A 144179-nucleotide genomic window follows, 5' to 3' on the forward strand; every position below is an offset into this window, starting at 1 on the left:
TTATGTCAACCATGAAATTATTGAAACATTTCTAAAGAAAACGAATAATAACGAACGCTCACGTTTTACCATCTCGAATGTCATCCTGTATCAAAATCAATCTTAACAAACGAGTCTATAATTTCATCAATGATTATTCATTTCAAGCTCGTACACATTCATCAATGATTGTTCATTTCAAGCTCGTACACATTCATCAATGATTTTTCATTTTAAGCTCGTACACATTAAAGACATTCACTACGTTCTTAATCAATTTGATCTTTTGATTTTGACTCATAGTACAATTTTTGCGGTGCGATCTTGACGCACTGCAAGCAACAGCCAGACCTACAATTTAGCGTAGCTCCGTGGACGACTTTTCCTAAGAAACAAACTCTTGTGATGAGAGAGACGATGGCTGCGAAACACTTCTCCGCGCTGTGTGTCTGGCGTTTTTGCCCTCTGAAAAATTGAGATATTTCATCCGATTACTGATGCACGTATCGCTCTTGTGTGGGCCATCGTGGTCCAGTTTTTGCCGGCAACAGGACATATCGGTGATACATGGAGAAAGTGTGTCAGTATTTGAACAATGTGACCCGTTCATTTTTCACCGCGTACTTTTGATGTTCCGGCTCGTGAAATGCTTGGAAGTAACTCGTGCGTCATAATTCTGAAAAAAAATTCTTAGCCCAACTTATATGCTTTTGGTAACTCTATAGGTACCAGGTATCTAGGTATGAATGGCAATGGCGACGTTTGATTTATATATGTTTGACAAGGGGTTTTTGACTTGAAAACTTGTTCATAATCGAGGTTTCGTGGCCTAAATTTCAAATTGTGTTTGAGGAGTTGTTCATATATAATAATAATTTTACTTATCTTTATTCTGTGGATAGGAATAGCCTGAATAAGGTAGGATTCAAGTGAAACAAAATATAAACAGTATTATTATCAGAAGGGCATGAGTCCAACCCTTGATCAATTCAAAGTTCTCCCCAAACGTTTGCATTTCGTGTAAGAATTTCTGTGTAGGAATTCCTGGAAAACGATGTGTGTTTTCGAGCTCACTTGGTCCAGGAATGCTGAGCTCCTCTACAAAGAATTCAACGACCTGATATCGCTTCCTGCCCCGTGATGTTTTCGACCATCTCCTGCGATGGCAGACGAAAAGTCAATTTAACTTTTTCCAATTGAGAGCAGGATGACGCAAAACTTGTACAACACTCGTATTATTTCGGGGGATTCTCGAGCAAGTTATTAAAATGCCGAGATATCGCCGTTTCACTCCGAGACCCGAGTACAAACAAGACTGTACGAGTAATGCTTCGAGAGCACACCATCTCATAAAATGCAAATTTTCAAATGCAGCAAATGAGAGCGAAAATAACAATGCAATAAAAATTTAATTTTTTGCAAATAAATGTACAATATCAATATTCCCTGTCTGTTCAATTCCTGCTAGCCTTCTAAGGAGAATGCCTCAATTTGTCAAGGAGTTTTATCATCAATTTTACAGGTTCTTCTTGCGTTTCATCAATGTTAATGTGACCGAAAAATGTATTAATAAATTGAACGTCTGCATAACTCTGAGCTCGACGCGAACTTCATATAGCAGGTGCTAAAGTGTGCGTGGTTATCTAATCGTTCAAAAACTTTTAATCACAACATTTGATGATCAGACTATGATCTTCTTGAACAAATGACCTGTAGGCTCCGTTGAACCGTGAAAACTAACACAATTTGTCACACTAACACTGCGGGACAACACTCCACTCTCAATAATCATAAATATCAATAGGACCTTAAGAAAAGACGGCTTGGAAGTAAGAGTTTGGGCTCAGGAGAGCACACTCCTGGGTATTTTCTTTCAACATTAGAGACCTCGACTGTTCAGTTTATTATTTCAGTCGAGACAAAGTATTACACCCGCGAGACCCATGCCGCCTCCTGTGCTGCTCGCACACTAGCTTCTTTAGTACACAACTACTTCGTGGAGTGTACAGTGTACGATGTACAGTGTACGATGTACAGTGTACACTGTACAGCAAAGGGAATGTTCCCATAATAAATGTAGGAAGAAACCGCCAAAGCGGTTCTATATCGAACACTTAAGAAAATCTCAAGGCACGTTGTTACAACATTCGAAACTTAAGAATTAAGTAAATAGTTAAACCATAAAAGTTATTGACTTTGGATATCTATGGCAAATTATTAAGAGTTTAGATTAATGGTGTAAGAGTACCTGAGTCATGATCAGAACTTAATTATATAATCGACTCTTGGGAATAAGTGTTTATAGATATTGATAAACAAACTGCATGAGAACCAATTTAAAGCGCGAATTCGACGAACTCAAGAATTAGATGACAAAACAGTGTCATTATGTGAGAAATGTCTGATCCTCCTTATGCAGTTAGTTATACTCCTCCATCTTCATTGCGCAGTAGTGCTCTATCTTCTTAATTTCAATGGAGAAGAAATCAGTATCGAATATCGAAGCGCAATTCTTTCCCCACTTCCGCACGAATGGAAATTTAATAGGAGTTAAAATTATCTATCATCTCAAACTGATACTCTTGATTTAAAACGCTCGGCGACCTACAATCCGACACAAGGCTTTCCTTTTTCCATTTCTACGAATTTCTACAAAAGGACTTTCTTCTTTTCACATACTTCTACGAATCTTCCCCAAGCGCTTCCGTAGGCTGTACGTAGCACAAAAATAGGCTGGCAATGCCTCAGAGCTTCTATTCAAGAGTCAGATCCATCGAAGACTGCCATTGTAGCGCTGACGGTTCAGCAGACGATACTCCAATATGTTTGCTCGTAGCAATCTAATTCAAGTGCTGACCTGGTATTAGCTCTTTATAAAAAGACGCTCGCTGGCTTCGAACAGCCATTGCTGTTCGCGATCACGTGGCTGGTTGAATATGCGGACGAACAGATCTTGTTGACGACGATCCGGAACAGCGGACGTAAAATCAACAACAATATTTTTGAAAGGGCACCGCACTGCCTGCTCACCAAATTGAAGTCTTTATTGAACAAACTTAGCGCGGGGAAGTCCCTATACAAGGGCAGTTCTGTATTCAGTAGCCGAATGCAAATAACTTATAGATCTTTTGTCATTGTGCAGAAAGTATGCTTCTGTTCACCTCAAAACCGTCTGATTGAGATTACGGATTTAAACTGGTAAGATAATGCAATCCTTGCGCCAGTCATGATTAAATTAAACAACCAAATTATCAAATACTGACATCTTAGATGAATAAATTCCATTTTCTTCTGGAAGAGTATTTTACTGATTTCTTTTCGGAAGACGAGGCCACTATTTCAAATTGACTATTGCTAGATTTACAAATATTGTCCGATTAAAAACGTTTTATGGGGCATTTGATTAAATTCGCACCCCTGATGAAATTTCCGTACATATTTTTTTCGAACTTAAAACAATTAAACTCGAAATTGAGCAAGTTTCAAATTGGAGATCACTGAAAACTAAAACGATTGTTTTTTCTTCAATATCGAATGACATGCATATAAATGTAATCTCGAACTCCTTACCAAACAGATAACGTTGCAAGTTTCTCTCTAGCGATCGCACAAAGTTCTCAAGGAACCTGGGCCTTTACTATCAAAAAAAGTTAAGAGATCGTAAGTTCATCAGCCAATCATTGACGGGTTTTAAAGCCACATCCACCAATCATAGACAAGAAAATAGAGCGTAAGTACTTACGTTCACTTAGCGAGTTTTGAAAGTATGGCCCCTGAACCTGTAACTTGAGCTGGATCTGTTACGAGGTCACGCGACCGCTGCTTTGCCTCGCAGCAACGATTGTCAGAACCAAGACTGCAGCAAAAACTTGGCCCTGATCTCCATAAGAAACATCACATGTCAGACCAAATCTTCATACACAAATGCAGTCTAGAATTATAGCACAGCAATTAACCAAATGTGAAGAAAACATATTTCGAATTATTTTCAAGTTGTATTTATTTCTTTAATTTTTTATTGTAAAACTTTGTAAAAATTTGATAAAGTAACATTGAGAAAAGGCAGCTTTGGCTGATGAAGTAAAAATCCAGAATGAAATTTCAATAATTAATGAAAATTAATTCAAAAATTAATTCAATTTCAATAATTAATGAAAATTAATAAATAATCTATTTCTAATGTATCTAAATATCTTTCTAATGTTTATAATCTAAACTCTAGTGCTTATTAACATGCTTTGAATTTTGTATACCGTTTATGAAATTTATAATAATAAGTGTGTTTACTATTATTCATCTTTCATGAAAATTTTGTTAGGGAAGCAAGATAAGTAGATTAATAAAAATTGGAGGCACATTTGTTGAAATTTGAAGGCACAAAAGAAGGCACATTTGTTTAATCTCTCTTCTTTTGTAATTTTTAATTGTCAAAAAAATATAAAATCAGAAGGCATGTTTTCATTGGTTTATTCTCTATTTTTTTGTGGCTTTTGGTGCGCTTCCACTAAACGGGAGGTGATTTTCAGCAAAATATATTCGTTTACAAAGAATTTGACTCTATAATAAATCTTCTACTATTTATTGGAAAATAACATCATTCTTAAGCTAAAAACAAGCTGGTAATTGATAGTAAAAATAAGCGATGTGAAACAGATTTGCGCACATATTACCATATTTTTTATTTACAGCCTCTGAAAATGAGAACATATTTTGTCGTGGCATGAGCAATTTAAAATCGAAATATTGACTTAAAGTAACAAATTAATTCTAATAATCCCATGATATTCCTTTTTCTCTTACAAGTGAGTTTAAACCAGATTACTTTTTCATCTCCTAACGCTTGGCATGAGTGGAAACGAGTTGACATGTATTGATCAAACACACAGAGTTCCCTTGACTTAGACTCAGGAAGCATCCTCCTGAATAAAGTCACGTCTAACCATATCGTGCATTAAGTAATGAGCCTGTATTGGCCGCTAGTGGGTAGCTTTGATGTTTCTTGAGCAGCAATCGACATGAGTTGAAGGTAGGACTCTTTAAGTGATGTCCAAACATCGCCGACACGCTCATACCACTGACTACCAGCGCGGCACTTTTAACCAAATTGCTCGCGGAATTCAGCTTGAAACATTCCGCTTAGCAACGATAATCACTTAATTCTATTGCTTGAAGGTTCAAGTAAATAAATAACACGATTGTTAGATTGAGTGATGATAGATCACTAAAATGACTGTAACGAATTTATCTAAAAATTTTCGACAAAATTCTTGCTGAACTGCATGCGGCAATTTTTTTATCGTGTTTTTTTATGAAAAAATTTCATAAGAATCCTGAACAATGGATATCTTGGCATTCAAAGAAATTTTATTCGTTGGCACTAAAAAAATTGAGCGCTTAGAAAAGCTTTTCTTTTACAAATTCATGCAAATAAATCTGCAATAATATCGTAGTGTCGTCAATTAATTACCTATTTATTTACCTTTTATGTTTCGTATCTGCGTCTGCGGTCTCAAAAATCAGGCAATTGGCCTGATTGAATTGCGAAAATTCTTGACAACTAAAATTTTCGATTGACAAGCATATGAGAATACCATGAAGAAAATTTAACTGCTATGCACAAAGAAGGCGAGACAATTTTGTTCAAAATAAATACAATTTCGGTTCAAGTAAATTGAAAGTGTCACATTGAGTTAAACTGAATGTCAGGCAATTTTTTGTGTTGTCAAATAGAAGTTAACAGACTATATAGGCATACTATGATGGACTCGAGCTCATAAAGCTGTAGTGCCCTCAGTACATGTAAATAAGGGTCTCATTTGTACCATCATTCCTGTGCCTTATTTGCATAAAGTTTATCGTAGTAATTGCCTAAGTAGGAGCGACTGGAAATACGATCTGCAATGCGAGCAGGTGTAGAAAATATACAAGCAGAGTAATATAAGATAATTTGGCTTGTAGGATATGCAGCTTAATACATTCTCATGAATTATTTAATCAGGTTTGAACGTGTAAGCTGCTGCCTGAAATAAACGATGAAGTTTTGCCTGAAAAATAATAATTCTGAAAGATGTCACATTGAGGAACGGATGTTGAACAGGCAACGTGCTCTTGCAAATATGCTGAAACTTGCCTCGAATTTCCTTTTTATTTCAGTTAGATCAAGTATAGTGTACAAATACGTTTTCGTGTAACAAAAAAAGTTTGCGCAATTTTTCGTAAGTTCGATTTTTATTATTAGTGCTTGCATATTAATTAACATTTTATTTTCACATTTATTCCTGCGCGATACATTTGATTCCGATTACATATACCTTTTGAGTTCACTTATTAAATTCGTAAAGCGCCTATAACATATGAAACAAGTCACAAGCGGGACTTCCAACGTGTTGTAACAAAGCAACGTGAATTCAACATGAGTTGGAGCATCAAAAAAATTGCGCAAAGAAAGTACTGCTCAAACCATCAGTTGCTTCTCCCCTATTAGTCACAGTGCTTTCATGCAGTGGCGAAATTTGACAAACTCGTTTATCTTCCAATTTAGGTTAAACATTAAATGTAATTTGCTTATCCTTCCACACCGGTTATGTCACCAGTGTTTGAATCGCCATTACCTCTCTGAATAAAATCAGGTGCCAAATACGCTATAGAGGACATGATGCCACGTCATGAATAGTTCCTTCGCCTGCATTCATTTATTCGTTGACGTTCATGAATTTCTTCCGAGTGCTTCCGAGCTGTTTGGAAAATTCATTGAGGCTCATGAGCGCTTCTTCGTTATTAATAATCGAATTGCTCCCGACGTTTTACTGGTCACAAATTAATTCACAATATCCAATAGTTCTTGCTGGCATGTAAATTGGTGAGTCGTCTTCTATAGTCCTGTTCGAGTTGGCGAAATTTAGCTTTCAAAAACTGCACTTCCAATTTCGCTGAGTTTTTAGTTAGAAAAGTGATAATTGGTTTTATTTTCTTAAGTTTCCTTCAGAAACAATTTTCGATATTTGAATGAAAACGCTCAAACATGAAAACGCTTCTCGCTTTTATTTGAAACAGCTTAGAATTATTGCATCAACATTTCGGAACGTAATTAAAAAACTCGCGCTAAAAAACTCCAACGCTCCTCAGTATTCAAGTCTAGTAGTGTCCTTTCGCTCCACTTGCAATCACTGAAAAAAGAGACCTTCGGCGCATTTTTAAACGTTTTGGCTCGGCGGGAGCTAATACTTCAAGCCTATCTCGAGCCTATTGAGATTTAGAGGCATTCTAATGGCAGCAAATCCCCATTACAGTTTCCTGCTCGCTTCCATCCTTCAGTGGCGTCGGATAACCGTGCTACCGCCATGATGGATGAGTCCAGCCAAAATAACAAGCTGGAGCACCCGATGAATATTAATTGTTTCCGTCGCGGCCGATCGCGTCTTGCATGGAAGGCCCGATCTGAAGTGACGAAGACCGGGATGCGCTGAAGCGGAGCAAAGGAGGAACCGCCCCTGCACAAGACAGTCAAGTTCAGTGGAGATGAACACCGGTATATGGCTTTAATAGCTAGTAATGTATCTTTGATACGAGCCTCTAATGTTGTCTCGAAACCCTGTTCTAATGGTGGATAAAAATCGAGGATTTAAAAATCTATCAATGATGTGCTCGCATGTGTAATGATGTGCATTCTTACAACAGGAAATTACGAGTAATTTTTAATTTGATGAGTAATTTAGTGCATAAGTCCCATAAAAAGAAAAATTTTCACTCGATAAAAAACAATTAAAATGAAGGCATATGTGCCGACGAATTTCTTTTTTTCTTTCGATTTAGAAGCGTAGATTCTAACGAATCTTTCGGGATAATTTCCTAATCGTTGGATATGCATCATCATCGCCGACAAAATAATCATTTATAAGCGATCAATCATGCGCACTTTGGTACTTGATCCCAATACTCAACAGGCTTGTATTGAACGCCTTGCAAGCCACCACTTGAAGCTCTTGTGTTTTGGGCACTGCGGCCTACATGCAAATTTCTGCCCAGTCGATGATGCTGTGCATTTGATTGTTATTTAGTTCAAGGCTCAAACCAAAGGCTTTCCAATAGAACCAAATCTATTGCGGGAATGGCTCAGAAACTTTAAACCTGTGCCTGAACGTACGAACTTCTGCAAGTTACGCGAGGAGTTGCGTCCAAGTAGTCTCAGGAGCGCTCTGCTTTCAGCCAATATTTTCCGACTTGGAAGCAAATGAGCAAGTTGCAGAGGTCCTCTCTAAAGGAGAGTTACTTTCTCGACTTTAGACCAGTTGACTCGTCGAAAGTTTGTACCAGCCTTGGGCAAGCATCTCACTCGTAGCAGTATAAGCAGTATATCATGCAATAGTAAACAATATGTGTATAAGTTTCTCCTACATTCGTAGTAATGTAGACAGTATATCATGCAATAGTAAACAATATGTGTATAAGTTTCTCCTACACTCGTAGCAGTGTAGACAGTATATCATATAAAGTAAACAATATGGTTTGTGCCTTTCTCTTACATTACAAACCAGCAATATGGANGCTCAAACGTTACTACTGTAATACTGTTGCTTTAACGTAACGGCTCAAACGTTGCTACTGCAATACTGTTGCTTTAACGTAACGGCTCAAACGTTGCAAATGCAATACTGTTGCTTTAACATAACGGCTCAAACGTGCTACTGCAATACTGTTGCTTTAACATAACGGCTCAAACGTTGCTACTGCAATACTGTTGCTTTAACATAACGGCTTAAAAGTTACTACTGCAATACTGTTACGCTAACGTAACGGCTCAAACGTTACTACTGCAATACTGTTGCTCTAACGTAACGGCTTAAAAGTTACTACTGCAATATTGTTGCTATAACATAACGACTCAAGCGTTACTACTGCAATACTGTTGCTTTAACATAACGGCTCAAACGTTGCAAATGCAATACTATTGCTCTAACGTAACGGCTCAAACGTTACTAGTGCAATACTGTTGCTATAACGTAACGGCTCAAACGTTGCTACTGCAATATTGTTGCTTTAACCTAAGGACTCAAGCGTTACTACTGCAATACTGTTGCTTTAACATAACGGCTCAAACGTTACAAATGCAATACTGTTGCTTTACCTTAACGGCTCAAATGTTGCTACTGCAATACTGTTGCTTTAACGTAACGGCTCGAACGTTGCTACTGCAATACTGTTGCTTTAACCTAACGACTCAAGCGTTACTACTGCATGTTGCTTTAACGTAACGGCTTAAACGTTACTATTGCAATACTGTTGCTCTAACGTAACGGCTCAAACGTTACTACTGTAATACTGTTGCCTTAACGTAACGGCTCAAACTTTACTACTGCAATACTGTTGCTTTAACGTAACGGCTCAAACGTTACTACTGCAATACTGTTGCTTTAACGTAACGGCTCCAACGTTACTACTGCATTACTGTTGATTTTTAACATCTTAACTGTACCTTGTTGTCTGAACAAATCATTATTGTATGTCTTTTTGTGTTTAACCTTTATTTTTTTGTTTATAACTGCAATGTATTTAGAGTGATCGAAAAAAGTAGCACTTTGTAATTAACATTGTTTTATCTCATCTTGCAGCCGTGCGGCTCGTTTGATTCATAACTATTTAAAATTATTCTGTTGATACAAGTTCTAAATGAATTTTATAAGCAATTCAGCTTCTATGCTGCTCCGTTTAAGGGCTGCCTCGGTACGCTATTTTGTTGAACTCCAAGCAAGATCGGCCGCAAATTGGTTCTATCTTGACGGTGTATTGTGCGTAGACCTAATGCATCACCTATTGTTCCTCTGCTACCTTATCTTAAACAAAGAACTTGTACACAGTTAGACTCAGACGCCATTGATTTGAATTCGGCAATATCGAATGGCATCCGTTCCACGCATGCAAAACGTCCGGTGTGTGCGAAACCGACGTTTGCTAGAGCCTCTACTCTCGAATGCTGAATTTGGAAGTCAGGCTTATAGGATCTTAATTGATGCATGGCGAGCGGTTTTTATTTAAATGAATAACAATAGGCCAGAAAATATAGATTTCTTATTTTTGTTTCAAACTTTTCTGAATGAGATCGCTTAAAATATTAACACCAAGGCAAATTTTTTCCGAAATTAGTAATTACTTACAAAATTAAATATAAAAATTCACTATTTATATTGAATCCAATATTTTATATTTAACAGTATTAAATGGTATACAACTTTGCGTCTTGAAACTCACACGATAAATATTGCATACTCAGATGTGACTTTTATCAATAGGCATTTAACTGTTAAGAACCAAATCGTTAATATTTTAATGCTGCCTCGTACTCAACGAACTAAATTTCCAAATTTTCTTCAGAAACTCCGCAAGTGAGACTGAGTTAGAAACCCTCATTAGATGTGGCACAAAGTCCCTCCTAAAAACTTCAACGTTGCTTTCTAAGGAAGCAATAGTGTTCACTTTCGCTTCCATGTCGAGCTAGTGAGTCGCTTACGGCGGACGACACTTCGGTGGGCGAATGCCTGGAGGCGAAGCTGATGTTGGAGTCCTTGGTGCGTGTCGAAAAAAAGATAATTTTGCGACCATCGTATATCAATATTATGTAATAAGCGAATTATTTATATCGAAATATACAAAGACATTTTTTAATTTGTAGGAATCATATTGGAATCCGTCAAACAATAGGTGATTTTCCTTAACTAAAATGACTGGAGTATTCCAATTGCAAGATTCCTCGCCCATGATTTAATTTTTACTTGTGACTAAATTTCGATCGGAACAAATTCGATCGGAACAAAATTATCAGAACGAAAAACTTTTGACTCGTGGATAAATTATCGCTTTGTACCTTGCTACATCTTCTACAAAGCCCCTTAAATTTTAGTCAGCTGCGTTCATTTACGTGAAACTGTAATGACACTTTTACTGCAATTTTCGCCCTAATGAATAGGTGTTCCCCGATTCGCCTGCATCCATGTTACAAAAAATTGTTTTTCATGAAAGTTTCATTGCAAACAAAAAAACAGTCATCGAATGAGTTTTTTTTAGCTCTCAAAAAGGGAATGTCAACAAGGGAAGACAGTGTCAACGCGGAATTAAAAAAATCCTTAAGATATGTTGCCGAAATTGTTCTCATACAGGAACGGCAAATGTGGTGACTTTTTCCAGTCAGATTCAACAATCTGATTTGCCAAATGTTAATGCGTCAAAAAAACTGTCGTCATCTTTAGATCTGAAAGTTCTTCTCTTCATGGCCTAGGTAGCACGTCGGACACCTCACATATAATATAGTGGCGTTTGGTACGGCACTTTCACCGTGCAGGTCGCTGTGCTGCTGTGCTCTACCCGCAACCGGCGTCCATTGAGCAAGAAAAAACTCACTCCTGAATTACGAGGCCTTAAAACCTCCATTAACACCCGTCGCTGATTGAGGCGCAAAAAAAATGTTTGTGGTTTTCCCTGAGTGGTAGACTGAAATGAAAATAGGTTGGCTAAACATACGAATATGCATACAAGCGTATATATTTTGCAATCTCCTTGACATGAAGAAGGAACGGCATTTGGTTCTGTAACTTAGAATTCTATGCAAGTGAGCACCAGAAATATTGAATATTTCTGTAGTAATTTAATAAACAAGACAAGCTAATTCAGTCAGTTCAGAGAAGTTGCAATTTTCATTTAAATGATTTAGGTCGCTTTAACAACTATTGTGTTAATTCGAAATTTCTCTGTCTGAATCAAGAACTGATTGAAAAACATGAAAATTGGTAGAATATCAGATATATAAATGTATAGAAATAACTTGATTGAAAAACATGAAAGTTTATAGAATTTGAAACATCATAGAGATGATGGGATAGGTTATGGTATTGGTAATTGGAGATACATGTACATATGACTTATTGCTTAAGTTATGGGGTGAACCCTTAATAGGTATTTTAAAGTAATGATTCACTGTCTGAATCAATCTTTTTCCATAAACACATTGTATTAATTTTGTATCATTTTTCTCTAATATCTCTGAAGTAAATTACCTCTGTGAATGCCTTACGGAATTTTCTATTGAGCATATACACTATTATTTCACGACATTTTATCCTGGTCAAACGTGATAGATACCGGCGCACGGTATTAAAAAGGTTTTGAATATCGTCCACAGGTATTGTTGGCTTTCCATTTTCAGCAAAATTCAACTCCAAACTCCCACTTTTTCCATTTTATTCCAGGGGCATGCCCCTCGGATAAAGGCATTGAAATTTTAGCATTCACTTAATTATACAATTGAAAAATTTCCCTTTTAGGTCTGCCCCCTCACAATGAATTATTCAGATCCCTTTCGTTCTACTGTGGCTGGCAAAACTTTTCTTTTATCTATTTTCTTTTCCTGAATATTTTGATAGCTTTTAAAACGTCATTTGATGTCATCAGTTATTAATAATAAAGTGACTAATAAAAAGACTAATAAAAAGACTAATAAAAAGTGAACAGATGGTCGCTGATAACGTTCTCATGAGTGACGATTGAGATCGTGCATGCGGTGATCTACTTATACTGCAGGTCAAAAATCTCATATACTGATATATAGATCTCATATATAGATATATAGATCTCATATATATACTCATATATACCATACTTCTGCGTATGCTGCAGGTCAAAGATCTCATTCGTATACTTTCTTTACCGCAAGCTTAGCGGCGAGCGGTGAACGTTGCCGGAACTCCGACTATACGAAAGTCTGATGAAGCCACAATTGAAATTAAATATCACCTTGGAATAGTGTCTAGCTCTTTAAAATTAGACTAATTCTTCAATGAATGCAGATTTTTTGAAACAAAAAAAAAACAGCTCGACCGTTTTTTTGCTAACTTTCTTCCTGTGCAATTTCTGAAAAATTTATTTTTTTGCCATGTTAGCAATGTTAGAATACGATTTATAAAGCCACGCTCAAGTACTCCACATTTCATCTCTCTCTCAGCAATCTTTATTTTTCTTTATCTTTTATTGTATTATTATTATTTTAACTATACTTATCTCCAAAATATATTTATTTCATTATTATTCTAGGTGTTATTATGCATCTACAATGACGTTCTTAGTAAGAATAAGAAGTCTCATTGTATGGATGACTTTCCTAAGCTTTAAGAGAAGACACGTACAGAGTAATGATGATTTACTGAATAAATCCAATTGGATAATGCGACAAAATTGCAAGTCCATCTTACTTGATATTTTTTCTATAAAAATCGTTTTAATATATGAGAGCGTGATTATTATTATATAATGCAAAATATTTAATTTTAATTCTATGATTTATATCGTACATCTTTGTCTGGCTGCAATTTTTACACATTGTTTGTTAAGTAATGAATAATATCGTATGACCCCCAGCGTCTGTTTACGGGCACCTGACAATAAATTATTATTCACCTTCAATTATGTTTTTGTACGGAACATAATAAGAATATTACATTATCCTTCAAATAAATATTTAAGAATTATTACTTTGTCGGTAGTGCAGTAATCATCATAAATAATAATACAATGTTATAACGTAAAAATATTATCAAACAGCGGTCAGAAAACCCGGGGTTCCGCATTGTTAGAATTTTTGCCAGATTTCCGCCAGTTTTCTCGTCGGAAAAAATCTCGAGGTGAAAATGACGAAATCTGCTCCTTAATTACAGACTCTAGGACGGCAGTGGGCACACAAACGCCGCTGAGGACGCTGACCAATTGCCTTAGAAAGGCAACTGAGTGCTTTGAGGACGGCTAGAAAAATAGCTTGTACGCTGTGACCGATTTTAGGATACCAAAACTCATATATCCAAAAGGCCGAGTTAATCCGGGAAATAATCAAATTTAATCTTATTTGTCTTACTTTCATTGAGTTATGTAACATTTTTAAATTTCAAATAATTTTTCCAATATGAAAGGCTTTTTCTACGAGTTGGGTACTCAGATGTACCACGATTGTGAGATTTACAGGGTTACGAATTGAGATTTTATGCAAGGAGATGTTCTGTTTATGAAAAAGCTTAAGCGGTACAAAGCGCACGGCATGAGAGGCCAAATGTCGAACCGAGCGCCGCCTTAAGTTGTGTCTTCGTGTCAAACGCAAAGTTCAGCCAAGCGTAGTCCCAAGCAATGAGATCCTCCGTCGATAATTGACTTTCTCTCTTGCAAACGAGCGACATTTTGGCCGGTCTCGAGTGCCGTATCGTCTGATATTTTCACTCAGCTTCGTGCGAAAAAGATTCCATGCAATCGAAATAATATTGAGCTACAAGGAGACGAAACTTTTCTTCATAGCTGATTGCCATCAGCGTCATGTGAGGCGTTGAAAAGACAACAGCTTGCGAAAAATGAGACTTACATTGGCTACAAATTGGGGCCAATCAGGAAAGCAATATTTCGGTTGAAGCCGAGAAAAAAATTGCATGCATTTTTTGATAATTTATGAAAGTTTCATCGACGCTCTCCGCGCATCATTACGATCCATTTAATGTTTCTGCTCTTTTTCTTGTTTCATAAGTGTCATTACGTTAGGTTGGAAAATCGCTGGAAAATAATTCTCGCTTTTAGCGAAAGAACTAAGCGAGTTTTTTGTAAAAACATTCAATTAGTATTAAACGTATATAAATGAGAAACTATAATAAACTTACTAGGAGCACCAAAATACAAAATGAAACCACGCACAGGAAAATGTTTGCAACAGAAATGAAGATTACAGCAGCTAAAAAAATTGGAAACAGAAAATTTCGCCTGGTAGGCATTCATCAGCCCTTGCATACCTGACGCAATGAATGCTGCGGTGCATTTTTGCTTCCTCGGTTTACAGTGAAAGTGAAAACGAGGGCGACGTCGTAAAATTTGCTGTAACGCCCAAACTGCGCTCGAAACGGCGCAGTCTCGCAGGACAGCCGCACGCAAAACTCGGGAACTGGGATGCGCGCGACTGGCGCTGGAAAAGGTGCGTTGAAAATACGTTCCACATCCGCGATCATGCGTTTTGCAACCACCTCGATTATCTTGTGGTTAACGATTCAAAATAATAAAGGCCATTGTTTTGTAAATCTTCATTGCACGGTAAAAATTTTTGTTGAGGTCCTGTTCCGCGAAAACCTTCATATTATTTTCATATAAGCCTTCCCGTTATTCATTGACGAATTTCATTTATGTTAATAACAGAACTCAGGATTTTATGACAGAGCTTTCCATAATTTCAGGCAATATTCATTGAAGTTGAATGCTTCTCCCGAGCTCGAAGATAAAATGCATGGGCATATTTCACGTAGATTGAGTTTATGCAGCTGAGCGGCTCGTCGGCGTCTTGGCGGCTCGGCGGGCAGTCGAGCCGAAAATTCGAACCGCCATGAGAGACAACCGTCGTCGGGGGGTGAGTTGCTACCGTTGTCGGGGGGTGAGTAGCTACCGTCGTCGGGGGTGAGTAGCTATCGTTGTCGGGGGTGAGTAGCTACCGTCGTCGGGGGGTGAGTGGCTACCGTTGTCGGGAGGTGAGTATAGCTACTGTTGTCGGGGCGAGTAGCTATAGTCGTCGGTGGGTGAGAAGCTACTGTCGACAGGATTGAGCCACTTCCGTCGTCGGGGGGTGAGTAGTTTACCGTTATCGGGGGTAAGCGGCTACTGTTGTTGCGGGTGAGTAGCTACCGTTCCCGGTTAAAATTTAAAGGAGGGAATAGATCTAGTCGTCACCGGCAATATAGGGCGGACGTATGAACGCGACAGAGCCGCGATAGAGCAGAAATGCCCGCATTAGAGAAGATATCACCAGCCGCGGAGCAGCGCTAAACAACCTCTGGGCACCTGCTCTGCGGAGCTCTATCCTGCTGACACGCGGCTCTCAGCGAGCTCCTCCGGCTCAAGCCATCTCATCTCCGGCTCAGGGGCGGCTATGGTAGCGCTTGGTAGTTGAGTTTTACCGTTTATCGACTACTAGACAACGATGTAACATTACTCTTTCCTTCTTTGACAGAGATAACCGACAAGTTACTTTTAACAAGTTAGATAGTCTTCGTTGTCGGACATTCACAACGAGGAACTAGTAGCTACCGTTATCTGGGAGGAGAAGATGTGAGTAGTTACTGTTTTTACTATTTTCCTGCAATTTATACTCAGTTGTGTAAAATAATCGCGTTTAACACAATCTGTCAGTTGGAGTTGGGGATGTAATTGAAAAATTGGCGAATTCAATACAATTGTTCACTATGGTACTAATTCTCAACATAACATATCTCTTCGCGTAAGTCACGAGAAATCATTGCATGTAACGAACGATTGAATGGAAGTCATTGCAATCGTCCTTAAATATTAATCTGAGCCTAACAACAATATATAGCGCTAATAAATGGCAATAACAGAAGCATTAAAGTTCAATGAGGTCGACAAGTTCGTCAGTTTTACCTGCGACTGCGAAACTGAAGTCTCATCAAGGCAGCGTTGCGGCTGGCCGAGTTGCTATCAGGGAAGTTGGCAGTGGCGGTATTTTCTCAAGTGCAGAAACTCTCGGTAAATGTTTAGCGGACGCACTAATGTCATGTTTGCGGTGGCGTCGTGAATATGAACTTACAGCTTATTTTTAAAAGCCCATGCCAAGTGAGAAAGAAAGACCGCCGTGTTTGAGAAAACTTAGACTTTCTGTGTCTGTGCGCCTGGAATCTTTTCAAAACTTTAATAATTTTTAAAGTGTGAGCTCTTTAGAGTGTGTGAATAAAATTTTGTCCGAAATATAAATGAAAAAGTTGCCTGACGAAGGAAAGAAAGTGTGCGAATTATTATTTTTCAGTACAAAGAAAATATTCTCAAGAATTCATTTATCTATACGGTAGAAAATGAAATAAATTTTAAGACTTGTTCCAACAGGTTCAAGTCGTACTTAACTGGCCTCGAGGATAAACATCTCATATAAATGCAGAGCAACATAAACGTACGTTGCGCTCAGAATCAAGGCTTATAAATTCTCTGTAAGTCATGCGACTGCAGGCCTTAACTTTCATCTTCAGTCGCGCGCCCGATAATATTTCTCAGCAGATGAAAGCCGCTATTTTGATCGCGATATTTACGAGAATCGGAGCCCCAAAATAAACAAACACGCCCCCGAGTTACCGCCGAGTCTTCGCTCGTTGAGGTGCCACCACTGCTTTCTCTTCGTGACAAACTCTTCTGACAGATTTACTCGTCGATTATCCTCCTTCTCTTATATTCTCTTTCGCAAACTCGAGCTCCTCTGACTCGCTTTCTTGCATAATGTGCTGCCTCCACCCCGAGGCTCAAGAACAGGCGAAGCTCTAAATATATGCATAAATTTCTTGTATGCTGCCGCTCTAGAACAGCCTTGCTTGCTGCTCATCTATGTTGTGGAGTCTGAGCAGGAATTTGTAACGTATACTCATCGTTCCGTCCCCGTCTTGAAGTCTGAGTAAGACTTGCCATTCCGTTCCCGACTAGAAGTCTGAGCAAGGCTTGCCACGTATACCTATTGTTCCTTCCCCGACTTGAAGTCTGAGCAAGGCTTACCACGTATATCTATTATTCCTTCCGCGACTTGAAGTTTGAGCAAGGCTTGCCACGTATACCTATTGTTCCGTCCCCGACTTGAAGTCTGAGCAAGGCCTACCACGTATACTCATCGTTCCGTCCCCGACTTGAAGTCTGAGCAAGGCCTACCACGTATACTCATCGTTCCGTCCCCGACTTGAAGTCTGAGTATGAACTCGTCAAACAGCATGCGCTTTATATTCAAATTGAGCGCAAGCACTCCGGTCTAGCAAGACCTCATGTAAAAATGCGCAAAAATTTTGAATTGGTATTGCATTAAAAATTTTCAACATATATTTTTCCACTGTTTCAGCATTGTTTGCGATTCCATTTTTTAAACTAAAATGTTAGTTATATATTTTTGGAAGGTACGAAATATCATTTACTCTGACGTGGTATCCGACTAATTATACGTGAGACATCCGACTTAAGAATCATTGGTATTTGATAGACCTGTAGTGCAAGTTTCACATGTATTGAAATTAATGTTGATTCACACCTCGTTTTCACTGTTATATTCATTACGTCGGGGACGCATTAGGACTATACTCATGTAGCAATTTTATTTATAATGTTTTCCTTCCCATATTATAGTATTATAAGTGGCCAAAAGATTTAATTTAATTTCTCTGCATTTACGTTGGCATTTATCTCTTGAGTGTTGCCGGGGACGGACTGAGCTTTGCTCGATCCCGTTTGACTTGAATTACCATTCAAAGTCCCTCATTTAGAAAGCGTTTCGTTGTAGGTATGCACAGAAATTGTCCAGTGCGTGGAGGGCGATGAACTTACGAGTAATCGTGTCGAGAGGGGCAATCGTGATCGGTTTAAGCAATGCATTTCATTGGCGTCAAGATAGAGCCTCAGAATGCCACCTGCTTCCAGGCATTTTTGTTTATGTTATTCCCCATGCATTAACTTTGGCATTGTGTGTTCGTGTAAAGTATTTTTTCATCAATCTCTGATAATGCTAAAGCATATCGTAGATCAATTTTTATTTTTCATGAGGAAAATTTTAGGTCAATATGTAATGTGAGCCAATGTTCAATTGTTTCATATTTGAAACAAACATAACAATATACATATATGTTCATTGCTCCTTAGTTTCATGTTTGATGTGAGACTCGTAAAAACTTTGGGTATCAAAAATACGCGTCGCAATTGAGCTATTTTGATAATCTGCTGAAACAAATTTTCAAGTTGAGAGGATTAATTGTGGATTAATTTATTAATTTGTCCATTAATTGAAGGATTATTTAATGAATTCAACAGAGAAATTGTGGATAAAGTTGTTGTCATGTACAAATTGCAGTTGTCCACGATGGACTTTACTAACATCGTCTGAACCGATACGTAATCTGCAGCTTTGAATTTGTAATAGCGGGACTCGTTTTTCTTGAGCTAAAGTATTTACTATACTCATCGGCTTCGTGAAGATGATCATGCGCACGGTAAGTGCGTTAGTCCCGCATTGCGAACGGGTTTCACTGATTACCTATATATCGTTAACATAAAATAGGAATAATGTTGAAGGGATCCTGCCTGTTTTTTTGCATATTATGTACCGCAAAAAAAATGAGCGGTATTCATGAATAATGAATATGAATGAATATTCATGAATAATGAATACCCCAGAGATTTGTCCGTATTCAATTTAGAAACTTTAAACCTGACCTTTGGCATAACATTCTTGTTTTTTTCTTGTATTGAAGGGTTTATAAAAATTGCATAAATTTTCTCATTGATTTTAACGCTTCTCCCCCACTACAGGTAACCGACTGTTGCTATTCGCCTGTAAGCTGCATTTCGAGTCACTATAAAGCTGTTTTCCTGCACCTTGCAGTGCATTAACACCTGTAAATATAGCAGCCCTTTGAGGAATTTTTATTGCAGTAAATGTGTCTGAGTTATGGACTCTCTGCGTCCAGAAGCTATTACGACCGTCCAGCGATTTATGCGTATGCGACATGCCAATAACACTCGTTATATGATCGTCCTGTTGCGACTTATTTTTCAAAAATTTCCATCTAGTGTCGTTTAAAAATGATTTTTAATCATTGCAAATAATTGATTCTAAGCATACCCGAAAGTGAATTTATCTGCGTAGTGAGAATCACTTTCGAGGAGTAAGTTGGAAGTCCGTTCACAGAACAGACCATCTATTAGCTTTAAATTAAATGTTAGAATTTAGCATTTCAACCACGATCTATGTCATTAATTCTCCTCTATAAGTCAGTGAGAATTTAACGAAATCATGTCACGAAACAAGATTAAGTTCAACGGTAGCATCGCTACAGGTTTTCAAAGCATTTTAAAATTCTACACGGCATTTAAGGGGAGCGTCTGGCCAAAATTTTTGAATTTTGGCTTTTCCGGTTTTTAGTCTCATCTTAAAGCTGACATTCTGACCTATCCAACGGTACCAGAACCATCTCTGTACGTTGATTTATGCGTTCACGACAGATCCCGTAAGAAGGGGAGGTGTCCGGGCCTCTTCAGTAAAGTTAAGGCGGAAATTACCCGGGGAGGGGATGAAGGGGATCGTCCCGCACCATGAAGGGGATCGTCTGACGTAAAGCGGTCAATTATGGCATTCTCCAGTTCTTATACTCATCTGAAAGCTGCTTTTCTGACGCATTCAACGGTACCAAAATCATCTCTGTACGTTGATTTATGCGTTCACGGCAGATCGCGAAAGGGTGGGGTGTGGCGCAGTTCTTTAACATTTAAGATACGGGGAAATTAGCTGCCGGGCACTATATACATGTATAGAGTGTCTTCTTGAGCTGCAGCTCAGTTACCCGCCTGACGTCGTACGGTGTGGTGTGCATGCAGCCTTGACGGAATCAAGCTCCAGTAACGTTTAGTTTCGCATCCTTGCTACATTGAGTGGCTATTCCGATGCGCGCGGGACTTTGTCGCGCTCTCCTGAAAAGGTTACTTATTGTCACGGCAAACCTATCTCCTCCTAGAGTTTTAATGCTACAGCAATGGGAAATATACCATTCGATTTGCAATTAAAATATCTATCGATTCGTCATAGCTTTTTTTCGAATTTCGTTATAGTTTTGAAAATATAAATAAGGGGAGGGGATAGGGAAAACTCGAAAAATTTTCGAAAATTTTGGAAAAAACGCTCCCACATCCACAAAAATTCGAAATTCAAAAAAAGCTACGACAAATCGATAGATATTTTAATTGTAAATCGAATGGTATGTGTCTCATCGCTGTAACTTCAAAACTCTAGGAGGAGATAGATCTCTACAGTACCCTCTTTTATGGCCGTTTTCTAAGAATTTCACGTTCTCTTTCATTTTTTTTTCGAAAAGTGGACTTGTATAAAAGCTGTATATTTTTCGGTTCTATAGATGTGTACAAAGTTTCAAAGTGATCCATCTGTAAATAGCCGATATAAAATTTTGGCCAGACGCTCCCTTTAATTATGTAACTTAGAACAAACAAACGACGAGCCAGGCGATACTTAAATCATAATTACTTTATTTTGAAAATGTTTGTTTTGAAAATGCTTCTGTCTTCCAGGATTGTGTTTTTCGGTGTAATTAAATATTAAAAACAATGATTGCTTGAAGCGCCTTAAAGTAAGACGTCTTGAAGCGTCTTATGTTATTAAAATTGGTGTGTTTTAATAAGTTTGATCCTACATTTTTGAATTAACAAATTTCTTGTTTGAATAATCCTGCAAAATGCATTTAGCTGAGAAATGCATTCCATCTCCGTGAATAAAATTTCAAGAGCACATGAATTTCCCCATGTTAAATGCGTCACTGAGCCATCGTAGTATTACTTTATTCGATGAGTGTGCGCATACAAATTAGTAAAATCCCTTTAATTTTATCTCCATTTAGTTTGTTTCCTATTAGTGTTACACATGATTGAACGAAACAGGTTTACTATTATTTATTGTTCTAGGGCCATTAATCGCGTCTGTCGCCAGCCAAACCGCCTATGATCTCTTACCCGACACAGATTGAGCCTGATGCTCGTACCAACCAATCAACAAATCTCCGATTAAATTTGTTTCCGTAAACATCGAGAGTTGGATTCAAGGACCGTTCAATTTAGAATGTTTTGAAATGTGGGCCTCTCACACTTAGTCGACGAGAATAATTTATTTGATGGGTTTCCGCCATTAGCCTCTAGAGACGCGGACGTCTAACTCTACCAATACACAAGGCTCCGAGTTAGCAGGCAAAGCAGGTGTCTTTAATGCCTGTAAACTCTAAACACATTCATTGGCATTAATAAACCCCAAGCTGAACGAGCCCGCGCACTTTTATGATGCACGCCCCGGCGCCTGGTAAGTGCCGCTCTTTTTCCGGTACCTTGAAATAAACGTGAATGTTCGCCGCTCTTTTTCCGGTACCTTGAAATAAACGTGAATGCTCGCCGAATGTCGGTGAATGCGCTTGGTGCTTACCGCATTCAGCGTATTCATTCACGAGGTGAAACAGTATCGCGCGTGAGCGATGCATAAGGTTTTCATCATATATAATAATTTTATTTTTACCTTGGTGCATTCATGGATAATGTAAGCAATGCAACACTAAGATTCACGACGGAGACTGTTTGAGCACGCGTATGCGATTTCACATATCAGAAGCTTTAACAAAAGAAACATTATCATGAGTGAAATTCGTTCTTATTTCATTCCTGCTTCGATGATTTCATACGCACCAGTGTGCTCAAGTAACGCATCGTTATACAAGAGTAATGATAAATTCTTATTTACATTTAGCCAAAAGGTTTAACGACTTCGGGCAGGCGGTGAGTTACATCACATAATAAATAGATTTATATAAATATTTATATAGATATGAATGAATTGATGAGTAATAATAATTTTCGGTGTTGCTGTATCCATCCCACCCTTCACTTAAGATGCTTTCTAGAAACATTGAAACATGTTTGTTGATACGTAAAGCTGTCGTGTTGTTTATTTTCTATCAAGTTGTTCCTCGCTTTCGATTTGATATGCAAATGCCGTCGCTGGCGATCCTAAATCCTGCAGAAGCGTTTGCGTGCGTGAGGAATGTGTTTTGTTCAGTATAGTTGATATATTGCGGAGGAATGTTTCGTTGATATAACTCAACACACATATATTTTGTTGAAGATACGAGAAAGTTATCAAGAACATTTCCCATGCAGATGCTATTTTAGATTTTGTGTATGAGAATTTTGCTGAGAATTGGAAGTTGAAAAATTAGGTTGTCTTGCTAAATTTCATTTATAATAAGCACTAAGTTTCAACATAAGGAAACACTTTGGTAAATTTGATCAAAGTAACAACTAAAATATGAGTTTTGAACTGCATGCTTGGGCACTCCCATGCAAGACGACCATGGTGCCCAAACAAAATGATTTAATTAAGGGGAAATATTGGTTACAATGTATCTCCTAATATTTTCACTCCGTAAGTTATTGATACATTTCACGATGCTAATAGAATAACATGTGTAAGGGCCCACGCGCTTTACGTTTAATTTCATGAGCAAATGGTCCCTACGCAATTTTATTATTAATGTGCACTCGTGCATTCAGTATAGCAATCTCTTTCACATGCGAATAAATTCCATTTCACTACTCAACGACTCATGCATATATAATTCACCAGTTGTCGAGAATATTTTATTGGCGAGTATGTGTAAAGTTGTAGCGGTGAACGCAGAGTTGTAGCGGTGAACGCTGTTGCTATAAAAGCACTCAAGTGTTGTCGAACATGTGGGTGGAATTTCATGATCAAGTCGCTGCTTTCTTCGATTGTTGTTTTATTACTTGTGCATTTTTTATATTACATGTAAATGTTCTATATTACTCTCTATCAGAATTTCAATTACTTGAAGTCGGATCTGCGTGAAAACGTAGAAATTTGTTGATTTATATTTTTATAAATTCAAGAAACGCACTCATTTACTTATGTTTGCTTCCATGGATTATGAATTGTAAAATTACTGTACATTATTCTATTAAAAATAAGCACGTGTAACTAGCAAAATTATTTTATGTTAAGTCAATTAACTGACGACAGATAGAGCTTCATCTGCTCTCGACCGTCCCTCAGCTTTATATGTCAAAGTAAATTACTTGTGTGAGATTATAATATTCACGAGCCTTTTACATCACATGCAAATATATGTGATGACCTGAAAACCTTTGCAATCTCCGATCATATACCATGAGGCAGAAGGTCCCATCTGCAGATAGGCGAAATAAAATATCCCCAAACATCTTCATCGCTTGTTCTCAAAAGAGTGGATACAAATACTGAATAATGAAAGCTAGCCTCCTCATTGACTTTGAGAGAAGAGCACCACAAACTCTAAGGTATCAGAAGTCATTGCTCGGTGTCTCAAAAGAAGGAACTCTATAGTGCTTTACGTGCCGTTAAGTCGTATTTTATCGGTTTAGCGCCGTTTTAGCCGAGCCTGCGATGGGTTTATTAGGTGGGCTCAGAAGGCTTCGTGCCCAGACTACGAAATATGAGTGGACTTTAGAGAAGAACTTAGCGCCGACTTATGGTCGTGTTCCTATTAAAAATGAACGAAAAATCGTGCACCGCTCGACTCAGGAATATGTAAGTGATTATATTGCTAGTGCATCGCACTAGCATAAATTCAGGTATGGGCGATGTACTTACACGTACGTGAAGGAAAATAGAGCGTGTTAGACTTGAGTTAGTTCCAACTGACCTGGCAAGGCACGGCATAATTCCTTTACAGATATTATGTAATGGCATCGCCATGTTAGGTGACAATATTAATAAAGCTATTGATATTAATATAAATATTCAATATTAACACATAGCGCATAATATATAGCGCGCACATTTGCTCGTTATCCTTTAATTTTCATTGATTGTTAACAACCTCTGTTCGGGTCAGAGGCATCGGTGGGAAAAGCTTGAGTTTAACAACAATAAACTGCACTATTATTTGTTTGTCTGGGGAACGAGCGTGTGTTTGACAATGGTTGTCCAGGGGCACAAACACAGCATTAGTACTCGTCTGCAAAAGATGGCGCTCGTTTCTCATTGGATTACACAAGGGGTTGTTTTTGCGTTTCTAAATTGGAGATTGTTTGGTGTGCTCCACCTAGGGAGCATATCGGAACTTGCCCCGGCTTATCTCGGCCAAATGTGAACTTCGGAAATGTACAAGTCTCCTAAAAACTCATTTAATTGTCAGACTTTACCGTGGCTAATTGTTGACATTGCCCCACGATCTCCTCTGTTTATGAACGCACGTTACAGGAACTCAAATGAAAGCGTTTCTTACGACCACAAATGTCACTGCTAACGTACAAAAAAACAGCCTTGCTGCAGTAACTGGGGTATAAATAAGATTGGGTGTTTATATAGGCTCTGTCGTTGAATTTATTTCTAATATAGAGAAATGGGTCTTTATTTTCATGTCCTTAAACTGAATATTTTCATATCCAATGGAAGTTCGATATTAAAAATACCACTAGCACATTTTTGAAATATGTTGCAAAATTCTTCCTTTTTCGAGCCTCACCGATTTTCCTTTACTCGAGAACTATAATTCCATCGGAGGCTGCGTGCTCAAACTTCCTGATTTCCTTCCCGCAATTTTGCCGGGTCGAGCGTCTTGCGCATCTCTCAATTTCCGTGCCTGCGAGTAGCGATTTTTTTCTGTCTGCATGACAGAAGATCAGAGAAAAAACTACGCGTGTCGAGCCACATTTTCGAAGATGAATGACGCTGAAGAGTTAGACGAGGTGCAGATTAATGCGCCCAGTGCTCGAGGTGACGTACGCGTCAACGACGTCTTTTTGACGGATTGATGGCGTAGACAACGCATTTAGGTCTGCTAGTCTTACCATTTAGATCTTAGATACTAATGGGGTGAAGCACTTAGGAAAATTACCCGCTAATTTGAGCATTTAACGTTTTGTTTACTGAGGGTTACTTTAATTACCAGGCCTTTAGATACCAACAGCATTGATGATGGCTGATGCAGTCGCAGAAAAAGAGTTCAGCTTCTCTGCAACATTTCTGCCATATATGAACTTTGCAAATGAAATGAATCTTCATATCGCTGATAAATAGTAAACTTCTTTATGAAGGGACAATCTTAGAATTATAACAAATGAAAATGAAAATCAGTTTTGTAATTAAATGGATTCAACGATGAATGGAAAAAAAGCTTAGCCTAGGATCTCGATCTGGCTGTGAAACTTTTCATGTTTGAATATTTCGTAGAAAAAAACTTTTTTGGCCAAATTCTAGTGATAAATTATTCACCTTCGTTAGAAACTCATTTTAATCTCTTACAACTCTTGCCTCAACATAACGGACTAGTGCCAGATCATTTATACATTAGGTAACAACTAGGAAGTTGAATTGTATGCTTTGCAATAGGTTGAACTTGATCTAAAAGCGATATTTTCCTCAAGTTTCACATGCTGGCAAGCAGCATTTCACTAAACACTTTGTAAATGCCAAGGTAATTCTTCTTCTGTCCTCCTATCAATCGTAATTTGTGTCCAAGCGAATAGCAATTTTGCGGCTTGAAATCAGTTACCGCCTCATGGGATCAACTCCACGGATCTTGGATCCAATTATTTTTTTGTGCAGATTAAGACTTGTAGCGCCACCCTATCTGTCACTGTCCGCAGAAATTTTCTGCGCTTTTGGACAATATCTGCCACTGACCTCGGGAGGCAGGGCATCTTGAGACCATTGAACTCTTCAAATTAAAGACTTTCCTTGGTGTGTGGCTTCAAATTATTAGTATTATCTTGTCTAATTTAATTTACCAGGGTTTTTCATTTTTTGTGTAAATTTGAATCTTACCTAAACGGCCTTACCTAATGACGGCCTTACCTTAAACGGCCTAATAAATCTTACCTAATGGAAATAATTTGGTCAGCTAATACACATTTATTCAGTGGGCACTTACTTGTATTAAACGTACGAGTTCATTGCGCAATACTTTTTTACATTAACACAATCAGAGAACAACGGTCGCCATATTCTACATAATAAAATATCGCTTGTACAAAAAATAATTTTCTCTAAGCTGTTGTTCTCATCGAGGATTTTTGTTGCGCACTGTATTCAACTTTACTTGCAAACTGCATATATTATGACTTTTTAACAGCGCTTCAATTTATTCTTAACAAAATTTTTACCTATTTTATGTATTTCTTCTATTTTAGAGACATTTGAAGTATGATTTTTCACCATATGTAAGTGAATCCTTATTTTCAACGTATATAAATAAGTAACAGTTTTACGATCACTGTGCAACGAAAATTTTCAACCTTGGCAAATAAAGCCTTCTAATAAATATCATAACGACAGCTTTAAGATTATAGTTCCACTACAAGATAGCTTCATAGTTTTTCATTGAATTATTTTCCCCAAAATTATTTTTCCACTCCTTAATTAAGTAATCAGTGTTTGCGTCATGCAGGATAAAGCTCTGAAAACGGCAAAATGTGCTGTGTCATAATGCCCTCTTAAGCTCCTTTACGGAAGTTTTGGTCTGTTTTATCAGTTTAGGTTTTCTTAGGGCACTAACAAGCAGAAAATTAGTTTCCTTTTTACCATTGGAATGACAGCATCAACAGCAGCAGCGAGCTTGATGAGTGCGTTGACTCCAACTCGGGCCGTGATTCCTTCACGTTTCAACAGTTCTTCGGCAATTTCGCCACTGAATCAGCCACCTAACTACGGGTATTTCAACATTCTTCCATATTTTTAATCGGTTAATTTTGGAAAATTCTTAAAAAAGTTAAGTTTGTTGTAAATAAATATTTTCTTGCAAGACGGCAAATCGCAATATTCATATCCTAAGTGCCATCTCCTTCCATACTCATTATTTTAAATTCAGTCAGATGCTGATGAATGCGAAAATGATTCAACCTTTTTTCTTCTAATTTTACAGGCATTATTTATGCGCATTGATATCGTCAAATCCTTCATCAAAATAGATTAAACTCATGCACATTTTGTCCTGCATTTTATAGATGGGGTACAAAACTTTTTCTACTTGAAGACGAGTTTTCATTTTCTGTTCCAAAAGAGTTTTAAGTGAGTCACCGATCTCAATACACTCGAGCCTTCTATGCCTCTTCTTTGTTTTTTTGCTGAGGCTGTACCTTTCATCAAGCTCTTTTGTTGTACACAAAAAGCATTAAAAAGAAGTCGCCTCTTTAGGGCTGAGTGTTGTGACGCCGTCAACCACCCGACCACTTTTCTCTCATGATTTACCTTCACAATTTTGTAGTCATTTCACGGAGCGTTTTGTATCAGCAATGAAATTTTAAATACTTTGTTCAGTGCGGCTCAGGCAGGAAACTCTGCTTCTGCCGTACAATAACCGGGGTGAAAATTGTTCGAACAGCGTTTTAATCATACGATGTTCAGAGAAAAGACGCTAGGTAAGTTCCCTCATGAAATAATCTTTAAGTAAAAGATTCTTTGCAGAACCAACTTTTTCTTGTTCATAGCTGCTTACAAAGTCAAGTTTCACGACTTAGATTATATTTTGGATTATTTGAAGAAAAGAACTTGTATTCATTACTCACATTTTTCTGCAATTTGTTATTCATTGACGTGTGGTTGTGCGCCAGTTCGCTGATAGGCATGGGAGAATTTTTGGCCTCGGTTAATTTTGAGACAACTTCCAAATTAAAAAAAATTAAATTGAAATTTAAATTAAATTTGAAGTAACATTTTAAATTAAATTTGAAGCAATTTGAATAATTAAATTTGAAATTAAAAATTAAATTTGATGTAATAATTGTCAAATAAATCCTAATTTCCAAGCATTGGGCTGGAATGCCAGGAGAAATCAAGTCTGGGGCACCGTCTAATTCTTTACTAATCAAATCATGAAGTACGATGAGATGTAATCAGTAGATAATCAGTAGCATCTGATAAACGGCGCTAAGGTTCACTTATGGGATTTGCGAAGAACAGTTATTCAATTAACAATAGTTTATCAATTATCAATGTTCAATTAATCATCAATAGTTATTAAAGCAACAACATTGAATTAATTAACAATAGTTAATCAATTTGCAATAATTGACCGATTCACAATAGCTAATCAATAAACAATAGTTAATCAATTAGCCAGTTTCGATCCCTGCTAGTTCAACGCCACGGTCCTTGAAGCAGGATTTCAGAGCGCGCTCACGCCGATCTAGAGCTGCAATGAGAAGAGACACTAATAGTGATTTATTCCAGCTGTTTCATCGTGAAGATGAATGATCATTGTGCGGATCGAGCGAACAGAACGGCCGGCAGTTCCTCAGTCACCGTTTGAAGGTAATTGCTTAAACGCGCGTATTACACGTTCATCACAATCGAGGGCGTATGTGTATGTGATTAGAATTGTAATGGATGTATCACTGGTGATACATGCATATATCATTGATGAGGCATGAATGTATCACTGAATTTTAAGGATGTATCATCGACGAGTCATGGATGTATCATTGATGAATCATAGATGAATCATTGAGGAATCATCGATGCAATCGGTTGTGCTCGACAAGACGATCAGAATCGATGAGAAAGTCATGAGCTGCCTATAAAGGTAAAACATGGAAGTATTTTGTCTTTATATTTTAATCACCAAGATTGGTTCGAGTATTCAGGCTAATTTTGTGTACCTTATGCAAAGTAGAATTGTAATAATCTGATATGATCGTTATTCATTCTGCAAAAATAATTGCGATGAAGACGACATCTTATCTCTTTGACATCGCTATATAAGACTGATGATTGAATTGTAACAATCTGGTATAATTTATCTGACGCTTTAATCAAGACAGCAGAAATTACATTCATGCATAAGGGTTTTTCAACAAGCTGTGAGACTGTTTATAACATATGCTTAAAATAATTGTGATGCATATATCGAATCAAATCGAAAAATCGGGTAGCATTTAATTAAAATTCCTCAATCATCTTTGAGAAATAACTTGAGATAAAGAATTTAATTTTAACACAGATTTTGGATTTTACGCGCTTCGAAAAAAATTATTTTCCTTCAATAAATACAGCGTATCAAAATACACCCATGGAACCAGTAGCGCACTTTAAACCGGTACACCAGCAACCACAGCAAAAGTGCGCATATCCCTGCAGAGCCCTGAAGCCACAGCCCATCTCGACATAATCACGCATAATTTTTTACATGAAGATGTGTAGCGTCCCGGCGATGCCCAGCTTGCAGACAATACTCACCTAAAGCTCTTTAGAGCGGGCGAAAATTGCCTATTTCCATACATGGAGAGCACGCCATTAATCTGGGAGGGCAGTGCTCATATGGACGCACTGCGGCCAATCATGCGACTCCTGTTGGCAGGCAATCCTCGGCTAACAGAGAGTGATGAAGCTTAAACAGAACAATTATAATCTTAAGCATGATAACAGAGACTGTGAGTTCAATCTATCGTATGATAAAAGTGACTGGATTGCGATGTTTAGTACGATAAATGAGAATGGATTGTAATATTTCTTACGATCGCGTAGAATGGATTATAATCTTTCGATTGATATGATAGTAAAAACAGGATTGTATTCTCTTGTACGATGACAAAGACTAGAGTATAATTTTTCTCACTCATGATGAAACGGACGGTATAATAATCTTTCGTAGGAAAACAGAGGCTGGACATCATTCCTTAAGATGACAGAAACATAAATATTGTGCTCGATAATGGAGTATATTGAGATGCTTGATTGATGATATGTTCGCATTATAAATACCAGGGCGCTGTTTCAAGCAAATGATACTATTGATCAAACTTTCTTCAAAAATTAAATTGATCTGTTCAAAATTCCGTGCAAATATTACGATACTAAAACGATGTCATAAGAACGCCTCATTGTTTGCGCTACAAAGCAAAATTTTAAAATTAGCTGTACAATCTTGCATCAACAATGTATAAAAAATGTCCACAATTTACTTGGCTTAACCACAAAATGTTTTCAGCTCTCCGTCAACATTGTAAATGACGCGAATGAACCTAATATAATCATAACGAATAAATCGTTCTCATATTATCTTTGTATTAACTTCGCGTAGTCCGTTTAACAAATAATCAATTATCTTATTCGAAATTTTTTTCTTATTCACACTGGACCATCGGATTTGCAAAGAATTTACTGCAATCGCACCATTAACTTTCAAAGTATAGGCTTTATGGCCAAATTCTCGGAAACTGTGCTGTTATGTTTCAATCCAGCCTTGTCGTATTGCACTGGGACAATTTTGTACCTAAATCTTGTTCTATTACAATGTTGCAAAATTATTTGGACTGACGATGTTCAAGCTAGATTTCCTAAAAATTTTCTAATCTGCCGTCAGTTTCTTGCTTTAAATTAATAAAATTTTATTGCGCTAATTAAAAAATATCTCAGTACTCACTGCAGTGAGTGACAGAGAGCGCATTTTCTCGTCAACGAAAACTTGAGGTCACGGACGGACGGACAGACAGACAGACAGACAGACGGACATGGCGAGCACAATAGTGCATTTTTTCCATATATGAGAAAATGCGCTAAAAATGTCTGCGATAGAAATCTTAGGTAAGTCAGTGCTTATACCGGCATCGAGTGACCAAAAAAAAAAAGAAAATTTGGTTCGTTGTTTTCAGTACGGATTTATTTAAGTATCTCCTCGATTTGGTTGAGTAGCTCCTATATATGGTTGAATAGCTCTTATATATGGTTGAGTATCTCCTCGATGTGGTTGAGTAGCTTCTATATGTGGTTTAATAGCTCCTATATATGTATGGTTGTGTTGCTCCTCGATTTGGTTAGTAGCTCCTATATGTGGTTGAATAGCTCCTATATATGTATGGTTGTGTTGCTCCTCGATTTGGTTAGTAGCTCCTATATGTGGTTGAATAGCTCCTAAATTTGATTGATTATCTCCTCGGTTTGGTTGAGTAGCTCCTACATATGGTTGAATAGCTCCTATATTTGGTAGAGTAGCTCCTCGATTTGCTTTAAATCGCAGCCTCTCTCAGTCTCCTCGATTTTGTTGAATAGCTCCTCGACGCTGCTCGACGCCTCTCTTCTCATTTTTTTTTTTTTTTGGCTTGAACCTCTGGCCGGACAAAGCCCCAGCTGCCCTGTGGACATCTCAGCCCCTTACCTCCCCTCTTCACTGAAGCTCTATTCTTAAATCTGCTCTATTTTACACCGATTTTTTTTCATCCACGGAATGACTCATGGTAAAAACTTAATGATATTACGCTTTGTCTTAGCGTAGTACCTTTTTATTCCTAGTGTTTAAATTAAATATTTGAATAAGTGTGAAATGAAGGATTATCATCGTACGCAGGTGTGTTAATGGTGTAGAAGAGACCACCCCATGCATGTGTTCGCTCGGACGCTGCCATCAGCAGAATGCGCTACACGAACTGATCTCGTAAGTCACCTCGAGGAATTGGTCGCCTCCAGACCCTGGCCAGCCTGGGCTGACCTTGAATGAAATGAATGCGATCACCCACAAGGGGGCGGAGCTTCTGCCCTCTCGTCTGGATCCAGGGGATTTATACAGCCTGGTTGGGGTACAGTGGGGGAGGACAAGGTAAGGGACTGATAGGCTACATGGTAAACAGTCCACTGGTCTTCTTTATTGGGCGCTATAAAATCGGGAGTTTCAGTTGAGGTAAACAGCCTACAGTTCTTTTTGATTTGGCGCAATAAAATTCGGAGTCTGGTCTGAGAATAACAATTAATGGAAAACTTCATTAAGTAAGGGACTGATAGGCTTCATGGTAAACAATCCTCTGGTCTTCTTTATTGGGCGCTATAAAATAGGGAGTTTCAGTTGAGGTAAACGGCCTACAGTTCTTTTTGATTTGGCGCAATAAAATTCGAAGTCTGGTTTGAGAATAACAATTAACGGAAAACTTCATCGGGTTCTATAGATATACAAGACAACGTTTAGTAAGCCCTTCGCTTCTGTCAGGTTTCAAACGTTGTACAAGAAGTATACGAGGTTCACAATCTCGTTGCCACCGAAACGAATGCTGTCTTCTTATCCCGTGCTGCCTACTTATGAAAAGTAACCGTGTAATTTACAAAGCGTAATCGAATCACTTATAATTATAATTATTTATTATGATTATAATAAATATTATAATAATTATGAAATATTTAATAGAATTAATTATATTTATGAATATAGTATTTAATATATTATTTTAATTTTTATTATTTCATCAATAAAATGCAACTGATTGTACTAATTTTGTAGATGTACTGTATGTACACATATGTGCTTTGCGCCGGCCGTATGGTGTGCCTAACGAGCCTATTGGTGCGCGGTACTGAATTACTCAAATTATACTATTCATTAATGTCTACAAATATAAGTTCTTGAGAAATAAGTATATTTAATGTTCTAAGACAGTATATAAGTATATTTAAATAAATTAATTAAAGTATTTAAATTTAAATAAGTATATTTAATGTTAAAATGAATACTGGATTACATGCGGCGTCAAATAAATTGAAGGGATGCGAAGAATTTGTAGGAGAGAGTGGCTGCGAGGAGGGAAGTGTGTTTGTTAAAAGGTAATTATGGAAAATTATGAACAGTTAATAGATGTAAAGAATATGCCAAGTGAGAAGTGAACAATGATATGCAAATCAAAACTAGAACTGAAGTACAATAAAGATCAAAGGACTAAACTTACTAACATACTGAAACAAAGAATTTCTGTTCAGCGACAAAATAAGCATTTCACAGAAAAAAGGAAATTCTACTCAACCATAAGATGGGATTATCTGCTACTAAATTCAATTTAATTTTTACGCTTAATTCAAAACTACTTTTTATTTGCGGGTACCGCAAAGGAACCCAAATTATTTTTTTTTGTTCCCATAAACACAGTTTCTGATTTTGATGTTAGATATAAGCAAAGAAACCCAATTTATTTTTTCTTTGTTCTCATGAACACAGTTTGTTATTTTAATGTTTGATATAAGCAAAGAAACCCCAATTTATTTTTTCTTTGTTCTCATGATCACAGTTTGTTATTTCAATGTTTGATATAAGCCAAGAAACCCAATTTATTTTTTCTTTGTTCTCATGAACACAGTTTGTTATATTAATGTTTGATATAAGCAAAGAAACCCAATTTATTTTTTCTTTGAAACTGAACTGAGTGGACGAAAAACTTCATAGCCCGCGCACCATATTGCGCATGGCGCCACCTTCCTAGGACTAATGGCCGCCACGTGGCGCGCAATTCAAATAAGTAAGTTCCCGCGCCGCACCCTGTATATGTTTGAAAAATATGACATCAGTGTGCTCTTTATCTGTTTTTTACATGCTGCCTACTATTTTTAAACTGCTGGACATTTTATCCAAACCTATGTTTGGAGTGCAGAACATGTAAGAATTTCATTATCAAATGAATTTGTTCAATCGCGATTGAAAGTTTGCGAATGTTGATTTCAGGCCGTGTAATGATGTCGCTGATAAATAAAACTGATAATTTGTCGCTGATAACTAAAACTGATAATTTGTCGCTGATAACCAAAACTGACAACTGATAAAGTTTTTTTGAAATCTGAGTACCTCTTAAAGATGGTGACTTACGCAATGGCGAATATCTTCTTGAAGAGGGTGATTTTTACAATGGTGAAGACCTCTTAAAGAGGGTGAAATGCACAATGGCGAATACCTCTTAAAGAAGATGATTTACACACTATTGAATATCTGTTAAAGAGGGTGATTCAAACAATGGTGAATATATTCTGGAGAGGGTGATTTACACCATACAATAAGAAATTTCGACTTCAATGTGGATATCTCACTGTGCTGTGGGACGGAGAAAATTCCTCATGTCGACCGTCACTGAACGACAATAAAATAAAAACAATACACTGAACAACAATAAAAGGCTTTGGCATTTAACTGTACCACAGCACAGTATAAAACTCCACATAAAATACAGAACTAATAGAAATAATTGCACTAAGCTTATAATAGTGTTCATATTATAGCGTCAAAAATAAATTGTTATTGAATATATAGATGATTGAGCAAAATTGCAAAAAATACTGGTGCAAAAGTCTCCCAAACTCGTTTACAGCTTTAATTGTTGACCAATTTATGTAATTTCTGAATTTAGCAAGTAAACTGCCAACTGTTAGCAAATCCATAAGATCTAATCTGATGATATGAAAGACAATAATTCGAATAATATCAGAACTATACTGGTCATCTTTTGAAGTCGAACAAAAATTTAACACTTTTTTACACCAAATGAAATAATGTCATTAGACATGATATCTTGAGTTCAGTTTTCGCCATCGACTAAAATATGTTATTATAGACTCTGCGTTTTATTACAGAAAGATCATGAAATAGTTAAATAGCTACGATGACAGTGCAAGTATCTATCTGTTTGAATATCTATACAATGATTACACGTGTGAATACACACTGTATTCATCCAATATGATAATTTTATTGAAATATATGCATACGGAAGAACCCGTCAATAACATCTGCTTCATTTAAATCATCAATCTTCGTTTCTGTAATTTGTAAGCGAGACACGATAAATGGTAAATTTATAGAGAATCAAGTCTGCTCAAATGATTTCTCATGAATGTGATAATAGTGCTCATTGTTTAATCAAAATAGGTGTTTAAAAAGGCAAAAACCATCGTCCCATGATAGAAATTTTAAGTTATTGTAAACCCTCATATCTCAGACTCCGATTCAAACACAAACCTTTGAATCTGTAACTGAGATGGTATTCAGAACGCATTAATTTCTTACGGACAAGATATTGAGAACGCTTTCAAGATACGATCGGACGTTATTATATTCAAGCGTTTAGAGTTCTCGAAACGATAACGCCTGATCTCAATCAAAGGCGTTTTGTTTTCTATGCGGGTTGAGTACAGCTGAGGGCTGAGATTAGCATGGCCTCGAGCTCTCAAATTAGCGTGGGAAACTCAACCGGGCACTCAAACCGAGCACCCGACGCCCTCTCTTGATTTCATATTCTCACGCTGCGCGGATAAAAAAAGTCTTTGCAATTTATGGAACGTTAAGTTTATTTGAGATTTTTGGGATTTCATGTATTTTCAAAAAACTCGCTTGTTATTTCGTTTATATTCAAGTGTTTCCTTGATAGATACTTGAACAATAATTCTTAGGTTTCACTTACAATATTATTTCAATTTAATCAGGAGGAATAAATGTATTTAAGTAAGGTAATGTCGATTGTATTTTTTCGGTTACCATTAGCATCAGCAAAACAAATAACTCACAAATGCCATTTATTTATATATTTATAATATCAAAAAATTTTGATTGAAACACTACAGCCCCATTTTTTTCTGTAATCTATTTCTCAACACCGAATCTGTAACCTATTTCTCAACGTAAGATCGTAAACTATTTCTCCAATACCATTTCTTAGACTGTTTCCAAACGCCTGTTCATCAACTCCGGTTCCGTAAATTATTCATCAAATCTGGTTCCGTAAATTATTCATTAACGCCTGTTCTGTAAATTGTTTTCCAAAGATTTTTATGTGAAATATTCCTTAGCAACTGTCTGATTCCAATACGCTCGAGAGCTGAAAGCCTGACTTCTGTTCTGGATGTTCGTGTTTAGATTCCATACACAAGCGTCATTCGTTGTTTCTCTGGAATTTGCACAGAAAAACAAAAGCGAATTTACATTTTCTACATTTACTCAGTACGTGCTCTTTTGAATTTCTATGGAATTCTAATGACTTAATTTTCAACTCACATGCTGACATCCCTAAGTTTCTTTAAAAATTCATTTCAAAAAATGAATTTGATGCATAGTGAAGTCTTATCGGAATTTATATCGGTACACGAGACTGAAAAACTCGCCACCCTTGACGGCTTGTGATCGAATGCGACTCCAACAACAAAGGCAACGAATATTCTAGCCCACATAGTCGCTTGTCATTGAACAGGCAACTAAAGGAGTCACCCCTTTTCATTAGAGTCACAAGGGACCTTCGCCCTGCACATCTCTAAAAAAATGACTGATGACTCGTATTCATTAAACGAACAGTTGCTCTCCGCTCACATCGATTGATGCGCTAAAGAAGCACAAAAATACATCTCCTAAATCTACGCCTGTCGATGCGAGTGATCGCTGGCGATTACTGTGAAGGAAGAGCGTATAGATACGAGCCTGGGGCCATACTTTCAAAACTCGCTCAAGGAACGTAAGTACTTATGCTCTATTTTGATGTCTATGATTGGTGGATTTTGCTCGAAAGGCCGTCAATGATTGGCTGATGAACTTACGATCTCTTAACTTTTTTTGAAAGTATGGGCCTGGTTGTTTTCTCACTGGCTCGCCTATATGTCGTCCAGTTAAATACTGGCCATCAGGCAGGAATCCATTCATCACACAGTATTTACTGTTGATTAAAACAGCATTAGTTTTAATGGAGTTTCCTAGAGTTCAAATGTTCAATCAATTGTTTAGAGCTGCATTATTAGGATCTCTTAAAACACACAATTAGCACGAAGTTGGAGGCCATATACTGTGATATTTTCAAATTTCAAAACAATTTCGACGAACGAGTTCAGAGGAAAATGCCATACCTTTGCAATTTTATCGTCATGAATGTTTCGTAGGCGTAAGAAAAGTTGGATTTTCTATGACCAAATCACAATTTACAGGGAATCATGACATAATTAGAGACAGAAGAAAAATAAATATTCTCCTCTGAATTGCAAAACAAAAAGAAATGCTCATCGAGCACTAATTTGCTAAATATAAGCCATAAACTAACTAAAGTGACTTCCCACTAAGGCTGATCGGATTAATCGTATCAGTTTCAGTTGTCGAGCTTTACTCCATTTTTTACACAAGGGTTCAGGATTAAACACGTCTAAACTCTTTTGCTAGCCAGCCATATGGAACACACCGACTTTCCACGCGTCGGTACAGTCGTATCCCTAAGTCCTTTCCTAACCGGCCATATGGAACACACCGACTTCTCTAATGCGGTACAGTCAAGTCTCAAGTCTTATAGTTTGCTATGGACAGTAGAGTGTGGAATTAAACTAGACCTACAAAGATCCGTTGCCTCTCTCTGTATTTACTATTAGCTTATGAAATTTGAGTCGGTTACTATTGACACTGATAAGTATGATGAATGTGGCGGCGTCGAAATATTCAAATTTCAAAATAATGTACCGAAAATCCATGCTCTATGTCACAAATTTTATCGACCAGAAAGTGAACACCCTCGTAATCGGCGTCAATGCGTTCATGTTTTGACATTTGTCGGGCCAAAAGTGAGCTCGTTATCAGCTTGGAGTCATGTGAGCATCTTTTAGACCGAGATATAACCTTTTGTATGTTTAGATTTTAGAACCTCGTCCAAACGTGTCCAAACCAGCTAAATGTTCTTTAGTTATATGGTAAGTGTGAAAATTTGGGATCGTTATAGAGCTTTACTTTGAGTGTTCATCGAAGAGTACACGTTACGGTCCCAGTCGAAGAAATATATTTTAGAAAACGGTATTTGTACAGAAAGCATATCTTGAATTATCAAAGTTATTTTGTGGTTTTGGAAAAGGGTTTCAACAATTATCAAATATATCGTTGATAATACTCACTTTACTGTAGTGTTAATTATTGCTTATATTCAGTGCAATTGATATGAAGAAACGGTTCTTAGAGTTCCTTAAAATTTCCAGCCGGTAGAACTTTTTATAGAATTTGAAATTCTAGACAGACCTAAAAATGTACAAAAATTAAGTTATTTATTGTAAAAAGTGGAAGCGACGTTTCCTAGCCCCTGCACACTGACCACTCGAATAAAGTGGTACATCGAAGGGTCGATATCGAACGCTTCGGTAAAGTACTTCCGCGGACCTAACAGCCCTGCAAAAAAGTTTGAAGTTTTCAGTGTTTGCATTTTCAGTGATTAAATGAAATTTAAGTTACAAAAAATACTTCTCGTCGTTGTTGAAATCCGTTCATCACGATTTTTGGCATTATTTTACTCTAATTAATTTTATTTTACTCTAATTAGATGAACACAATCAAGGAGGGTCGGAATGAATCAAGAAAACTTCCGTTCACATAATTTTTATTTACGATCTATCATTGCCATTATTTATTATTTAAATTACAAATGACTTACAATTACACAGCCCGCGGTTATTTTTGTCCATACTTGTTCATTGAAAATTTTTTTCCAAAAATAACGCTCGTTATGCGCGCGTCCACGCTCGAAAGTGGCGCGCATGGAGAAGGGTAGTGAGTGGCATGAATGGTGCGTGTCCCCATAATGAATAAGGCCATGAATAGAGTGTGAATGCAACAAAGAGGGCAATAATGAATGGCATGAATAGGGTCACAGAAGCGCGAGCTGCCATAGCTGGAAGAAGAGGGGGAACTGCTGCAGCCAATTCATCAACAGTCAGTGACTGAGTCCATGTGGACAAATGGTCGCTATTATAAGCCTTGTCAATAGTTACCTCTATAGGGCCTAATCATCGCTTTAATACGATTTGAACTTGAAAAACTTCTGCCTATTTAACTGAGTTGACAAACAGTGTTTTTCTTTGTATTATTAGCGAGGTCTGATAGGTGGTTTTTAATCGTTAAATGTAAGCTGAAATTACGCAGTCGTATATAAATTACATAAAATGTAATGGCTATTTCATTATGTATATATTTTTTAAGAAAATCATTGGAGGAAAATGAAATAAAATTTTGTGTAAGTTATTTTCCCATTTTGTGGGATATAGCAAAAAAATAAGCATTGAGTATTGTTTTAGGAACGAAAGCAAACGTTGGAAATTTGGATGACATAGTTGTTTTAGAGTATCAAATTTTATAAACCAGAAAATGGTCTATTTTATCTGGGAAAATAATACTGCAATTGATAGAGCCTCTAATATCATCATGAAAAATGCCTAATTTTGCGTTAAAAAAATGATCGAGATGATGTTAACTTCTGCTGGGAGGGAGGCGGGCATGAGTCAGCAGTGGGGGTGAAAGGGGGGGAGCTGACTTCTGGAATGGAGGGGAGGGGGTACGAAATGAACAGCTGCAAGCGCTGGACGAGGAATATGAGACGAATGTAGAGCTGTATATTTTTCTAACATCTACTCATTTATGTCTCTAGTAACTTTCGGGTGATTTTTACTCACAATCAGAGGCAACATAAATTAAGCAACAGTATGGGTTCATATATTTATTAATATTATTATAGTAGAACATCAATAATTGTTGTCAATATAAGGAGCAGGGTGTGGGAATTACTTCTGTTAGCGCTGCCTGCCGAACGCTCACCGAGTCACCGACTCACCGCTCAGTCCAGTCAGTGTCTCTGCGACTGTTGGTGTGTAAGGTTGTGCGCCGCTGACCAGTGATCTCAGTGACTGATTGGCGGCTCTATTCGAGCTTGTTGAAGGTGTTATTTTTTAACACAATTTCGTCATCTCAAGTTAAGAGATAATAAAATCTAGTTCCCAGACGTCTGATATACAGTATGCTTTACTGTTGCCTAACGGTCGTAACCAAACGACAGTGTTACCGTTTACGCACGGTAACGAACCGTAAAATTCAGAACTGAACCGTTTCGTACAGTTGGGGATTGCACAGTTGCACTCATACGTGGTAATTGTACATTGAATGGTTTAAATTTCGTGTCTACATATTTGGTCATTAATACTTAACATAGTTTGAAGCTTATCACTTATGACTGATGAATAATTAAATAAATCAGAAATATATTCACGATTCTACGTTATTGTCGCATAAAAAGTCTGCTGGAATTTGAATCTGTTAGGTACGATGAACTGTGCTGTCATTGACAGGAATCAAACTTGGTTTTCATATAACTTCTCACCAAATGACACAAACGCAAAATTCTTCATTTGATTTGATGTGCTAAGTCGTTATCTACGAGCCTAAGATATTTGTCTGAGATTTCGAGTTCCCGCTCGATCTCCATGTGCATTCGAACATTGTCCCTACATAACATAGGTCAAGTTTATTCGATAAAAGTGAAATTATTAGCACCACTTCAGCCTTCGCAATTAGTAAAACGGTGATTCATAAAATTATTACGTTTTCATTCATAATAATCCAACTTTAATAATCCATAATAATCAGTGCGATCGCCAAAAATTAAATAATGTTAGTAGATTGCATCACATACCGGTACTGGTCTAAATTTTCCACTAATTCTAAATTTTTTAAATTTTTCACTTATACTAATCTAATAATGGTTATTACAGTCTATCAGTACAAATTCATAGCAACGGTCCATTCGATCGATTATTTCGCTTAGTGATCATTTGTTCCTATTGTATTATATCTTTGCCAGGAAATGCTATGTTGAATCTATATGGTGTACAATAATGATATGATATTCTGAAATCTCAGAATATCTTAATTACTAATTACTGATCGCGCCTTCATAATTGTAATGACCTGGAACAAACATTAATTAGCTTTTCACTTATCCGTGCAATTATACTATTTCAAGTATTAATTTCAGAGCAGGCGTATTAAATAGATCGCTGAAAACGTGTTGTATTGCGCCTCGTGCTTAAAAAACTAAAATAAAATTTCTTGTTCTAACTAAAGTTGCTTTTTGTTGATGTATTGTGCTGACAAGAAATTGGAAATAATTTCAGAAAAATTGGTTCCACAAAAAGCTCCGTCATCGAAACTAATATTCATCTTCGTCAAAGTAAGTACAACTTTTGTTGCATTTATCCATGTTATTATTATTATTATTGCTATTATTATTATTCTTTTGGTGAACGACACAGTTTGCTTCGGGTTTCAGGCGCGTTCCGTAGCGTCGCCCCAGACGCACGCATGTCACGTTCGGCTCGTCCGACTATTTCTGAAAAAATGACTGAGATATTGTCAAAATAGCGATTTTCATTGGAAATTGTCCAATATTTTGCGCGGGTTTAGATCATCCTGACTCATTTTGGCATGGCAAATCGAAGTATGTCTGCTACGAACGGATGATGTGTCGTTATTTGGACAAAGTGAAAATTTATTTTTCTGAGTTTATTCTTGAAACTCTGCCTTTGTGGTCAAGACTTAAGTTTAACATCTGACGTTGAATCAACGCAAAAATAAAACTTGGTTCATCAAATTAAAGTTTATTAGACTTTATTGTTTGTTGATGTTTAACGTCAGACATCTTGTAGTTTGCTGCTCTGGCACTCGATCTCATTCTTGGTGAAACGATTGGTTTGATCTCAATTTAAACGATATTAACATTTAATTATAATTTTCATTTCGGATAGCTCTGTCGTTGGTATTCCCTATATAATATTTTTAGGAAATTAGCCATGTGAAGTTTAGTTCGATGTTCTTTCTGGTGTCTCCTTATAAAAGTTCATATCGAGCCTATATTCTCTACTTCTCGATCTGATCTGACAGAAATTAGTAGAGTTTAGATCGTATATGCATATTGGTAAACACAATTCATGTTTTCGTTCAAACACACGTGCACAGAATGAGATACGGAGTGGTTCTTCGTTTTATTTATGTTTATTGGATAATACCTTATGATGTCATTTGCGAAATGACGGCATTTGATATTATCTGAGTACTAATACTCTATTAAAGAGTTTAGTAGGTAATGATAAAGAGTTTATTAATAATGTCATTATATATTTTCATTAAAAAAATCATGGGTGATTACAAATGTAAGCAATTTTCTAATTTTTCTAGCTTGAATGTTTCGTAATTTTTACACATTAAACTAAATATATTTTCTTTTTATTATGATCGGCAAACACTAACAATTCGTTGTGCAAAATGATTTTTTTCTGCTCTCTTCGTACTACTGAACGTCGTGCATTTGATCATTATATGATCAGATGCCGCATTATATCAGATGCTGCATTATATCAGATGTTGCATTATATCAGATGCTGCATTATATCAGATGCTGCATTATATCAGATGTTGCATTATATCAGATCTTGCATTATATCAGATGCCGCATTATATCAGATGCTGCATTATATCAGATGCTGCATTATATCAGATGCCGCATTATATCAGATGCTGCATTATATCAGATGCCGCATTAGGTATATCAGATGCCGCATTATATCAGATGCTGCATTATATCAGATGCCGCATTATATCAGATGCCGCATTATATCAGATGCAGCATTATATCAGATGCAGCATTATATCAGATGCCGTGCTATATCAGGTACCATATTATATCAGTCATTTTTCTGCATTCTTCACGGTCGGGAACTCTGGACCAATAATGAATTACCTATCAGAAACAATCGGACAACGTCGAACACAATAAATCAACGGATCTATTGTGTGGGCACACCAAATACAGGCATACCAAATTTTTTATCTCCCATTAGATCCGAAAAATTTGACGTCAATGGCCTTATTGTTGGGTAAATTCTTGTTTACCTTCCTGATTGCTTTTTTCATCATGAGCTTTGTTTTTTAATTTAATAGAAGTTCAGATATTTGTCCAGAGATAGTTATCTTAACTTCTATCCTATTTGTCCAGAGATGGTTTCCGCAGCAGTGGTTCGTAGGTTACGAAGAGAATCTTTCTCCCATTGTTTCATCGACCCTGGATGTTTATTGAATTTTAGGTCTACTCACACGGTCGGTTTTGAACGCGGTTTTTTCCCGACCGTCTAGTGTAGTAAGACTCAGAAACTGCGTTAGGTTTTTATGACGATCGGTTTTGCTGTCAACAACTCTAATTGAAGACTTTTAACGTGCTCATCCATCCGTATGACTCTGAAACACTGGGCTGTAATTGGTTTTTGATTAGCTTCAAAGTTGAAGCCGTAATCTCGATATTCTTGCTCATAACTATGAAGATTTTGAGACTGAAGTTTAAAATCTCAGAGACATTGAGCAGTTCGTGAAAACATTTTATGATGGTATGGAAGGAGAATTTTTGTATCAAGAAAATATCTGAACGGTTCTAGAAATCTTCTTGTGATTTACATCAAAGCTTCTTCGTTTAGATAAGCATATGATATCGAGATTGTACTCGAATTCAAACGGTACGATATAAATTATTAACCTTTGTTCACATGAAATTATTTAGTAACAAAAATGCTATTTTACATTGAAATTATTACTCTTCTTAGTTGCTTTGGACTTATGATGCTCAATTTCAAAAATTTATTAAATGACATCAATCATGGCGTCATCTGCAGTTGGCTGCATGCATGTCAGCAGAAATTTTCTCGGCTCGAAGTTTATTTATTTTTTAATCATAATTCATTGGGCAAAAACTTGCGACCCATGGTTGAAATTATTAAGTTTCGCCAAACTATCAATATCTTCAGTTCAGCATTAGCTGATTTTAAATGTCAATCAGGCTTAATACATACTTTATAAACCTATTATTACATCAAATTATACATTGTAGTGAAATTGTGTTAGCCGCTAATTAAAGGTACTCTTCAACCTGCAGTCAGCCACATATTTGACTTTACAGCACATGATTAATAACTAACCTAAGAATTTTTGAAGCTTGATTTTTTAGGGAAATTCTCTTTCTTTTTAAAACGATTGTACTCATCATCATATTTATCGCTTTCTTATCATATCAGAGAATACGCAGATACCCCCAGTTTGTTTAGTTGATATCTTCTATTTAGTCATTGAACTTTGGATGCATTAGACGAGCGGAATTGTGTGTTTAGGCCTACATAGTGTAGGCCGCGCTGTGGTTATCGTGAATTCTTACCTTACCTAATTAAGGGAAATTTTCTGACACGCTCAAAGGAAAACATACGCGTCGCTCGGTTAAGAAACATGGCCAGAAATTCGTAGCCTGAGCGCTGGGACTTTGGTCTTCTGATTTATATCCTGGCTTCATTGGCTGGTAAGTTTATCTTCTGATTTGCATACTGGAAATGAGTTAGCGAATTATTACTTTGTTCAAATATTGTTACAAGTTATGAAGGTAATTGTTTTCTCATGTAATGAAATATTAATATGTTTTTAAAGGAATATATTATTTGAAATTATTTAAATGATTTAATTGATGATAAATACTTTAATTTGATTTAATTTGCTTACGTTTTTGGTTGCAACGGTCGACGGTTTTCCTAAATAAATTACTCGACCAAAGAAGTATTCGTACGAAAATTTTCAAAGTAAACTCGATTTAATATTATTACATACATATAACCCGGTATCCATTTTGAAAGTCACAAATCAGTTCAGTAGTGATCTCGGGTAAATCGAATTCTATTGCAGTAGTTTTTTCACTGAAACCTCAAATTCGTGATGTGGAAGAATGTATGGATTCTCCCCAAAAGCTGTTCATTATTTTCTTTCTTCGTCAATTCCGTTCGAGTTTTCTTCGCTGGTGGTTTGCCACCAAAGCCAATGAGATACCAGGGCCTCTCGGGTAGCGTCCTATGAATAAGCTTTGATAATCTGATCAGGCGTGTAATTCTATCACAGCTTTTGTTGAATTCGATACATAACATACATTTTCCTCGCTTATATTCGTACAAAAACTAATTTGGAACTTCTTTGAACGGTTTTTATTATCGGTGATTACATATAATTGTGTCATTTGCTGTAAAGTTTGGAAAACTAATGCCCTCAAAGTTTACTCGGTGTTAATTTTATGAAATTGTCTCTCTATTTAATAGTATGTTATATATTATAAACAATAACATCTACTCATCCATCACAGCGGATGTGAAGTCGCAAGTTGCGAAGTAGCTCGAGTCTAACAGGGAAAATAAATACATTAAATAAGAACGTCCAATATTACGTCGGATTCTCTTGCTTGTCATGCGTCCAGTCTTCGGAGCACACAACTGTCAACTGCTGTCAACGGCTCCACACAACTGTCACCTGCTGTCAACGGCTCTACACAACTGTCACCCACTGTCAACGGCTCCAAACAACTGCCACTTTCTGTCAACGGCTCCACGTACACAACTGCCACCTTCTGTCAACGGCTCCACGTACACAACCTGTCTCTTATACACATCTNAACTGCCACCTTCTGTCAACGGCTCTGCCTCCAAACAACTGCCACCTTCTGTCAACGGCTCAGCCTCCACACAACTGCCACCTTCTGTCAACGGCTCCACACAACTGCCACCTTCTGTCAACGGCTCGACGTACACAACTACCACCTTCTGTCAACGGCTCAACCTCTTCCCAACTGTCACCTTCTGTCAACGGCTCCACACAACTGTCAACTGGCGTCTCTTTTTATTCGCGTTGCCGACACCGATGTGTCTGAGCCGCATCCTGCAGGATTATTTCTGCTCTGACCATCGATGTTATCTTGGGGGGATTTAAGACGAGAGTCTCTCATTTCCATTGGCATTAAAAAGCTTTTAACACCCCGCTGCACCATGCACTGTGCACTGTGCACCATGCACTATGCATTGTGTACTATGCACCGTGCACCGTGCACCCTATCGCAGCGTGCTAAAGTAAGATTTTTTCGCAGTTAAGCTTTCTATGAGGGGCGGATGTTTTTGAAAAATACTGTGCAAAATTAGATGCTGTGGTTCTTACAAAATTTAAAGCAATTCCATTAAACATTTGCAATATGTGAGCCTGCATCTAGTTTATTTATGACTTTTATGTAAAATTAGTTATCTATTTCTTTATTTATTTTATTTTCGTTCTTCGACTGCGCCATTTTCTGCTGAAATTTGCATGTTTTTATTCAAGGGGCCTCTCAAATTAGGTATAATCCGTAATACGAAATTTGTTTTCCCTCCTTTTGCACTAGCAGTTATTTTCTAATGTTCAATTTATTATGCGTTTTTTAAGGATCTCAAAATTTGAGTTCTATGCGTATTTTATTCATATTCAATCAGGACGAAAAATTCTAAATTTACGAACATAAAAATGTTTAGATGCATCGTGTATAACTCAGTTTCTGTCTTCTGTACCTACTGTTCTGCTGGCTGCATAAAATAATAATTCCCAAACGTCAATTATAAGCAATACAAACACCCGTTTTACTTGGTAACGAATTCAATCTATTCAAAATGTTGTACAAATGGAATAAAATGTTCCTTGGAAACATTACCTTTTGCACTTACAAATCAAACCAAAAGTCTAATTTCAATTTCAATTTAAAATTTTTCTTATGCCTACAAAGCAATCGTCTGTTTCTTAGTAAGCAACATATTAATGTTCAATAAGGTATTTATAAATTGCAAGGTATCATTTCCGATGTCGCCGTTAACTTTTATTCGCCCTAGCCGCAGCGTCGTCAAGATCAAATTCTCGCATTTGTGAGCCTCATCACCGCATTGCCTTTAGTGTCACTGATGGCGCAGCTAACGATGCATCAGCAGTCCGATGAAGACACGTTGCTGGGAGCTGGATTTTTTTCCCTAGCCTCCTAGCTGCTGGAGGTATCCCGTGCAGGCGAGTTTTTCTCGGCCACCGGCCGCTGTTGGGAGCGGATGCTCGGCCAGGTAATTTGACGGCGGTCTGGCCTTCTTACTTGCCAACCTACCTACGACGTCTACAGTTCAAGCCTGTCTGCTACGCTCGCCGCTTAGTGAGCTATGATTCTCTTGTTTCACCTATTCGGAGCATCTAGATTAAATAAAAAACTATAATTTATTGATATTTAAACTTTATTTATTAAGATGAATGATTTTACTCCAAGGTGAGGTAAAAAGATTAGAATCTGGAGCAGAGCACTAGGAAATGCCCGCGATGATATGAACCTCCAGTACGGCGCCTGTTTTGCGTGCCTGTGTGGTGGTGTGTGGCATCCTAAGGATACCTGCTAGGGATGGGGTAGGGTCAACTGTGTTACTCCTCTTAGCGTTCACTCGATGAGATTAAAACTTCCTACTGATGATCATCATTTATCACTTCTCGATGTCATGTTTCGCATTCCTCTAAACACGCCCCCCCTCGCTTCCCTTGCTAAGTTACGTGGCTATGAAACTCGTGTGCCCGGATGCGATCCGATCTTCACGAAATGTTGTCAAGGTCTCCGTGGGTCTCGAGTTCCCAGTGACGTGTTTTTCTGAGTTATATCTTAAGGAGGGAGCGAGGGAGACATTGTAGGGGTTTGCCGAACTCGATCAGTGAGGTCGACCTGAACTGCTGGTAAAATGCGTTCATTGCTCGGCCTCGGTCCTTCTCTCGCTCCTGGAGTAGGTATTCCAAATACCGCGCTTAGCTTGCATGAATGTTGTGTTGTGCGTGGGAACTGGTCGTCGTCTTCACTAAATTTTATCTAAAATAATTCGTTATTGTTGTTCGAAGTGGGATAGCTTGTATTGACTCAACAGCCAAGTTTTTACGGTTTATAATAATCGTGCACTAATGCTGTTTGGTTTTGCCAAGAAATATACTCCAATAAAATGTTTTACTCAATTGTTTACATCGCCTAGGCTACAATATCGATCGATTTTTCAAGGGACTTTTCCTGCTTAAATCTATATATCCCGTTAGAATTTCAACAGGTTCAGCGATAACTTTAAATGTTTTGCTCAGTTCTACTACTCGATCTTCTTTTGTAATTGAGCCGCCATGAAGAACAAAATCACTTTATATGCTTTCGAAAACAAAAATAATTCAGTTATTTCGGTCCATTAAGTGCATCAACGGCACAATACAATTATATATGTTTGTGATTTTTCCTTTCAATTATATTTTCTTCTTGTGGTATATATTTCTTCTTGAACATACATGTATATATCACTGCTCATAGTGACATCAGTGATGACAGACAGTGCATGGGTGCACAAAGTATCCGACGCAAAGGGAAAAACTTAATTATTTTGGACCTTAACTTTTACAAAATTGCAATTAGTAAGTCAACATTTAATGGTATTGTTGTTTTGATATGATATTCGCAGTTCCCATGTAAATTTACATTAGTACAGATAGTGTACTACCTATTGTAGATTAGTAGTTGTTTACCGTATGTTGTGCTTATTTATGTAATTTTGTTGCATATGCTTTACTTAAATGAAGTTTTTCCTCTGTGTCGGATACTTTTTGCACACTTTTTTGATATGGATCACATTAAATCAGGCTATGACGCAACTACAATGATTTTTTTTAAACAAACAATTCGGTTATTTTTTATTTATGATGACGTACTCTTTTTCGTTCTGCGTATACGTCATATTATTACAGTAACTAAACTGGCATGCACCATCATTCGTCCGAGCATTCAGACATATTTTAGGATTCAGCCGTAATTCTTCTACATGTTAAAAAATGCGTAAATTTTCAAGGAGTTTACATTCCATTGAATGAAGTCTTAGGTAGTTTAAGTCTCGCTGCGAGTGCGGACGCGGAATGCGGTGCGGCTGCCAACTAGTGCGGTGGAGGCAGCTTTTTTTCTCTGTTCTACGATCCAGGCAAGAGGTCGGGCGATCGGTCGGGCGGGCGAGACGATCCAGGTAAGAGGTCGGGCGGTCGGTCGATCCGGTGGGGCGGGCGAGATGAAGCGAAGCGCTTCTCGAGCAGAGCAGGTAAGAGATGACTGGAAAAATTGCCGAGCGCAAGAGCAGCTTCCAGGGCATGGGAAGCATCTTCCGACCCTCTACTTGTTCGCTGATCGTGACCTCGGTTATCACATTCGACCCGATGTCTTAGATGTGGGAAGTAGAATGAGTTGAAAGTTCCCTCACTCTCCAGTATCTTCTACGAAATGCTAATTGCATATAGTTGAGAATAACTTCAGTTTTACCATAACGAATCTCTTGATTAAATTCCTTCGTCTCTTCACAAAATAAATTCTGTTTACTGTTCATAGTAATCTGTAAACACGAAACCATGATTATTATATCTCAAAATTTTATTCAGCTTTTCCATAATGTCGCCAATGACATTCGCCATTGTCCCATTCTCCAAAAATCTCAGCCTTTAATCAATAGCTCATCACAGCGGCTCGAACAGAGATAGATTAGCAATGTGTGTGGAACATTTGTGAAACCTTCAATTTCATGCCGAAGAATATATGATGCCACCTACGTTCGTGCCAATGGTCTGCAATTATACGCACGCAAATTGTTCATCTATTCCTTGCTTGGCCACCGCTTTTGTCAGTTGTTCTGAACTAGCGCCTGACGACTGCTAACCGAACTTAGAGACGCCAATGCGTGTTTGCCTCAAAACATGTTTATTTATTTTCAAATCGCAGTTTGTGTTATCTGCCATTTTTACGCATGGTACAAAATTTCAAATGGCAAATGCCTGCGTATGATTAGAGACGCCAATGCGTGTTTCAGCTTTGATGCCTCAAAACATGTTTATTTTTTCAAATCGCAGTTTGTGTAATCTGCTATTTTTACGCATGGTACAAAAATTCAAATGGCAAATGTCTGCGTATGACTTAATGGGTACCTATCGTAGCTACAACAGCGCACGAGTGCGCGTAGTCTTCGCTCAAAGCATTTCTATGCATGTTTAGCTTGTTTGTTTGTCCTGATCGTGCATTGCCATTTTGATGGGTCCTTGTTGCATGCCTTCTGTGTTAATAGTGACATGCGCACGAGTTACGTGCATGCATTAACATGCGCACGAGTTGTATACATGTATTGACATGCGCACGAGTTGCGTGCATGTGTTGACATGCGCACGAGTTGCGTGCATGTGTTGACATGCGCACGAGTTGTGTGCATGCATTGGCATGCGTGCCTGTATTGACACGCGCACGAGTTGTGTGCATGCATTGGCATGCGTGCCTGTATTGACACGCGCACGAGTTGTGTGCATGCATTGACATACGTGCCTGTATTGACACGCGCACGAGTTGTGTGCATGCATTGACATACGTGCCTGTATTGACACGCGCACGAGTTGTATATATGCATGTCCTGACATGCGCACGAGTTGCGTGCATGTATAGACATGCTCACGAATTTTATGCATGTGAGTCGTGTTACTTACACACAAGTTGCTCGCTCCGACAGCACCGGCTCTGCTCTGAAGTCCAACTGTGTATTTGGTATCCTGCCCATTGATCTATCGGCATATTGGATGAGATCAAAGACAGATGCTCGGGATCAGTGGTGCTTCGGGATCTTCGGTACGGCCGGGCTTTGTTGCGACAGAGACTCACGGCCGGAATTTGGGTTCCATTGACTGGAATTATGGATTCCATTGACTGGCTTGCATGAAGCGTAGAGGACATGTGCTTTGTCGCATCTGTGTAAATCGGACTGTAGCTTGTGGGATATAATGCGATTTATAACGAGACGAGGATAAGAAGAAATGTACGACATCTGAATGGCCGGAAATATTATTCTTATATAATTATGTCTTCAGAAATTTTGTGCATGTGAACCATCGGCGCTTTTATCTATAACATGAGAGAGGAAGTGTCTTATTTTATAGCTAAGAAATGCCTGTGCAATGGGATTTTCTGCAGTTCTTCGTCATCCCAATGAAGCCATTTAATTTACCCTTAATTGTTGAAACGATTTCCGCACCACGGCTTTTATTTAATTTGCACTGCTACTGCTTCAGAGTTTTTAATTTTTGATTTTCTTTTTTGATTTTCTTCGATCAATTTAACTTATCGGGATAATTCGCAGACATCATTTAACGTTATTTTTAGACACGTTGCGACCCGCGCCTCACTTGAGACTCATCGATCCTGAGCTATTTTAGCGACTGAACCTGCAGGCACTCCTCATGTTGTACTATATTTCAACTCATCTTTTTGGTTAATTTGGATTTTTCTTATTGATCTCATGAAGAAACTGAAAAATATGTGATAAACATATATATACATGATAACTTTACGATGTATGTGAAGTAGCCTACTACAAACATCATTTATCTTAGTTTTGTATTACCTTATTTATCTTTAGTCGTCTTTATTTTTCCTACTTGAAGAGCGTATCGAAAGGCATAGTTTAAGTCATTATTGCGTTCTCTCAAAGTACGTAGATGTTATGCAAGTAAATGAACTCCTAAATTATTCTCCTGTTAATATTTATCGAGTTAAGAATGTAAACTAATTAACAACTAAACTCGAAATGTTTACGTTTTTTTTAAAGTTATAAGTAAAATTATTTTTAATGAAGATGACTTAAAGATAAGCTGATGTTATGGCAAACAGACTGTCAGTGATGCTTGAGCGAACAATGAAGATTACATATATTGAATACTGAAGGATCAGTTCCGGGTACATGGACACTTTGAATTACAGCTCGAGATGCATTTTATCTCTGGATACTTAGGTTTTACCTTTGTTCAGAGCGTGCGTATTGTAGAAAGTAACATTTTAAAACTGTACTTTTTGGTGACTCTTCAATTTCAAATGTCATTATTGCTGGGAATTCTTCAGACACGTCACAGCACATTAGCCTAATGAACACCTCTTCTATTCATCCACCCGTAACTCAGTTTCCTCCTTCAAATCCGCAAAAATTTTTCTCCGCGCCACCGTGAAGTCCCTAAGATGAATGATTCAGCCTGCATATGTTAAAAAAAACGTTGACAATCACTTCCTCCGTGCCTTTGTTACTATGCTCATTTAATTTTCTAATGATGACGCTTTTGTCGCCAAATGATCTACTGCATAACATTTTAGGAATCGGCTTTGTATGTCAATAACTTAAAATCGTGCAAAAATTGTACCAGGGTGTGATTCTTTTTGGGGCAAAATCGTAAACTCACTATTATTACATTTCGTGGTGCATTGGCGACTGCTGCTGCTCTGAAGGTAAATGAGCTGGAAGAGTTGAGTTTTTCTTCCATTTATTTCTTTGTATTTCTTGCCTTGTCATTGACGAAGAATTCATAGGGCAACAAAAAAGAAGTTCAAGATAAGAATATGCCAAGGATCGTTGCGGGCATCTCTCGAAGATGCCGTGTGTGGCCGCAGAAATGACCGAACCTAAACTGGCTCCTTGCATCTGCCTTTGTTGTGTCTCGTCCCGTGCGCCACAAACCTGATGGATGGGCCTGAGCTTCCTAATAGTCGGCATCCCTTCAGTCGCCTCATTGTGGGAGCTGAGCCACTTGTTTTGGGTATGCGTTTTGGGCCTCCAAGTCAACGAGGGCGTGAAATTTCCTTCCCAATGGTGGTTGCCTTAAATTTGTTATATGGGGCTAATTATTTAGAATTTGTGGCAACGGTGCGCAACAATTGGATTATTTTATTGTTTTAGATATGTTAATAGTCCTCAGAATTTTTAATGAGGATTAACTCTCAAAGAGATTTTACTTGCCAATCCAACTATCGGTAAAAATTTCAAGTTTTTAGGCTGCTCGTTGAATATTTTAAAGATACCACTGTTACTTATTACTGAAAAATATTGCTGAAGCATCCGCGTCTCTCAAGTTCCGGATTGCATAACATGAATGACGCAGCGTCTTGCGTACCCATACCTGAGTGGGTGGGTGGGCTAAATCGCACCCTGGGAGCAGACCACGAGGGAGGTTCAGGTTGCTGGTTGGTATCGCGTATCAGACCGGGTCACTTGATAAGACGTCGCAGCTCAGCGGGTGCCCGACAGTACCGTGTATCGCTCTCTATTGATATCGCTGGCCTTGGGTGGCTTCCGTCTATTCTAAGTCACGTTCTTCTTTGCCAAAGAAACCTTTTGAACTTTGATTGGAAGCTTGGCTTGTCTCGTATTTCTTTCTGTAGCCTCACGTTGTCGGCCTTATAGACAACGCCAGCCGATTGTTTTTAATAGGACAGTCTGTCCGACGAAGTCTTTGATCAACGCTTTTTTCATTTCAAGGAAATCTTTGGTATTCCACTAGGTTTGTTTGATTCTCATTCGAGAGAAAGTCACAGGAAAATATTAAATGGCGTTCCCGGCTACAAACACTGAAAGAACATGATTACTTCGCAAAGTACTGTCCAGTTTTTGCTATACTCAGCGAAATTCTGTGCTACACTCCGGAACACATGAAAGTTGTTTTCTGGAATTATCTTTCGCATGTTGTATTGATTTACCATTTAGATTTTTTCGTTTGCAGATTTTTCATTTGTATCCATACCTGAGCTTATTGTTTTACATGAGATGAAATCTAATAGTACTTTCTGTTCGAGTTCAAACCACGTACCCGACGACGAATAAAATCTGCTCAGCACTAACATTTAAATTCTTTTTATTATTATATTATTAGGGAAAAATTTCACAATTATAAGTATTTACCCAGTCGTCTTCCTTTTTCACGTCTTCACTCTTCAAAAGTTATTACACGCGATATTTCTCAATTTGAGAGACTATCGCGTATTACGTGAAGTGTTCGTAGTTCAAGGAACGCTTGGCTTCACGGCAGCAGAAAGCGCGGCTCTCATCTCATATAGCCGCCGAGGCGACGTTTCCCTCAAACAGACTCGGCAATCATTCTAATTAAATTTGCCTTTCTACTGGTTTTATTTGGAGCACCCGGCGTCTTGTGTGTTCCTCTCACTCAAAGGCTCGCTTGCTGCCTTCACTCAGTCGTCTTGTCCCAGCAAATTGAGGCGTTTTGCCTCTAGGAGGATTTCCTTGTAACATGCTGGTCCGCTATACCTCGCGTAAGATATAAGCATTTCATGCGGTTGCGACGAGGATATTCTTGCAACAGCGACCGCCGCTGCTGATGCTGTGGCTGCAGGTGACCTGCAAATGCTTCCTTTGTGTGGAACAGCTCACAGACCAGGTTAAATTCAGAACGCAGGTGACGCGTGCTTTTCAGGTTTCCGTTATCCCATTTGATATTTATGACCTATTTGGGCACGCTCGTTGAAGTTACTTATGACCTCGACCTACTGCAGTACTGCCGAGTAACTCCATTTTCTGTCTTATATTTAGCATGAATCATAGGACTCCGCTTTGACACGTTAAATTAATTATCTTCTGATATTTTTTAGAATAATATGCAATGATGCTTGTCGCCAGGCTAATTTTTATCGTTTCATGCTGTCATAAATTGAAGTACGGTAAATTCATTGAGGGCTAAAAATTTTTTAAAGTTCTGAATGTACCTACCCCATTCAACTCTTCATACAGTTCATGCTTAACGTGAGTAGGTAATAATGTTTTAGGGAGATCTTTAAAGATTGGATTTATCTCGCGTTGATCTGACATGGGCTGAATAGATTGAAACTTCAACGGACCGTGTTTAGCTGAGTGCAGGTTATTTAATTCAGCAATTCACTTGCGGTCGCCAACACTGCGATGGAGAGGGGGCCCTTGTTTTAGTGTCAATTGATGTGAGGCTTATTACAGCGATACGGTATCGTGCGAAGGCCCGATATCATATCGAACTTATTTTCAACGCATCTATATAGTTAAGTAACACACTTGTTTGCAATTAATACGCACTATAGTTGTGGCCTGATTCCTCTTGTTACGAATATCTGTTGTTAGGGAATTGTATCTAATTTCTTTTTGTCAGGTTTTCATGTATCAGAGAGCAAAAATTTTGAGGTCTTAAATTTCAGCTGCCTACTTATTCCTGTTTTAGTTTTGTGCCTGCCCACGTTTTCGCTTTTTATAGGAAGTTTTCTTACGTTTTTAGTTCCAATCTACGTTATCGCGTTGTATATAACAAATATTTGACACTACGATGCCTGGCAGCTTAACCTGACCTATTGCGTCACGGAGCGCATAGCAATTCTACGCCGCGTCTCTCAGATCTTGGGTCTCAGAATTGCGATGATTTCTTAACTCTTTGTCTGCGGTTACATATTAACGTCGCCAAAGCTATTCGTACCTAGAGACCATAATACTAAAGTTCAGTAGACGGAAGCTTGATGATTCATGTGTTACTTTAAGAGTGAGATAATGACCTACATTATCGTTATATATATCATTATCATATCATTGCCCCATGTACGAGGAATCATTTCTTGTCTCTATCCAACTTTCTGGTATCATTTAAAACTTGGAAATTCAAATTATTGTTGTGTACATAGTTTCTGAAATTACTATGTACAATATTACATTGATCTATCGTTCATTGTGGATCTACCATTCATAAAATGCAAAACAATCATCATGCGTCAAATGTTGTAAATTTTGTATGAACACGTTAAATGTTGTAGAGTGATATGATAGTTCGTCGTAATTATTACTTCTCAAGTTTTTCATGGTTGTAAAGGTAGCTGCTATATAAATCTTGTTGTTAAACATTTTCATCGTTGCAAAGTGGGTTACCTATATTTTTTCCGTACATATGACTTACGTACTTAAAAGGAAGTTATATGATTAGAGTAACTTAGATGAAGTTTTTGTTGTTGTAATCTGTGGTTCCCCGGTCTCATTTTTACAAGAGACCCCCAGTATTTGTAGTTGTATATATAATGTGTGGTTCCACGGTCTCATTTTTACAAGAGACCCCCATGTTTGTAGTTGTAATGTGTGGTAAATTTGTGTTTCTGAGAGTTTTCACTGGTGTGAAGTGAGCTGTATCTCCTCGCCGAACAAAGGTGTGTCGCGGCAAGGTCCTGTTCGAACACTGCATATACCAAGATGATTATCAGAGCCGCAGTGACCCAGTCGGCCTTGCACTTCTAGTTCTAGCTCCAGGACCGTCCCGAGACATGTTCAAAAATTGTTGCCACCATCTCAGTTATGGTTGGTTAATTTTTATTTTTGAATGAAAATAACATAAGTTCCTTATTATATTCATAGTGTTCTATTATCTTTCTCTGTGTGTAATGATCATATTTAAATACTGATAAGGTCTCTAGGGAAAAAAACTTAATTGAATTGCTGGCGCTCAATAACCTTGCTGAGGCGCCCTGCTCGACGTCTGAACTTCTGGCTTGCCATTATAAATGATGGAAAGATGACTATCAAATTATCAATGAATTTTTATTGTTGATAAAACTAGTGAGAAAATTATTTTTAACAATTTTTTTAACGTGCAAAATTCAATAGTAATCATTTTATCCTAGTCTTATTTTGTTTTTGTTGCTGCAAATAAATGATTAAATCGTAAATTTTTTATCAAGGCCTATCGTCAAAGTTGATCTCTCGTCTAGAATTTTGAAGACATGAACAAAGTCATTACGTACGTAAATTAAAAAAAAAAACACTTTAATTATGTTTTCTGCCTCCTACTGAACATTTACTCCCATTTTCATTTTGTGACATGATCATTTTACATTCCTTAAGAAGTTACTAGATATAAAATCATACGATATCCCAAATCTACAACTGAGCTCTCATGGCCGCCATATAGTGCGCAGGAAAATATATAGGTACACATTTTTTTGTCTCGGTCGGGTGGTTCACGGCAGGTGTTTTACAGCGTCCAGTGATGTTTGCTCCAGGTTAATTTTGCCGACGCACTCTGGAGCGGCTTCCTCTGTACGGATCTGAGCCTACGTACACTCGTGTTTCTGTCTGATTTGTGCTCTGGAATAAGCCTTTCAAATATCCAATCTAAAAAATATTAACCGGTTCGTGTAAATTACCGTTATGTATGAGTATTATGGCTTCAAAAGTTATTTAGGCTAATATGCGTGATCGCAGTTATCGGATCGAGCAAATGTGAATATTTTCCACGAGAATTGCTCGCAACCTCAACACAGCGAAAATACCATTCATGGCAATATCAGGCCGGACATGCACCATAAGGCATAGCGACACAATTATTGAAAATATATCATTCTATTCAAGAATTTTCTAACTAAAATTAAAACCGATCTTCTATGTATCCACTCATATACGCGCTAATTGTTAGTGTGAAATGACATTCATACGACCGAACAGTTTCATCTACTTGATTTTACCAAATTATTTGAAATTAGGTCATCCTCTCATCGTTACTTACATTCATAAGTGTTGGCTTCACAGCCTGCCTAAGAGCAGGGACTGAAGGAAAGCTATTTATCTGCGCTCAAAAAGAGGCACTTGAAGCAATCTCAGTTGGGGACTCTCGAGTGCAGTTGCAGCTGCTGCGGTGCACTTGAGAGTTCGGTGTGTATGCGTCTAGATTAGAGGATCCTAAACTTTTTCACCTTGTGGCCCTATACGTCATGCAACAATAACCATTTTAAATTGAAACTCTTGCCCATACATTACCCTCTAAACTTGATACATTACCCTCATGGATTACTTTACCTCAAGTCTAGGGTTCTTTGCCCCTATATAGCGCCCCATCATCAGTTTGTCGACCGTCTATAATTTCATTCTCTCCGATTCTTTATTAAACAGTTTAGGTACTTTACATTATTCTACCTATTCGAAAACGAGTTGACTGCGCTCTCTGCTTGTTGGTATCAGTGAATATCAGTTCTGAATCAGTGGCATTTGCTCAGGCTGGTTTCATTCAAATGTTTATTACACTTAATACAACTAACTATAATCCGTCCATTCGCTGATTTGGCTCGCACATTCAACATTTAAAATGTCTAAATTTCGGAAATGTTCTGATGCAGTTCGTTTGACATTCGAATAGTTTAAATAAAACAGATGATACGCAAATGAATTTAATTTATTCAACGCAACGACGCGTCGTGCGATAGGCTTCCGTCATTTGATGACAATAAAGTGTAATGGACCTTTCCTTTAACTTAATTTCAATCCCATTGTACTCATCTAGAACTTAAAACTATTCTAAAACGGTCATTATTTTTAACATATGTAATATCTTCGCATTCAGGCAATGAATATTACTAAAGCGAAAAATTTTTAAACAACCCTGCTCGTTTTGCCATGTTTTGGTGCGAATATTTTCCAGTTTGCAGCAGCAATATGAAGCGACGCAATATCATCCACGTTTAGCTCGTATAATTGCATTAACGAGCTACCTTTGATGCCTCGAACCTACGTCGTCGCTCTCATCTAACTTTAATTTTAACCTCTCCATCAAGCATCACATGAATAAATGAATACATTCATGAATGTTGCTTTGTCGCTAGTGAATGTTTCCTTGTGACTGTTGAATGCTGATTGCGTGGGTATCTGTGTACATTTGTAAATATTGCATGATTGTGCAGCTGAACGAACATGTGCGTGAATATTGCACAAAAATCGGTTACTTATTATCAGTGCTTTTTTCTAAGGTTTTTACTAGTAAGCTTTTAGATCTTGAGTCTTTTATGGCGATGAAAGCACATTTAAATGAAACCAAAATTTGTTAATGATATCCGGCGTGCTTTTAAGTCAGAAAATGCACTAGTCTCTTTGTTCTTATATTATGTCATTATGTAGATATTACCCTGGAAATAAAACAAGAATTTATAATAAAACAAATTAATGAGCGGAAGGGTATGCAAATTCCATAATAATTTGCTTGATCATAAGTTACATGGTTAATTTATTTTCTCTTCGCGATGAGTTGATGGTTTATGATAGAGGAAGTGCAGCTTAGAAGCACAGAGGCGTCAGTGTGTTGCAAACACTGAACACTGAACAGACTCGATCATTGCCGCCTCTCTTGTGTTGCCACTGATAATGAAGAGCATTCCTTCACAAACTCGCCTTCATAAGATCTATTAAGATGTACCCAACCACATCACGTACGCAGAAGACATGAGCATTAGGTAGTTTACATGATCAACCCTCCCTCCGTTCATCGTCTTCATTGAATGGTTTTTATCTGATCGAGGAAGTTGTTAGAAAAATCGTTTAATATTCACTATATACAATATACTAATATTTATTAAATATTAAATAATAATATTCTTAATATATATCATAATATTATATTAAATAATAATATAATATGTTCGTTATATGAATTTTGATATTTAATACCAACAGTTTGATCACTCATCCACCGCAAAATCAGCTTAAGTTTAAATAACTCGCTTAAACACCTTTCTATTAGTATAATTACATTCGAGAAGTAAACTTTCTTAAATTTAAATTTTGCATGAAAAAGTCTTCCAAAATTGCAGCTCTATGTTATGAGAGGTATTCAATATTTTGAGCAATTTTTCCTATGTGATCACGTGTAAAGAAATCACATAAAAGGGATCAATCAAAAAATAAATAGAATGTACACTGTACAGTTTTTTTTCAATAATTGTTGACTATACGCAATCATATTCAACAACACCTGTTACTGGTGAGGGCGAGCCTGGAGCTTTCTCTCGCCCCATATTGTCTGCTCGTTGCGATGACTATCCGTCCCTTCACACCGCACAAAGCCAGCGTAACTCTCTTCTTAAAATGTATAAAAGCAGCGCTTGCTGGTCGCACCTCGCACCGCCTCGCAAGAAAGTGATCATTTAAATAGGCGTTTGTACAGGACACTGGAACCTGAGATCCCCAGACGACTGAGATCTTCACCTCCACAACCGCGGGGTCGAGGACACGCCTGTCACTACTTACTTTCAAAGTGAGTGGGGTTAACTCGACTGATCTTGATTACAAGTCTGCCTGGCGACCTGATATTTCGATGGTAGTGCTTGAAATGGGGAGGATTGTGACTTGATTTTCACCGAGAACTTGATCGAAAATCAGTCCAACTGTAGCAGCCATGAAGAAACTTTATCGAGATAAATTGCGATGATATTATGTGTGTAAGTAAGCTGACTTGAAATGAATGTGATTGATCGCAGTCATCTTGCTTCTATAATGATCGTGAATGGAAGTGTAATCATGTACAGTATTTCCAAATAAATCAGCTGATAATATATCATTCAAATGTGACCATGTGAGAGCCACCTCAATACTCTCGAATTTTTTCACGTTCTTCAAGTAAAAATTTTATAGAAAGAATTTATACCCGTTCTTCGTCAGAAACATTATCGATAAATTCCACTTTCAACAGTGTTTAATTGTCTCTTCTATCCATTAATTTATCAATCACCGGATCAAGGTATTCCGGCACCCAATAGAATGTGTTCCTTAAAAGGGAACCCGGAGCAACAGCCGCTCGATGGTGAACAAGATGGCTTTCCCCGCTCGCCGAGATAATATTTAGATTACTCGCCGCTGGAATCCATCACTAGCGGTCACGAACCCGAAGAAAGATGCTGTCGGTCGTTCGTAGATACGAGACTCGAGACGCAACGCTGCCTTTGTCAGAGTACAGAGACGTGCGCTATGATTTTTCCTGATCAAGAATTTACGTTCAAAGACCTTCCGCGAACGGCAATTGATCGAGGCAGGAGAAGGTTATAGTTTTTCTAATGCTCGCTGTATAACTCATGAAGAATAAATTAATCACAAGCACCTGCATTCATTTTTTGAGCTACTTTGTGGACAGTCGTAGAATACCTATACGATCGACCAGGCAGATGTAGCTGCAGGTTTTACTTATTCTTGTTGGTCGACGATTGCCAGATTTTGTGAGCTACTTTGTGGACAGTCGTAGAATACCTATACTATTGACCAGGCAGATGTAGCTGCACGTTTTACTTATTCTTGTTGGTCGACGATTACCAGATTTTGTGAGCTACTTTGTGGACAGTCGTAGAATACCTATACTATTGACCAGGCAGATATACCTGAACGTTTTACCTATTCGTGTTGGTCGTCAATTAGCAGGCGATTGCCTCAACCGTCATGCTTTGTCAACCACAAGGCAGGTGCGGATGCTTCTTTTTGTCTCATATTTTGCTCTGAATTGCGATGCAATGCAGCTGCCGCCCTCAGCTGCACGCGTGCCTTGCAAAAACTTCTTCCTTTCGAGCTGTCGCGGCTAACAAAAAATATCAGTACGAATAATGCAATAATACGAAAGCGAATTTGATCTGCATTTGTGAGATTTCTTCTAAATCTGTGCATGCTGGAGTGACTTACGTACCTATGTAGAATTGAGGGACCAGAAATAAATTTTTTCTTACGAATTTCAAATGAATTTATTATTAGCGATAAAATTTTCTCTCTTAATTTGTATCGGGTTATCGAATTATTTTATATCTTTTATATATTTGAATCTCGTTGTAAATTTACACCGCTCAAAAAAAAAGTAAACTAAAAACTGAACTTCTCGCGGGCTTATTAGTTCAACTAACTTGCACAGCTTAAGTACGATATGAATTCAGAGCCCGGAGAGTCACGGCAGATAAAGAACAGATGAGTGTCACACCTGATCGGTTAATTAAGACCTAAGCAATTTAGACCCCTGCTAATAAAGACCTCTGTTAGTTCAGACCTTGGCTATTACAGACCTCGCGCCATCAAATGTACGTGCTTTATCAGACCTCGGTAGTCAGACCTCAAGCGTTTATTCAGACCTCGGAATTCAGGCCCCAGTAGTCAGACCTTGTGCGTTTATTCAGACCTCGGAATTCAGGCCCCAGTAGTCAGACCTCGCGCGTCTATTCAGACCTCGGAATTCAGACCCCAGTATAGTCAGACCTCGCGCGTCTATTGAGACCTCGGTAGTCAGACCTCAAGCGTTTATTCAGACCTCGGAATTCAGACCCCAGTATAGTCAGACCTCGCGTGTCTATTCAGACCTCGGTAGTCAGACCTCAAGCGTTTATTCAGACCTCGGAATTCAGACCCAGACCGTCTGCAGAAATGCAGCCATGGCAGCTCCTGCTGAGCGTAAGCCGCGGCTGAAGGATGGAGCGTCCGTTCAGCGCCCGACATCCGTCATGGCTTCGTTCGTCCTCTCAGCCCGAGTGTATCATCGTGGAGTCGTCCAATTATGAAACTAAACTGGAATATCTGCGAGTTCATTTTCTAAAAATATTATTTGTGCGTTGAACTGTTCTCGGGTCTATCTTCTCTGTGTGTGTAACTATAAATTTTAAGTCTAAAAATATTATTTGTGTGTTGAACTGTTCTCGGGTCCATCTTCTCCCTGTGTGTGTAACTATAAATTTTAAGAAACTTCAGTACAGTTGCACTTCAAGTTTTCGAAGCATTTTTTCCACAACCGTTAAATTTTTTCGTGCACTCTGTCGTAAAGTTTTTCCTCTTTGCTAGTTTGACTACTAAGTCACCTTGTTAAATGAACGCCTAGACGATAAAGGTGAAAAAATCCATTATTTTTTACATTCCGGCAACCAGTGATTTGCTTCACTCGTGCCGTATATATACTAATAGAAAAATATTAATTTAATTTAGAACTTTCATAGAAGAACAATCTTGCACGATTTCAGTACGCACTCAGTTTACGATATAATTTGATGTTTAGTTATCCACATTTCTGCGTGTTATTCATAGTTCTCATGAGCTGTTCAATGTCCAAGCTGTTATTTATATTGGAGCATCGCGCTACGCTTATAGATGCTCTTGAGGAAGCAGCTGCTGCTGCTGCCTTCATACGGCCAATCCTGTTTGTTGACTACACCTGGTCTGCTGCTGCTGCTGTTGCTGTTGTGCCGTTACTGCTGTTGTTGTTGTTGTTGTTGTGCTGTTACTGCTGCTGTTGTTGCTGTTGTGTCGTTACTGCTGCTGTTGTTGTTGCTGTTGTGCCGTTACTGCTGTTGTTGTTGCTGTTGTGCCGTTACTGCTGCTGCTGTTGCTGTTGTGCCGTTACTGCTGCTGTTGTTGCTGTTGTGTCGTTACTGCTGCTGTTGTTGAGCTGTTGTGACGTTGCTGCTGTTGTTGTTGTTGTGCCGTTGCTGTTGTTGTTGTTGTTGTTGTGCCGTTGCTGTTGTTGTTGTTGTTGTTGTTGTGCCGTTGCTGTTGCTGTTGTTGCTGTTGTGCCGTTACTGCTGCTGCTGCTGCTGTTGTTGCTGTTGTGCCGTTGCTGCTGCTGCTGTTGCTGTTGTGCCGTTACTGGTGCTACTCTTGTTGCGGTTGATTCGTTGATGTTGCTGCTCTTGTTGTTGTTGCGCCGTTACAGCTGCTGTTGTTGTTGCTGTTGTGCCGTTGCTGCTGCTGCTCTTGTTGTTGTTGTGCCGTTGCTGCTGCTGCTGCTCTTGTTGCTGTTGTGCCGTTACTGGTGCTACTCTTGTTGCGGTTAATCCGTCGATGTTGCTGCTGTTGTGCCGTCGATGTTGCTGCTTTTGCTGCTCATAAGCGCTTATAAAATTCTGTTATTAAGGATCTTCCTTCCTTTAATCGATGTTTATTTACATAGGTATACGCTAACCAAGTGTTTGATGCTTCTGAAACTGTTATTGGAATTGTATTTATTACTGTTCCAACATACGTTACTTGATAATTACATAGTCCACTGCTATACTCGGACACTCATTTTGATTAGCGTCCTTACGTTGATATATCGTATATAAATAATCTCTTCCCTTACTAATAGCATTCCGATGCTACAACTGCTGGCATAATTCTGCTGTTTTTTACGCCGTAGTTCCCAAAACTTTTTTCTTATTTCGTTAATTTCATTAATTCTGTATAATCTGTTCTGTTAAAATTCGATATCTTATGAATAATTGTTAACAAAATAATCATGAGTTAATATTCAGCCGGAAAAATATAGCTTTCCAAATAAACGGACTGACACATTACAAAATTAAAGAACTAGAAATTCAAGTGATTCGCACTACCTAAATCTCGCAATAATATTTATCACACTTAATCGTCAGACTCATGGTGTGCAATTAAAAGTACTTGTACGCAGTCAAATGTGACCTATTGCGATAAATTATCATAATTTTCCAGTCATTATTTATGAAATATTTCATGCAATCATAAGGAACGCGCGTCTCGATGCTGCGCTTAAGGCAGTTCATCCTGAACACATAAAATCTAAGCCATAATTACTGTTTGGCCTCAGGCGCACCTTGCGGTCACATTGGCCCTAGCCAGAGCTCTCTATTTATAAGCCCTTATTTGGGTTTCTTGCTATGTTTGTCTGGCTTATTTTTAACCGCTTCCATGAACTTAAGTTTTTTTAAGCTCGCAATTATGATTAAAACTTTCTCCGGAATCTCATGCTGAACGGGTACTTTTCTGAAGTCATTTTGACGAAGGGCGCTAGGTATTATAATAATGCAGTATATAACAAACTTAAGTACTCTCGGTTTAAACCTCCTAAGACATTTTTTTTTATTTTTCATTTCATCAATCTTATTTACTCGAATTATTATTTTTCCATTCGAATTAACTCTGTGAAATGGGTTCAGTCAAATATTTTTCCGCTCTCCTTTTTATAACACGAAACTTTTCCAGCTTAAACTCATCTTGCTTTCAGTTTTCACGCTGTATTCCATTTTTCTACGGTCATGATCAAAGTTTTGCCGTGTACTTTTATTATTTTCATGCATGTTTGAGCTTTATTCCTTGGTGGCAGTGCGACATGGTGGCTTTGTATGCCCAGTGGCCAGGTTTAATGTAGGGCACGACCCATGAGGCCGTTCTTGAGGTGCCCAGGGCACTGGCAAGCAACTTTGCTGCTCGTTTAATGGCTGCTTTTATGATTAAAAAACCTGCTGAGGTCCAAGATAATTTTCTGCAGATATTATTATTGTATTTTTTTTACCTAGAACGTGTCTATGGAATTATTCACCGTTGAACTGTCCGATAATTTTTAACGGAAAATTACCGAATTTGTGTGATTGTTTTAACTGCTTTCGTGCGTTTTTGGGGTCCGTGAAATGGTTATCTGTGTTATAGGGCGGCTTTAATTCTAAAAAGCTTATTATTCGTAACCAAAATTTTTTTTAATGCGAATGATAATAACAACTGAATGAACACAATGAACGAAACATTAACACGGTATTTCATTATTTAATTGAGGACAATTCTGAAACTATGCTTAATGGAGTGCATGAAAGACTTTTTAAATTCCCTTGAGGAGTAACTTCCCACGCCATATAATTTAGTATTGAAACATGAAATAATCTGCACGAAGTGCATCTTACGTACGCGTTATCAAATTCCCAGAGGCTGTCACCATACTTGATTTATAACGCAGAATTAGTATAACATAATATAATGCTTCACGAGTTGCATGCTGCGCGTTATCAAGTTCCCAGAGGCTGTCACTTCACTTACTCATAAGGCAGAATTATAACATAATATCATGCTTCACGTAAGCTGGTTGTCAGCTCACTTGACTTATAACGCAGAATTATAACATAATATCATGCTTCACGAGTTGCATGCTGCGCGTTATCAAGTTCCCAGGCGCAGTCACTCCATGCGTGCTGCTGCTGCGTCTGGCCGGTCGGTTAAACAACAAAGGCGGCGATGCGACCAGCAAAAAACTATCTGGTCACGAACCGGCGGAACCGCGACGACCAACGTAGGGCGTGCGATACGGAAACGAAACGAACACGACTGAATGGCGTGCATCGCTGGCTGCTGGATTCAGCGTGTGATCCGGACGAAACAATGTTTCTCTTCCGAAGAGTCGGTATAAACTGCGGTTGTGCGAGAGCTAAGTGTTCACTGTCAAGTGATAGCATAGACTATGAATGATGTACGGTGAATGGCCAAGAATATTAAAAAACTTAGCGGTCGAATTTTGTGTGCTACGGGAATGGTCTCTTAACTGTTACTCATCGTCGTATTAATGCTCCTACGTAGATGTGGCCTCCACTAGGCGTTGGCTATTTAATTTTACTCCTACAAATCCTCTCCAAACTTTAATATTATTTCACCATCACGGTGTGCCATTCAGAACAAAAAAAAAAATGTCCCGGTAGATTAAATATTCGAACATCACTGCAAACAATGACTGATTGTTATCTATTCTCGTGTGTTATGGTGCCTAAGATGTCGTACTTATTATTTTTTATATTTTTTTATTTACTTGCTCCCGTAGCCAAAGTCACGAATTGCTGTTCTAAGTTCGATTTTGACGGGTAGTGCATATACTAGTAAATTTTGATTTACGCTTCTAATGTACACGTCATGAACAAAAACATTGTACATATACGTTGCTTGGTTTGATCGCGTTTCTTAGTTTTTACCTTCCCTCCAGCTCCAGACTGCGTGGTCGAGTTCATTCTGTGTCTGTGATTTACTTTTTTCGTTCCAGATTATAGACGAAAGTTGGCCGTCTGCCAAATCCGGGAAAAGCTCCCTTCTATTACAGGTTGCACTGGAAAAAAGCTCAAAAGAGAACATTTGTATTTGTTTATATAATTGAAAGTAAAAACTCCATCAATCAATATAGTAACTGAGCAAGTTATTTTTTTCTGTGTCGGATGTCCGAAAATTCGTTCAGAAATATTATTCCGCTTGTAGCCTAATTTTTATTCTATGTAAAAAACAATTCGGTCCTATTTTTTTGCTATCGTGAAGTTTTATTCATGATAAAATTTATAGCATTTTTGCTCTGCAAACAATTCAAATATTTAATTTGCACACTATTTTATTTTAATTTTTTAATGACTCGTAATTCTCAACCCTTACAGAAGAAATTTTTATATGCCATCGTAATCATCCACAATTAAATTTATTTTCAATGTAAAATATACCACATAACCTACATTTGAAGTCAGCGTTTTTTTACATAGTGTCACTCCAAGGATCTGTTTACACATCACCAAAGCATAATAATCTGTAATTATATTTCCAACACATCCGCTTGATTCTACAGTGCGGTTGTTCGTCTGGCAGTAGGGTGTATTTTTCTTTTCATCCTGCTCGTGTACCGTACGACAATTGTCGACCTCTGACTCCGTGCAGCAAATGATGTCCGCATCCTACCTCCTGTCGGTAATGGTATCCCCTACTGGCGATAGCTTGAAAATATTGTCGTTATTAAAATAAAGTAGCATATTATATTTTAATTATTTAAATTTTTGCTACAATTTGTTTTCGGTAGCCTCTTTATCCAAATTAAAGCCATTAGTGGACACGCTACTTGTCATACTTTCTTGAAAAGTAGCGTGTTCGAGCCCGAATTTCTTGGCCTTTTAAGTCAGAGTTCAATAAAATAAAAAATGAAAAATAAAAATGAGTTTTATTTAAAATCAACTTTCTAACGGTTGTCCAGAACATTCTAATTATCTCTGTTGCCGGCGAGAGTCCGGATGAATTACAGCTTTGGGGTCAGCGTACCGCAATCAAACTAAAAAAATATGAGAAGATAAGAAATATGAGAAGAAAGAAAAAAATATGAGAAGATAAGTCAACCTATTCATTTTTCATTTTTCCATTCATGTGAAGTTGTGGACTTACTACAACCGCTTATTTTCCATTCAGTTTTTCATGATCGGCTATTGACGCAATGTTGTACGAGAACCATTAAATTTTGTGATCTTCAATAAGCAATGTTTTGTAGCTGAAGTGCAGCTCACTTCTATCATGAAGAGAGCTAATGTATGTTCGATGTTTCGCATTTATCCATTTCTTTATTTCGCTTTATACAAACAAGTAAATTTTATTTTTTTTTTTTTTGAGGGGGGCTTTCCATTCAATATACATAGATGAGATTTGTAAAAAAAAAACGAAATGTTTCAGCTCAATACGCAGCGATTTATCAATGTATTTATTGTATCGAAAACATTGTATTCAACAAAATCAATGTATTCAATTTGAAAATATTTAATCTCGAACCGGCGGAATAATGGATAACAGTAAATATTGGGACCATTTTTATGGCTTCCACGTACCTCTATGTATTTTGAGATTGTTCCTTTTACCGTTGAACATTTTTCAATATCAGCAGATTTTTCAATATCTAGCAGATTTCTGAGAGCGGGTAAACGTACTGAAAACATTTCCAATGCATTCATCAAGAATACCTACACACCTTACACGCTGTGATATTCAAAGCCTTTTGAGAGAAAAAAAAGCCTTTTGCGAGGGATCCGAAAGTATATAGCACGGCGGTAAAGTTCCATTCGTGATTCGTTCTGTTGGAGTATCTGTTGGTATGAACCAAATTCTCTTATAAGCTTATTTCACTCACCAAACACTCATTGAATTAGAATGAATTTGTTGTGAGCATTTCGCTAAAGCTCATAAAGAATCATTTTGTTTGATTATAATTTCATAATCGAATTTCTTCAAATTTAAAACTCATCTAAAATCTGCTCCTCGTGCCTGTGACTGATACAAAGTGAGTCTATTGGTCTATTTTAGTGATGTTGGAGGAGAGAAAAGCATCGGTCAATACAATTAATTAAATTTATTTAATTACAATTAACTAATTTATTGTATTTTAAATAAATTATACAATTTAATTAAATTCTAGCTGCGTTTGGGTAGCAACCCTCCCCATTAGTCAACCTCGTCTGATCGAATAGGTTAGCTAGACCTGGGGAATGTCGCTAGAGGCTCTTCAAGCCGCGGTATCTCATCAAGCGAACTGTTCGACGCGTTTCTATTTGCATTAAACTCAAATTAAACTAACCTTCATCAGTGGTGGCTTCCTCCAATTTGTCTGCGTTGTGTGAGCCCAAAAATCTCCTTAATGAGATTCTCGCCACCTGCTAATTCGACTCCGACTGTCAGCTTGTTGCTTCCCCTTCCTCATCGATCCTCCCCTTCTCTCCTTCCCCTCAATTGTTGTTCTCTTTGTCGGGATAAACATCTTTTTATTTTCTCGTTTTATTAGTTTATGTAGATTTTCAGTTAAAGTTTTTCATGCAAATTGCTATCAATTTCAAAAAGCACGTGTTTCCTACGAGTTCCTCAAAAAGAGTTATTACAGAATTATGAATGAAAACTATGATTTCATGAATAATAGTTTCATTCGCTAGTTATTGAGAGAGCCATATATAAACACATGGTTTCGATAACTAAGAAGTTCCCGTAACTTGTTCACTAGGTATACGAAGGATCATATATTCTCTCTTCATGCTTTCCAATATCATACCGCAGCGTCGACGTGTCTGACAAGGTTCCCCCAACTCGTAGTCGTGTATGATTTCCAATTTTTCAGTAATCCCGGAGCCGCTCTGTGTGACGGTTTCATGCGACAAATCTGTCACCCCGAACGCCAATACAATGGCGCGGTCGGAGCCGAATTTTACAGCAATTAGTTAGGGTGGCGAACTGGCGCACTGCCTTGACTGTCTCAGATGCCGCAATCTTGAAAGGAAAACTCCTAGTTTTATTCAGAAAAAAGCTCGATTTGATGCTGATTTGTGCATCAGTCATATTTTATCCTCTGTTTTGTATTATCCTCTCTTTCTATCCCAATTGATGGAAATTAGAATTCAAATGGAAATTAAAACCAGTTTAAGAGACTATCATCTAGAAATTCATCGTTATGCTAAGGTGCCATCGAAATTACAGAGCATAGCTGAAACCCGAAAATGTGATTATTTGTGAAGCTTTCAAACTTAATTTTCGATAAAATTTATGCACAAGAGCAACTCTTGCCATTGTTAGGAAAACTTTTTAGTTTTAATATTATCAGTTGTTATATGGTCCAAATAATTTCGTTAAAATAATGAACAAAAGTCACGAACTGGAGATCAGGCCACTCCTTGACTCTGGTATTTATTATTCAAAATCCTGTTCGGCGCTTATTTTACCCCCTATTTTCTTACGTTGTTCTTTCATTTAGTTTTGTTTTAAAAATTTTGCTAATTTTTTGCCTGACTTGAAACCCCGCTTAAATGAAATCATATATTTGTTGTGGCCCCCACATCACATGTGAGCAGAACTGCGCTCGGTGATGCGTTGGTGTCACGAGTGCAAATTCTTAGGTTTTTTACGTCGCTTTGTCCGGGTTGAGTGCGCTAGCGGCGGTAGCTGCTACGCGGACGGTCTTAAGACTAGGACGATGTCCATTTAGGAGATTGCAAAACACCGTGCATTTGATATAGATTGCGGAACAGTCCACTCTCCGTAGATTGAAGAATGCCGTACGCTGAGTGAAGATTGCTGGGAAAATGTGCAATTAGAAGATTGCAGGAATGTTACAGAAATATTGCGGTTAACCCTGTATATGAAGGCGCTTGTATGCTACTCACACTGCGCCTGCTGAGAGAGTGTTTTTAAAATGGTTCTTTTGGGTTTCTACATGTTACGTTATATTGCAGAAACCTTACTCTAATGTACGTGTAGACGTTACTAATAGATTGGGTGCCAAGAAAGAATAGAAAGGGTGCAATTTGAGAGACAGTCCTCAAAATTTCTTTAGTCTCATCTATCAGAAAAATAAATTATACATTGCTATTATGGATTAACCTAAGTATGCGGAACTGAACTTTTTATGGATTAATGCACACCTTCATTTAAATCTTAAAGCAAAACGCTGCCTCAAAATAATATTTAGAATAATTTCAGGTTTAACTTCGCAGTCTTCACGTGCACCAATAAAATTTCCTGCAATCAATCTATTCGATTTATGTGTTTCGGCAATTTTTTTGCAGCTTCTGCAATTTACAGTGAAAAATCGGTCGATCGGAATCAGTTTTGTGCTAGCAAACTCTGAAAACAGACCGCAGTGTTCATTCACTGGCTCACTGCTGTTTGCTGCGTCGAGAGCTCACCTCAGCAGTCCAATAAAGGAAGTCTTCGCTCGAGGCTGTCGATCTTGCCAACAGAACCAGCCTCCTGGAATACGTCGTCAGTAGATCAACATTGCTGACCGCTATCACTCACCGCGCACAATACACTACTGTACCTTGAATCTACCGAAGAACAAACTTTTGATTTTAGCCCTGAATTTACCTATAACGGGTATGTTTAATACAAAATATGGGGATTTCCTAATGATGACATGATTTAACTTTTTGATCTATTCCAGCGCCATTCGTTATTAAATTCGTTCTTAATCAGGCACATTTTTGAACAGAAATCGGCAATCTGTAATGATAGTCACTTTTTCATTTATAGATGGTATGTCGAATATCTCTCTCGATGGGCATTAGCAGATTGGATTTTTTGGAAACTTATAGAAGTGAAATAATAAATTTATGCACCATTTTTCCTACGTCTTGGAATTGATATCACTCGCTCGAACTACATGTACTTCTCCTTCAGTGACATCTTTCTACCCTCGGACGAAAGTAACCAAATTAGGTGACCGAATTTCGTCTTAAAGTAGTACATGTACAGATTGGCTTCCTGTACATTTTAAACAGGAATATACTGGTGCAGTTAAGAGCAATAGTCTTGAAGGTGTCTCAATTTATCCACGTGACTGTCCACGCGTCGCTGGAATGCGAGTGATGCATGGAGATCGCGTTGTGGGGAGAACGTCGATGGTTCGCCTCCATTGTTCTTGTCAGTCTGGGCTGTTCTTCTCATAGCTCCTCGCAAGCACCTGCCTGTACTTATACGCTGCCTTCATCCCTGGTCCTATTTGGAGTCATCCCGGCGGTTGTAATTCCTCTGAAATGGAGCTCTCGAGCGCGTCTTGCCTCTTGCAAGTGCCTCCAATGGCTCCAAATGGCACCGACGTTCCTGCTTTAACGATACTCAATTTCTTCGAACATTTCCCCTCTGCTCGTCGGCTCTTCCACCTCGGGGTTGGCAGCTTCGCTTGTTCGTCAACCACTCTTCGTAATTGTCAGTTGCTGAGCATCCTCATGTATAGTTTCTTGAAGTCTCTTGCTTCACATCTTCGATTCCCGACTCGCATGTCTCTTCCTCTTTGTCAATTTTTGTAGGTTTCTTAAATTTATTTCTATCTGTGTAAATGTAAGGATTTGCCTTTTTCTTTAAGATTGCGCTTCATAGTTGGTTACTCCTCTTTTTCAATTTTGGAAATTGATAACAATCATCCATATCGTCACATGTGTTCTGCTTTGCGTTTTTGGCAATCGTTTCGCATCTTCGCAGGTGTCTAAGCTGTTTTTCACTCGTTACTTTTTAGTTCCGATCAAAAATTGTTCTGATATTTTTCAGTATTAATATATTTATTTTTTTATTGTGTTGTATTTCACTTCCTCGGCTGATCGAACGATAACGCGATCGATTTTTACATGAGTGGATTGATTGGAAGTTCTTGGATAATCGGGCCGATTAATAATTTATTTGATGAGACAATCAATTATTCTCATTTAATACGTTTTATTCAAAAATCAATCCGTAGTTTATTTGATGAAAAGATCGACCAAGCGATGTCTATATCATCTAGATTCAACGCTCTTGTTTCATCGGCTGGAAAATTTCACTTGACTTCAAAGAAAGTGGCGATGCATGGTTTTACGCTAGACATTGAAATCGCGAATTGATTAGTCATTGTAGATCCAAATATTGTGCATTTTATCTGATGATCCTCTTTAAATTTTGTTTCTTGTATTTTTCGCACTCGTATCAGGGATAACTTACTGTGCATTTCATTTGTTTGTCGACACGTGAATGCTCATAAATTTATATTTTTGCCGTTTCTTTCCTCCAGCTCGGTTGTATTCTGTTTCAAATATTTATTTATGACACCAAAGTCATGTCTTGCTGTGATATTATCGTAAATTGTCAAGAAACCACAGTCTCTCTTGTCTCAATAACCGGAAATTTTGAAAGATGAGTTTCCTGCCCGTGGTGAGACACGAGTCCTTGTTGTTGCCCAGCCGCAGACTGCTGAATTGTTCAGAGCTTTTTTTTGCCCCTTGGGCGAGATTTGCTGCTTCGTTGACCCCCTAGAATGTCAGCGCTCGGTTCTGATTCTTGGGCCCAGGGGCTGCGACAAAGGAATCGGGACGAGTCTTGTTTTAATCCCTTCACTAGTCGGACTTGGCAGTTTGTTGTGTTTCACGAAGAACTACGCTTAGGGATCTCCGAAGAATGCCTGAAGTTCATGCTCACTGAAGCAGCTTGTCGCTCGAGCTTTCGCAGCAGAGGTGAAAAATCTGGTCGAATGAAGATATTTTTGAAAAACAAATGCTTATGAAACATTCACGAGCAACGTTTGAGGATTAACATTTTGTTCTTTTTGCAGATGTTTCTTCGATTCTATGTGCCACTCACAACGTACATGTCTAATAAGTTTAAATTTGTTTTTGTCGTGCGTTATTTTGTTGAACTCCAAATTTGACTTGGAATCTAATTTGTAGGACAGGGTATAATAAAGCATGTAAAAGTTGTACATACATATTCAAAATAAATATGTTTGTGTGCCTATTCATATTCGGTAGTGCATTTCTGTTAAGAGTGATAAACAAAAAACCTTGCTTTTACAAGTTAAATTCCGCATGCCGTATGATTTAAAAGTCTTCCAAATTCCTGAAGTTGTTAAAGAATACCTGATGTGTCAAGATCGTTGCACCCACACATCACTCTCAGCCATCGCATATTATAATCACATCAACCTGTCATTTCCAAAACACATTCGTCCAGCCATATTTCCTTATCCCCCTGACCAGCCTCAAGCCGTGCATTTACCCGTGGACTTATTCGTCTCGTCCTCGATTGCCCTAATGCCCGGGAAGCGTTCGGATGGTCACGCCTGACTTGTGCTTTGAGATTGCTGATCGAGCGACGCGCTAGAAATTCTTACCATTACACGCGCATGATCCTCGATAGCTCGTAACGCGAATGCCGGGCATGCCGCCAGAGCGGACATGGTGTGAGCACAGACCGTGATGGTTCTTTTCTGATGCCAGATTATGCCGTAGTCCTCTTGACATCGAGGGAAATTAGTGATGTGGATTAATGTGAAACTGATTACATTTTCAGCTTATTTTTATTAGATTGGATTTCAACATTTATTCGTGAGGATTTTACGAGAGGAAATTAATTTTTTCATCCACATTCGTGTAGTTTTTCATTACTCATGTAGCTGTAGATTGGCGCATTTATGTTCTTTTCACGTTATTTATTTCTGGTGGTCTAAGATTTATTCTCCGTGATCTACCTTTCCAAATCAGAATAAAAATTCCATCGCATAGTCAATTTGCATATTCACGACTTAGCTTCACTGGCTTCTCATTAATTCCATCATTGCATCCAGTTAATTCCAAAACGGTTTCCTCGAAGTGACAAACGGAAACAGAGCCAGTTTTGCCATACCAGGCGTGCCTGGAGAGGTTGCAGGCGACAGTGCGTTCCATGAGTCAAATTCTTGCATTTTAGCCCGAGTTCCAGGCTGGTGCTCTGGACGTTAAGTCTCGCACGGGCAAGAAGTTACTGCTTAGAGGGCTGTGCCCTAGACACTTTATTTACACTTGCTATGTTAGGGAAAATGAACGACCGAATTTCCTGGGCTAATGAATACAAATTGCGATGGATGTAAGTTATGAGCTTTTCGAGTTTTCAATTTTAAGAGCATATATAAAGGTCATGAATTTTTTATTAAAGGGATGCTGCGGTCTGTTTACGTGAGCCTCAGTCAAGCTCTAATTGATTAGCCATGTCTTTGTTTAATTAAAATGGAAATGGTCTCATGTCACATTCTGATTCTCAATTGTTCTTTGACCAGTAAGCAAACACATTTGTTTCGTTTAAAATTTTTCTAACAGGATCTAAAATCAGTACGCTGAATGTTCGAGATCTTTTCTTTCTCAATTAAGTAATTAATCAAACTCACAGTGTGCGTTTCATTTCTTTTTATGCTCGTCCTCAGGCTGAAGCCTACGAAACTTGAAAAGTACGAAACTTGAGGTTTCGTATTTCCAATAACCTTTTGCCTCGTATTTAATTCAAGGGCAGTATACGGTAAAATTTATTCAACAATAGAGCTGTAACGATAATTTAGTGGCCTTCAAATTTGCATACATAATTAGTTTGGGCCCAGAAAGCTAAAATTGGTGAACAGTCAAGCCGGTAAAATATCCTTTAATTCAAAGGGTTTTAATGTAGGCAAATATTTGTTGATTGCATTGTGGACTAAATTATGGTAAATCCAAACAGTTTTTCTGAGATATTGAGAAATGGCTGCACAAATGACGATGACGTGCTTCAAGTTACTCATATTTATACTATTATAAATGCAAATTTCTGGCCAGAACTAATTTTAGTGGCTGATTCATCCTCTATTTATATGTCATATATTGTGCTTGTCGCAAATCATATAATTACAAATTATTAATGTATTATTATTATTATATGTATTATTATCTATTAATGTATGTTTTGGTTCTCGGAATTGTAATTTAAGTTTTTATTCAGAAATACTGAACTTGATGGTTGTATAAAAATCATGAGTGGGATTTTATAAATAAATTTTTGTAGCGTGCATTATGAGATTAAAATCTATAACCGCAAAATAATTTACTCTTATTAAAATTTGCGATATCTTCGTCTTGAAACTCCTACAAGTATCAAGTTTGATTATCTCATTCCACACCTCAACTTCTTGTAATTTCTGAATCAATGGCAATCTTCTTGTGGAAACATTTTATGTGTATCCTTGTAAAATTCTTCTGTTCAAAATCGGTATATATTTCTCCGTTTTTTTCGGTTCATCCTTGACCTACTTTCTTTAAAATCAAAGTTAGTTGATTCAACCTTTTCATCGAGTTTTCTCATTCAGTCCCTGACAAATACTCACGATTTATTTTCTCAATCTCCGAGAATAATTTTCTCAAGAAAACTCCTTCCCATAATCAAAAGCAGTGGAAAAATTCTCGCTGAAGAGCTTCGTGCAAAAGTCAAGCGCGCGGCTTGCGAGAATTCTCGCAAGAAAATCCACGGTATTTTAGCTCCTTGTTTCAAGGCCTCGCAAATTGGCAGGCAGTCGTATTTACTCGGGATTTTATTCCTTGTCTTGGGAAACGAGCAAAGATAATTGGTTCCCGCCTCCAAGAATACCTTAGAGCTTATACTCGTATTATAAATATCTGCTATTCGATGTTGCTGCAGTGTTTCCTGCGCTGTACCTCGGGCGCTAAGAAATCCCCTCTGAGAATTAAAGATCTGGTTCGGGAAGCAAAGATCTTGTATGGGATTCACATTAGATCAGCCACTACAATCCGCGGTGTCGCCTTCTAAATCGCGGCTTCTTTCCGCCGCTGCGCCTCTAAGGCAAGGCTCGGCTAACCGTAGTACGAGACCTGCATGCTATGCACTGCGTCTAGGATTTTAATGACGATAAAAATTTATGTCTGTCTTATGCGCATTCCAAACTATTGACTTTCACGATCATTCTTTAGTTTTAGTAAGAGTCAAGTGGCAAATAGCTTAAATTCGATTTTCTTTTTTAATTGTTCATATTTTTTTTATATTTCTTGAATTTGAATACTAGCTAAATCTCTGAAATTTCTTATAGGTTGATGTAAATTGTGATGATGGATTACAATAATTTTAACAAGTTCACCTTTCATCTTTAGAATGTGTGTGACATTGAAATTAAACTATTATACATGGTTTCCAAGAATTTTTTGGACTATAATGATGGGACTAAATTATAGTCTATTTATTACATATTCAATCTATATCTACTCTATCGGCTGATCTTTCATCAGACGACGGAAGTTTGAACCATACGAAACAAGTTTAATTTTTCAGAACGTAACTCAATCAGAATTTTTTAATGAGTTGCCACTTCATTCAGAGTTATTAGCAGACTTTCCTCAGACCTATAACCTACGGTCCAGTATGCATAGTACTGCATATACTGTCCAACATGCTGAAGCTAGGAAGGCTCTTTTTTTACTCCCAGTGTAGCACCAAGTGAGTATCGATTTCAGCACATGCTTCCTAGCTGTTGCGGTCTCCTTAAGCTTATTATCAGGCTTTCATACGTCCTCGTCGCACGCGAAGTCTCGTATTACTATAAACTGCTTACGATACAATACAAAAGTTTTAGCTACGATACAACAGTTTTACAACCAAAGGTTTTAGCTATGATACAACAGTTTTACAATAAACAGATTTAGCTACAATACAACAGTTTTATAATAAACCGTGTTAGCTACGATGATGCAGTTTTACAATAAACTGTTGTATCTAATATACGGCAGTTTCACAATAAAATGTTGCATCTATGATACAACAGTTTCACAGTAAACTGTTGTATCTATGATACCTACAGCAGTTGTACAATAAACTTTTTTATCTATGATAGTACAGCAGTTGTACAATAAACTGCTGTAGCTATGATGCAGCAGTTTTACGATAAAATGTTGTATCCATGATACAACAGTTTTACAATAAACTGTTGTATCTATGATATAGCAGTTTTACAGTAAATGGTTTCATCTATGATACAGCGGTTTTACAATAAACTGTTGTATCAATGATACAGTGGTGCATTGGTCGCATGCGTGGCGCACATAACAATAAATAGCTTTGTTGCTTTAAGACCTGCGTTCTGTACTCAGGTTATTTGTGAAAATCATTTCGCGTATAATGGCTACAATTAATTGTGTATTTCTTTAAACGCTTTTAAATAAAACTGAATCTTGGTGCTTGTGATTTTGGCTCTCACGCCTGAACAGAAACTAACGATTGAATTATCTTCCAATTTGATAGAATTAAATAATTGCAGGTATAATAAACAATCTGCTCTCTAAAGACTTTCATCAAAAATACATTCGGTTCTACTGAAGTACAGTTATTACCGTATTGTTCGCTTTGCTTATATAGCTTTATGGATGGACTTTTAGAGGCAAATCATAGAAGATTTATTGGCGGCCAGTTCAAGACCTGTGGTTGTCCGCTGATTTGATGACTTAACAATGTGAAACATAAGAAATGCAGGTGATGGTATCGACCTTAACTAGCTCCACTTTTTTACCGAAAGTTAATCACACTCGCTCGATGCTAGACAGATATGCTCGACTTTGGAATAGCATAATTCGCATTATTTTATGAATAACGTTTCGCAAGTTGTCTAGTAATTCGATTAGTTTTCAATTGCAGTGGCTGTCAATTTGTTTTGTTTATGAAATATTTTTTCTATTTTTTCTTGATATTACTAAGCAAAATTATTGACATTTTCCACGGTCATTCCGGGCAAAACTATCCACGAAAGGAACATCAATATTATTCTGGCATGGATGAGTATATTAATAGGAGTTATATTAATTAAACTAATAAATAGTCTCAAAAAATACTTGCTTCTGACGTTTTTTCTGAGCTTGATGCACTATATCTCGTTCACCATTAATTTGACAGGAAATGCTTCTTACGACGAGTTTACCACTGTATTTTTAAACGGATTCTAAATTTTTTTACTCTCCGGATGGATAAATCAACTATCGTGATGCTCAGTTCACACTCTGTTAACTTGTATGTATTTTACGTAGTTTACTCGTACATAGTTTTTACGTAGTTTACTCGTACGTAGTTTATTTTACTCGTACGTAATTTACTCCTACGTAGTTTACTCGTACGTAATTTACTCCTACGTAGTTTACTCGTTCGTAGTTTGCTCGTCCGTTGCTTTCGTAGTTTACTCGTACGTAGTTTACTCGAACGTAATTTCCTCCTACGTAGTTTACTCGTTCGTATTTTACTCGTACGTAGTTTACTCGTATTCGTTTCTCACGTAGCTTGTATAAAATTCTTCGGTTTCGGTTAAGTCAATCCATTGTTCAACTAAGAATTATCCGATTTTTAAGGCTACTTATTCGTACAAGGCTTACAAATTCATGCTAGGCTACTTATAAAATCTAGCTTATCATGCATTTTTTGCCAGAGAAGATGCTCATTTGGCTCGTATTTCCGTAAGCCATGCGTTGCCTGTCTGACGCTCTAATGCGTTTTAGGGTCGCTGGGATTTGTCTGGTTCCGCTGTTCATTTTATGTAAGCATTATGTTGACGTATGTTGACAAATGTTGAGCATGACTAACATGACGCTACTTGAACACTGAAATGCCTTATCTAGTGTGGCCTTGAATTATATTGGCGTGAAACAATGTTTCCTTTTATTCCATGCATCAGATAAATTGATATAATTTGTTTTGTCACTACAACATCAATTTAGAAATCACAATATATTTTAAAATCACCTCGTGGAATTGCCATCTACTCGTATGTAGTAAAATGTCCTCAAACCAAAGTTTTGATAATTCCAATATCGAATATTTCCTAAGATTTTCTTGATAACGAATGCATCAGTTTATTATATACTAAGCACTCATGACGATTTTTTTTATTTTGCAGTTTTATTCCTTGTCTTCATCTTCGTAGAAAAGAAGATGTTTTTCATGCACTTCGTGTTTTTCACGCACTTGCAGCTGCCGAAATGACCGACTCTGTCGCTATGTGTCTGTTTCGTCGAATTTTTTTCTTCAATTTTCCGCCTGCTTATTTTTGTGTTTTCCGAGGACTGAAGTTGCGAGTGTTTTGGTCTCCGCACTTCGTTGTCTGTTGAGCTGTGCCGTTGACAGTCGTATGAGTTACAGTGAAAAACTAAGATACAAACTTCAATTTGCTGGTTTTCTGGGGGTTACTTCCGCGTGATCGTACCAGCAATTCAACTGTTTGTCGAAATTTGTTTATGTTGACAGATGCTCCCAATATTATTTTTGATTATCGTTGTCTTGTGTTTTAAATTAAGGCATTTTTAGCGCATTTTTCATTTATAGAAAAAAGGCGCTATTGTGCTCGTCATGTCCGTCCGTCCGTCTGTCCGTCACCACGTTTTCGTCGACGAGAAAATGCGCTCTCTGTCACTCGCTGCAGTGAGTACTGAGTTATATTTTTTCTTATTTTATTACGTAATATTTGATATGCAGTCTTAACGAATAATGAAATTTTCATGAATTTTGTGATTGCGCTATGTTAGTGAAATAATTCTGCATTCAACTGATGCCTACTTCTAAATGAATTGTTATAGATTCAATAGAAACAATTTTGGAGCGTAGCTTGGGCGTCGATAAGAATACTCATACACTACATAATTATTAATCATGTGCTGTTTTGCGGAATGGCACGACCTTCATGTCAACACAGGTTTTATATTTATGGTTTTATACAGTACTTTATAATGTACTATTTTATAGTACCAACGTACTATTTCCTAGAAACCTGCAATATTCGCAACACGTTGCTCTCCTACATTTAACTGCATTCTCCTACATTTAACCGTTCTTTCCTTCCCCTCCTTCTACAGCAAACTATTTTCGCTCTATAGAGTTTTTTTATTGTTAAACATTTGCTGGGCTGTTTATTTTAGCTCGCTACCGCCCTCTATATAGTTAGCTCTTTGCCCTGCCTCCTGAATGCCTTTCTTTCCGTCCCCTTCCTTTTCATACTCTTCGTTGTCCTCCCCTTACCACCCCCTTCCCTCCATCCCCTTCCCTTCGTCCCTTTCCCTCCGTCCCCGTCCCTCCATCCTCTTTTCTTCGTCCCTTTCCCTCCGTCCCCTTCCCTCCATCCCCTTCTCTTCGTCCCTTTTCCTCCGTCCCGTCCCTCCGCCCCCTTCCCTCCGTCCCCTTCCCTCCGTCCTCTTCCCTTCGTCCCTTTCCCTCCGTCCCCTTCCCTCCGCCCCCTTCCCTCCATCTCCTTCTCTCCGTCCCCGTCCCTCCATACCCGTCCCTCCGTCCCCTTCCCTCCCTCACCTCGTAGGCCTACAGGACGCATTTATAGGCCTGAGCTCCCATCACCTACCATCTGCCAGGTTTCTTGGTTGTCTTACGCACTCGCTCCGTCCTCGTGAGTTGCACTTTTTTGGTTGCGAGTTTCTTTCAATTTGTTTTATTACCAATATAGGTACCTATTTGTTATCTATATACCTATAACTATCGTTATTATTTTGGCATTGCCGAATCTATACACTGTTAGAAAAAACGGTGAAAAAACGGTCCCACTGGCATTTTAGTGGCCGGTCGCCCCGTGAAAATAAACTGTTTCGCCGTTTTTATCATATGTTTTACGGATTTCTAGTGTTATATTAGAATAAAAACGGCGACACTGTGTTTCTTTTCACGTGCCGACCGGCCACTGAAACGCCGGTAATACCGTTAACGGTAATTTCTCTAACAGTGTACTCGTTTCTGATCCAATCTAATACTCCAAAAAGATCTGTGCTAAATCCTGTTTGATTACCTAATTTTACATTTTTTCATGTTAACTGAATTGGTTAAATTTATCTACAAACCTGATTAGTGATAATTATTGCTATAGCGCATCAATCTAGTTAAATATGTGTGTGAATGTTTGCTCGATAATTCATTTAAAGCACGGTTCTTTGTCAATGAAATTACTTGTGGTAAATTCCTTAACATTTGCCTTAGGTGAGCGTGTTACTAGTTGAACCTTCTGTTAACTAGTGTTAGAAACCCCTACTAAATAGATGAGCGATTCCTTATCTTACTGTTCTCACTTGATCTTCGAAACCACCAATGAAAAGCTGGGCATGATCTAAATTTGAAGCTCGGCTCAATCGTTGTGAACAATAATTTATTCATAGACTTCAGCTAATTCTGGAGTTGGGCTACGTTTTCCAGTAATATTTTATAAGTCCACTGACATTATGTTTTGATGCTCGTGACACTGACAGTGAAGAGTATTGCGAAGCCGTATGTTGAAGCAGTTGTGGTCTCGTTGAGGGCTCGACGGATGAGGAGTGATTTTTTTGTATGTTGAAGCAGTCGTTGGATGATTAGCAGTCGTTGGTGGATTAGCAGTCGTTGGTGGATTAGCAGTCGTTGGTGGATTAGCAGTCGTTGGTGGATTAGCAGTCGTCGGTGGATTAGCAGTCGTATGTTGAAGCAGTCGTTGGTGGATTGGCAGTCGTTGGAGTAGCAGTCGTTGAATTAGCAGTCGTATGTTGAAGCAGTCGTTGGTCTCGTTGAGGGCTCGACGGATGAGGAGTGATCTGCGCTTCACGGTGGCGCAGTCGTGCGTGACTCGCGCTTCACTTGAAGTAGTTTCCGGTGGTGCAGAGGGCGAGAACATTTAGCAGTTCTTCTCTATTCAAAGCCAGTCTAAAAATTCGTGTAAATTGTGGCGATAAACGAGAGATTTGGATGGCAAAAAAACTTGTGTTTCTGTCGTTTTATTTTTAGCAGTTCTATAGTAAAAAAGAGAAAGTTACTGTTCAGTAATAGGTATTTATTCCGAAATTGTCTTGACATTTTTGAGGAAACAAATCTTTCAAGAGCTTGAACAACTTACCACTAGTCGAGTAGTTTGGCATTGGCAGGGGATTAAGATCTCTTGAAATACCTATTAATGTTTTTATTTACGTATATTAACCAATGAAAACACTTCTAACTTCACCAATGTAAATAAACTTTTGACTCTTTAATTTACTCAGATCGATTTCATTCTACGAATACTTTCTGTATGAAAGATTTGAGCACTCATTTTGTAGCTCCAAACGTTTCCCATTCCTTCTTCCTTTTAAATTTGAGCGGCATCCGAAATTTGTGAATTGCCGAGGATTTTGCTATAACTTTGAATGCTTAGGTCTCTCTGTTGCCTATACGGGAACATGCCGATCAGTAGCGCATGCCTCTCTCTCTCTCGTGCGCGTATGACGAGTAGAGCGCAGGTGTGTCAACACGCCAAACAAACACGCCCCACGCTGCGTTCATACGCATGGGAAACACCGCACGTGTTAGAGTATCAGCGACTGACATCCTGACTTTGCTGTGCATGGATCACACGGTGCATTAATATAACGATTCTTCCTCCCAGCTGATTCCAGAATATGAATCAGCTGGATTACTATTCAGGAATCCAACTGAATTCCTAATATTCATTCCAGCTGATTCCTCAATAGGAATCAGCTGAATATGAATCATTAAAACTCCTGAATAGGAATCAGCTGGATTACTTTTCAGAAATCCAGCTGAATTCCTATTATTTATTCCAGCTGATTCCTTAAAAAATCTGACCACGATTCATTCCAAGATATGAGAAATGTGAATAATTTTGTTACGTTACCCTTCACTCTTAATAATCATTTTCTGAGACACGCCAAGACAACAAAAACAGCTTGTATGGCACTCGCTGAAATATATACTCCACAGCAATACCATTACTACCAATTAGATTGTGTAACACAAGCAGCTCAACTCATAATCGTTATGCTTACCTTATTAAAGTGAGTGCCGCCCCTTAGTCAGGCCGTCTAACCCTCGCGTACGAGGGACAGAGCACGTGGTGGGGAGGCTTCTTCCCTCTTTAGTTATCGCTCGTAAACAACCTTCATTAATTCTTCCATAGCCCGAGGGAGACGGTTATTCAAGAGAGTTTAATCTCACCCATGCAGCTGTGTGCTTCATTGATATTTTAAAGTTATCAGCTAATTTTAACTCGCAGGGAAACTTGAATTTTAAATTTCAATATTATCCTGTCATTCTAGGACTTACGATTATTGTGGAACTTATCTCCATACAACATATAATCTTCACCAAACTGTCAAATCTCGTAAAATTAATTAAATCCAGATTATTTCAATTCCTCCCTAAATTTTTGTCGGTTTATCAGTCATTGAACTTACATTAAATGTATTTGAGTTTACGTTCGTCGTTGTATTTACTATCAATAATTTTTTAATTGATCGTCGTAGAACTTACTATGGAGAATTTAGTTGCTCACTTACTTAGAATTTACTATTATCAGTCAACTTTCCATCCTCGTAGAATTTGGGTCCATCAGCTAACTTCTAACCGTCGTAGAATTTACGATCATCAGTGAACTTCTATAACCGTCACTTATGATCATTAGTGAACTTCTAACTGTCGTTGAACTTACGATCATCAGTGAACTTCTGGCTGCCGCAAGACATAGGTACATTCAACTTTAATTTCCGACCGTCGTAGAATTTACGACACGATTAATATACAACTTCTGGCTGCCGTAAGTCATACAGTCAACTTTAATTTCCGACCGTCGTAGAATTTACGATACGATCAATAAACAACTTCTGGCTGCCGTGAGACATGCAGTCAACTTTAATTTCCGTCCGTCATAGAATTTACGATCAATGCACAACTTCTGGCTACCGTAAGACATACATTCAACTTTAATTTCCGATCGTCTTAAAATTTATTATCAACTTCTGGCTGCCGTAAGACATACATTCAACTTTAATTTCCGACTCATTGGAGAAGAGTGCAAGTGGCGGCCTGTGTTGCATGTAGCGCCAGGCCAGCCCTGTAGGCAGGAGCGTGTATGTGAGAACGCAGCTGCTGCCACGGGGAGCGGGGGGAGGTTTTATGGCCCAGGGGAAGAGCTACCAGAAAAAAAAATCAGCGTCATGGAATATAGTGGAAAAAGGAATAACAAATCACGAAAGGGGTAATTGGTGGTAAAAAATGCATAACAGTAGGAAATAGTAGAAAGAAAATTTGCGAATAAGTTTCGCGCAGTGTGATTAAAAAACTAATAATAAATAGTAATAACTCAACTGTAAAATATCCTTACTTGTAGTGCGGGACTATAATATTTGTTAAAAATAATAAATGAATTTAAAAATGTCATTGATCTTATTATGAATTTGGAAAAATTGGACGATTAGTGTCTTCATTCATGAATTTCTCCCTTCACATTTAAAGCTAATATTCACAATACCTTCTACAGACAGGGCAGTGAAGTATTTGACCCTGAACATTTGTAGCTGTAAATGAACCATTACAGGAAATGAAAGATGTTCTGTCCCACGGTAATTTGTTGAGGATCCCGCGCAGGTGTTGCGTGTCAGCTTATAAATCAGTCCGAGATCAAATAGCCATCCGCCGTTCGTGTTGCATTTGTCGTCGTCGTTGATGTTGCTGATATTACTTAACGGTATTCCTTATTTATTTAGCGCTCGTTATCGATTATTATTCTAGAGCTTATTCAAGATTAACTGGCGCTTATTCATGGCTAAGTTATTCGATTTTTTTTTGTACAACTGGAATGAACCGGAAGTGTGCATGTATAAGTTCTTAATTTCTCTAACTGATAGATTTTCGGCCGGTATCAAATGCAGCCTTTATATTTTCACGCACAAAATTTTACTCGATTTATGTTTTGACTTGAGCTTTAATTTCGTTGTGCATACGTGTCCATCCTTACAACGTAGCATCATATCCTGTCATTTCTCTTTTGAATTTGAGTGACCAAAGAATGCATGTTTAATAAGATTACCCATATGATTAATATTTCTTCCACAAATGAAATCTATTCTTAAATTCTATAGCGTCATGCCTCGCATTCTATGAAGATGTCAGAGATTGATTAAAATCAATTCATGGCCTGATAATATCCTCAATTCAAACATTTTCCCTCCCATCGAGCATTATTCATGCATCGCGGGTGCCCCGAAGAATCTCTCTGTTATCTTATGGCTATCAATTCATTCTGTCGGTTTGGTGGAGGCTATTGAGATATCCTGAGAATGTAAAGCCTGTGCATCCTCGACACGGCTGATCGTATTTGCTTTAGGCCTACCGCGCCTTAATGATGGATTATCCCCATCTTTTGAATGGCCTTCCATGACCAGGTTTGTGCTCCTTAGGTTGTACTTACGTCATGCAAATGGTGCTCAGATTATAGCCATTCCGCGAGTCTCAGCGCTGGCGCACCTCATCAATCTTCTTGATGACGCGTGAAGTATTCAACTGATAATAATATCCTGCTTAGAGTAAACTCTTTTTTGCTGTAAGTCTTTCAGTTGTCGCCCTGTTCTTTGTGTTCTCATTCTGTTTTTCTTCCCGTGCATGCATCGCTTAGAAATACGCTCAACGTTCAAAGATTTTACTTATTTACACGTATGATTAATGTTCATGCAATATTTGGATATCGATGCTCTTGTCCATCTATGTGCATAATCATGGAAATATGTTCATCTCTTCCAATAAATATTACATAGGGATATTTTCAACAATAGTGCAGGTAGAATGTGTTTTCTTGTTACATGGAACACCGTTTTGAAATACTTCAGACGTTTCGTCGGTTATATTGATTTAACTTAAATTCATTTTTCATCAGTGCTTCGCTGCTATCGGAGCCAGATAAATATCTAATATCAATAAATATCACACAAGCCAAGTCTTAACTGCCTGATTTCTTGGTCCAATTTCCGCTACTGCGCATGTGAGTTCTCCCTGCAAGGTTAGTACCTATCGAAATAAATTTCCTTTCCCACTCACAGATAAAGAAGAACCCGATGATTTTAGGAAGTTTCTGGCAATGTTTAGAGATGAGAAATAATCCTCGGTGTAATCTTCTTTTCTTGTGCACAGCGGTCCACAGGATGTCTTTCTGATTACTGAAAATCAGTTTCGGGATCATCCTTTGGTTGGAACTTGCATGGAATGTTTCCCATTCGTCTTGATTGTTATTCCCAAGCTAATATTTGTTCTTCTGCGGCTGATTTTCGATTATTTAATTGTCGTTTTGGGGCAAGTCGGTTCTCTGAGGGGCTCATATGATGGCCTCCGAGGTAATTTTCTTTGACGTACACGCCTGTGTTATTTCCTTGGGGTTTAATCTCCTGCTTCTGGCCCATTTCCTGTCACGGTAATTTGGCCCCATCAAGACCGGCCTCTCTCTCTTTCTCCTGGCGACTATAATTTCAACGGCCAGGGGTTGTGCCTATGAGCTCCAGTTTGCCCGAATCTGTTTCCGAATTCTTTACTCCGAAGAGGATTATTTTTTCTAATTTTCGAAAATCAATTAAAGTGTTCTCTGGCTTCTTGAAAATTTTCTCTGAAATGATTTATCCAAATTTAAAATTTAATAATGTTTGCCAAGGTGGGCACTTTAATCTCCGAAAACGGCAAATTTTAAAGAGTGTATTGCATGATTTTAAGTGTAGTATTTTGATTATTTTCAATGAGCGAATTCATGTGTTTGTTACGCTCGCTAAATATTTATGTAGGTATTAAATTTGATTAAAAATCTTCAGAAGCAGTCAAGAAAAAAATTTGTAACAACTTAAGTTATTTGATTCGGTAGTTTCAAAGCAAACCTTAGTAATTTATTCATAGATAAACGTACGATGCTGCATACGCCGCTCTCCACGGAAGTTCTTCAGTGATGGAATTTTTGAACAAGACCTTGAAGTGTTCTGTTCGAGGTCTGCGGGTGTGTTCAGTTGCAATTATTCCCTCTTCTTGGGACAGTATAGGAGACTTACAATTATTTCACCGTCTTGAGACAGATAAGAGACTTGCAATTACTTCACCGTCTTGAGACAGTAGAAGACTTGCAATTATTGACTCGTCACAAGACACTGAGTGTCGTCACCTCACCTCAGGTCTGGCGTCATAATTCGTGCCGCCGGAACACCCACCAAGATTTTAATGAATCGCTTCGTGAGGCGGGCCTCCTCCGCAGATGTGTTTAGGATGACCTCGAAATGGTCGCACAACTCCTTACTCGCCACCGGTTTCCTTTCAGTTCAACTTTTGTGTATAACAAAAATGTCAGAGAAGCGCCCGTTGTTTCATAATACGGGGCATGTTTTGAAATTCTGCATCCTGACACGTCAGGCGGCGGAATTTCAGGCGTTTTTCAGCAGAATTCCACCTCCATTTCAGCAGAATTCGGAATTTCAGCAGAATTTCACCTCCAAATCAGGCGGCAGAATTTTATCAGGAGGGTATTCAAAACTGGTGTCACGTTATCACAAGTGCCTCAATAATATTCACCAAAATTATGTAGAAAAATTGATTAAGGTAGAGGCCTTCATGTAAAAATAAAATGATTTCGATATATTTGCACTTTTTTTTAATTCCAAAACCGTCCTTACTTAAAAAAACATGCCTCGTACCTTTTGTTTATGTTTTGTGTAATGCATTTTGTTCGTATCTAATTTCATTCGAATGGCTACTCAAGATGGATTTCTCTACCAACAACCTATACGCATTGTTCATTATATAGTAGGTTGCATTGTTCTCAATATTACAACGGAACATTGTATCTCAAACCATTGCAGTCTCTTTTTTACTTCCATATTATTAGTAAGAATGTTTCATCAGTTTACCGGGTTTAACTATTTAGCAGACGGCGAAATATTCACTATTTTCTTCAAATTTTCGCGGACGTGTGGAATACCAGAGGAGCAGATGGGCCAACTGACAGTGTGAGGAGCATTTCATCTTCTTTGTGCTGTGGCCGCATTGCGGTCGTTTAGTGGCAACCGTATGGCCATTATGTCTCATTAGTGACCAATTCATCCTCATTCATTTTGATGGGCGGGTGAATGTTTTCGCCCGCGCACAGGTGCTCCTTAAACGGGGCCATCCATCGAACTTTCTGCGCATTTCATTAATTATTTGCTGATAACTGCTATATGGCTTTAAAATGCCCGAGTCACGAATAGCGTTTCCATCAGTGTTTAACTCAACAAATCGTCCACTACTGTTGTCTGAGAATAAAACCTGCACCTTCTGAAATCGTAGCTTTAATTAGCTTTTGTGTGTGATTCTATTTAATTCGTTCACTTTTGCAAGCTTAAACCAAATTATTATTAATGTTGTTTTTTATGTAATGTAAACGTGGAAATGACAATTTTCGATCGTTTTTTAAAATTAATTAAACAGGTAAAGTGTACCCAGGTCCAGTAATGACATTTTATCAATGTTTTTCAGTAGGTTATAATACGATCAGATAAATCTTTTTAATGATCAGTGTAGAAAAGATAATATGGATGATTTTTTATCTGTTTTTTAGGTTCTATTAATTAATGGTTTCCTGTTCCAACAGTTGGAATCAAATAAAAAAAATGCAAATTATAAAATCAAGTTTCCAGTTTGGTGTTTTTTAGCCATTAAATGCATGAACATTTCCTAAATTAGAACTGAAGGATATCATTCACTTCCATCAATACCTTACCTATGCTCAGAATCAAACCACTTTTTTCGAGTTACGATAATTTCACATAAATTTGAATCGAACTCAATACCCTATGATAAAATTTAACGTTTTTTTTTTCTTTTGTTTCAGGTGATCCAGGAGTTCAACGTAAAAAGTTTCACCAATAGCTCTGGCTATTTATGGATGTGATAAGACCAACTTTTAAAGCTTTAAAGCGTAAAGCAGTGAAATTAGCACTATTGAAGACAGTGTTCACAGTGAACAGTGTAGAGTTCTCGTTTGTGAGTTTCTATCAGGCCGATTGAGTGAAATGATGATTGACTCGTAGTGCATGATTTAAGTACTGTGAACTTGCGCAATAATGACCCCAGTGATCGAAGAGATCAATGTTAGGTCAAAGGCTGTGATCGGCACTAAGTGTCGAGCTGTAGATCAAAACAAAGAGTATCAAAGCAAGACTACATTAATGAGTTCACATAAGCTGGGAGCTAAAGATTCAATGTGCCTCGGTATGGGCCAAAAATATGGAAGCGTTTCTGAAAAGAACATCGCAGGCTGTTGTTCCAGAAGCCGCCTGTATTCGATACCGTCCAACGTTTACAAAATCTCAAATGAAAATTTGCCTCGCGCATCTCTCTCTCCTCCGCCTACCAAACTTAGTATATCTCCCAAAATAACGCCTTGTTCCTCATGTCAAAACTTGTGCGCGTACCCACCTGAAGATTGGCAGTTCACCGACGAATACCGCCAAACTTCTGCTAGGGGAGCTTTTATTACGTCCCATAATCTTACTTATTTTTCTAAACCTCTCCTTACTAAACCTGATGTCTCAAGCCCGCTTAATAGGGCGGAGAAACGGTCGTATGGTGGTGCGCCAAGAGTTGCTGAGGTCCGTCGAAAAGCAGATGAAATTCCAAGAAACGATCAGACAAGTAATGTAACCATGATTCAAAGAAATAACCAGATGGACAATGATATCAAGATTCCCAGAAATGATCAGACGGATAATGATACCAAGAGATTGCGTCTTTTTGGAGACAATTCCTTGTATTCTTCAGTATCAGAATCAAAATCCACACGCCTAAGGCCCCATCTGGAACCGTGTGTAGGAACTAAAAGCAATTCATCGTCAAAATCGTTAACTACATTCAATGCATCACATTTAGTTGAGTTTTTCGTTAGTTTCTTCTGTACTCTAATTAATTTGTTTGTCCACCGAGGATCTCCTTCTAGTTCAACACTCTCTTCTTTCGTTCTGGTCTCTCTAGTCTGGTCATCACTGCTGCCTCAAACCTCGATGTCGGCCTTTGCTTACCCGCCCCACAAGTACTCCCCAGATTCATACGGTCTCTGGGATCGATCGCTCGTGCTTGATGATCTTGGCCATTACAAAGTTCAGTGGACTGCAAGCTCGACAGACATTCAGTTCCGTCTTACAGTCCGCACCAGGGGATACATCGGCTTCGGGCTATCGTCCAAGTCGAGGATGGATGGCGCCGACATCGTTGTTGGGTAAGTAAAATAATTCTACCTGTCGTTATTAACATTTGCGTTTACGAATACGGTTGTTTATTTGAAAATTTATCTTATTTATTTAGTTCTTTAATATTTTATAATAAATGTCACATCACATCACCACGAACGAATCGAATCGAATGTAACCTATGGACGAGTTAATAACTTCGAATTTAAAATTAATTGCAAATAGTTACTGCTTGACATTCTTGCCAAGGGATCTATTTTTACACCTGCGTAACTCGCGCTAAAATATGATAAATTTTTTGTTCATTAGGCTTTAGAGTAATCAGAAAATTTGAGTGAACGCGTTCTATACAGACGGTGCGCACGCTCTCATTACTGTTATCGTGTGGACCCAAACTTGGCTGGATCTTGAAACTCGTGGCAGTAGCGAGGCACTTGGTCGAGGTGTTATCGGGGCTTTCTGGTGTGCATCGATCAGCTTCTGACTCCTTAATGCATGTGGCCTCCCATATCTGATAGAACGCGTGCTGCTGCGTGTATATCTTGTGTCAATGTGTGGGGACTGTGTGAAGAGCGCGTGCTGTTGTGTATATCTTGTGTCAATGTGTGGGGACTTTGTGTAGAGCGCGTTCTGTTGTGTATAACTTGTGTCAATGTGTGGGGACTTTGTGTAGAGCGCGTGCTGTTTTGTATAAATTGTGTCAATGTGAGGGGACTTTGTGTAGAGCGCGTGCTTTTGTGTATAACTTGTGTCTGTGTGTGGGTACTTTGTGTAGAGCGCGTGCTGTTGCGTGTATATCTTGTGTCAATGTGTGGGGACTTTGTGTAGAGCGCATGCTGCTGCATGTATATCTTGTGTCAATGTGAGGGACTGTGTGTAGAGCGCGTGCTGCTGCGTGTATAACTTGTGTCAATGTGTGGGACTGTGTGTGAAGCGCGTGCTGTTGTGTGTATAACTTGTGTCAATGTGTGGGACTTTGTGTAGAGCGCATGCTGCTGCATGTATATCTTGTGTCAATGTGAGGGACTGTGTGTGTAGCGCGTGCTGTTGTGTATAACTTGTGTCAATGTGTGGGACTGTGTGTGGAGCGCGTGCTGTTGTTGTATAAATTGTGTCAATGTGGGGCCTGTGTGTAGAGCGTGTGCTGTTGTGTATAACTTGTATCAATGAGGGACTATGTATAGAGCGCGTGCTGCTGTGTGTGAATCATGAGTCAGTTATGTGACTGTGTAGACTCAATTCAATGTCATTATTGATAGGTAATTACGTACAACCAAATACAATTTTTCAGGAAAGAATTCAATGCAAAATTTGCGTTGAAGTGGAACCAAACGACTCTGTTAAAACGATGGAGTTGTACAAAAAGCTAAGGTCACTTCTTGGTTTTTTCGTATGTACTGTTGATTACCGAATTACTTGAGAAAGAATTTCCTGATGATAAATGGTAGAAATTTGTTTATATTAAGTATAAATGGTGCATGATTTTGGCTGCTTCTAAATACATATTTTCTAGGTTTCTCTGTTTACTCAGCAATAACTCAATAACTAATTCATTTTAAACTAGCCTTAAATATTGTATTTTCATAAGATATTCATAGCAATCTCAAACAAAGAAGAGCGCGTAATTCAAGAATTGCGTATATAATTTACTGTTACAAATTTTTCGAAAAAAATCATTCAAGATTTATTGTAACCGCTCTTTCAACGTTTTACAAATATATTCCACATAAAATGGCTTTCCGCTTTCATATGAACTGTAATGGATTTTTCATCCGTTTTTCGGCAAGTTTCATGGCCCAGAGCCTATAGTACTTTTAAAAAAAAGTTAAGAGATCGTAAGTTCATCAGCCGTTCATTGACGGCCTTTCAAGCAAAATCCACCAATCATAGACAAGAAAATAGAGCGTAAGTACTTACGTTCACTTAATCATAGACAAGAAAATAGAGCGTAAGTAGAGCGTAAGTACTTACGTTCACTTAATCATAGACAAGAAAGTAGAGCGTAAGTACTTACGTTCACTTAGCGAGTTTTGAAAGTATGGCCCTGAGCTTGTACAGTTTAGTGTTTGTGATCCACCAGCGTATCTGCCTGGTGCCTCCGCCGCCAGCCATGTGCCTGTCGTTACATGACATGTGTTGGCCTAACCTTGCACGCGTTATTTTTAATGATTATCTTTTCTTCTTCCGCTTTCGGCGTAATCTTGTTAAGCTAGTTTACTCGCTGCTCTTCCTTGTTATCACTTATCTATGAGATTTATAGTTGCATCCGGAGCCTAATTTCTTGCTGTTTTTATTTCGGTCATTCCCTTATTCAAAATGTCAAGGGCTTTCTTTCCTTTCTAACTGCTTTCCGGTCTCAATTATATACTTTAGATAATTTATGTAGATTTTCTCAGCATTTACAAATTTGTGTACCAGAAAATTTGTGTACTCTTATCGAATTTTTCAAAAGTTTTATTTCCTTTTTAACTGTTTTTAGATTTCATTTATATACTTTTAGATTATTTATGTAGATTTTCTTAGCATTTACAAATTTGCGTTCTAGAAAAGAAATATAGGTATTTATCTTTTATTTATCGTGCGCCGACAACTCTGTCTGACGTTCTCCCTATTTCCGGTGCAACTGCATGAAATCCTTTAATCGTAATTGACTTGCATAAACGTAATGTGCGTGCTGGAAAATATTAATTTCCGGAAATAATGTTTTCTTGCATAGTGTAATATATACGAACTCACTTCAGGATGTCCACGAAATTTACCAAGTGCCATGCACGAACCTAAATAGTGATGTCCGCTAATTTAACTTCACAACATCCACGAATTTTTGTGGCAGTAATCATCCCTTGTATTTTGCATGTATCTGTGGAATATTTTGTGTAGTACCTGTATGATTTATTTGGCGCGTCTGTGTGGAATATTTCGTGACGTACCTGCATGACATGTATTTGTCATGTTTATGTTTAATATTTAGTGTAGCAGTTTTGACATGTAGGTATTTGTCATGTTTATGCGAAATATTTCATATGGAATATTTCGTGTAGGAGTTATGACATATATTTATCATGTTTATGTGGAATATATCGTGTTGCATTTGTATTATCTTGGCTTGTATTCTCCGCGATACTTGCTGCCACTCACCGCTAATGCGAGTGTAGCCACTGTCTTGTTTTTGCAGCCCCGACGCTCTTGTGTCTCTTCAGTGCGCTCACGAAGCGCCTGCAAATAAAGCAAACACACAGAGTTTTCTGAAGCAACCTCCACCTGCCTCATTGCACGTCCTTTTTCTCTTAGAAATTTCCCGTATTTTGGAATACCGTGCGAGCAATCTATTTGTTTCGATTTTCTGGGAATCAAATATTTTGAGTGATAATTTTTTAACGTAAAATTTTTAGCGTTTTTTTGCATATGCGGGAATTCACTGATGAACATTTGATTTTTTCAGTTTTTATAATAAACAAATCCTAAAATAACTAAATATTTTAATTTTCAAATCCTATATTTACCTGTTTGAATGTATCTAGATAAGTGACTGAATTCAATCCTGTTCATATTCTTCTGACCGTCTTCTTTATTTAAAATATTCTGAACTCAAATATCCGTTTAAAATTTATTAATATCAGCAATATATGTATCATGAGGACAGGATGTTAATTATTATTTTTCTGTGTAATTTCGAGCACAACTTGGTAAATCCCCTGAGAAATATTAAGTGCAATTAGCCGTGCTGCTCGAGCCGTCTTTCCCTCGCTATGACGAACCGACTCCCTACATCAGACCGCAGCCCTTCATCGTATTTTTCGCTTCATTAGTCATAATCCTAGTGAGTAATTAGCTTCTCCTCGTGCTACTCGTTGTTATTAATCGTTCGCTAGCTGCTGATTCTGCAGTCATTACCACAGCTCTGCTGAGCTCTTGCTTGGACGATCAAACTTCCTGCCACATGATGCGTGCTCACTCGCGTTCAGGCAGATCTTGATGATTTCTTTCTGTTGAAATTTAACATAAAACGATAGTGGTTATTTATAATCGAGGAGAAATTATTATATGATATCATTTTCTGCGGTTTATATGCAGACAGTTATTTAAAGCTGTCATCTTCACTTGAGCGCAATTTATATGATCAGTGAAAATTAATATACATGTAAAAAAGTGGACATTTTCCTCCGATAGGATCGACCAAAGGAAATGATAGTTAATTCTAACGAGTAGTAGTATTCTACGAGTAGTAGATGCTGCATTGCCTGCAGTCTTGCCACATTTGTACCTTAGTCCCAAGACTCTTGTTATTCCCTTGGGCAATTTCCATTCCAAATTCAATCAGAAATGTTGTTCGTTTTGGTGTTTTTGTTGAAGGCGCGCGAGTCTTAAGTCTGTGACGGCTGTCAGGCGTCTGGCGGCTGACGCGCGCCTTCTGATATTCACAATTCTTCAGGAATTTGCATTTATTAAGATTTCATATTTGATAAGTCTTCTTATTTTTCGAAACAGAACCAACACGTTTAAGATTGTTATGCAATGGATGTGCATTTGTCATCGCTCATTTATTTCGTTTACCCACTAGAGATTGTTGTTCAAGTCGCGTCTTCTAACAGTATGAATTATATTTTAAAATTAGTAACTTCTTATGAACTGAAGCTAGATGCTATTTAGATCTCTCCTCATAAGAATTTTTCAGTTATTATTACTGAAATTTACTGGCCACGGACTTCAGAAAGTAATTAATATATTTCAGTGATCGCGATTTACGCTAATTATCTCTGAAAGGTTTTTTATCTGTTGAATTCCTTTGTTTTTTCTCTTCAATTTCTTTCACATTTTCATTGAAACGGCATTCGTTCAAATTAATCTTTCCTCCTATACAACGTTTAAACGACTTTTTTTTGTCATATGAGCAGATATTTCTTAAAGGTTATATCGCCAAAACGTTATACCAATATTAAGGAATTTTTTGTTCATAACCGTTTTTTTTAAATCACTTTATCAACTACGATTCCGCGAATGAACGCGTAGGCAATAATTCTGGCACTCTCGGGCTGTGTACCGTATGCACTTATTTGTTTCGCCGAGTGTTTGCAATATGTTGAAAGACTTGTATTTCATTGATCGCTTGATGGGTGTACTAGAGCAACGCTCACTTGATTTAATAAGCCTATAAAAATCCATCTACCAGTTATATAATTTTTAAACTTTATTACTCGTGACTCCGCAGGCGGCAGCTCCTAGACGAAATTATCTGTATTGTTGCACCTTTAAAAAATTCTTTTCCATTATTATTTTTGTTCAACAAAGTTCTATTGATCATTTTACAGATGGGTACAATAAGATTAAGTTTGTTACACCTTTAACGAATTAATATCATAGTAATCTGTTTAACAAAGATCTATTAATCATTCCTCAGGTGGGTGCACTCTGGCAAAGCTTACCTGCACTGTTATACCTATTAACGGACTAATATCATAGTAATCTGTTTAACAAAGCTCTATTAATCATTCCTCAGGTGGGTGCACTCTGGCAAAGCTTACCTGCACTGTTATACCTTTAACGGATTAATATCATAGTAATCGGTTTAACAAAGATCTATTAATCATTCCTCAGGTGGGTGCACTCTGGCAAAGCTTACCTACAGGACAGACACGGTCTAGGTAACCTGGAGCCTGCGGTTGACCGCTTCCAAGACTGGACCATCGTGAGCGGCTACGAGAACGACACGCACACCGTCCTACACGTGTCACGCCCCCTCAACACCTGCGACCCTCACAACGACCATGCCATTACGGTGAGGACATTTTATTTCTGAGGTTTGCTTACCCCTTTACCATTTTGTATTGAGCGTAAATAATGTCATTAAAAGACTGCAATGTTTGCTCATGTTCTGTGACTGGTTGAATCCTTCATTTCGAAGTAAGTACGTACCATACAAATTCACATTTAATCTGCCTTTTTTTAATGTAATCCAAGTTTAGATTGTTGCTCACGTTTTTGTATTCATGCAAATAATTGGAAAATCTACGGATCTTACATGTATCTTTTGATTAAATGTACTAAGAAACTCATTTATTGTGTGCTAAAATGCCAACGCTGGGCAAACTTGCCACCATTTCAAGGATCAAATGGATTTTAACTGCAATATTATCACCAAATTACTGACATATACACAATAGATTAACTTAAATGAAACTTTAGGAATTGAATTAGAATTTCATACATTTGGTACAAAATTTAAATCAGTCAATCCCATCAATATTTCAGTATCATTCTATCAAATTTCCAGTACATAATAACAATTATATATCCCAGAGAAATCCATCATAAATCAATTCACTTTTTAAACTATAATCATCGACTCAATAGTTGTTTTCACCACCTCAGTCCCCCGCTGACAGACCTCATGTTATTCCTGGGGCTTTCTATTTGGCCCCCGACGTGATCTCTAGCCCAGAAGCGGCGCATCATTTCCGGACGCCGCCTCCAAAACACTTTTTTTCTCACGTGACCGGCTAAAAAAATTCCATACACCGCCGCATTTTTGGCCGCTTGATTTGCCTCGGAGATTTTTATCTTGATGGACTGCAGTAATGTTATGGAACTCGGGCTTTTCCTGGCCCAGCTTGCTGTGCCTGAGAATATTTTAAGTGAATTGTCGTTGTGTGGAGATCTGGCTTGATACGTTACATGATATACTGGTTGATATTGTTGTATCTGCATTTTGTTGTCTCAATGGACGTTTTAGGTCAAGATAACGATAATGGTTCGGGTTTTCACAAAAGATAATTTTAAATCGGAATATTTCGGTATTTATTTCTTAAGATTACGTTTGTAGCATAATTGATATTACGAATATTTATGGTAACGCAAACGTTGAAATTGCATTAACTTCCTTTTAACCACAACACTGAAGAAACTGCTACTGCGCCGGTTCATTCACGCCTATTTATTTTATGCATAATTGATTATAGAACTGAGAATATGCTTTATTAAAAAATTTCTTTCTTTCTTTTATCTCAAATCGAACAATATTTTTCGTTGTACGTCTATATACTCACAAACGTTGAAATAACATCGTAAATTTTCGTTCAGAACGACACGTCGCGGGTGCTATGGGCGTATCACCCCGATGACCCCGTTGACCCGGACAGTCCGCGTCCGCGTCTGCACTACCACGGAGATTTCCGGCGCGGAACCCGGAGCGTCTTCCTGCTGGACCGAGATCCGGGCGTAGAATACGGACATTCCGGCGACGCGTACGGCCAGAACTCTGCTTATCCGTCCGAATCCTCCAAGGACAAGAAGCCTGAAGAGTAATTTTTTTTTACTATTTTTACTATTTATATTCGTACGTTAAATATAGTGAGTAGATGCTTTATTTATTTTAACAAATGGTGAAAAATTTAGCATTCGAATTTTGAAGGTTAAATATCATCATTGTTCAGTATTAATCATATTTTATCATTAATTTAAATTAACATTTTCGTTCAATATATCCAGGTACGTATTTATTAATGATAAACAATATCTTCTTTTTCTGGCGATTCAGAAAGCTGAAAATTAATAAATAATTTTTCCACTGAATGTTTCACGAGAACTCAAACCTTCCAAAACATTTTTTTTTGTTTAGTAGAGATTTATGTACGGAAAAAATAAAATAAAGTGAACTTAATTAATTTACGACCAGGTCTGAGATACACACGTGGACGTTGAACAGCCCCGGCGTCGAGGTGAAGGCGGACATGGCTACTGTTTACTGGTGCAAGCTCTTCAGGAAGCCGCTACTGGTGCAGAAAAACCACATCATAAAGGTAACTTCTGATAACTATTCTGTATTTTTTTAGATTTTATCCCTTATTGTACTGGGGACCTGAGATTTTTTGGGAAAAACTCCTGGAAACTCTGAAAACAGCGAAGTCTTCTTCAGCGAATTTTTGATTAAAAATGCTAACTATTCTCAATATTCAATATTTCTTAACCGTTAGAGACGTGAGAAATTTTTAAATATTTTGTCACAGCAAATTTTAGGCGTTTACACTTTATAATTAAAATCATCCCGAGTTTTTCTCACGCGTTTTCATCACTATACTTCCACTGCCGAGTTCACCCTGTTTGCACTGGCATTTGTATTCATCAACACATTCTACTACAAAACTCGCCCGTTTTCGTCAATAAGCGGCCGCACTGAACCTCATCCGTTTTCACCAATAAAATAAGGCTGTTAAATTCACCCCGTTTGCATTGGCACACGTTTTAATCAATAAAGTTCAACCACGAAATAATCCCCCACTACTAACCTCACCTCTTTTGCGTTGGCACACATTTTGATCAATGAAGTTCCACCAAGAAATAATCCCCCACTACTAACCTCACCCCGTTTGCGTTGGCACACGTTTTATTCAATAAAGTTCCACCACGAAATAATCTCTCACTACAAACCTCACTCCGTTTGCGTTGGCACACGTTTTAATCAATAAAGTTTCACCACGAAGTAATCAAGTTCCACCACGAAATAATCTTCCACTACTAACTCACCCCGTTTGCGTTGGCACACATTTTCATCAATAAAGTTTCACCACGAAGTAATCAAGTTTCACCACGAAATAATCTTCCACTACTAACTCACCCCGTTTGTCTTGGCACACGTTTCAATCAATAAACTTCCACTACGAAGTAATCTCCCACTGCTAACCTTACTCCTTTTCCGCTGCAGTTCGAGCCGATCTTCAGCGCGGGCAACGAGCGCCACGTTCACCACATCCTCGTGTCTGAGTGCACCAGCGACGACCCGGCGGTGGTGGCGAGCCTCGAGCAGCTCGCCGACAGCAGCGGCGGCCAGTGCTACTCTCAGGACATGAGTCCCTTGCTCAGGGCGTGCTCTCATGTCGTCGTCGCCTGGGCTGTCGGCTCTAAGGTTATTTGGGGCATTTTATCTTTTAGGCGCGAATATTGGAAATTTTGTTTTACAGTTGCAATATGTGGTTTAATTAATCAATAGGTTGAATTTAATAAATTAAAGTTAATACAATCTGTGTTTTGAATGATTTTCCCGTGAATTGTATGAATAAACTTATAAAATTCACATTGTCTCCCCATTTGAGAAGTTGATTTTAAGTTTGTTTTTATTTCTCAATCTTTTGCATTAATGTTATTGATGTATTGACATCTGGGTTTTATCCCAGGTCACATGAAGGACCTAATCAATGGTAATATATTTCTTCTGCCTAATTGATCTTATCCATCCTAAAACTATTTCATTTTCAACAGGGTCTGACTCTTCCCCCTGAGACGGGCTACCCGCTGTCCCCGAACGGCCCCACGATCTTCCTCATGCAGGTTCACTACGACAACCCCGACAGCCGGCACTTCCAGGACCACTCCGGCATACGTGTTCACTACACACACAAACTAAGGAACTTCGATGCCGGTAAAATTATCTATTGTATAACTGCTCTTATATGTGTAAATATTATTAGGTTTTCGGTTTTCATGGTTTCAAATTGTGCACTATTTCCAGGTTTTATGGAATTGTTTACGCTTAGTACAAATTTTTTAGTAAGAGTGGAATTTAGTCATTATAAGTTTTATGTAACAAGAAATTTTCCAATACATTTTTTGTCTTACTGCACATATCTGCATGCCAACTTGCTTTCAACTCACAATTCATCGGGATAGTGCCCTTGAAAAAAAAAATTATTTTCTTCTCTCTTTTTTTCATTAGTAACTATATTTTTAACTGAAATTATTAAATCTAATCTTGACTTTGCCCTTGTGTTTTTTCCAGGCGTTCTGAGCGTTGGGCTCGACCCTAACTGGAAACACCTGATTCCGCCTGGACAGGCGAGCGTCTTGTCGTCTGGACACTGCGTGTCAGAGTGCACCTCCAAAGCCATCCCGCCTGCGGGTCGGTTACGTATAGTTACTTATACCTTAACTCATGCTAAATTCCCTTAAACATGTTTGTGAAAAGCATTGATTATTGCATAAAATGCTTTTAAATCGTTACATATTAACTTTTTCGAGTCCCTCCAGAGTTTTAAATTACGAAACAAAAATTCATTTGTTACAACTTGATTCAACTTTCATTCCCAATTAATGTTATCCCTAACCTGTGATATGAATCAACCGGTCATTTTTTTTTCCTTTTGCTGCCATGTTGTCGCCATAAATTAGCATAAATTTCTTGTTGAAAACTATGGACCAATGGTATTTTATTTAATGTTAATATACATAGCGATATAACGTAGAGTTTTATAGATATCATGTAAAATTTTTCTAATTACCGACTATGGCAAGAGGTACTCAAATATAACTTACTATGACGTATTAAAATATAATAATTAATGCTTCATTTAATTATTTCAATAACGAAGTATAATTCATTTTCAAATATAACGAGAATTATATCACGAAAGGAATATAATTTTAACTACAATACAAAGTGATTTACAGAAACTTTATTATATAAAAGCTCAATTAAGAAAGAACTATTAAATAATGTCATTACAATGTAGAATTTCTTGAAAAAAAAAAACGTAGCCTGATTTTTTATAATTTGGTTGATGCCCCCCCCCCCCTGCCGATGTATTCAGTTAATCGATTTCTGAAGTTCCATTTAACTCCCTAAAGCATATTGACCGGTATTTTGGCGATGGCATGGCGAATGTTCATCAAATGAGATAGGGGTCCTTGGACAGTCGTGGTAAACAATTACAATTGGTTTAAGATATCTTGCCCTAAATGTGTTCACCCACGTAACAACCGATTTCCGATCAGGAATTCGACCTCAAGGACGCATACGGAACCGAGTGCGGAATGCTCGTTAAGTAGCTAGAATGAAACGGACATTATAAACGTACGCCTTGACAGAGAACGCACGCTGCTCACTTGTCCAATGCATTGTGGCAACTGACTAGGCGGGACACACTTCCCTTTCATATGAAATACTCCCCGCTCTTTTCCTGCAACATCTGGCTGCTAGGCGCGAAATACTAAACAATATGTTTCCATCAATCACTCTGTACAACGAGATTTTTATTTCTTCAGGTATCCAAGTGTTCGGGGCGGTGGTGCAGACGCACTTACTGGGTCGAGAGGTGCGTCTAAGGCACCTCAGACAAGGCGTTGAATTAGACCCTATCGCTCAAGACCTGAACTACGACTACAGCTACTTGGAGTACAGACTCATGAAGCAGCCCAGGACTGTGCTTCCCGTGAGTAAATTACGGTCATGAGGTTCTTAATTGAAAAATCTGTTAGTTTTGGGTTGCGTGTTTATTGTGTTACTATCTAAGCTGCTGCTATGATTTTTTAATATGGATCGAGATCGTTTATTCATACCTTCGTGGATCTAGATCGTTTATTCATACCTTCGTGGATCTAGATCGTTTATTCATACATTCGTGGATCTAGATCGTTTATTCATACCTTCGTGGATCTAGATCGATTATTCTTACCTGCGATGGCCTCATTAACTAGGGTACTGTAACCATAATGCGTCATCCATGATACCTTAATCTTCATGATCCTATAATTATTCACGATATGCAGTTATTCTAGTTTCACACGAGTTTTCGCACGGAGAATTATATTTTTATGTTGAATAACAAATAAATTGTGTATACACAAATATAACGAACTGTAATTTTTTTAATTTATCTCAAATATTGTCAATTGTGGTGATTAACTTTGCATGCAATTTCATAACCGTTGCAGGGCGATCACTTGATCAGTGAATGCAAGTACAGCAGCGTAGAGCGCTCAGCCATCACCCTGGGAGGTATCAATACAAGGGACGAAATGTGCTTGTCGTATCTGTACTACTGGCCGCGCTCGTCTCTGTCGCTCTGTCACTCCAAACCTTCCCTGAATACCGTGCTCCAAAGCCTCGGCATTGAAGAACTTTCCCAGTGAGTAATGTTTATCATAGTTCGTTCCTACTTTCACTGTGAGTAAAGTTAATGCGAGTTCATTCTTACGTTCCCAGTGAGTAAAGTTTAGCATAGTTCGTTTCTACGTTCCCAGTGAGTTAAGTTCATGAAAGTTCGTTCCTACTTTCACTGTAAGTATAGTTTAAGATAGTTCATTCTTACATTCCCAGTGAGTAAAGTTTAAGATAGTTCATTCTTACGTTCCCAGTGAGTAAAGTTTAGCATAGTTCGTTCCTACGTTCCCAGTGAGTAAAGTTTTAGATTGTTCGTTCTTGTGTCAAAATATTTTGTCTATCTCTTTGAAAGATTTTACTTCTACATTGCGGTTAATACCCTACAAAATCGAAACATTTAGTATCTGATTTGACTTTTAAAAGACTTTTTCTTTAAAATATACAATGGTTGAATAATAAATTACCTAGATGGGATCAAACAATGTGTATTTACTGTGCATCTCTCTTTTGAATTTTCACTACTTGCATTTCCCAACCTTATGTTTCTGGGAGAAAGATGTCGATATAATTGATGAGGGTTGCGTCAAATTTTTGCAGAAAATTGTATTTCAATTCTGTTTGCATAAATTATTGAAAAATTTATTTGTCTGAATTTTTTATTGATTTTGACATTATTTTTAGTACCGGTAATTAAAGTTTTACATTATACATTTTCGTTGCACATTTTGTTCATGTCCATTCAAGTTGCTTCTTCAATTTTTCATGTTTCGCGTAACCTTTCAATTGATAAACTCATTTAATAATTTATAATTCCACATTATCAATAATTAACATATAAGGCGTCTCACGATGTTAGGATTCAACCTTTTCTTTTGAGTCAAGCGTATCAGAATGAGGGCATTTTTGTGACTAGAATCTTCAAACGACAGAGGGTTGCAGTTCCATTGATCTAACCTTCTTCCCGTGACATTTTGATGGCCTTTCGAACGAATGCTCGCCACTATGCACCTCCCAGAGAGACCCGTTCCAGTGATTCTTCTTCTCAAAGTCCAGGCAGTGTTATTCATAAATGACCAGCACGTCTTAATATTTATTTTGTCTCGTGATAGTGAACAATCTTCTCCATCCCAGTTACTATGTGTTTTTGTATGAAGTAATTAAATTGGTTATTTTTGGTTAATTAAATTTTTATTTAATTGCAGAATTTTCGATCGGTAAACGAGCTCTTAAGTTTGTGTAGCAGTGTAACTTAAAAATAAAAAAGTATCAACTTATTCACAATTACACCATTTGAACATGTCCCATAATTTTTTTCTGTTCAATTGAATTTTCTCGATGTTGCATTAGGTACAATTCGTAATCAACATCCAGAACTCCCAGCATCAGATGCTGTCGTCACAGCCGCTCTTAAAGTTGTGCAAGCTTTGTTATTTTCTGAGATAAAAGAGCGAAGTGTAGCCTTTATGTCATCTTTTAGTGCTGCTCTGCACTCCATGAGACTCTTAAGCTTCATCTTCATGGACTTGCTCTAGTTGCTCACTGCATGTGCGTCAAACTTCTACACTGCATCTTCTTTAATGTGAAAACCATCAAGTTTAAAAATTATTTTCCCTTACCTTCTTTATTAAAATTCTCATACCTAGTTTCTAATTCAAAACTATATATCATTCTTACACACTTTCTGGCTCATAAAGTTATTTATAGGTTGTTTTAGGATTTTTTTAAATTTCACCCATAATAAATGCATTTTTATGTGCGCTTGAAATCCTTGAAATTCACACGTTTTTCTGGAGGACATTAGTGAAGCTCGTTGGCCCTTGTTCTATTGCAATGTAATTGGACGAGCACAACGTTACACATGGCCGGGTGCAAATAAAGAAAGGACTTCTTATCGGCCGCATTCGAGCAAATGTTCGCCCCGGTGCTTCCGAACACTGCAAACTCTTTCACTGGCAGCCATCTGATAGTGTAGCGAGCTCACGGCCAAAGATTTCTGCCGATTTTATTTTCCAGCGATAGGGCTCTGATATTTTTAGTATCTGGTCGCAGGCTATGTTTCCAGATTCTGGTTTATACTGAAAATTTAAGAGAGGAGGCTACATAATATTAACATAATGTTTCCAAAATTCTTATAGATGATAAATTTTCAAGCCCTCGCTAGAAAAGGATGCGTACATTGCGTTATTTATTTCATATTATTTTTGGAGGATAAAATATCGAATCCCTAAGGAGTGTGTTAAATATTAAACTTGCTTTGAAAAATATTGCCCCTGCAGCATTTCTTCACTCAAAAAAAAATCGTAAAAAAACGTGTGTATCTCATTCAAGGAAAATCCCGAAATTGCAAAGTTTCAATAATTATAAACGTTGACTTCAATATATCGTAAATTTCTTCTTCTTCTCTCTCCCCCACTTTGAATGTTAAATTGTGTGTTAACTCCTTCACCCACATCGAAGATTCGTTCATTTCCTGTCGCCATTTCCTTCCCTCGCCATGCATTTCCTCGGCAGGCTGGCGCTCGTTATGCCATCTCCTGTTGTGCCTTCCGCTGCCAAGATTTCGCCTCTAGGAGTCGCGGTGACGAATCTGATTATTGGGAGGGAAATTTGTCTTGTGATTGGAGCGCGATTGCCATTCCCGACCATCCCTCGCAAACATGCGTCGCCCTGAGCCAGCGCTCGCCGCATAACATGTGCCTGTTTACAATCACTCGATGCTTGCTGATAACTTTTAAACGTGTTATCTCGCAGGTAATGCGTGAGTTGAAAACATTATTATGGCTAGTAATAATGTCACTAGATTGCTTGAATCGCTGTTGATTGAATTATTATGGCTTGTCAGCATGATGCACGATTATTTTTTAACATTGACAGTAGGCAGGATATTGAACGTATCACTTCATTAAATTGCATTGCGTGCTAATGAACAGACGAAACCGTAATTTCCTTCTGAACTCTAAAATACGGTTTCGGCTACTTTTTCTTTTTATTTAAGAATGTTTTTTTTTCCACAGAGTATAAAATTCCCGTCTGAACTTACTAAAGCTTTATCGGTATATTTGATGGCATTTTTACTGCCTGCGTTCCTGGATAACTGCATTAATTGCTTGAAGTCATTATATCAAATCGCATAAGCGAGCTGACGCTTTTTTTTAACACGACTCATTAATTTTCATGGAACATTGATGACTCACTACAAAGTTTAACAGCTTACAACAAATGAAGGTCAATATGCTGTGGCCTCAGTGTAAACATCCACCGTGTCCTCGCTGTGGTTGTGCATTAAAATTTTCATATATAATTTAGCAAGTGATAAACCATTCTTCCTGCATTCTGAAAATTAATGAGCCTTCAAACCTGATTTATTTGTGAACTTCCAGGCCGCAAAAGTAATGCTTCACTTCAACGTTCTTCATTGTTTATCCAAATTATGGTCACTGTTGAATCAACGCAACTGGTCAACATTTGAAATGCTTTAGCATCGTTTTATTTGATTATCATTAATAACATGAATTTCAGTCCTTAGCTTTGAACAAATTTACGTTCTGTATGTGCTTCGACAACTTTTAAATTTTTCCTCATTGAATGATTTTTAAATATTCAAGAAATATTTTGAAGGTGGCAATTTTCACAATTCTAATGGTATTTACCATCTTTCTTTATTGTTTACCTTCTTTCGTTTTGAGAAATTGGTGCAGTTTATCCAACGTTTCATACAATTGTAGTTAAATGTGCATGTAAATTATCTGAGAAATTCAGCTATTCGAATGTACTTGGAACTGACTTTCACGCGTTTATGTGACATGACTATTTTGGAGTGTCAACAACGATGATGATTTCTTATTTTTACTTGCAGTGCCGGCAAATATTTTGGAGTACGAATAATGTATGACATCGTACCAAAGCAAAATTAAAGTGCGATCCAACTTAAACAACAATTTGCATATATTCTACGACCACCATCGTTAAATTTATTCAAATATGTTTCAAATTATTATACTTTTGCTGGCTTAAATCAATGGAAAGAGCTCGTGTCTCTGATTTGAAACTACGGCACTAAATCGATAGGTTATTTTCAGACTATGTCATTAACCTCAATATTAGCTAATAACTTGCGTTGTTGGCTTCATCAGATATCAATCATGTATTTTCATCGCCTTCAAATTAATATTGAGTCTAATAATTATGTCTATCAATAATATTAATATTCTTTCAAGTCTGTCGACCGGAATAATTTTCATAAAACTTACTATGGTTTTAAATTATTGACTTACAAAAATCATCGCCTACTTCTCTTGCTTAAAACCAAAACATGTTTGCCTAACTGGCGGCGATAATAACATTTAAAAGACTATAATTATCTGAACTTCTTATCTGTTGTGTTTTTTATTTCATTTATCACTCACATCCGTCGTAATTCCGAGTATCACATTTATCGCTACGCCGAGTATCACTTTTATCTTTATTTCGAGTATCACATTTATAGTTAAGTCGAGTATCACTTTTATCGTTATGCCGAGTTTCACACATATCGTTATGTCGTGTATCACATTAATCGTTTCGCCGAGTATCACACTTATCGTCATGTCGACTATCCCGCTTATTGTTATGTCGAGAATCACTTTTATCGTTATACTGGTATCACACTTATCGTTGTACAGATCACCACATTTATCCGAATAAAGCACAACGAAGTTAAGACACTTGTCCCAGCAACAGAGCTGAGCGTGTGGGAGTGTAAGCTAATAAACGCTAGAGGGATGTCCTGATTAACTGATAGGGGGAGGCTGTCTGGAGAGCCGTGAAGAGGTTGGGGTGACATTGGCCCTACAGCTCTATAACTCCCCCATTGACATCAATGCTTATTAATTTAGTCAAATTCATGATTGATTTTGTGGGAATACTTACTTATTGTGGTAATGCAGGTCTGAGTGCCATGGACGATTATTCTAAATCATTAAGACTGTTGTTGTATGTACATAATTTAATTGATCGGGAAAAATGAGTGGCATGTAAAATATCAGCCCATTATTCCAAGCCAATTCACACATAAGTTTTACCCATTGCATGGTTCCTAAGTCAATTTCGATATTTTCTTTTCCAATAGTATTTCTGTTAACTAATAATCATTTGCCACGAAACACGGAAACTGTACACGCCACACAATCATTTACAAGCGATACTATCATTTACAAGTGATACTAATCTCTGCCCAAGTGTCCTGGCCGAGCTACAAGCTGAGGCAAACTTTCAGATATTTTTTCCTACAACTAAGAACCCCCGAGGCCTCACCTCTCTCTTTTATTCAATTGTCCAGAGGTCTGGCATGGTCACAACAAATATAACTCCGATAATTGCGTTATAACAACGACAACTTGTTGTTGCTTTTCTGCGGCGAGACGAAAGCTGTGTCGGGTTTGCAAAATGCATCGTCGGTTCGTTGTCCTAACAATCCACACTGTTTTTGCTCGCTAATTTGGCATCGCCCTTAATTTTTACGCTGAAAAGAGTCTTGTCATTCATTCATTTAAAAACTTCTGGTTCGCTGCCTACTAAATTGGAGGGATGTTTTTTTTCACTACTATCTAGTCCACTTTCTCATATATTACTTTGGAAAAGTCATGCGAATTACTTGTGTTTTTAATTCATTATTCGTCACAATTAACATTCATGATTTCCATGTGAATATATTCAATTTATCAACATTCCATTACAAGTCTTCATGCCTTCAAAATTTTGGATCGCATTTCCACTTCCAGCACATAAAGCGCTCATTTAGCCTTCCAATGTCAGACCCATTACTTTTCACTAAGTATCAGTTAACAGTGTGAAGCCACTGGCATACGTAACCGAGGGTATTTTTTAGCACGGCTTGAGGGTTGCCTGTACATTATCCGAGGGCTGCTGAGAGTATCCCTCAGTCCTAGACGCAGGAAAATAAGAAGAATAAAAAAATAAAAATAAAATAAAAAAATAAAAAAATAAGAATAAGAAGCTGCATTAGCAGCCTCTGGCGTGGCAGCCGATGCATGATTTAGACTCAAGGAGCCTTGCGCTCGGCACCTCATTTTCTACACCACTAAATATTGGCTTCCAATTTTCTTGAGGGCTTAAGCGCCTTCGCTGGATATTTGTCTTTATTTATATACTGCTTCTCCGGGTTGTTTATGGTCTTTACGCTAAAACTATGTATTATTTTCTTGTCGCTTGTAATAAAAAAACGCTTATTAGGATGCGAATTCATTTCAATGAACCTAACTAGGTTTGTATATGATTCTCGTCATACATTTTTTTCCGTGCTCTCTGACGTAATTGGTAATGGCTTATCACTTCAGCTACTAACTCGACTACAGGATTAAGGACTAAATTGGCAATTGAAACCTGTAGAAAGAATCATTTACCGTACTTAACTCAGACTTAATCCCATTGTTTTCCTTTCACCCTCGTCATACTGCATAATTTGACAACGTTATAATCGAACCAAGTTGAGGTACAATTATTATTGTACCTATGCAATCCGGCAAGAGCTGAACGCACGAGCAAACGCGTCAAGGAAGAATAGTCTCATAAATGATATTTTTTGTCTTCTTCTTCTGCAGTGACTCGGACATAATCAAAATACGGAAGCCTCAGGAGCTGGCAGGCAAGACGCTGGAATGGCGGCTGGTCAACTACGACTGGGAATTTCAGTTCGAGAATTTCCAGCGCACCACGCACACCGGCACCTTCAACCCCATGTGCCGCTCCCGTGGACACAGTCTTCTGCCTGTGAGTCTTTAGGAATATTTAATTGAAAATCTATGTTAAATTGGTGAGGTATCTTTGGTACTGCATTGGCGCCATCCTAACATACTTTTCAACATGCAATATCCAATAGGATACATGATTGGATAATAATTTCCAATCACGAATTGATTAGTACGGGGTAGTTTTGTCTAACATGAAGTCAACCGGAAAAATATTTTAACCCTCAGGCTAACGTGCCTTTCCTGAGGACAGAATGTGCATCTCTAAAGTTACCGTGCAAACAATATCAATATTGCTGGATGATTCCTGTAATACTAGATGTGTATTAACACTCGATGATTTTTTTAACAATAACAAGCATCTTAGACTTTAATAATCTCAAAACATTTATTCTTTATTTATGTTATGCGCGACATTGCGCTAGGTTCATGCTATTTTACTAATTGTGAAACAAACAAACTTTTGCAAAAATTAGAACATTCCGTTCTAATTTTTGCCCAAGAAGGGTATCTACATCAAATCATTCACTGGTTTGCTAAAGCTAATTAATATCACAACGTCACTGAAGACATGACAGTATTTCTTACTTTTTCGTGAGCTATTGCGCTTGGACTCCTCTTTGGATAGCCACGGACCTCTCAACCTGAGCGCCTCTAGAGCTCATTTCTTCATTGGTGGCGAGGGACTCCCGGAGACTTCATTACCACTGGATTATGAGACCCCGCTGGGGAACCTGTCTGGTGCACTGATTAATTCCATGCGAATAAAGGGATTTGTTCGCCACGCTTTTTCTAACGGCATGCTAGCGTGGTGGCGGATTTATCGACTTTAGATTATGATTAAGAATAGTTAATTGTTTTGTTCTTGACGTATATGCGTCTTGACGCATTAAGAATTTTTGAGAAAAATTGTTCATCGATTTATGTTGTCGCTACCTTAAATTGGTTATTTGCATAGCTAATTTGACGTGAAACTGCTAAAATGAATTAAGTCTACATTAAGGTCTTGGTAAAAAATCTTTGGCCGGAAGATAAGAGTTTTTTCGTTTCTTCTTCACATTGTTGTCTACATATTTCTGCTATCCTACGTTAATAATATTGTTAATCTTCAAGGTGGATCAATTAGGAAGGTTTTAAATTTAACAATTTAATTTTTGACCCATTTGGAATGTAAAGCAGAAAGGTTTTCTCAAGATTACTTGAAAACTTTTCTTTTAATATTTCTTTAATGCACCTATAGTAGAAACAAGCGATGCAAAACTGTAGTAAAATTCCCTTAGAAATTTCCGTTATGGTTGCGTTTTGGAGTTCTCTGGAGGTGCTTGGTCATGCCGTGCGACGTAATTCTCAAGTTTGTGGGGAAACCTTAGGATTTCGGCGAATTTTTGCTTGAAGCTTCAACATAATTCTGGGCCCTGGGGCGCCGCTCTAATGAGGGCTCGTCTTGCTTGTGAACCCCGCCAAAATTTGTTCCGTATGTGCCACAATGTTGTTGTTTTTACTATTATTTATTTATGTTGTTTTCTGTTAGTGCCGTGCTCTGTGATTTTTTAGTATTATGGTTTGTTATTTTATTGAATATTGCAAAGAAAATTTGTTTCTTCCATCCGTTGATACTGTTTGGGAATTAAATTGCAACTGAACAATTTCGACCCTGGAACGATGTCTGTTTCACTTGAAATGCATAACAATTTATTTTATACGCCTGTTCCAATGTTGTTAAAGTAGTTTATTTCGAACGAAATGAAACTTTCTGAAATGCAATAATATGACTATCATATTCTATTTTATTTGATCTAGACACGATGTTTTTACGAACACCTTTTATAAGTTCTTCTTAAAGAGATTTTCCGTCATCAAAAACTATCATCGTCTTCACGAAAAAACTATTCAAATGTTTGAACAATGCTCTTCTTAGAGAACGCATAATTGCGTGTAATAAGATTTCCTTACCTTAAAAAGTGACAATCACTATAGATATCAGGAAGATAAGAAAATTAATTTCAGGAGGATGAGGGGGATTTGGTAAAATTTCATTATTTAAACGTCGCAGCTTTTTCATTTTCTGGGGACCTAGTGAATAAATATTCATTCTTTCAAAAAAGATGAAATGAGGATTTTACAGTAGTGATTTCAAATAACATTTCGTCTGAAATAGAATATGAATGCAAGAGATTCAGAAGACGTAGAATATGCAAGCAAATGGTTATGCTTGAGTTAACGTAAATTCTGTTTAAAATTATAATAGACAATAGACGAAACGACATACTTAACAAATACTACGTAGATATTGCGTAAGGAGCAGCCTAATACTATTTAATAATTCCGCTACCCTTCCACTCGGATCGTAAATGCGAGACTCTAGCGCAATTAAAACTGCAGCAGGACGAAACAAAAAAATATCTCATATGAAGTTTTTATTCCATATCGCGTTTACCTCCGTGTTGACTTAAACATGGGATAAGTAAATTTGGTGAGTTATTTTTTATAATGAAGAACTCTAGGTAATAGAATGATTTTCACTTCTTCGCCGAACGCTGAAAATTAATGTTCTGAATTTCATATGCCCATGAACTTATTTATTTGAGAATTATAAAGACGACATACATTTCAATAGTCACCGTTGTTTATAATTACCTAATAAATAAAACAATTAAATATTAATATTTTCTTTATGAAACGATCGAGTTGAATTTTTCTGAATTCTTTCTTTTTATGAAAGATGATCTCAAGTTTTGCATGTATTTTTCGAACAGATGCGTACTTAAAATGTATCTATAATTGATGCAGCAGTCCTACACAACTAACCAAGTCTTTGTTAAAAACTGCGCTCGATCGCATCTTGAACTTTTGCACTCAACTTTTCGCAAAGCGTTTTACTTGTGTTACAAGTTTTATCTTGAACCAATTTTTTTTGGCTCAGTTTTAGAATATTTCGTGTAGGCCTCCAAGCCTACTTTTTAGCGCATTTTCTCATTTATGGAAAAAAATGCACTATTGTGCTCGCCACGTCTGTCCGTCCGTCAGTCCGTCTTTCCGTCCGTGACTTCACGTTTTCGTCGACGAGAAAATACGCTCTCTGTCACTCACTGCAGTGAGTACTGAGTTAAATTTTTTTTCCTTCTAGCATGCGAATTTCTCTCACCTGTGATGTTCATGTTTCTCTTGCGTTCTCGGAGCGCTGAATTTCGTGTGCGTGTTCGTATTTTATCGGTGACACTTCATCATCGATGAAGGCAAGGAAGAGAGACGTGGTTTGTTGTCGAGAGCAGCGAATGTGAAGCTGTTTGGCTTCCTCCTGAGCATATTTGGGTCGTGCCAACAAACTGTGAAATTGCTGCTGCCTCCACTGTAAAATTTGCAGGCCTCTTAGCTGCACTAAACCTTGCCTCCAAAATCCTGACGCCATTTCTTTACTCCAAGTTTCTAGGCATGAAACATTTTATGCTTCTGTTTCATTTCGTTTTAGTTTTGCTCATTTTATTTTATATTTTATTTTTCTTCATATTATTTTGACAATATATGCTTGTACACTTGAAAATAATTCTGAAATTCGCTAACGCTTTACATATAAAAAAAGTAAATATTTCGTCTCTAAATTTCCAAGTTCGTGAAGAATTATAGGTGATAAACTTAGCAGAATTTGTTTATTCTTATGCACGATCTCTTCAAGTTCAAGCGCCTTATCTATTTGATAGCTGCGGTCTTCGAGGACCTTCACAAAAATTGTCGTCACCCCTTAATATTCTCACACGGATCGTTCCGCCATATGCAAATACGCGAAATACGGTGAATACTCCTATTCCTTTTGCTGAAATATTTCAAAACCCATTACTTTTGAGACTTTTTAGTCTCATCATTGCCCATTCATGAATACTTCGGAAAGATTCTCATGATTAATTTACAAAATTTTACAAATGTCTGACTATTCCAACTTGCATTGTGGGGTAGGGAACGATCATTGAATAACGTTTTTACTGACATTTACAACCATTGACTTATGTTATGTGTCTAATACAAGATGAACCTCATCTATAGAAATGATGACGACACTTGCGAACACTCTATTAATTTCCCATGACGACATAATTCACTTCATTGGTTCAGTTATTTTAGTTAATAACACTTAATAATGCCATCGCATGATTTTTTGTAGAATTGTCAACTGGTAGTTTTCAAAATGGTGGAGCAACCGTTGCAAAAACTCTATCATACATAATCTTTTCATTAATTAAAAACGCGAAAGTGACTTTTTACGCTGTTAATTTGGTTGAAGTCAAATCTAATTGCAAGAATGTTAAACCCACTTTGACCATATGTTAAATAGTTGGATTTTAATCTGGACGCTCGTTCCTTCGTTACCTGATATCGTGGCCCTCATCATAAAATGCCGTCATCATTGAGCCACGCTAATGTAGGTCTAGTGCCATGTCCCAGAGCTTTCTTATCGTTAATGGCGCCAATTATAAGTCCTTTGCTCGAAGGGTCATTTGGAAGTCCTCCTCGGTCCTGGAATATCACATGCAAACTCTTCGTGACGTCGTCTTGCTCCGTCTTATCGTGTCATTTGCACCAGGGTCTTTAGAACGATCTTTCTTGCGACGCGTCTTTGTAGCTACGAATAACGAATTCAGAAGTCACAGTCTCTGTTTTTTAAACAGTACGCAAACTAATTGCAACGCTACTAAAGAATCGTCTTGCATTTCACGCTTAAGCTATAATAATGATAAACTTTCGTGTTTCCTCCCGGAATTATACTGATATCTGATAGCAAGAGAAATATTTAAAATATTTTCCAGGGTAAGCTTCGTATTTTGTGGTGGTTTAGGAGGCATTTTGTTCACGGTAGTCTGAAAAGATTCATTTCTTCAGTAGCAAGCGGCGCTGCGCTCCACAATGGGAGTGTGGCTGCTCTGTACAGATAGAAAAAGAAGCTCCAACTACTTATTATTCATAGTCTAATTCTGAAGGCACAATGCTGGGCGGGCTTTTAATTTTACAGGACGCTGGGCAAGGAGGATCTTTGTTGCTAGGCGATTTAGATGCACTTTTCTCCACTTGCACTCGTAATTGTGCTTATTTTATATAAGCACTTGCTTAAATTAATTTTTTTATCTCCAAACTGTTTGCCAATAATTTGAAATAATTTGTCAAGTTTTGTTAATTATGTTTTCCGTTATCGGTTTCTTTTCGAATCTACTTCAATAATTGCCCTAAATAAATTGTACCTTTGACAGCCTAATAAAAAAATTCAACATTTTATCAGCTTTGATTAGTTTGCTAACGTTCATCTTATTTATCTTTTCAGATCCTGGAAGAAGTTGATTACGAGTATCCTAATATCAGCGAGCCCTGGTTCGCCGAAGACACCTGCCGGAGACCGCAGTGGCCTCATGCTAAGGAGTCCAGTGTCCATCACCGGCGGCAGCGCCCTCACCATCGTCGTCAACACCCACACTTGGCCGAGGGGCTACAAGACGAGGCACAGGGCCCTCACACTGAAGACCACGCCTCCGGGGATGGGGCCAGTCCAGTGTCTGCATACGATGGATCTGATGTGATGTTCGATGATGACATCAGCTCCAAACCCATCAAGAGAATTGATGCTGATCCAGTGAGAAAATTCGACGTTTTCATGCCCATTAGAGAGGATGTTTTTGATGCGAAGAACCAAGGTTCGTCCGTGAACCCCATGGAGCAGTTCCCAGGGGCTAACGGGGCTGTTAACAGCCACGGTGTCTACGGCAATAGTGGAAGAACCGTTAACACCAGGAACAGATCGCCGTTCCAGGATTTGAGGGAAGAGTTTGATGCCATGGAGCGCGATTTGGAGGAGGAAGTGAACCATAATCGCTTGCCTGATAGTTTCCAGGAGCGCACCGCTCATAATCCTCGGGCAAACTCTGCTGGTGCGGCATCCATACCAGCGCCAGGCTGGAAGATTAGTCTCTTTTTTATTCCTATCGTACATTTCTTATATAATAAAAACGTATTTAATCGCTTGAAAAGCTCTATTTTAGGCTGCTAGTACATGTAACTTGTGTTTTATAGGATCTTCACCCCAAGCTTCTAGACTCTTTCTCTGGAAATAGTGATATTTGTATATTGGTACGGCATACTGGTAGCCTCGCTTCTTACGCTTGTGATGAAAGTCTGTAGGTCGCGTGTGTCTATTTGTACAGAACTTTAGGCTGTTCCATTAAGAAGAAATGTTTAGCCTAAAAGATATAAAGTTAGATACAGAAATTCAAGTTTGAAGCTCTCTGTGCTTCTTCTCTTGATTTAAGTGCAATTATTCAGTTTCGTGAATGTCGTGTTTGTAGGAACGAAGGCATTTGTGGCATTATCGTGTTTGCTGTAGCTAAACGTCGTGTATGTGAAGAGCTATTAAATGGACCCAAAGAGTCGTGGACTTTTGCTGATATAGCAACGTCTTATGTGAAATTTGTACGAAATGACTATAGAAATTTGATTTTTGACTGAACTAACTAAATGGTTTCTGTTTATTGTCTTCGCACTGGAATAATTCCATGCCTATATTGCCAAAAATTCCAACTATTACATGCTCGTTTTTTACGTAAATTTCCATTTAAATTCTTCAGTTGATTAAAGATATTGTCACAATGTCCGCGTAATGAACGTCGCAATTATATCATTTTTCCGACCAATCCTCCGAAATTTAATTTTTGACCTTTTATAAAAAATGTGCACTCACATTAAAGAGAATTTTCCTTTGTAAAGCCTGACCGAGTGTTCTTGCTGGTAACGTCCAGTTTCCAGTTAGTGCAAAACTGAACTGTATTTAAAAATTTGATGAATTTTTAGACGTTGGCGCTTTTCTCTGTAATTGATTCGGTTGCTTTCAAATTGACCTCCGATTTGAGAGTTGATTTTCGGAAACTCGTCCTTGTGCCAGAATCAATGTTTCTGTTTACGTTTGCAGCGCTCTGAGGACGGATAACTTTCTCAAAATAGCGGTGAATTTCTGGCGGCCTCAAAAATATCTATTCTTGTTCTATAAAATCTACGAATTTATTTCCACAGCAGCAATCAAATATCAGAAATGATAGCATCTTCATTAATTTTTTTCGGCGACATTCACGTTGACACTTTACTGATTAAATATTATTTGTTCCTTCCTGAAAGTCTCTGAACATCGAATTCCGCTGCTTCGTAGTGTTTATTGCTGTTCTGTACTCTCGCTGTCAGTATTTTTTGTCGCTTCAGTGATTGAATTTGAAGTTTGCTGATTTGATCGAAGCAATTGACATCTGTGGGAAAAACAAGCTTGTATGAAAAAATTGGCTCTCGTCATACCTCGATTTTCGATCAATTCTCTCCCGATATTTTCAACATTTTTTTTTCTTTTTTTTTTTTGTATTGCTTCAGCCATTTATATTTATTTATTCGTGTTTGCGTCATTTTTTAACTGAAGTTTTGGATTTTTCAGGGAATGCTTTGATTGCTTCCTGAAAACGAATCAAAATGTTTAGATGCCAATAATTTTCCTGAGACACAACCTACTGCTTGTGGTTGTTGTTCGTTTTTCCTGTTAAACAAAATTCGAACCTAACACTAATTTTTATAGTCAGTAAATTTCATTCGCTATTCCTATGCAATTCTATGACACCTATTTTACTAATCTAGTAACTTGGGTTCTATGATGAATATTCGTTTTTTTGTATCTCGACTGATGTTTTGTAATTTCTTATACAAAATCCGCAAATGCATAACTTTAATAATTCCATATTAATGGAAGGTTCACACCTTCCCAAACGATTGCGCAACATCAAACAAGTTGTTGAAAGTATTGACTACTTTATTGCTGCATTTTGCTAACTTCATAGATGTATATTTCAATGTTATCGGCCATATACTTTCATGATGTCTATCATATATAATGAATTTCATCTATGAAATTGAAGTAAGGCATATAACTTATTTATTGAAGGCTGATAAATATCAGTTAACTGTTCATCAACTGTATTGCAAGCTTTGCATGAAATTCGACATCGTCCTCGAAGAATTTAATCATTGAAAACGTAAAATTATTTGTAACTTTTTAATTGAAATAAAAATGTAATGTATTACAAAATAATCTGAAGACCATTGTATTATCAATATAACACTAATCAGTCTAACTTCTGCATATAATACTTCTTGTGTATTCACCGTAAATTTAATGATTAACAGCGTCTACATGATTCAAAGAAGTCTGACAATTTCGAATTTTTTTGGCTACATAGAATTTTCATAATATTTGTCTTGAAAGACTACTCAAATTCACGGTAAATCTCGTTTTTAACGTACAATCATTACTTTTACGTGCGCTTTGCGGCACTGCCCTTGACTCGGAAATACACCGCGAAATTATGACCTGTTAAAGATTCAAACAAAATCTCATACACGTGTGTCAAGTAAGCAGAAAATTATGCATTCGCTTGGTTAGACCAATGCAAAATTTTTGGACCTTAACGAATTTCCAACTTTTCCTAATCCCTTAGTAATGAAATACAGCATGTGCCGATGTTATGACAGGCAGATTCGCATATTTTAGTCAATTTACTGCATTAAGGAGTGTATATATTGACACTTGTACATTTTTACGTTGTTATTGACATAATGCTTATTGTTCTTGCTTCGATCGCCGTCTCTACGTTGTGCTTGCTTATTATTTTTGCAAGCCTTTAGTCACTCGCTGTTTTTGAGTCCGCTTGTGTTATAAAATGTGGTGACACTCGGTCTGAAAGAGCCACATATTATTCTGTGTGATTGTATTATTGTTAGGATCATGCCTATTATTATTATTATCACTGTACAGTTTGTGTATAAAAAAGCTATTAGTTCTAATACAATATTTTTTTCAATAATTTTTCATTACCCTTAGTTCTGAAAATATTTTAGTCTAACTGAAGATTAGATATTTACAGCGATTTTTTGCAAGTTTAATCCTAATTTAATCGAGGATTTACATTGCACATCCATGGTAGTTCGGACACATTATAACCAAAAAAGCTGCTGCAAATAACCCACAAATGACCAAAACAAAAATGGAGTTCTTCCGCTGGTATTTAATCAGAGAGTGAGTTGCATAAGTGGAGACAAATACCGAAGTTCGTTTACAATAAGCAGAAGGAAAAAAATATAACTCAGTACTCACTGCAGTGAGTGGCAGAGAGCGCATTTTCTCGTCGACGAAAACTTGAGGTCAAGAAAGGACGGACAGACGGACATGGCGAGCACAATAGTGCATTTTTTCCATAAATGAGAAAATGCGCTAAAAATTCCTCATATTAATTTCGGATTATATCTTTCACATCTTTCTTTGCTTATTTTATCATCTTTACACACATCGTGTAACAGGATTTCAATTCATCAGCTAGATTTGTTCCTCATGTTGCCTTCCATGCATGATTCAACTTTTTTGTCATATGTTGAGTTTAATTTTGAATCTAGCGATAGCAACATTTCCATTGTTTCATGTTTCTTTATCATTATAATCTGAATTTAATTGCCTGTATTCATTTTATCCAAAGCATAATGCACCAAACTGATACCTGGAATCACTATTGACCGGCCCCTAATGAAACTTAAACTTCCACAATAACAACTTATCGGGTAATGCTACTGCTTATATACTCATTTCTGATCGAATTTCGGTTATTGTGCGACAAAGGCGTTAAATTAATACTTAAATTTTGATATTACTTTAAAGTCTTATTATTTTAAGTAATTGATTAACTTTGATAGGCATAATAATTTTTCAACTCTGTGAACCCAAAAGTTACTTTAATGTTAATAATAAATACCGTAGACTTTTTAAGAAAAGTTCCATGCATAAAGCTCCTCATTTTCCGGGAACGTCCAAAGCTGACTGGTGCTTCCTTAGTTACAATGAAAATCAAATTTAATTTAAATGAATATGAACCCCCAAAACAGTAATTTCAAGTTTACTTAGGATATTTATATAATGTTCTTTTTATACTAGAAAATTAACAGCTATTATTTAATGAATGACATTTTCATCAGGATTCGAAACGACAAGAAATTTTCTCAGCCTTGATCTAGTCAATAATTAAAATCACACAGATAATTTCTATTCTATGGAGATGCTGGTGAAAATAATAAAAAGTTGAATTCTGTGTAATTGTGGGAAAGAAATTTCCTCTCAATTTACACAAAATATAAACGCATAAATTTCCTTGAATTTTGACGTTGTATATCAGCAATATTATTGGTCTTGAAATTTTCTCTTAAAACGAATTCATAAAATATAATATTTAGCATACCAATATCCATTTTGTTTTTCATCACTACTGTAGTTTTATCAGATTGATCGTAATGCAGGCTCAACAAAATTTGAATAAAAAAACTTTCCTAATTAGGGCTCATCCTATCTTATTTGAGAGACGATCGAGACGAGCTAAAATACCTGGTTAGTCGTTAGAAGAAGGTTTTTAGCCAAGAAAGTTTGAAGAAAAGTTTCCTCTTCGGCTGGCGTTAAAATGTATTCAATTAAAAATGAACTACAAAGTGACGGGAAAAAAGGGCCGGGTTTTTAAAATGTAGCTCATACGAATCCTTTAACGAGGTGAGAGGTTCACCGATTTCTTATTTAAATTTAGGCTGACATGAAAATTAGCCAAAAATAACGGCTAAAGGCAGATTATTCACCGTAATTTTTCTTCGCTATATTACATCAAAATAATCCACATCCATTTCAGAATCAGGGTCTGCGAAGGCAAAAAAAATTTATACCTTATACATACTCTACTGGTCTCACTTCATTTTCAATATGTCTATTTTTACGGGTTTTGAAAATTTTAAATCTCTTTTAACCCTCAGTTAGTGGTGGCAGAAAAGATAATATTAACACTTGATCCATTATCTACATGAGTCAAGTCACTGAAAACAGGATGTTCAATCTACTGCGCTACAGGTTTTAACTTATCTGGGATATATGCTAATAATATAATAATTAAATAATTATAATATAAAAATTTTTATATGATATAATAATTATTTATGCTTTCCTACATTGACGACACGTTGCAGTTCATCTAACATTATATTGAGTCATGCTAGTGCGCATGAAACTGATCGCATGTTCCCCTTAACGTGCGTGCTATCCCCAATCTACTCCCCAATCGGCTCTCCACTGCCGCTCCTTGGCTCGCTCTATTGGGCTTCTCGCTGGGACTCGCAATTGGTTTAGGGATTTGGAGGCTCTGTGACGCGTGTGTAATATGGAACCTAGGATTTGAAAAATTCTCACTGAATTGCACCATGTTAGGTTCGTTCGTTCTATCGGCTGTCTAGTAAAACAGTTAATAAAATTCTTCGAAATTTCGCTTTTAAAATACATCGTACTGTAAACTATGCTGCACCCGTGAGTTGAATCAGTGTGAGCTGAATCAGCATTGAAAGTTAAGGTTGATATACGAAAATTCAGTAAACGTTAATATGAACATGCAATTTTGAAGCCGATCAGTAGTAAGTTATCTTAAACGATTTGTTGTTGAGAAGATCTACCTATTTGTTTAGAAGAAAATGTGCGAATAAAATCCCATGACTTAATTTACTTTGATGCAATCTCTTGCCTGAACGAGTTCAATGAGAGCAATCGGTCACAAATATGTCAACGTATGTGTACATGTTACAATCCTGCATCATTGCATTGCATCTAACATACAGCCTCGTTTAACAAAATGTTTTTTCAATGAAGAAATAGCAAGGTTTAGAACATTACTGAACATGCCAGCGTGATCACGGGCTCGCCAGAAACATGACAGGGCTAACTAAGCTAAAACTTTCATGGCTTTCATGACTTATTAGACAGTCGTTACGGGTAGACTTGCGTACCCCAAGTCATTCAGTCTTTGAACATCACTCAAGTAATACAGGGATAATTTAGGCCACTTATTACCTAAATGCTTGTGTTTTATCGAGCCTGAACCTAACCTGAACCCAGGGAGTGCAATTATTGAGTCATTTATGGGGTAATTTGTTCACTCAACAAAGCGTGGAACTACAAGCGTGGCCATGGCAGATATTAATTAACAATTACTAACTAGCAATTACAATAGTATTATTCGCCCAGTTCTGTGTATAGTATATTTTTTATAATTATGACATAGTTATTGTAATTTTAATGTAGTATTTATAAACCATTAATATACTTATTTGTGAGGATTTTTTTACAATTTTATACTAATTTTAACGTACTTCTTCTAGATATTTTAACGCTTTCACTGTATTTATGCATACTGCATGAAATTAATTTTTAAGACATTCGTTTGAAATTTTCCATTGCATGTTCTGATAATCAAGTTTATTGCCAGCAGTATTCAATGTGACTAAATTTTTCCGGTAAGTTATTTAATACATTTATGTGGTGCAACGGTCGACTGGGGCCCTGCCAGTTATTTCTGCTTCATCTATCAATTGCTATGACTGACTCGTAACATTCAAATTTGAGACTTGACAATGAAGCATTATTACTCACACATGGGATGTTTAAACGTGACACATGGCAAAAGAAAGTTAAAGAATTCATTGGTGCAGGTGAAGAAGTTGCCCTTTAATTTTCCTTTTAAAGGAATAGTTCATATTAACTTTATTAACTTACTCCAAGAAAAGAAGACTCGTGGAGGTTATATATGAACCTTTGATCGTATTCTGGCTATATGTGCTGTTACTTATAACATATTTAAGCTATAAAAAATCGCATAATTGAATGCTGTCCTATTGTAGTTAAGTAAATTTGTTACTGTGAAATTTTCTTTGCTCATTCGACCCTCTATTCTCCACGAGTATCCCTCTGTAGCGAAACCGTTCGCACGATTCCAAAATTCAATTAAAGACTAGACAATGAGATTACCTGACACAAGTTTTTGAACTTAAGTTTGTTGCAGAGGTTTTACGAGAGATGCTATTCTGGGGCACTGTCTGTGAAACACTTCTTGTAGGAGTATCAGTTAAATATTATACTCTTATATTAAGATATTCACCATTAATTTTCTAAAATTATTGTGCATAATAATCGACTAATAATTCTGCGGACGACAAATTATGCAACACTCTCTTCATCATGGTTTTTGTTGGTTTCGACTTCTTTCGAAAAGTGCACATCCAGTTAAAATTTACATCAACAGTGAAGAAAAAATTCCAGATCGAAGTAAATTAAGGGCAATAATTATTCAAGTTTTTATCCTGGAAATGTAAAATTTCTGAAAATAAGAGCAATGGTACGAAATCGTAATAAGTTTCATCGATAAAACTAATTATCGCTTAATATCATTTGTAGATGTTCTGCTCGATACTTTTGGCTCCTAGACGTAAAACTGTTGCATGATTGAAATAGTTATAATAAGTCTTAGCAAAGATATTTTTGTTGTAAAGCAAAAACTTTGGGCTGGGGTGGGATACGCGGCTGCACAAGCGAATTTAAAAGTTCAATGAACGCCTTTTTTTGGGCAGTGTGGCATGCTATGCTCAAGCAAAATCTAAAAGATTCGCATGAGCATAGATAAAGAAAATATTTTTATTTGGTTATACGATTTAAAAAAAATCTCTGTATATTACTTTACTTTTGCTCATCTCTGACAAGAGAAAAGTGTTACTGTATGTAGTCCAAGTCTTTAGTTTATTCTCACTATAAACAAATCACTATTTGCATCTTTGAGTATTGAACGATAAGTTGACATCCAAGAAAATTCTGTGGGTGACGCTTCATGGAACGCAGTTATGTTCAGGGAGAATAAGGATGAGACCACCATGCTCGCTAATTATAAGAGCTTTCAAAAAGTCATAAAGGCCAGAGAGGCTCAGAGTTTACAGCTGCTTTATGATCCCCGGGAGACTGCGCTCCCTGACATAATTTCTGCCACTGCGCATTTCTGAACACAGAAGCCTTTTTTCTTTAACTCGAGTCAGCGACAGCATTTCCAAGGTTTGATTATAATATTATTATATGTTACGTAAATAGTAAACGGAAGATGTTACTTCTTTAATTCCAGCGACAGCATTTCCCTTAAAGGCGGCCTGTCTTGTCATCTCAGCTCTTTCTTCCGTGTTTTTAGTGTAATTCTTGTGTCTCAATGCACCTGATTATAAACCTAATCTGCGTGAAACATGACTTCTCACTAAGAGATCCATTTTCGATCTTCTGGAAAAGGATTGTCATCATTGTGTTTGAATGAGACTGAATTGCCCTTTAATTAACACGTGTCATTGCTACAAATCCCGCAGGTGACTTCTTTTAAACATGATGCATAATTCTGACGAAGTTATTTTCATGTTGATAATAAAAAAATTTCCAAGATTCTCTGACTTTTGCCAGCATGTTTCATTTTGTTAACAGCTTTTTTTTTTGTTATCCTTCCACTGTTTTGCTTACCGTGTGCCACTTAACAATTACATTATTATGTGCCGAAATTTCAACCTCAAGCCCGTAAGGGGCATTCAATACAACCATTAATTCATCACACCTGTGACAGTGGACTTACATTTTGTTTTACGACTGTACCGTAGTAGCCCCTGCACCTGTTGCCGCGCATTCCTAAAAAAATGTTCAGGGTCGAAAACTTTCACCTGCTTTCTATACTTTAAACTTTCACCTGCTTTCTATACTTTAAACTTTCACCTGCTTTATATACTTTAAACTTTCACCTGCTTTATATATACAGCTTCTCTACAAAGGGAGAGTAATGGAGTACTTTACGGATACATCAAACTACACTCTTTGTGAGGCTTCATTTATTTAAACAATTACTAATTTGGGAATTGAGGTAGAAAAGGAAAACAAAATTGAATTTTGATTCTGGAGTAAGAATTTATTCAAAATGTCATGAAATCCTTCATGAAATCAAGTTTACCAGATACATGATACAATTTTCATTCATATATTTTCCTAAACAGTTAACCTAAGGCCAAATGTAAACATTTTTTCAAATCTGTCGATTTTTCAGTCATGTGTAGTATGCTATATAAGTTTGTTAGTAAAATAATAATTCAAAATTGTGGTATTTATTCAAACTAATAATAATAATTCACCTAAGCTTTTGATCGCCGGTATTACTGTAAAATGGATTTTATGAATTAGAGAAAATTCTCATCAAATAAATGTTCCATGTTGAACACCAAGCTGGTAGATTCATTCAATTTTACCATCATGTTCTTTGAATCGTAGTTATTGTGATATTACCTTTTACCATTAATCTCAATTTGAAACCTAACTTTATTTTAACCAAGCAATCCACATTTACGATTTTTACGTAAGATACGTTTTTTATATAAATTCAGAGGCCCGACGTATAAACATAATTCGAAACGAACCTTGAGATTCTGCTTAGCTTATCACGTCAACAAAGGACCTTCATTTTAATTTGCTCGGCGGACATGCAAATTGGTCCAAAGGCATTTGAGTCGATGCTCTTCACCTTCAATGAAGAGAAAGTCTCAAGAGAGACCCTGATCAAGAGGTAGGTCTGCTAGACAGCGTAGACCCAAGCGGATTTCTTGGCGGCGTAGAACTGTTACGTTTGCTAGTCGTACGAGTAAGTCCAGGCTAGCTATAAGGATGAAGATGGGCAGTGACGAGACTATAAGTTCAGGGAACTGTATTTGGTGGAATCTGGTATACAACTGAAGTATGAAAGGCTTGCTGGCCTTACATGACCTACTATTGACAGCATAGTAGTTCTACTCTAATTTGTTCAATACGTAAACACGTAACAGAACCAAGCAGCGTCCTAGGCAGCGTTGTTGTTGTAATTGCCCATACTGGTAGTGGCAATTAGATAAAGGAGGAGTTATAGATCAGTTTTTCAGGGCATTAAAGCCTCTGATAGTTACACTATCATCACTGGCTCGCTGACCCGCCAGAATCATTTTTGCATTACACAACACCCTGGACAAGCCAGGTACTCATTTAGCAACTGGAGTTGGATGAATCGCTGAGTTGACCATGAGCTGAGCTTCCCGGGACAACTCGTCCTAAGTGAGACTCGAACCCGGTCAACTGGGCGCGAAATATAGAGTTCTCACCACTGCAGCACCATAGTCCAGCGCAGGTACAACTCCACCACACTTCTAGGCAGCGTTGAACCAAACAGCCTTCTAGGTTGCATAGACCAGAGCGGCCTTCTCGGCAGCGTAGACCCAAACAGCCTTCTAGGTTGCATATACCAGAGCGGCCTTCTTGGCAGCTTAGACCCAAACAGCCTTCTAGGTTGCATAGAACAGAGCGGCCTTCTTGGCAGCGTAGACCCAAACAGCCTTCTAGGTTGAATAGACCAGAGCGGCCTTCCTGGCAGCGTAGACCCAAACAGCCTTCTAGGTTGCATAGACCAGAGCGGCCTTCTTGGCAGCGTAGACCCAAACAGCCTTCTAGGTTGCATAGACCAGAGCGGCCTTCTTGGCAGTGTAGACCCAAACAGCCTTCTAGGTTGCATAGACCAGAGCGGCCTTCTTGGCAGCGTAGACCCAAACAGCCTTCTTGGTTGCATAGACCCAGAGCGGCCTTCTTGGCAACATAGACCCAAACAGCCTTCTAGGTTGCATAGACCAGAGCGGCCTTCTTGGCAGCGTAGACCCTAGCGGTCAAATGAGATACCATGAAGGGGCTCGAAATGCAGACGACTGGCTTCTCTGATCGACGAAGATATTGGGTCGAACTGATTTGCATGTCAACCGAATGATGTCCGTTTGATAAGCACTATCAATCCATTGATAGAATCGTAAGACTCTTCCAATAGCTATCACTAAAACCTTGCTTAAAGTGCCTGTTTGATTTTTAAATTTATTCACTTCAAAGTTCTTGTTTTCAGTTTTTACGAATATTGAGATTTCCTACCTTATTGAAGATTGAAATGGATATAATTCGCTTCACTTATAATTGGATATAATTCAAAAATAATATAGCAAACGAAAAATTATTTATCAATATATAATTGTGAATGATTGCAATTTATATTTTAAGTTATAAAGTCATATGATTCTTTTGAATTTGAATTTCTGTGAAGCAGAATCTAAGAATTTTATTCTTCACCGGAAAATTATAACCGACACATTGAATCCCAAATAATGATCCTAGCAATACAATGGCGTTGGATAAAATTGCGATAGATGATTGCATTGTTCTCAATGTACCGTTCGACTTTCACTATTATTTTCCTATGATCTGTTTCGTAGAAGAAGAGCTTCAGCCAGTCTATCGTGCAGTATGAACGTTTTTCATGCCAAAGTAAAAAGAAAGTAAGAAAGAAAAATAACTCCCAAGGCTCTGCATTTTTCGTTGGCGAGACTTGAGTTGCGTTATTTCATTAGGTCCATGTGAGTGTCAGACATCAATAAGAACTGGACTTCGGTTGTCAGCATTCTATGCTTCCGCGTCTTTCCGACTGTCGGTCTTATCTGGATAGCTGGCCGCAGGCTAACTCAATAGAATATAAAACCAGTCGACCGAGGGCGGTCGCTGAGCGTCGTCCTTTATTTCTCATTTAAAATCCTTCTCCGCTAAAGTCTTTGTTGCTCCTTTTTTCTATCAAATATTGGTTTTACATGTTTTTTACTTCTAAGTTTTTTGGTTGTTGTTTTAGAATTTAATTTTTTTCATGAAACCTACTATGTAATCCCTTTTTTTCTCTCACTCACGAACGACAAGCGCAATTATTTTGTTCACTGATTTCTTTCTCTCTCTTCTGAAATATTTTGCCTGTCACGCTTCATGGTTTTGATTAAAAGTATTTTTCCTCTTAATGCATTGAAGTAGAATGAGATTCGACGGAATGGGATTCTGATGACGAGCTTTGGGATGACAGGATTTTGGATGATTGTATTCGGCAAGATAGGACCCGTATAAGGATGTGATTCGTTAGATTGGTGTTCGGAATGCGGGATTCTGGAAGTTGAAATTCTGGATGATAGGATTTTGGATGTCGAAAGTAGTGATGAGGGGAAGATGGGATTTGAGTCGAATAACGATGGCGGTATTCATGATGACAAGATTCCGAACACCAGGATTTTCAACTTTCAGGGATAATGAATCCCAGGCAGCGAGCTAGTAATTTATGATTATATCACCAATGGAAATTCCAATGACTTTTTTGGATTTTTTCAACCGCTTAATTTCTTTATACCGCCAATGTAATTTTTTTAATGCTCCTTAGTTTTGATATACTTTGAAGGCCTCGATCGTTAGTGCACGTATATTACGAAATTGAAGCTTTAACTTGTCTCTTAACTATCTGAAAATTATATTCGAAAAAATAATTACCGACAAATAAGTATTTTTTCATTTCTGTCCATGTGATTACGTAATACGAAATTTTCTTCTAAGTCGATTTTTTGTGCGCTCAATATGAACTGGAAAAATATAATTTACAAGCAGGTATTCAAATCTCTTATAAATCGCCTGCTGTTCAGTTTCTACGAAATTGTAATATCGAGGTTCTGAAAGAAGCGTTTTTTAATCCCTTTCCTCTGCTCTGATTCATTTTTATCTGCACAACTTTGTCGTCCGATGGCATGCAATGTAAACCGCTCCTCTTTCGTCAAGTTGCGTAAAAATATTTTTGATTTTTTCAAATGGCATTTGCATAGTTTAAACTTTCTCATCATGTTATTTGATGTGTGCGTTCTTGGACTGTTTCATACACTGGAACCAAGTAATGTATCCGCATCCAGCTTTTTGTGAAGAAAAGTTCCGGAGTGCATGCACATTAATTGATTGTAGCTTTGCGACCCTTCCCCCTGATGAGAGCTAATGGAACGCCATGGGAATCAACTTGTTTTATCTTATGACTAATTGAATTTCCTGTTATAATGCTCCCCCGCGCTCAAGCTTCCATAAAAGATGACGCGCCGTAATACTAAAATGATTCTTCATATGAACAGAAATTTTTTATCAAAATTCTCGAAATTATTCTCGTACAAGTTGTTAACTCGACTCATTTTCCCGCAAAATTGAATTAAAATAAGTTAGCGATCAAAATCATAATCATTCATTGTATTGGTTATTCCAATGAGAAATTATTTTAAATGTATCAAGATTTTAAGTCGTTAGTGATATCGGAATATTTAAATACAAATCTGCTACTTTATGCTGACCCTAGAGTTGACCCTTTTAACAAAAAAAATATATTTCATAATTAGATTCTTCCAAAATTTTGGGATCACGGGATGGAAACAAAAACATTACATAAGTATTACAGACATACTACGGAACTTGAGCTCCATTAAAATGAGATACAGTGTATTATTTTCTTCATCCATAATTCCAACCTTCAGGAGTTTAAAATACGCAACGAGTATGCAGAGTGGAATAGAATGCATTTCCTGTGTTGTGGGACGGTCGATCGTTAAGCTGAGTATCAGACGAGGCGGTGTCAGTTGCCGACCCATCCTTCTGACGTGCATCAAAAAGAATCTCCTCAACTGTTGGACGTTAATTGTGGGCACGACTACATGGCTGCAACATATGTGTAGGTGATGGGTGTTGCGGGAGAGCCGGCAACACATATAGGCTACCCCAACGGGATAGTGAGAAAGCATGGTACCTAAATTAACACATTCATCAAAAGTGCTATTTGTAAAAGGGGTATTAAGAATGAAATGCACGTACATTATTTAATGAGCAAACTATATAAATGAACAAACGAATTCATGAGAAGCACATCAGTAATCCTAGGCAGCTATCAGACCGGAAATCAGACTCACATTGAAAAACACTAAATCTGGCTGGGTCAATCCGTACGTCACCGGTGTTATCGCCGAAAGGAAGTCACAGTTTTCCGAGATAGACTAAGTCAAATCAATTCAAAGTGTGGGAATCCAGCGGAGGAGCGCAGTGCTTACAGAGATTACGCCGGGACTCTTATCCAACGTTGCCAACGAGCTGCAGCTTCCTGCTACACTGTTCACCGAGTGGTAAGACAGATGTTCAAATAAACGACAAAGTCCATGCGGCGTACAACGGCCGAAGCGGTACCGTCTTCGAGACTGGTTCTCTAGCTCCGCTTGCCTGCAGCCTAACCCGTCCATGACCGACGAAAGTAGTAATCGAAATACAAGAACTTAGTTTGAACTGAATGGTTGACAGCAGAGTCGGAGGTGACTCCAAAGACCTGTCTCGGCAGACCATCACCTGGCAGCAGCGTCCATGCACGCAAGTTCAGAGACGGCTCAATCGAGAGTGGGCCGACCAAGGCTCACGTTCAATTTCAGTTTCGAGTAATGCGTCGGAATGAATGGGGGAGAGCGAGAACGACAATCAGAAGCTCGGGCCGCTAGAATGGGTGTGAGCAGTGACGATGAAGTGGGTGAACAGTGACCATCTCGTGATGAACAATGACGATAAAGTGGGTGAAAGCTGACGATTATGAGTAAGCAGTGACTATGAAGAGGATCAACAGTGATGAAGAAAATGGAGAAAACTGGCAACGGTGCGGGTGAAAACTGACGATGATGTAGGTAAAGAATGCCGGAGACGTGTAATACATGAATAAAATATGTGCCTGTAATGAGCGCGATCAGCGATGGTAGGCTGCCGTTAAGGCTGCCGAAGATGTGGGTAGAGAATGACGAAGGTCCTTCTCAAGACCAAGGAATCATCGTCGTCATACCTGAATTTGGCGTCATTCGGCACATTTTTTGGATACACCGTCCCAATTATTTCTATAGAATAGAATAGAATAGAATAGAATAGAATAGAATAGAATAGAAGTGTCGGCGTTGAAGAAATAGGCCCATGGCCTGTTGCCGATTCTTGAACTTTTCGTGACATTTAACAGGACTGGAGGCCTTCTCATTTAATTTTTTTCCTCGCTGACCAGCCATCATGAAATGCAAGAACCAAAGAAAAAAACACAATTTAAAAACTGAAACAAGTTAAGTAAAAATTGTAAAGTTTCAAAGGGCTGTAAAAACTCGGTTACAGACTTGAGAGTAAGCGGCTGTAAAAGGTGTCAGGGTAGAGGAGGTAGCTTGGCCACAGAAACAAGGGCTCTATTGTTCTACGCTGGCGGGGCAGTGCTGCACGTTGCCCTCGCCTGGCCTGTTTGCGTCCCTCGCTGACTCGGGATCGCGTTATTTCAGATGGAAACACTTTTACTATAGGCTTTTTTTCTATTTGCACTCTATTTTACTGACTTCACTGAAAATTCAGTCATTCACTGACACGGGTCATAAAAAAATGCAAAAAGAGTTCCGAAAACGGCACAGTTAAAGTTAAAAGTTGAAAATTTGGGACCGCAAAACACGAGCGTCCGCTCTCGACCACCGCTGAAACTTGAAGCCTCTCGTAATAGATTTAAATTTACACTACGCAATAGTGCTATAGAGCGACAAACCATCGTGGCAGGAGGCTGTTCGAGCCAGCCTAGGTTTGAACGATAAGAATTATATTTTAGACTACACAAAAACTATTTCTCACGGACTAACAATATTAGGAACCCCTTAACTCCTGTGGGTTCAAACCCTTCGCCTACGTGCAGCCTGATTGCCTTTGGATTATAGATTATTATCCAGTTGAAAATTCGCCTACATATACCCTTCAAAGTTCTCTATCTTTAAGTAAAATTCAAGTTCTCTAATAACAAAGCGATATGGTGTGATGGTGTAGAGGGACAGCCTTTGTCCGCGCTTGAAACGCTGTGCGTTTGATTTTAACCGCCGCTCCTCTGAACTGAAGAGATAAAGTGCCTGTAAAGCCTGTTTTTCTACATTGAAAATAGGCAGCCCGACCTTAGCCTTACCATTGTCGCTACATATTAGTCTTCGATTATAAATCGCCTTATCTAACTTTTGATATATTGTTAACCAATCTACATTTAGTTTATGAAACTGTGTCGTGGCTAATAATTCTTTCTTATATGAAAATATGGTGTTGGCCTGTGAATATTCAATGAACTAGTCAAATAATCCTCGTATGGTAGGATCCGCCAGCAGAGACCTTCAATTAATATGAATGTAGTATATTTCTCCCGCTACAATGAGACGACACAGTGAACAATAGCTATAATTTATTGAGTGTTCAGACGGTTTTGGCAAAGACATAGAAACAAACATACTCGTTCAATAGTGAGCGCAGCGTCTTAATTGGGCTGACTGGGAAAAGTGTTGTTGGATATGACAGAAAACAGTTACAATGGCAATATAGATGAACAACAAACGAACCTCTATGGTAGAGAGTAAACCTTACGCGATTGACCTTAGTGCTATTCTTACCGAATCTCCGGAGAAGTGTGAGAGAGTGTACTTTGAATGTGCAAATGATCAAATTTTAGTTCCGATTTCTTATGGAGAAGTTTATAATTTTTTCAGCCAATTGCATTTTTTATACAAACTCAAATAATACCATAAGGTATTGAAGCATTAGGAAACGTGAGATCTGAACAACTTATTCAATTTATTTCACTTGCTTTTTATTGTTCACCACTTTTACCGGTTTTCAGGCGCCTTCAGTGTCCCATGTTTGCTTGATTGATTTTTTGTTACTTTTTTAGCGACATGCTGCCGTTAGTTTCATGCAGTATTTTTCTGTTTTCGTTACTTTATGTCTATTAAATCGTTGTGGTTTAATTGTTATTTACAGTTGGAGGTCCTTTGTAATAACTATCTAGGAGAGTTTATCCCAATTGCAAAAGTTCTTTAACAGGTAAGATCGCCTACCTTCTGGGCAGGCTGAATGAGAACCCAATGAGTGGGTATGTCATCAAGTGTGATTTCTACCTGTTTAGGTAAATTTCTTACTAGGTTAGATAACTTTATAAAAAAGCCGTTCTAAGTGTTTCTCCATTACTTAACGAAGTACATTTGTTAGAATAAACTTCAGTATTGTGCTGAACGAAGTAAATAATGAGATTGGTCTTTTTGTTGATGTTAAATTTTCATTTTGCAGCCATGCTCCATTTTAATGGAATTGTCGCTGCTCCTTAAAGTGTATCATTGTTTTGATAAAATAATCGCACTCGAGCACTGTCGTAATAAAGAACTAGTACGTGACGTCATGTAGCAAGTTGCAATGTGGTCAGGCTGCGACTAGGTATTGTCAGTCTCTATGCAATAGCCAGTACGAATGGGCCTGACCCCTGCTGTTCTATGATGTAAGTGCCACGTTCCTTACCTTGACGAATCTTTCTTGTTAACTGTTATATATTTCCTCTGTTACTGTTATGTTATATTGTTCCGTGTTGCGTTTATAAGTATTTTACATTAGTTATATTTTCAGGTAACTGGGCATTTGTTCAGTAAAGCTTGGACTGCCCAAGTTTATTAGTTAAAGTTAAAGTTTCATTTTAACTTGGACTGCCCCAAGTTAAATCAATGAATATTCGGAATTTTTTGCATCCAACTTTGTCACGAGAAATTTGGTGTTATTCCTGACCATAGTGTAATAATTTGATTCCTGAAATTTATTAGTGCCTCTAATGAGCAAATTTTAATAAAAAAAAGTTGAAATTTCTCATGCAGTATATAGAAACTGATGTTCATGCAAAACTCATTGTTCCTGTTGGAGATTTGTCAGCCTTATATACATACTAGAGGGTGGGGGCCGTTTTTAGTTTTATCTCTAGGTAACATAAACGATTTTCAAGTTTTTCGATTCAGATTGGTCGAAAAAAATATATATTAGGCTCAATTTTGCGATAAGCTAGCAGATTCGTCTTGTGTACCCTAGGATGACTGAAAACAATCATTAATGCCTAAACATAAAAAGTTTCCGGTGTATATTCCAACATAAAAAATTGTTAATAATTTTAATTCAATTAAAATATCTCTCTAATTTAAATGTTAAAAATATTGAAGTTCATACAAAATATTGTAAATATACTGTATTGTAATAACATTGTATTGTAATAATATTGTAAATTCACGGTCATTAGTGTGTTAAACGAAGGAGAAAGCTCAAGATTCAGCCATATGTTTCTCACAGGAAGTACTCAGGATGAGCTGACCATGCCGAGCTTGGTCTTTCCTCTCTATAGCCTCTGCGAGCAGAGCTTACAGTTCCGGCTCATGGAGACACCACCTTTGATGCCATTTTTTTGGGACCGAAATGTTCAGCGCTTCCGAAGCCCGAGTCAATGATGACGATTCTTTAAAGTTCACTATCGATTCTTGGACAATTTGGGTTGCGATTTAGGGACGATTTACGGCTCCGTAATAGAGGGGGAGGTGGCCGATACATTGATTATTTGGGCCGAGAACAAGCGAGGGTGTCTGGTCGTTGCCCCCGAATGCAGTTTTGTGAGGTAGCTAGAATAAAGTCGAATAAAATATAAAGTCGAATAAAGTGAATAAAATTCACATTATTGAGAAGAATATAATTCTATAACAACCACATTCTTATATCCCGAATTCCAAATCAGTACACGAATTTTAAGAATTTTTTTTATTGTAGGCGTCATGAAACAATTTATTTTGACAACATCACGAAAGCTTAATTAACTTTTGTCAGCATTATTAACTAGACGAAATTTACATTATTTTTCTTGACTTCTTTGTAACTTCCATTATATCGCGATAAACAGATTTGAATAAATTTAGGTGCCGTTTTAACAATTCATTATCTAAAATGCTGCATAGTGCGGTAATGTACAGCTTTAGAATTTGTTTGCAATTCAGAATAATTTATTTGAATCGATTTATTTTAAGGAACAGCAACAATTCCATCACAATGGTGAATCGTGGCAGAGCTTAAATGCGTAATGATTGACCTAACTTAATGTTACCATTTAGTAAATATTAATAAAATTTTGTAAATGAACATCACGGAAGAGAAGAGAAATCTCCTCGGAGTTCTTTCACCGACCGTCTGGATCTTGGAGCCATATTTTACTAATGGGTGCAATCGTGGAACTGATCTTCGGACGCTCGGAAAAACACGAAGTTCCGCTTCTCAACGAACTCTATTGCAAGTTCTTAGAAGACTTTGGGCTTTGATGGATAGAGATAAGACTGCTGCGGCAAAGCTCCCTGGGTGATTCATGGACGCTCACATCGCCTGTGTATACAATAATTTTTTTCTACTTTTGGGCTTATTTTTCAGATGAATGTCCCACAGCGGGATAGATAAATGAAGCTACAAATAAAGCGAGTGTGCGGTTTTTCATCGGGACTGTGAAATATTACACATAAAATCCTTTACATTTTTACATGAAATCATTCATATGCTGCGCATTTAAAGTTTGATGGCTGCTCTGACGAATATGTCAGAGAAAATTGGTGAGTGGTATTTTTGCTGCTTCTTAATTTATTTTATAGAGTAATGATTTCATGAATATATTGAAGCGTTATTTATTGATTATTTTTTCCTGAAGCTCTTCGTGTGTAAACGCATTTGAGATATATTAAGCAGGTAATTCTTTCCAGGTATACCACTGTCAAAATTCTGTGTGGTCGTTAAAAACACTCCCCGTCAAAAAGTTGAAAAACTTGCGCATCAAACTTCCTCGAAACAGTACCGAAATCTTTATATAGCGAACATCTAATTTATTCTCATGCCTATTTATCTCATGGCAAAGGTGCGCTCAAAAAACTATTTTGGTGGCTAATCATTCCTTATCTATCAAAAAGACAAAAACTGAGTGAATCTCAGCGATGGAATCCAATGAGATCTTGACCTGACCTGAAGAGGTACCTGAGGATTGGTGTCTTTTAACCATTTTTTTAACACGAGACAGCAATATGCTAGTCAATTCATCAGACATTTAAGACATTTTTTCAGTTTAAGTTATTCTACATTTAGTGAAAGACTAATATTTTTAAAAACTTCAATTCATTGTCACACATAAATATATAGTTACATAAGAACTTCTATTTATAATAATATGTGTTGCTGACAAAAAGTATTCATCTCTCTTGAATTCAATTTTCCTTAAAAAGCGTTCTCAATTTCAATAAGCGCAATAAAATACAAAAAATAATTATGTGCATGAATCTTAATAAATAAAAGTCGAAATACACTAAAAAACTAATAACAAAATTAACAGCGTGGAATCACATCGACTTTGAATAATGAGCGAGAATTCCCGTTAGGGGAAAAAATCTATTTTATCGTGGAACCGAATATTTTCCGCAAATTACTCCATGCTCAAATGATAATTTCAACCGTAATGATGACATTGATACAATTTTCAAGTGTCCTCTCGAAAATATATCTATTGAAAAGCAGCAACCTGTATGCATAGGCCTCGAACGAATGCTGTGGAAAAATATGAACGTTAGCTCAAAAGTCGAGAAAGCAAATGCTCCGCTCTATTTCAATACCATTTCATTAAACATGTTTAAAAATAAATTTTATTCGAAACCGAAAGCCTCTGCTGATTCAAACACTGAATTTCGTGGTGATTATTAAACCGCGAAAATGTTTCTTAAGATTTCTATTGATGCGTCAGCAGTTTATTCAATGGCGATTGATTGCGAAAAGTTACAGTGAGGTAAATTTTCTGCGAAACTTGACTGCGTCAAGTTTCGGAATCGTTAAGGCAAGATCTTCGTTTTGAACACGTCTAAAAAGTGTGATCGTAGAACCTGATTTAATTCAAGGATTTGAGCTGCTCGAAATTCATTTGCAAAATTGCTGCTAGGGTATTTTGGCAGTTTTTAATATCACAGAATAAATAAAAAAATTATTGTAGTTGGAAGTACCACTTACATTGTTTCGGAATCGTTAAGGCAAGATCTTCGTTTTGAACGCGTCTAAAAAGTGTGATCGCAGAACCTGATTTAATTCAAGGATTTGAGCTGCTCGAAATTCATTTGCAAAATTGCTGCTAGGGTATTTTTGCAGTTTTTAATATCACAGAATAAATAAAAAAATTATTGTAGTTGGAAGTACCACTTACATTGTTTCGGAATCGTTAAGGCAAGATCTTCGTTTTGAACGCGTCTAAAAAGTGTGATCGTAGAACCTGATTTAATTCAAGGATTTGAGCTGCTCGAAATTCATTTGCAAAATTGCTGCTAGGATATTTTTGCAGTTTTTAATATCACAAAAAAAATTAAATAAATTAAAGTAGTTTGAAGTACCACTTACATTAAAAAAGCGTTAACCGATAGCAAATCTCAATAATTTCAATATATAATTTTCGAAATTGATATAACAAAAACTACTCAATGACAAGTCGCGATCTTATTATAGTATTCATTATATTCCATTATCATCTAACAGACAATAAAAAGGCAGTCAGAGAGAATCGGCATCTTCAGTGAGGCTGTAAAGGGAACGTGTTGATAAGAGTTGAAAAGAAGAGTTCCAACTGATTCCTAATCCATCTGAGAGCAATAGAATGTAGCTCAATATTATTTGCAAACTTTATTTGGTCTTCGCAGATGTGATCTACATCACTTGCATTCATAAGTGACGAATTGAATGTTTTCAATTATTTATAAATAAATTTCCCTAAAACATTAGTCGTCTTCATCATTTTTCAAAACTTGAACAATGGTCGCGAATAAGTTTAGTGGATTGCATTCCAAGACGAGCAACGCAATTGATTGTACAACTTTATTTGACACGATGAAAAACATTCGTCTTTGAAATTTGTATTATTGAGCAATTATATTCACTAATGGTGGCTCTTCATCTATGTATTTAGCCTATACCCTTATACTTTTTATAAAATAAATAATATACGTTTAAAAATTACTTTTTAGAGACAACACTTCTAAAGAATCCAGCGTCTCCAATGTTACACATGTACAAGGAATAACTAATTTTATTTTCGAAGATTAAAAAAATTAATTTTTCAATTTTTTAATATATAGAAAAATTTTACTTTCAAAATTTAATAACCGACTTTACGCAAGTGTTCAAAATTTCAGACCGATTTGTCAGGTATAGAAGTGAGTTAAATATCGGTTAGTAGCAGACAAAATTATTTTTTCAAGTTTTTTAATATTGAAAAAAAAAATTTTATTTATTAAAGTTATTTATTTTATCAATTGATTCGTGCATTGTCTCCAAATTTACGCAAGTGTGCCAAATTTCAGATCGATTGGACAGGTAGAAGTTTGTTAAATATCGATTATAAGATTTGTAGCAGACAGACAAACAAACAAGAAGTGAAGTTAGAGAAGTGTTGTGCAATAAATAAAAATAAAATAAAAAATTTGTCCTCAAGTGCAATTTTGAATTCAGTCTTTTATCAATTTTAGCATAAATATCTAACAATTGTTATAAAATTGTGTTTGCACTTCCTTTAAAACATAATTTTGTCACTGAACATGAAAGCGATTTGCTTGTGCTGGCTCTAAATTCTTTCACATATCTTCTGCATTCAAAAGGAAAATTTCTTGCAATGCCATAATACATGCAATAAGAAAAGAAATGAAATCACTCTGGGACTTGATATTACCTTGTTTAAGGTATAACACAGGTTACAGGCAAAGCTGGCGGTAATGCCCAGTGTCGTACAGGGTTATTGCGTGGCTTGGCTGGGCACAAGATTTGCAAGAGTCACGTCGGGCACCAGCCTGCATACTGATGTCCTCTCAAAGTCCTGCTGACATCCACACACAAAACTCTGCGTCAAGGAAAGAAACTCTAACCGAGCCAAAAAAGTGGGTCACTTGTTCCAGAGATTAAAGAAAGTGAGAAGTAAAAGGCTAGAGAGTTTCTTCACGAACGAATGTACCGCTGGGACTAGCGTCGCACGTGACATCGAACTTCGTTTGTTCGAAGGTAAGTTAAACTGCGCTGAAATTTTGTACTTTTAGAATCGAGCGCGGCGTTCATTTTGCCGATCGTAATTGGTGAAAGAATATTTTCTTCGGTGGATTATTCCATGTTGTTAGAGAAATTTATTTCATTGACCGAGGTGTTATAATATTTCCACATTAGGAAAGTAATAAAATCATCAATAGCATCGAGTATTATGTTGCATGAGCAGTTCAGTGAACATTGAAATAAAATGGGCACATACAACACTAGTGTGAGAAGGAAGACATTAGTCTGTGAACGAATCTGTATTTCATTTCTGCCGCACGTTTTTCCTCTAAATTCAAACGCCCGTGTGAGGCGAAAGTCCGTTGATGCGTCGCTTGGCACCGGGCCATCCCGGAACAATTGACTGGCCTTGAACACGGTCGAAAATCACCGAATTGGCAACTCGGCGAGTTGCCTGCGACGCTCTAAGTGGGCACAAGTAAGTGACTTGGGCACAAAGGCTCGTCAGAGAACTTGTCCTGATGGCAGCTTTTCGGATGACGGTTTTGGCGAATCATGCGACCTCAAAGACTCGAACCGAACAATGCGTCGCGGCTGCTAAGTTAGGAAATCAAAGAGATGGCGTGAGCACTTTGAAAAATTTACACACTCGAAAGAACTCATTTGTACTTTTGTTGCAATTTAAGCTAAATTTAAGCAGTTAATCTCATTAGATTAGTTTAGGATGGAACTCGTTGATATACACTATTCAGAAATGCATATTCGCTGAATTGTTAACAACGTACGAAATGGCAAACAAGTACTTACTTTGCATACTTTATGTTGAAATGAAAGTTGGATTATAGATTTTTCTGATATCCGGCAGAATACATAGATGTCGTAAAAAATTCACGAAGTACAATAAATAGATAATAACATATGATATTTAACACCAACTACATATAAATGCTGGAATTTAATGACTTTAATATAAATAATAAATAATTTAATGACTAAAATGCATATTACATATTCAGTAGCAAATACAAAACTGAATTTATGTTAAAGTATCGCATTAAAAATAACTTCTCAATGTCTGTACGACATACAAATGTATTACAACGAGTTTCTCCACCGCATTTCTGAAATGAATAAAATGCATTCATGAAAGTCTTGAATATCCAGCATGCATAATAATGCCCACTGGAAATTGATGCAGGCAGCATCCGTTGACATTAATTTATGTTTTGAGCCGCTGCATTGCTATGGACGAGGAACGCGTTACAGGAAATTGTGCCGCTATGAATCTTGTCGTCAGTAATCCAGCCGCGGCAGATGATGACAGCGCGCCATATAACACTTGAGGCTACTCATCTTCACTCAGCTGCACCTTGGCCTTCTTTTCCTGAATAAATCCGACTAATATTATATTATGAATAAGTTTATGCTTAAAATGCGGAATATTTTGGGAATATCTCCTGCAATATTATATTGATAACAAATTTGGAGGTAGAGATAATTGAAAATAATTTCTTGTCGTTTTATGTTTTAGATTTTTTGTTTCCAAGTGCGCTTTTTGAGTTTGCCACTAATGTGATTAACCATTAACTATCGTGGTTAACTATTAAATTGTTATTAACTATTAAATTATCATTATTTGTGATTGTGGGATCTCTAACCATCGTTCAATCAACCAACCAACTGGTAATATGTGAAAAACCGTACTTGAAATACACAAATAAGGATAAATGTGCATTAAAAACATATGTATACACTCGCGGTTGATGACCAGAGAATTCGTTGATTTATAATATCATCGTGAAAGTTCCACTCCATGATAATATAAATCAACGAATTCTCTGGTCATCAACCGCGAGTGTAAAAACAAGTAAATTCTGCCATCTAAAACCAATTTAAAAACATGTGATGTACGACCAAACGAGATCGAAGGCATACTAAATGCTATAGCCATCGACAGCACAAACTTTAGTAAAATTTGAGAACTTCGTAATGATAATATATAATCGATCAATGTACACGTGTTTATTGATAATAATATTCCATGAATTTCTGCTAGTAATGCTTACGAGCGTGTCCTTCGCAATAAAAAATCGTTATATTGAAGATTAATATATTGAATTCAATAGAACTGGTCCGATATCTAATTTAGTTTCTTCAACTTATGGCTTTATGAACCTCAGCATTAAACACTCTAAGAGAAACTGATTTTTCTCTGTTGCTCTGTAACTCAACATTTTTTTTCTCTATAACGCAATGCTGAGTTTTGGAGGTTTTCATACCAGGCTTTAACCAATTAATTAGATAAGTTCTGTTAATTTAAGATTTAAAGGCCCAGAACGAAGAAATAATACTAACTATCAATTTCTTTAAATAGTTGAGAAAATGGACAATCTCATTAATGATGTATTAACTAATTATTTAAATTTTACCTGCTCAACAAGTAATTAAAAAACTGGCATACAATATTTTTAAAATTAAATTAAATAAAACATCATTGTCATTACCTTAGATGTGAATCGTTAACAGCAAGCACTTTGATAGGATTTATTCCAGCCAGTGTTGCCAAGACAATTTCCCCGCAATAATGGTTAAAATTGGTTCTCTAAATTATAATATTAGTATTTTTTATTGTTTATTGTCTTGCAACCCGCATCGCATGTTGGTTAAGTTATTTTGAATGTACAAATTTTGCTGAGGAATGTTCAGTACGGTTGTGTGTCACCAAAGTAAAATCGCACGAAATATTAGTTGCAAAAAAAAATACAGAACAATTCTCGTTCATGCATCTCACTAAAAGTGACACGAAATAAAATTAGTGAAATCACATCTGTTTCGTATGCACGGCTTGTAAGAATAACATGAGGCAAAATATGGTGAAAAGGAACTTTCATTTCTTGTCGAGGATGCGAACATCGTGTCAGCCTGTACTTGGGGCTTGCAACAATGTCCAGCGGATTATCAAAGCTTCGTAACTTTTTGTACTTACGACAAAAAAGTTCTGTGGTACGTAAATACACCCTAATTTTGGCATTATCAAAACTTTCGTACGCAAGTCTTAGCTAAAAGTCTAAATTTTTTTCCCGCGCCCATTTTTCTCGCGCAAATGTTTTTATAATACCACTGCTAGTATTACGTTGTCATAGCAACGCCACTCGTAAGTCGATTTTGCGTACTTACAAAGTTTTGATAATACGGCCCCAGGGAAGAGGTCTTCTGCATGACAGATTTTGTTGTAAAGCTGCCAGCCACGATTAATGCCACGCACCAGCCACAATGTACGAGTCCTCGTGCTTCCAGCATAAACCTGGCATTGAACAAGGCCGTTTCCATATGCCACGTATATTTTGCACGGCCGTAGGCGTCCTTATTCATGAATTTGTTATTCAAGATAGACATTATTCGAATGAATCTGAATCGCTTCGGTGTTAAAAGTTCGTATATAATTTTTTTTTTAATTTGAAATTTTAACTTGGTTCCGAGACTCGAGAAATGTTTAAAGATTGACTGCTACAATTCCGCTAAGATGCGTCTGTTATGTAGTCGACTTCTCAAAACGCCGGTAAGCTACTCATTTGTAAACTATTTATATCGTAAACAATAATAATTTGCAAGACCTCTCATATATTGTCATGAAAAATTCGTTTCTTTTTTCGAAAAAATTGTAAATCACTAGCTGTATAACATATGGGTGAAGATAATTCAGTTATTAAATTCTGAAAAAGACAATTCAGATGGCTTGGAATAATCAATATTACATGAAATTTCTTCCGTGACAGCGCAAAGGGCAATTCTAACGACGAGGCCTCGCAAAATCAGACTATGATGGCAGAAGTCCTATGAAGTCCTAGAAGTAAGCGGGGCTCTGTGCCGAGCGTTCATCTACTAGGCTATTGCCGACGTATCAGCCCAGAAATCTCAAGAACTCTCGACCAGTCGAGCTTTATGCTCAGGGCCAGAAGTGTCCCATAAGTTCCATGTTCTGGACAAGGAAAATAAGTTGTAGTATTACGGTAACACTCGCAGTAGTTTCGCTTAAATCCGTTCTGACTACTTGCACTGCTTTTTCATGTAGCAAATTTTTCGACTTCATGATGCATTTGATCCCAAAAAGTTGCATACAAGATAAAAATTCAATGCAGAGCATATGGTGCTTGGGGAACGTAAGTATAATTCTTAACCAAATTCGTTGGATTTTATACGACATATTTCTATGCAACTATGCTCAGAAAATGAGCTCAATACTGCGGCGCGTAAACTTGTGTTAATATATTTTAATACAGTCGGAAGTATTTTCATTTCAGTAAAAAAACAAGTTAACGAAGCGGTCGAATTATGAAATTAAGCTTAAAACTTACTGCCACTCGATATGACTAATATGTCTCACTAGCAAGCTGATCGGCTACGTTACAGACTTTAAATTATTTATTAATATTAGTTTATTGCATTTTTAATTTTCAGTACTTATTAGTTTTCAGTAAATATTATTTGAAAATAACTCCTTTTATGCTCTAAATTCAAAGATTAGAGAACTCAGAGTAATTAGTGTGTTTTTGATCAGATTGCGATGAATCTTTTGCGGTTCTGTGGATCGTCCTGACGCCGTTTGATCCTCTAGAAGAGCATGTCATTGCTACGTCCGGTCTCCGGTCGTGCTGTGAGGTAAGAAATTAGTGTGTCACATATGGGACATATGACCCATTGATTTTGATGAGAGCCTCCTTCTCAAGTCCCTGCATATGCATGAGCGGGACGGGTTCACCCGAGACGCCTTAGGTTTGGGTCCCCGCAGCGGACGCTGGGTCAGTATTACCGGCTTCCATTACAGCTTGGAATCCCTCATTCGCTCGAGTATTTGCATTATTGGATTTATTGGAAGAAGTATGGGTTTCAGTGCGCAAGCCTTCACCCCTTGGCATCAAGGGCTTCCCTTAAGTTAATTTCAAGTCCCTCAGGTGGTCGCGCAAGGATCGAGTGCCAAGCAAAGTGGAATTGAACGCGTAATTTTAGGATTACGTAAAAAGGATGAATAATGAAATTGATGTACAGTATTTTCTAAATAGGAACTCAATTCAAATTTAATTACAAAATTAGTTGGATTGAAATTTATTTCAATTTTTTCATGTTAATATACAACTATAAAATATTTAGTTGAGCTTGCGAAAGTGGGAAAAATGTTTGTAAACAAACTCAATCTGCTGCCCTCAGATAAAATATATATCTGGATTTCAAATTAGTATTGAAAGATTCAAATGAGGGAATGCAATTTTAGTATCATTTCTTGTACATCGGATCCGACATTTTTGTTTGCTATAAATTTTATTTCATATCCTTGAAAGAAAATCAGGGTTTTATTTTCTTCTGTAAATTAATTTTTGTAATTATATTCTCTTAATCCTTGCATTCACATGAACCTAAACCCTTATAAAAAATTATGCATGACCAACTTTTTAATGTATGTATGAAAGTAGGCAATAAATTTACGTTGCTTGGAGCAATCAAAATTTCCATATAAAGTCAAGGCAATTGCAGCAAGATAGTCAACTGCTGTCTCAGCGCTATGGCTTAGTGCCGGCGTGTAGTCTTCAGTTCAACTCTAACGTACCAAACTTACGCCGTTAACCGGCAAGACCCCAGTAATAAATCGCAAGGGAGCGCAGCCCCCTCCATAAAATGCATCCTAGGACAATATCACTTCGTTCTAGGAGCGTATCATTGATTAAGGAGCGGCCACGTCTGTTTCCTGCGTATCCTTCCCTCAGTGTGCGTTTCCATGTTGGGAAAAAATCGTTTTTAAATTTCAAATGAGTAATGATTTTAATTACCTAGATTAAACACCTGATTGCAATTTTTATTTTGATAAACATGGAAATTGAAAGCAAAACACTGAAATAAAAACTATTTGTGTCACGTAATTATTCCTTTCTTATCTGACTCTACACATTGAAATGAATTACACCGCTGATTTTATTTCACGGTGTCTAATGTAAATGCATTCTTTCGGGCGGCTAATTTTGAGCTTTGAAGTGGAGCTGTGAAAGAAATTTTCGTTGGTTTAAACGAATCGCTGAATGCAGCCTCAGACAAATTGCAGCAATTGCAGGCATTTTGAGCGTCCGAATAACACACATAGCGTCGGGCGGCTATGATTAATAGCTCGCAATTCAGCCTCCGTGGTCTGTATTAGAGGGAAGCTACGCACTGATGTATATGCCTTGATACCCCGAAAAATAAAATTAATGGGGATATGGACGCTCTAAAGTCAAGGGCCATTTGTCGTCTGCTTTGGTAGAGCTGTGAAGCAATTTTTAAGGAAAATTTTCTGAATTTATTTGATTTATGACCGTTCATGACGAAAATTCATGAAATGTAGCGATAAATCTACCGGATTTTCAAACTTGGCTAAATGCGATTTTGCATGTGTGCTACATTAAAGTTAAGAAATAATTTTAAATTTTTAAATATTTACGAATTAAATAAATTATGTTAGTGTTTTTAAAATGAATTAGTATCGATATGAGAGTGCAATATCTTTTTC

General features: G+C 37.5%; 1 protein-coding gene across 1 annotated transcript; it reads left to right on the forward strand.

The window, feature by feature from the left end:
• Window positions 1–40839: 40839 nt before the first annotated feature.
• On the forward strand, window positions 40840–117839 carry LOC108672500 (MOXD1 homolog 2). Its single transcript, XM_018160176.2, has 12 exons — window positions 40840–41295; window positions 89004–90386; window positions 95953–96133; window positions 97435–97655; window positions 98030–98153; window positions 99056–99256; window positions 99610–99769; window positions 100127–100246; window positions 101389–101555; window positions 102058–102251; window positions 108826–108994; window positions 114281–117839. Exons 2-12 carry the CDS (start codon window positions 89236–89238, stop codon window positions 114998–115000), a joined length of 3408 nt encoding a protein of 1135 aa, XP_018015665.1. The 5' UTR covers window positions 40840–41295; window positions 89004–89235; the 3' UTR covers window positions 115001–117839.
• Window positions 117840–144179: the final 26340 nt, after the last annotated feature.

Source organism: Hyalella azteca, unplaced genomic scaffold (genome assembly GCF_000764305.2).
Source record: "Hyalella azteca isolate HAZT.00-mixed unplaced genomic scaffold, Hazt_2.0.2 contig13457, whole genome shotgun sequence".
Taxonomy (NCBI): domain Eukaryota; kingdom Metazoa; phylum Arthropoda; class Malacostraca; order Amphipoda; family Hyalellidae; genus Hyalella; species Hyalella azteca.

Excerpts from the sequence above, each read along its gene's own strand:
- LOC108672500 (XM_018160176.2), top strand. The coding sequence starts at position 89,236 with ATGACCCCAGTGATCGAAGAGATCAATGTTAGGTCAAAGGCTGTGATC. Across the intron at positions 97,656-98,029 it reads AAGGACAAGAAGCCTGAAGA|GTCTGAGATACACACGTGGA; the intron begins GTAATTTTTTTT and ends ATTTACGACCAG. Across the intron at positions 101,556-102,057 it reads AGCCCAGGACTGTGCTTCCC|GGCGATCACTTGATCAGTGA; the intron begins GTGAGTAAATTA and ends TAACCGTTGCAG.